We start from the raw sequence: 115,554 nt of genomic DNA, 5'->3' as shown, positions 1-115,554 counted from the left end.
AAGTATAGGCTCCAGCACTGCCTCAAGTTGCGTTTCTTTAGTATAAGATGATAATTAAACAATTATCAAAAGAGATTCCAAATTATAGTAATATTTTATAGATTCCGAATCTTCACTATGAAATTGAAAGCTAATTAGGGGGTTATTTCTGTAGTACAAGATCCATGAGATTAGGCTATGGCAAACAACTGATCAGCATGTCCTATTATGATTTTTTGTTTTCATAATGTGAAATGTGAATTAAATATTAAAATAAATTTATGAAAATGCAGAAAGGATTAATTATATGATGTTTAATTATCTATCTCGACCATTATCTAATAAAAGAAAATTTTCACAATTTTTCATTTCTTAATTTCTGGTTGATTATAATAAATTTTGAAAAGTATTAAGATACGAAAAAACTCACAAATTGACGTGTCAATTATATATATATTTTAAATTATTTTATTCTTTTACTTTTGCATATTTAGTCCCACTTGTCATTTTCTTTTTTGGAATCCTCCAAACAAATCATCGTTCGCCAGTCGCCAATAACACAAACAATATTGCCGATTGCACAAACAACGTCATCAATGACCCTCTACCCCCATATCTCTCTCTCCCTCTCTCTCTAGTTGTTGAGAAAATGAAAGAAAATTGAAGAAAAATAATGATTTTATAATTTGTCCTCTATTTGGTTTGTTGAGAAAATGGAAGAAATTACAAAAATTAAAAATTAAAAAGGGAGCAAAAAGGGAGAAACAGTGAGGAAAAACGATGTTTACCTACCGACGAGAAACAAGAGCGTTGGTGTCGACATCAACTAGTTTCTACAAACGACATTGGTTATTTTGTTGGAGATAGGGATGCTGGTTTGCGATGAGGTAAAGGGAGGGAGGAAGAGTGAGGCGCATGGGAGGGAGACTAAAAAATAAAAATAAAAAATGAATCCGTCAACTGACATGAGAGTACCATATCAATTTGTAAAATCCCTTTTGCCTCTAATAGCACTGATAGATTTTAATGGCATGTATATTCATGACACTGACTTCCATGTATTTTTAAACAATCATGCAAGTGTTGTTCATTGATATCTCCCATGCACTTTGGCTAAGCCTATTTTTCTCATTAATAAAGTTCTTTTTTGCTTATAAATAAAAAATTATCTTAATGTATGTTGATAATGTTAGGCTATCCATCATTTAGTAAGTGTAACTTTAGATAGATGGAAAACAGGAGAAATTTCACAAAACAAAAGATAAACTAATTAAAACATTGGCAATGGTCTATGCATCTTCATATCCATTTTCGTATTTACATAATATCCCTCTAAATTAGTCTATATTAAATTATGTATCTTCAAAATTTTGAAGAAATATGAATATTATTTATTCAAATTTGAAGAACCACAATTCACTCTTCAAACACTATTTTACTATTGTTTTCTCTCCTACCTATTAAAATTAATTTTCTGAAATTTGTATTAAGATGATTTTAATATATTAAATTTATATTAAGTTGATGATATAAAGTGTTTTTTTAGTATATATTAATATTTATTGATAAAAGTGGTCATTTTGATATATAAAATTGATAATACCTAAACATATGAAATTTGTATTTTTGAGCACATTATGTTAATTGTAAAATATATAAAAATAATAATTTTAACAAAAAAATAATATTTTATTATTATTTGGTTCAAAAATTCATAATTCAATGTGAAAGTTTTTTTTTATATGTAAAATCAATCTTCAAAAATTGTGATTTTAAATATGCATATAGAGAAATCAATGCTAGTGCTCTTAGAATCGAGTCAAAATAGATCTGACGCACTCCACGCCAATAGATATACGTGGCAAAGACACAAGATGAAAGGAGCAAATCCAAAACATCAGTGGGCACAAGATAAAACAATAATAATTTTTTGCATAGAAACTTGATGGAAAAAAAAAAAAAAATGTCCACAGACAACCATTGTTCACAGACTAAAATCATGAATTAGAGGACATCTTCTTTTTTTTTTTTTTTTTGTTAAAAAAAAATATTGAGTACCATTAAAACATAGGTGAGCCTAAGCCATCATTTATTATCCATAATGATGTATGTAGAAATACAAAAGATTTGGAGATGCACATCTTGACCAAAATTTAAGCACTGTTGAGATATGACACCATAGATGAGGAATCAACTTCTCTCAACTCCCAACCGGCTCTGTCCATGTTCAGCCAACGTCCTAAAAATCTCGCCCTTTGTAAGGCATTTCCTGTGAGAGAACAGCAAGTAATTCAATTAGTAACCTAGATCGATCCTATTCCGAAAGAGAAGTGCACCAGATGTTTTGTTGTACACAACATAATCTAAACACCATCCCGAAACTAAAAAAGAAACTGAGCTGCTTCAAAATTTTAAAAACTCAGAGAGAGAATATGAATTCTTAAACCAAGACAATAAAAATTAAAAAAAATTGATATCAAAATAGCTTACAGGTTGGTAGCCTTGCATGTATAAAACTTGCCTATGGTGGCCAAGAAGCATCTGTGGCCCATACTGCAAATAGAGAGAAATAAGTAATCAATGCCAAAGTATTAACTTATACTAAGATAACACCTTTACAAGAATTCCTATGTAGCCTCCAACATAAAATGCTGAATCATGTTGCACCTGAGGGCCATTAGCAGGAAAATATGATGGTGGCGATTGCATTGGTGCAACCTGTGGGTTATACATGACAGGCTGGTGCCCATGAAATGAGTGTCCAATCTGTTACACATCAAGAAAGTTAGATACACACAATCGCGCAGAACCAAATGCAAATAACAAATGTGCCATTTTACCTGTCCTGGCATATTTTTTAAAATATGAGCTCCAATCTTATAATCAAAACAGATGAAAGCTTAGATGCTTAATGTGATCAAATATGAAAAGTTGCACACGGGCAGGGGGGAGTAATTTTGAGTTGGTATACTTACTCCAACGCCCATAGGCATGCCAGGCATATGTGGTACAGCAGACACATTTGGTGGGAAATATAATGAACCATCAGAAACAGGGGACTGAGGCCTAACAGGCATCTGAGATGGGATGAAACTCTTTGCATGAGGATTGAGTTTGAATTCCTGGTAATAAATACAAGAAGAAAGTGAGACACACACCTTGAACAAAACATTCCCATTTTTATCTAAGAACATAATCTACACACTCATGAAATGGATATGCATTACCAATAGTACAATGCCCATATTTGTCCTACTAAGTGCCCTGATGTCTACTAAGCAAGAGAAACATACAAGATCCAATCAGTCAAACCTTAGCATGGGGATTTAGGGTTGACTTTTCAGAAGATAATGAGCCCACTGACGAACTTGGTGATAAACCAAGTCCACTTATAGCTGGGGCCCCACCTACACTATCTGAACTGGACGACGTAGAAGTACCAGATTGTCCACGAGAGATTAGAGATTGTGTTTCTCCATGCACTTTTCCAGATCGCACAACCTCAGGCTGCTCACCAGGAAAATTTGTCTTTTCCTGATCATTCGCTTGAACACCAGATGATGAAGCATAAGTGACAGAACGGGATAATCCCCCTATATCAGTAACTTCTTTCTTCACATCCAGCTGTGGCTGTGAATCTGCATAAAAATAAATGTACAATAGTTTACTACTAAGTTTGAGATTGCAAAAACAACCATTATGCAGTATTCAGAAGATGATATAACTGATAGTGGAAACAACTCAGCAAGCAGAGTAGCTTATCAAGGTAAACCCCCTTCTTATAAAAGCAATGCCATAAGGTAAATCCAGACAGCAAGCGTTACTCATTTAAATAGTAGTTAATAATATGTCATGGGTCACAAACTTATCAAAAAAAAAAAAAAAAGTCATGGGTCATGAATCCATGTTAAACAATGTGCCATGGTTAACAGATTATGTTTAGTTCTGCATTAGCAATAGCATTCAGAAGATGATACAGAGGAAAGAAGTTCAATAAAAGTAAAGACTGATGTTAAAGTAAGCTCTCTTGTGAAGAAAAAAATTCAATGAAGGGAAAGGTAAATCCAAACAGCAAGTCATTCAAATCATAAACACTATATCAGAATACAAGCTTACTCCTTAAGTTATGTATCAGATTTCAGTTTCATCCATGAAGCAGTGATTATTCAATTTAGTTCTTACCCTATTCTTACCCTCGCTTACACTTTTTTCTTTGCACATCCTTCTAATACAGGTATGACACGTTAAGCTATATACAAATCTTGGAAAATAAATATAGAGAGAGGCAAGTAGTACACATGCTAGGTGTCACAAAGCTTAAATTCACGTCTCCAAATATTTAATTAGCTGAAACCAGCAAATAGACATGCCACATTTAAGAGTAATTGTTAAGAAGATAACATTTAGGTGTTTGTGAAACTGCAAGACTAAACTGAAACAATCAATAGGAATGGAGTTAAAAGCTAACACCATTCACAGACCAAAATCATATTTTAACCAAAACATCAACATCCTATGAAAATTAGTTTCATGCTTAAATGTAAGTAGCCTTTTTTGGCATACATATGGGCAAGAAGCTTCACTCACCCTCAGCTTTTGTTAATTGAGCATCCTCAGCTAGCTGCATTAGTGCAAATAAAAATGCAAAACATGTATGTTAAAAGCAACTAAGCGATCACAAGGCCTCCCCAAGTTACCATAAGGAAAATCATATTAGTTAAGGAATCTAACTCACTGTCATCTTCTCTGTCAACTCATGGGCATTATTATTGCCTCCAAGCTGTTCACCGAATGCATTTTCCTGGTTCCTACAAATTTGAAATGCTAAATTTAATAAATCAGAAAAAGGGCAAAACTTCATGTTTAAATAATTACATTAGGGAAAACCATTCTCATCAACCCATAAGCAGTTAACCTCTCAATGAAACCTGTAATTAACTATACAACATACAACTGGAAAACATCAAACAAAAACCTGTTTTCGCCATCTGAAATGGGAAAGTTCTTAAAAGGTTGCTCAGATGCAAGTTGTTTAGCATGATCATTGGAACTAGAGCGACATAAATCCAAGCCAGTACTTGATTGTGAAAACTGTGCTTGATCCTGCATGCCCAAAACACATTTTTAAAAAAGATTACGAATAGCTAAGCACTACAAATATCTTTGGTAATTCTTTATTAAACAACAAAACAGGAAAAAAAAGGAAGCAAGCTATTGTTGTATTAGATTAATATTTCAGAGCCCAAAACAAACTTCTATTGAGAAGATAGGGTAACCACAGAATACGGGATGATAGGAATAAATTTCAGGAAAAACCTTTTTTCGTAAGTTAAGTTTTTGACCGATGATCAAAAAAAGAAACAAGGTCAATCTGAAGGAAAATATTATTTCTTTGATATTCTTAAGGATGGAAATAGAAAGTAGAGGGTTTGTAGTTCAAATCTAGCCACAAAAGATGTACTGTTGATGGGTTTTAGTGGGCTGGAATATAAAGCAAAATTTCAGGATATTCCTCCCTATAATGTATATGAGGAAAATAGGTTGTTCTGGTTTTGCGGTGAAAAAGGCTAGAAAATCATGCTTGTAAATGGCTAATTATAGGATAACAAGATGGGTTCAAGATAAAAACAAAGGAAGAAATCAGATCTGGTTCAAGGCCATGATCAGTAAGAGGGGACTGTAGAAGATCTGGCTTTCTATGTTTGGAGGCTAACAAAGATGGGTTATGTTACAGTCCCTCTCCTATTAATTTTAGGTTTCTAAGGATGACAAATCAAAAGAACAAATTGTGAACAAATTTGAATTCTTAAAAAAAGAAAATAAAAAAATAAAATTTTTGCAACAAAAATAGATGGGAGAGGATTATGAACATAAGCAGAAATCTAAGACGAGATATATTAAAAAACAACACAGCAGAATATATCCAAACAAACTAGAGCAATAAGTAGCTTAAGTAAATTAAAGGGATCATAATCAGAGCCCCATTATGCAATAACCCTTGAATTAACTTTAAATATTCAGTAAACATGAAAAATTCCTGCAAAACCGAGGAAAAAACTACAAACATAATCAGAAGTCCATGGTGATAAATACAAATGCAAGTCAGCAACATAGCAAAATATAACCAAGCAATGATGAAAGGAGACTGCTTCAATAAATCGGACCTATGTTCAGCACAATGATCAAGAAAACATGGAAGGATCAGTATCCAAGTTGGAACTAATTGAAGACTAAACCACCCATAAGTAATTACTTGTTAGATAAATAAAAACTGAACTTATAAATAGATAAAAATTAAAATTTTCCCATGCTACCAATCATCCTATGGCCTCCCATATTCCCTTCCAAATTCCTTCCCAAATATATCACTATGCCACCACATTAAAGCTTCAAATTTCACGAAGCACACTTGTTCTGCTTAATGCTAACCCAGGTCTAAGATGATAATCAACTTGAACGTAGGAGCATAGCCAGTTTGAATAGAGGACTAGCGATTAGGTACAGAATTGTATTCTTTTAAAAATGAAATACTGCTCCCAAAAGTTAGATATTTTTTACTTATAAAGAAAAGAGTTAGATTCATTTTGATAAGCACTCTATCTATAATTTAATAGTCCCAGAAATGTCAATACTTCCATGACTTAGAAAATAATAGTGGCTCATGGGTTCTAGGCAACCCAAGATAATTAAGGATTCATACTTGGTCTTTAATAGATCTAACATTGGGTTTGGGAGTCAAGATTTTTTAGATATGGAGTTCAAATCATTTTACAAAATTTCTTAGTTAGGCTTGTCTAATAGAGGCTGAACGATCATGCAAATGGAATATCATAACCATCCCCAGAAAAGAAACACTGTGCTAAAGGATAAGCAGGTTAATTGAAACATCCCAATAAAATCGTCAATCTTTTTTTTTTTTTTTTTTGGCACCGGGTGTCCAAGAATAACATCTCGACTAATCCGGGGGTGCATAGGCCCTCGGTAAGGAATTTCCCGCAAGTTCACCTAGAGTAATTCAAGGAGAAAATCCCCCAGTCCAATGGCCCCTAGAGATTGTTTGCACCCAATGAGATTTGAACCTTAGACCAGGGGGGAGCATACCCCCAAGCCCAAGGCCTTCAATAAAATCACCAATCTGCTTATGGGTCCATAGATAATCATATGATCACAATATCTATCATAAATTATCACAATCTAGTCATATTACAACAGCTAATCAAGAAAGCTTCAGTTGACAGAAGATAGTAATAAGGAACTACCTTAGAGGAAGAGCTTGAAGACATCTGAGCTCCATTGCCGCTTCCCCCAATAGTCAAATCAGTGGACCCCGTAATGAAAGAATCAGAACCGCCAAATGTTTCGTTGTTATGTAAATCCAACAATGTATCCCCGTGTCCTTCATACCCACTATCATCAACCCCCTTACCCCTATAGACGGCAGAAAATCTAGCCTCTTCATCCACCTCGATATCTTCAGGAAAGCTAATGCCTCTCTCCTGTTGGGACATATCAACAAATGCAGGGAGTTTAGAGAGGCCAATTGGCAAAGAGGAAAGTTTCTTGAGGCAGTAAATGATGCTAGAATAACTAACCTCTGCTGAATGAAGATCTTGGGTATCCTCACCCTCAATTTCTCTAGCTATTCTTGAAGCTTTCTTTTCCAGCGCTTCCATCTTAGGACCTCTCTCAAGTTTTGTTGTATAAAGTTCCTCATCAAAGGTGCTTCTTACTCCAAATAATTGTTCGTTGGTTTCAAACTGGTCCCAGCCCCTAGAAAGTAAACCATAAAAAAATCATCAGTCACCACAGAATAAAACTATTAAAAAGGCCACACAAAAAATCACAGAAGAAAAAATACCACGAATACTCTAAAATTTGAATATCACGAGAAGGTTATGGAATGAGGTATTTGGCAAATTGGACTTAGTTTGGGTGATGCCGGAGACGGTGGTCGGGGTTCTGGCCAGTTGGAATAATCTGAGAGGAAATCAACAAATAAAAGCGGTGTGGAAGATGATCCCTATATGCATCATGTGGTGTTTATGGCGAGACATGGACCATAGCGGTAGATTTCAATGGTTTGGGGTTACATGAATTCCTTATATCCATTGATCAAACATAGAACTGGTCACTAAACTTTGTATCAGGCTTTTGCCTCGTTTTTGATAATATAATTACTTTACTTATCAAAAAAAAAAAATTGAATATCACTAACAAAAATATTCAAGTATTCAACACAATAACCAGTGCTCAAGTATGCCTAATTAAAAGTATCTTGGAAAGCAATGTTACTTTTCATCATTTTACTTTATGAACAAATACCTATAGTTTATCGTAACTCCGTCCTTTAAGTGCCCAAAGACAACAAATCAAACCATATCTAACAAGATCATTGCCTAGCCATTGAGTTTTGCTCTCTTATTAAACAGCGATTTTAAACAAATAAGTGCAAAAGGAGAAAGATACGTTTTTTTATTTAGTACAGGAGAAAGATGCATGAATGTATCAAGCCACATCAGAATGTACAATTACTTTTATTGTAAAGCAGATCTAATGTATAAGCTATGTTAGCTTGTGGATGTACTTTTGTGAAATCTCTTTGTGGTTGTAGCAGTTCTCTTTAACTATATGCTTGCGTGCATGTAAGTGTATTTGTGTTATTTGAACCAGTGCACTCTTTATTGATCATAAGAAAACCATCTTACTTGTAAAAAATGAAAATAGTAATAAACCAGTGCACTAAATAGAAATGAATCCCCCAAGAGGAGGATTTATGGGGTAATATCAGGTTAAACAGTTCCTAATGGCAATCTACTTGGGGTAATCATAAATGGGGAAGAACAGCGCAACAGGTTTGACGCCCACAACATAAATAAATGAGAAAAGGCTGCTAATGGGGGAAGGAACAATAACATAGCAAGTTTTTTATTTATTTTTATTGTTTTAATAAGTAATAAAATAGAGAAGTTATTAGAACTGTAGAAAAATTACCAAGATATTCGGGGAAAGAAATATTTATTATAACAACCTATTCCAAGGGCCATCAAATATATTTTCCAGTTCAGGACATTGAGGGGCATCTTCATCAGGGACCCAGGGTGCAAGTTCTCTCCCCACCTCCACATGTCGAGATTGTGATATGGAGGAATCCAGCAAAATCTCCTGCTGTTTTTCATGTTGTACTTCATGCAATGACTCATCACTTGTTACAGACACCCCCTGGAAACATCGAGATTAAAAGCAATTAGATAGAAAAATTCTAATTAGGCACTTCATCGAGCACAAGTAGTTCTCCACTATTGCAAAAATCTCGACCATCTCCTTGCTACATTTGTAACAAAATACTTAGAATTTTGACATAACAACTGCATATCAACCAGTTTTTTCAATAGCAGAAACAACATTTGAAATTGCAGAGTTTCAAATATAACCATAAAATAAATACAACAGAACCTTTGCAGAAACTTGTACAAGCTCTTTGGCAGGTATAATAAAAGTCTCCGAAGGAGCCTTGCTAACAGATTCTGTGGTTGCCTTCTGCCCTCGTAAAGAACCATCCTTTTTCATGCGTGCCATTTTCAAGATGACGCCTGAGAGTTACAAGAATGTAAATGTCAGACGAATTTGATAAATAAAATTGCATGTGCGTAAGAAAGATTCCACCTGAACTAGAGGAACTGCAGCCATATAAACAAAAAATAAAAATAAAAAATTCAACAGCATCATACCAAAATCCTTTTCAGAGTTTCTAGTGTGAAATATTCCAGTGTATATAGATCCATCTTTAACTTGTACTTCCACATGATGCCCAATAAGACATGTTGTTACATATTCCATCCGGTCATGCGAAGGACTAACATAACCGCCAAATTTACTTCCAGTCATTGTGCCTATACAATCAACTGAGTAAGGAAACTGGTATGTAACACTGAACGCAATCCAGGTCTCAGATGTTCACCTGTATTAGTGGATCGGCTGGGATTTGATTTCCCAGACTGCAACTTATTCTCCAGCCTAGTGCCTACTTCTCTATCACCTCTTCGGCGGCCAAAACCATTAGCAGATAATTTTGGTTGTACAGCTTGTTGCACATTCATCCTCAGCGACAGCCTTTCAACTATGACAAAAAAATCCAAAACAGGTTCATGTCATTCTACTGCAATAAAAGACTTGGATAAAAAGCATGTCTTTCATATATCAATTAAAAAATTCGCACAAGAAAAGAAAATAATAATGAAACATGAAGTATGCGATTGCAACGAAAAGAAAGAGGAAAACCAGACCAGACCAAATTGATTTGACTAGAATACAGGGCAACAAATGGAAGTAAATCCTCCAACTGTGGACTCCTGAATAACAATCTGAAAAAATATCTTGCTACTTGGAGAAGGAAACTGATAAGTTTTTTTTAACCAACACACACATGAGGCAAAAGAAACGTGTAAAATGATTGTAAACACATATATAATCAATGTACAGCAAAAGGAACACCATAACACAACAAATACAGCTTCCCAACTGCATGAAATAAATCATGGTTACAGTATTCTGTACATGACAATACATCTACGTACAAATGCCCCACCCCACCCCCTGCATATATACATAATTTTTTTCCAATTTTACCCTTTTCTTCCACAAACACACATATACATATATGTATATACACACATATGAGTGGGCGGCGCGCACAATATAACGTGTTATGTAAAGGGTCACATTATACACTCCTATCGGCTGAATGCACAAAATGACATCTAAAACATTAGTTAAGCAAGCGCACTATAACTGTTTCGCTTAATTGCCTTGATAAAAAAAATATATTAATATACATACATATATAAATATATATATATATATATATATATATATATATATATATATATATATCTCCAGCAATCAAACAGAGGACAATTTAAAGATTAAATAAACTAAAAATATCCAGGAATAAAATTTTAAAAAAAAAAATACTGCAGGAAATGTAATCGAGAAGTACAGACAAAAAGGTTCAAAGCACGATCGTTTCTTACCTAAAATAGCAACAAAAAACCAATCTACTATAAACTAGCTTTGATTCCGCTGCCCCGAGTTAGATGAAGCGAATTAGGGTTAGGTGCGAGGGTGGGGTTTTGGTGGGTAGGGGGTCGAAGAGGAAGAGAATTTGAGGACCAGAGCAGCTAGGTTATACGAAATTGAGTGTTGGGTAGAGACTAAAGAGGGAGAGAGCCGGTTGAGAGAGTGGGTCTTGGTCTGGGTCTCGGCGTGATCGGGAGAGAGAGAAAGAGGAGCGAGGAAGGGAAGAAGCGCCGTTAAAATTGTTGAAAGAAAGGGTAGAACTATTTGGTGCGGCCGTGTACAGGATTAATCGGGAGTTCGATTTCATTTTCTTGAAGTGATTGTATTTTATTTTCCATTTTTTAATTTTTGTTGTCTATTAAAGACTTCTATTTATCTACGTGGTATTGTCACGATTTCTACATGCACACCTATTTTAAAAACTAATGTTATTTATTATTTTAATTTTTTTCATTCTCTCGTTATTTTAAGATATAGTATTAAATTATTATAAATTATTTATTATATTTCACTTATAAATTTAATATTTAATACTACATAATAAAATGATAAGAATAAAGATAATGAATAAATTTTTTCTATTTTAAATTAGTATTTATTTGTAATTTTGTGTTACAATTTAATGCTAAAGCTATCATCCAAATCCATCACACTTCTCTCTTTTCTAACAGAATTTGATTACCTCATATGAGTCTTACCTATTAGATTCGGTAACTTAATATAATCCCTAATTAAGATCCTATCCCTCAAGATGCTTGTCACTTTTATTTTCTTTTTTTCTTTTTTATTTATTTATACAAACTCTAAATATATAAATTTTATGGACGCTATTTATTAAAATATTGATCCTATTATAAAAAATTATGAAAAAAGTACTTTTTTTTTTTTTTTTATAATGAATTCCAATTTTTTACAAAGAGTTTGCCCAAAACTTACATATTTAATAGTTGTACTGTTGAAATCATTACTTCTTTTTGTATGTACATGCATATGTATGAGCCTGAAATCCCTTAATAGAGAACCCCTATGAGTTGGCTCAAGTAATAAAGCCTTGAACTTGGGGGTCTGCTCTCCACAGGTATAAGATTCAAATATCTTTGGGTGGAGATTTTTCCTTAATTATCCGAAGTGTACTAATGAAAAACTCTTTATCGAGGATCTATGTACTCCCGAAATTAGTCAATACACTGTTCCCAAACTCCAAGTTCCAATAATAATAAAAAAAAATCCATTAATAGAGGATAAATACAATCGGACACTTTTGGAAAAATACAAATTATTCTCATAAAATAAAGAGTAATAAGATACATAACTTTGAATATTTTTCTACTCACCGTTCAAATAACTGAATACATATGACTTGAAATTATAGATGTAAGTTGATCTTCTCAGACCATTTAAAGATGTCTGAGTAAACCCGATCACCTCCCAAGTCTTCTCCGGTAGCTCCAGCTGCCACCCTCAAAACATCCTCAATTAAGGCAAAATTCCCCATTATATCAACATGGGCACCACTTTGGGTACCCCGGCCCTCTAGCAGATTGGCTGGAGGAGAATGATCGTATTCCCTAATGTAGGTTCGAATCCCTGAAGGATTAAATCTGGTTTTCCCACGCCAACCTTTGGCACACATGAAGCCTGCACTTAAAGCAGGCACGGTCTCATCACCTTCAACAGTGTAGACTCCGTCTTTCAGACAGCCCTCTTCATCTTCACTACTGTCAGCTGATGTATCGATCTGAAATGGAATGTAGCATTCTGTAGAAGAAGATAACTCATAAACATATGCTCTTTCGGTTGGGATGCCAACTCCATACATTGAAAAGATTTCCATGCCAGGAGCATTTGGTAATCTGCATAACCAAAGTGGGATTAACATTTAGATAAACTAACTTCAGTGTCAAATTGTCAATGAACATTGACCAACCCCCAGAAATCTTTTTCCTTTTGAGTAGCCACAGTAGGCTAAATTGAGCAAGCAAACACAGAGATCAGCCAGGAAGCAAAAACTGTATACTCTTGGCAAAAGAAAAAGGAATACAACGAAAATGTGAGTAGAGTGAACTACCGATAATGTTCCGCTAAGCTATCTGTCGTTAGGACTACAGTGTGCCATATTGGTTTAATGGGGTAAACAAGAGCTGTAAATCAAGACTAAAATGAAAAAGGCAAACCTTACTGAACCACTTCCTGTGCAAATCATAACAGGATATTTGTAATCAGCAACCCACAAAGATTCAATCTTGTATGGTGACCATTATAGTAATTTAGAATTATTAAATCCCACTTAAAGATTTATTTCTTTCTGAAAACAAATGCTCCCGCATCCTTGAAACAAAAAATCTATCACTAAAAAACTGATTGAAAAACAAAAAAAGATTCACAAAAAATGAACAGGTGTTGGTGAAGGATTATAATCCATTCAAGCTACTTTTTAAATTCACTAACAAAGTTTTAGTCGTTAAATAAGCATAACATGCAAAAGGGGATGCACCATATAATTGAGTATTATAACTGACAAATATATTCTGAAATTGTCCCAAGGTCCCACAAATAAGAGGTGGCATAAAAACTCAAAACAAAAGGAAACAGAGATTCTTACCTAGTCTCCAGGGGATTTGACCAGTATTTATAGTGTTTGTACTTTGGGTCGTCCAAATTGTCAGCAATTCCATGAGAGAAATGAGCACAGCCACGTGCCATCATTTTCGGTGCAACAAAATGAAGCAGATCTAAAACTGATCCGGCAGTGTAAACTTTATGTTCTGCAACAGCTCTGACACCCTCAATTCCCATGTCATGGTATTCGGTCCACACATCACGACAGGTATTATTTGCAAAATTACGACCCTTAATAGCATCCTGCACATCAACCAATAGCTAAAAAACATAAATGTAATGGTCTTGAACAAAATAATTAAAAAAGACAATTGTTTCTTGAGCAGTGAGTCAGCATTAAGCAAACCACATAGCAGAATTAATTAGTATAAACTGGGGATAATAATCCATCTAGTTTACCTTTGAGAAGAGAAAATAGCGTATAAAACATTTATGCTTATTCAGAAGGGAACCAAAGGCAAAGTACAATTTGTCCTCCTCTCTTTGGTTTGACTTTCTGTACTAGTTTTTACAAATTTCTAGGTGTAAACTTCGGTAGGCCCCAGTTAAACTTCAAAGATAATTTTTCCCTGCTTGCTATCCTTCCTCTCATCATCCCCAAATCATGTGAGAAAGGAATAGAAACCTTCCCTTCTTTTTCACATCCCTAGTAAATAATCAAACAAGCTAGAGACTTCAATATCAGGGCATGAAGATATAAGTTGTTGCTGAAGTTTGCCCTGGACTATTGTTTTCACCTATAAAAAAGATTGTAGTTGAAGTGCATTCTGCTTCCCATAATATAACTTTTAATTGGAATATTCAATACTGATGTACATGTTGACACCTGATGAAAAAATAGATGATCTTCTATCACCGTGACACAAAATGACAGACAGCTAGAGACATACTTGAAGCATCTAGAGCAATAATCTTCCTTGAAATTATATTGAATAATTGACTTTGAATGATTCACGAAATTACTGGTATATGTGGACAGAGAGCCTACACATGATTTGGATTAGAAACTCACAAACATTAAAAAAATTTCGTTTAAATTAGAATTACCAATTTATTCTTAAATTATAACGATTATAAACATAAAAGGTGTGTGTAAGTGTGTATTTGTGCTTACATATGCACATACATACAAGGACCAACTCCAAAAGACTCATGATGAGTTATTTCACTGTCTCTTTGAAACTATCTTATTCGCTATCTGTTCTTTGGACTTCTATAAACACATAAATCCATGTACATGCAACCAACGCAACCCATAAAAACAGCATACTTCTCCATCCTAATTTTATAGTAACTTTTAGCTCAAAATCTCATCCCTTATTATCAAGTTTGGGCCCCTAGCAAGATTTTCAACCTCCGAATTTCTAAATCTGAAGTATCTTTAAATCACGGAAAATGAATTTGGGAGAAATGGTTGATTCATATATAATAATATATAGCCTTACCTGAAATTCAATCCTCACAATCTCAGATGATTTTGCCTCCGCCACATCTTTACCAAATGAGATCAACCTTCCATAATAAGCACTTTTTAGTTGGGAACCCAGACTTCCAGTCTCATCTTGTCTTGCCACCTGGGTATCATTGTTTATTTGTCTTCTCTTGCTAGGAACATGGCATTCCTCTGGTGACCAGTCAAGATCACCCCATATGGTTTCCCCACCTTTTGGAATCATTGACATGGTCGAATCCCATGTGCGGGACATCTTCATCACATGTAGCAATGTTTGACGCCGGAACATATCATTATCCAAGAAACCTGGTGCTATGGCCCTGCAGTTTTTAAGCATGAAGAGAAATTTTACTTTTCTAAGAAAGACAATAAGAAAAGAAGGATAAGAAACCAAACAAATTAATATGAATTGGGAAATTAATCCAAGGAGATCTGCTGTCATTTGTATACGGCCAATGTTAGGAAATTAATCAAAAAAATTTATTTACATCAGCCATAGCAATTAAAAAAGTCACATCCAATGTACACTACAACATAGAGAAAGTAACTGATAAAAAAAAACCTGGCAGCTGCAATATCCTTGGCTTCAGCAGAGAAAAGCCCTGCTACAGCTTTTGGAACACCCAAAAATGGTCCACCGATGTTCATCACTGCCTTTATATGCTTAGAACACCAGTCTGGTCCTCCCCCTCCACCCATTGGAGCTGGTGCCTCAACCCACTTCAAAAAATGCAGAAAATACAATGCACCCATTGAATGGGGAACTATAACTGCCTTTTTCCCACCACTGGTAGCAACCATCAGCTCTATCTTACTTTTTATCTGACTTAGTGTTTGGTCCCGCACCTGATTAATTGAGTTCAACAACAATGCCAAAATCAGTGCAAGTAATAAATAGAATATTGGAGGAGTAAGGCTCCCCTTAAAGTGTCTTTTTTTGTTTGGCTAGCATCTCACGGGAAAACTCTGACTATTAAGAAGCTGAGAAGGCGCGGCCTTTACTTGACAAATTGGTATTTCATGTACAAACATGACAGTGAGTCAGGGGATCACCTACTTCTTCATTGTGAAGCAGTTAAGGCTTTATGGGATGAAATTTTCACAAGACTCGGTATGGCATGGGCAATGCCTAAAAGGGTGATAAGAGTTACTGGCATCCTGGAGAGGAATCTGGGGCAATGGGCAGATCGCGGCTATTTGGAAGATGGTGCCTCTTTCTCTGATGTGGTGCACTTGGAACGAGAGGAATAGTCGTTGTTTCAAGGACAAGGAGTGCACACCGGAAGGGTTTAGGGACTTTTTTTTATCATACCTTGCTACTTTGGGCTTCTTCTATTGTATTGAATGGAACTTCTTTTAATGATTTCTACACTGCTTTTAGCAGCCCTTAGCTTGTATTTAGGCTCTTTTGTATACTCCCTGTGTACTCAGGCCTTGCCTATTTACGTGGTTTAATTATATCTCTTCTTACTTGTCAAAATAAATAAATAGCATATTGAAATGAAAACATAGGTTCATAATCAATAAAATAACACAGTCAAACAGCAGGAACATGGTTACAATAATACCTCAGTGTTTTGAAATGAGATTCTCCAATCATATGCAGCCATATACATGTTCTTCTCCTCATAACCAATGTGAGCCAAATTAGCAATTAAAACCGCCCACACAAAATAGCCAGGAGCGAAATAATCAGCAGCCACAAGTCCAGTGACAGGCCTAACCCTTATACCAAGAGGATCCAGGCCCGTTTCATTGTCCAATGACATGTGCTCTACCCAGCATAAAGGCCTGCAATTGCAAAAGGTCCAACAGAACAGCAGGAATTATTTTCGCCAAATTTTAGAAGAACTCATAGAAGTTCAAAAGTAAACTGCACAACAAATTCTCAAGGAAGTTGGCAATGATATCCAGTGGGAACTAGAAATGGCCATACCTAGATACACCAATTTTCATTCTAAAAGAAACTAAAGCTTAAAATGTTCTAGTCCAAATCTGCGAACCCCATATAGTGCAGCCCCAATATGAACAATTTTGGCTCTAGAAGACTATTAAAACAGCTGAGATTTTTACTTATCAAAAAAAAAAAAAAAACAGCTGAGATTTTCTACCACTTTTACTTTAAGAGCTATCTTTTATGACATCATGAATTTGATTAAAATAATTCGTGTTTACATGGGAAGTGATATTAATCCTCTTGATGATTTTAGTTTTGACCATCATCTACCAAAAACATTTTAGTTTTAACCATCATCCAGTACACACATGAGGCAGTTTCTCCAATATAATTTAGAGAAACAAGTTCTCAACTAAAGTCAATGGGAAAAAATCTTCTTTTTGCCCTATTATTGTTTAATTGAATAAATTAATAACAACATAATTTACCTCTGCTGGCAAGTCTTTTAGTGTCTAATTGCATCAAATAGATGATTCACAAAGATGGATTTTTATGCATGCCAACACCATTTGAACATTTCCACCTATCCTTGTCATCAACCACCCATCTTAGACGCTATTACCAAACAAGATAGGTTGTTGTTAATCAACTACTTGTCTGGACTTAACTAATTGCCATAAAGAGGGAACAAATAGAATTGACAATCTACTATAAGAAGGAGAAATAAAAAAGAAGTGAAAAAATAAAAAACATAACCAAGGCTTACTACCACTAGCCATATCAAACCAGTTCTGCACGCACTACCCAGAAGGGAAATTTGCTTAACGTTCAACCACTTACAACAATGAGTCCCTCACTCACCACCGAAAATGGAAACCAGTCGACTCCTAACATACCAACTAAAATTGGGAAGAAAGTGTTGCTCCGGAATACTGAATAGTTTTTCACCTTCAAAATTACACCACGAAATCAAAAATCCACATTTGCATCAAGCACGACGGCAAACTTCAGAATCACAAAACCGATCAATGGAATTACCTTTTATACACTTCGCCGAAGGTACCGCCCCAGAGGCGCTTCCGGAAGAGCCCGTCGGCACAGGGGTGTCCCTCCCACAATTCGAGCCCACCAGTCACGATCCCGGGCACGAACACCACTGGGTGCTTTGCCGTCAGCCCCTCTTTCCTCAACTTCACGCCGGGCGGGTCCGGCATCGGCCCCGTGATCGCCTCCGTCACGTACTGGGGGAAAGAGGCAGGCATGGCGTTGTACAGAAACAACAAGAGCCACCAAATTGTGCAAATGCAACCGATCAACCAACAGCAGCTGTCCACGCACGACCACTTGCCCTTCTCCTTAGCCTTCTGGGCCTTCGATTTTTCATTCTTCTTAAGAAGTCTCCTCTTCTTGCCGTTCTCTTCTTCTTCTCCTTCTTCGGATTTCTCGTTCCGGTTACCGGAATCGGAACCAGAATTCTTCTCAGCTTCGGCGGGTTTTTTTCGCCGAACCAGAGACATTGCAGTGATTAACCAAAGCTTTCTTGAATCTGAACTTGAATGAAGTACTTGGTTACACGCCGTTCGTCTCACTGGGAAATCACAGATTCTCCCATAGGCGTATTACGGTGTGAAAAGAGGAAAATGCTTTTCCAGAGTTAGAAAAAAAAAATTAAAAAAAAAAAAAACAGTTTTATTGATTATTTATGTCAGAATAAACGGATCAATAGGCTATATGCAGCTGAAGAGACCAGAAGGTTTGACGCCAACTGCCAAGTGTTAAGCGTTAAGCGAGTTGTGTTGTTTTAAGGCCGAAGGAAATAAACTTTTGCTTCGATTCCGGGAAGTGATATATTTTTCAGGGAAATAAACGGCGGCCTAGGATTTGAGACCATTTGGTAGCCGTTGATTGGTGGGTGATGCAAGTGGGCTTGAGTGGGTCCGAATTTCAGATAACGCTTTTGATGGGATTGGTTCTGGATAGATCCAGTTTGGGATTGGGTGGATATATTAAAAGTAAATAAAGTAATTATAATTATATATTTTACATAATTATTTTATTAAATTTATTTAAAAACTTAAAAATCAAATATTGAAATTATAAATTTATGGATAAAATATATATATTAACATATGTTGGTTGGAAAGAGAAATAAACAAGGGTAACGATACCCTAACGTTGGTTCACTGCTCCTTTACCACTCATCCTAAGTGGACTATTTTTTATTCTAAAAACTGATGAAAAATGGTAAACTTATTTCTAATTAACAATTTGTATACATTTATGTAATAAAATAATATTATTTTAAATTTTATTTGATTTTTATTTTGATTTGATATGTTAAAATATAATAAAAGAATACTATTATATTTAAAATTATTTATAAGTTGTGATTGGATTGTCAGTTTATCACTATCTAAAACTGAATGTTTATCCATAAAATTTAATGTTCTTTTTCACTTATATTCTCTCTCTATATGTCAGAAGATGTGAAATTGATGATGTGATTTTTGCAGTCAACACAGTATAGAAAAATTTTACCTCACGCCCAAAATGAATTGCTTTGCAGCTCTGCTGCTTCGTTTCTTCTCTCATCTGCTCTCTATCTCTCTCAAACCAAATCTAAAACTTTTCGTTTCTCTTACCCCACCGTTGAACGGCGTCGACCACAACCCACTTGCCCTGCCCAACCCAGCCTAACTCATGAGTCCATACGTCAAGCCCATAAGCTCACGAGCCCAACCCTTCAGCCCAAAGAGAGTGAGCCCATCCAAGCCCAGACGTCAAGCCCACCTCTACTATGGTGAGGATATTTCTAGCAATTGTGATTTCTGTCTGTCGTGCCTCCGTGGTGCAGTTCTATGATACGAAAAAATGAGTAAATTACTTGAAAATTCTAATATGTAGTATGGAATTTATAGACACGCTCTTGCAAGCATACACATTAATTGAATTTGTATATCATGCACTTCCTGTATTTGAGCAAAGTTCTTTACTTTAATTTGGTATTATCCTTCTTATTTGTGGCAATCAAACTTATTTTCAATAATTAATTTAAATAAATTAGGCTTAATTGCTGCACGCATAGCCTATTTTAACTTTTTTAGTTGGAAAAGTAAAATTTAATATTAAAAAAAACTATACTTTACATTTGAAATAGTTTTCAAGATAAAGACAATTTTTTAACAAATAATGATTTTAAAAGTTAAACTATCTGATATTATTCAAATCTTGAGATGTTGAGTCTAATTATTAGACTAATCCTTTATCACTCTAACATTGTCATTTTAATTATGAGAATGAATTAGATTTATAACATAAGAGATGTTTTCTTTTTGACCAATAAAAAAAATGCAAATGATAAATGTATAACTAAAAATTTGTTGCTATGAGGTTCAATGGTGATATATAAAAAAAAATGCATTGGATGTCTTGATGACTATGTAGATGGAATTAAATGTTGGTGATAAGAATATTGTTGAAGAGCCAAAAGAGGGAATGTCATTTTCCTCAGTTGAATAAGTAAGGGCATACTATACGAAATATGCAAAATAAGTTGGTTTCGGAGTGACAAAGCGAAGTTCCAAAGTCGGAAATGATGGAAAAATAAGATATTTCACGATTGCTTATGACCATCAAGGCACGTCTACAAGCACATCGTCGAATATTATTAAACGAAGACCAATGGAACACAACAGATGTAAAACAAAGATCAATGCGATATTGGATTCTAAAGGTGAATTTTGCTTGACCCATGTTGTCCTCGAGCACACTCATGCCCTCAGTCCTGGAAAAGCAAGATATATTAGATGTCAAAAGAGATTGGGTGAGCTGTTGAAGAGAATATTAGAATACAATAATATGACCGGCATTCAATTGAGCAAGAATTACAATTCTTACGTCGTTGAGGCGGGAGGATATGAGAATTTGATGCTTGGAGAAAGAGATACACGTAATTACATATGTGAGGTCAGACTACTTCGACTTGGGTTAGGAGGAGTCAAAGCATTACAAAACTACTTTGCTTGTATGCAGGCACAAAATAATAGTTTCTATTATGTCATGGACTTTGATAATGAAACTAAATTGCGCAATGTATTTTAGGCGGATGCACGTAGTAGAGCTGCGTACGAGTCGTTTGGTGATGTTATAACTTTCGACACGATGTACTTGACCAATGCATACAAAATGTCATTTTCTCCTTTTGTGGGCGTTAATCATCATAGTCAATCAATTCTTTTTTGATGTGGTTTGATTTCTGGGGAGGACACAGATACGTTTGTATGGTTATTTGAGTCGTGGCTTAAGTGCATGAATGGTTGTGGTCCAAAAGCCATTATAACAGACTAAGATAAAGCTATGCAAAATGCAATTGCTAAGGTGTTCCCTAAATCTCGACACTGATTTTGCTTGTAGCATATAATGAAAAAAGTTTTCGAGAAATTTGGGTCACACAGTCAATATTGGCATCAAAAGTTAACTACACAAGTATTTGTTTTCCATGATTATTTCTTGAATGTTATGTTATCTCATTCAATTATTATAAAAAATAATATTTTTTATTTGGGTTGTTCACATAGGTGTGTTTATGACACATCGACTTGTGATGAATTTGAGTGTTATTGACTCCTTGATAGTTTTGATCTAGATGATAATCCTTGGCTTGAATGGCTATATTCTGAACGTCATCTTTGGGTGCTAGCGTATGTAAGGAATGTCAATTACTCAGCGAAGCAAGAGTATAAATGCGTTATTTGATGATTATGTAAATTCAAAGACAACACTAAAACAGTTTGTAAATCGATATGATAATGCACTTAGGCGCAAGATTGAGAATGAGCTTATAGCTGACTTCAGTTCATTCCACACACAAATTTCATGCATAACTTTTTTATGGCATTAAGCGGCAGTTGCAAGCAGCTTATACAAATGCAAAATTTAAAAAAGTTCAAGAAGAGTTAAGATGGTTGATTTATTGTTGTGCATCAAAAGTTCGAAGTGAATGAGGGATGTTTACATATCATGTGGCCGACGAGATCCAAATTATGGATGGGTTTAAGAAAAGTACAAAATATGTTGTTGAGTTTAACCAAGAAGAGTGCGAAGCGAGTTGCACATATAAGTTGTCTGCTTTTAAGGAAATATTGTGTAAATATGTCATCCGTGTGTTGACACTCCATAACAAAGAAGAGTTGCCTACAAAATACTTTCTTGACAGGTGGATGAAGGACCTGAAACGAGATTACACACTTGTCCAAAGTAACCGTGATAACCTAAGTCATAGTCCAAATGCACACCGAACTAATAAATTGAACAATACTTTTTACAAGATTTCTTCAACTGCAGGCACCTCAGATGAAGGTTATGCAAAGTCAATGACTAAGTTAAGTAAGTTGAAGTTAGAGTAGGTTGATGATGTCCAGCCAGTGTGTGATAATCGTTCAGTTGAGTCATTAAGGATGACAAAAGGGTCTGACAAATTAAAAAGTCATGTAGCTACACGTAGTAAAGGTAGGCAAGTTTCTAAGAAGAAACAGTCCACGGCTGAGAAGGCAGTGAATGGGTTGAATGCAAGGAAGACTCAACGAGCTCAGGTAAGTTAGGTAGTTTAGGTATTTTGTATTTTGAAATTTAATTTTGTAACCTATTGACATTAATTATACGTCTTAAAATTATGAGCAAAAGAATTGGCGCCTAGATAGAACAACTGTAGGAGATTTTACTCACCTAGCTTGGCGGAGCATGACTTCCCTATAGCCTCAACTCCTCAATCGACTATGGTATTGTTTGCAAGTATTGTTTATATAAGGTGATTCTTCGACGATGTTAATTGTAGATTTCTTCTCTATTCTTGGTAGGTACAACCATCTTTTCAACTTTTAGACGATGATATCTCTTGTTGTACTCCTACATATCAAGATGTAGACGTCGATATCCGTACGTATTATATTGTAATACTTATTTATGCTGAATTTAAATATTACTCAAAATAATACATTCATTGGTTTAACCATATAATTAATGCAGGTTTGGGATTGTAGATCAATTCTTAAGCTATATTGGCCAGACCTTAAAATGGTAGACTAAGTATAAGTTACAAGGTATATATATTAAGATGTTTGATAGCGTAAATTTGTTGCATTTTGTGATAGGATAGTGATGAATTGCACAGTGGCAGTTTTGTGCTTATTTGTTGAATTGTTAACTTTTTGCATAAGAAATAATGATTAATGGCTTGCTTTTAAACTTGGTAGGTACAACCAACTTTTAGACAATGATATATCTTGCTTTGCATTTTTGCTATCATGAATGGTTTTGCATTCTTTTATCGTGACTTAGAAGAATGATTGTGGTTTTGGTGATTTTTAAAAAATAGGCATCAAATTCATGAACTTTGAAAATAAAATTTGAAGAGCTCTAAAAAGCCAAGTGATTGTTTTTGACTTTTTTCTTTTTCTATTTAATGTAAGATGAGATATTGCATAATGAAAGTGTTGTAATTTTGCAATTTTGTGTATATGTTTTATGTTAGTAGTTATTGGGAGATGAAAGTAGCAAAATGAATGGAACTTTGAAGATGCAAAATTGGAGTGTTGATTTTGGGAGTCTGGGACTCCAAATTATTTTGAGCATTTGTAACAATTTGGTGAAAATTTGAGTATAACCAATCAGTTGAAAAATTAGCCATTTTGTAATCATGCTTTTAATGTTGATAATGTTATAATAACAATTGTATATTATTGCTGATGTTATCTACATATGATTCCATTGCATGATATGCAACAGTGCACGTATGCACCCAAAAGAAATTTATTATGCCGCCCATGAAATCATGAAATGATTTAGTCCAAAATCTATTGAATAGAACTTTGGTTTTGGAGAACATCTCGCTGCATGTATATTCTAAGTTCTTGAGGTTTGAACAACATGAAATATTCTGGTCGTTAGCCACCCACTATCTTGGATGGTCAATTATTGCTTTTTATTTTTTATTTTTATTTTTTTATGACAAAAGAATTCATTTCAGATCGTAGCATCATATAGCACATGTTGCCTAATTTGGTTGTGAATATTTCTCGATTCTTTACACTTCCACATTTTTCTCCTCCCCCCCTAAGGTTCTCCCTTCTCCTAAACAAAAAATAAATAAAAATAATAAAAATAAAAAATCTTGCTTCAAAACGTGGAATATTCACAATCTACATTTTATAACAACTTCCAAGCAACTGACATAAGTGAAATTAGAAAACATTGTTGTTAAAAACAAAAGAATTGGAGATGCCTAAAGGAAGATGAGGATAAAATTTTGAGGCATGTGCTTCCAAGTGAATATTGTCAAGTACTCCACCATAATTTGTCAAATACAAAGGCACATTAAGAAGTTTACTTTCCTCCATAATATTACTCAAGTTTAGAATTTACTATACATATCCACAAGTCAAACAAAAGGAATAACTTCTCCCAATCAATAAAAAATTCCACATATAAAATGGTGGTAGCCCACTGGAAGACGATAATTTTTCAATCCTCATTCTGATCTACATCGATATCGCTAACCACAACTCCGTATAGGTCCAATTGTGTCCTAGTGAAACTATTCGACTGTGTTCCATTCACCTCAACCATCTGTGCACATATATCAATATTTTAGAATAATAAAAATGATCTTAGGTTGTATTAGTTCAATCAATTTAACCATAAACAAGTTTTAACAAAAAGGATTACCATCGCATGTCAAATTGTTTGGTGCCGTTTAGTAGTCTTAAGACTAGTACAATTTCTGCTACTGTCTCCAAATCCAATATAGTTCCTTGACTTAAGCTGGAAAAATCAAGCTCCAAAACAAGTTTTTTAATTATATTGACGTACCCCAGAATGGTAGGTCCAAATGAAAACATGAACTACATATTTCTAGACTACTAGACTCATTTCTAAAACCTTAAGCAACATTTATATTTCTTTTTAATGATTGGCTAGCTCAACTCAATTTATGCATCTGAACAGACAATGCTCTACAAAATGAACTATAGATATATGGCCAAACAATGTACCAGATTACAACATAAAGACTTCATCCACAAATATATGGCCATAGAGTTTATACCATATACAATTAATAGTTTTTATGGTATCTAAAAATTAAGTCCTCAATATAAGGACTACATTCACAAAGAAAGAAAAACAAGATGGAAACAATATATATACAAGTAGCATCCACAACATATACTTTCAATGGTTTTTATCAGAAATTCACTTGGTTAAACAAATCATATTCCTCAATTGATAACCAATTTCTGTTTGTCACCTAGTGTTGGATCTAAGGTTTTAAATTTTGTGTAATTATATATCTACATATTGATTTTAATGATAACAGATGAATTCAAAAAATAAAAGAATCTCAAACTCAAGTTGTCTACACAATAGAGTCAAGTACATTAAGAAAATAAGTATGAGCAAGAAGAGAACAAATTCATATTAAAGTCATAGAGTAATGTTGTAAATCTCTTAAAAATTCGAAATTAGGATTAAGGTTCAAAATTAATATTTTTGGGCCGAAGCGGTAAGTACTGCATGTTGCCTAGTTATTTTTGGGCCGAAACAGTAAGTAATACATGTTATGTTATAAATAGAGTTATGTTAATGTCTAAATTAGATAAAATCCCCTATGAGCTTTGGAATGAGAAAAAGTCCAACATTGGTTACTTTCATGTATTTGGATGCAAATGTTTTATTTTGAATAACAAGGATAATTTAGACAAGTTTGATGCAAAATTTGATGAATGTATCTTTCTCGGGTATTCTACTAATAGTAAAACTTATAGAGTATTCAATAAAAAGATTTTGACTGTACAAGAATCTATGCATGTAGTATTTGATGAATCTAATTCTCCACTCTCCAAGAAATCTATTGATGAAGAAACATGATGTATAAATTACACAGAAAGTCTTAATCTCAACAAAGAGAACACAATAGAGGAAGTTCAACATGGAACCATCAAGAAAGATCATCAAAATATAATACAAGATGCAACCAAACAGTGAAAATTTGTAAAAGATCATCCAGTGGAACAAATTTTGGGACAACCTTCACGAGGTGTAAGTACTCGATCATCTTTTAGAAATATTTGCAATCATACTGCTTTTCTATCTCAGATTGAACCAAAAAATATTAATAATGCACTTCTTGATGAATCTTGGATTTTAGCTATGCAAGAAGAGTTGAATCAATTTGAAAGAAATGATGTTTGGACACTTGTTCCTAGACTCAAAAATCATACTATTATTGGAACAAAATGGGTTTTTAGAAATAAGAAAGATGAGTCCGGAGTCATTACTAGAAATAAGACTCGACTTGTACCCCAAGGTTTTAATCAAGAAGAATGAATCGATTATGATGAGACATATGCACCAGTCGCAAGATTAGAAGCTATTCGAATGCTACTTGCATATGCTTGTTATAAAGATTTCAAACTTTTTCAAATGGATGTTAAAAGTGTTTTCTTAAATTGTTTTATAAATGAAGAGGTATATGTTGAGCAACCTCCAGGTTTTGAAAATCATATTTCCCCAAATCATGTTTTCAAACTCACAAAAGCATTATATAGACTTAAACAAGCTCCTAGAGCTTAGTACGAAAGACTCAATAGTTTCTTGATTGAAAAATGTTTTTTAAGAGAAAAAATCGATACAATTCTTTTCATTAAATATGAAATGATGATATTTTTTTTATTCAAATTTATGTTGATGATATAATATTCGGTGCTACTAATGAAAATATGTGTCAAGTTTTTACTAAAACTATGCAGGAAGAATTTAAGATAAGTATGATGAAAGAACTTACATTCTTTCTCGGATTGCAAATTAAGCAAGTAAAAAGTGGGACATTCATCAATCAATCAAAATATATTAAGGAATTACTAAAGAAGTTTGGGATGGAAAGTGCTAAGGAAATTGGAACACCAATGAGCCCATCAACTAAACTTGATAAAGATGAATCTGGTAAGCCAGTTGACTCGAAAATATATCGAGGTATGATTGGTAACTTATTATATTTAACAACCAGTATACCAGATATTATGTTTAGTGTGTGCTTATGTGCACGCTTTCAATCATCTCCAAAAGAATCATATTTTTAATTGCAGTTAAGCGCATTATTAGATATCTTAGTGGTACAATTAACTTAGGGTTATGGTACCCTAAGCACACATCTTTCGATCTAATCAGCTACACAGATGCAGATTATGCTGGCTGTAAAATAGATCGAAAAAACACTAGTGGAGCATGCCATTTCTTAGGTCATGTACTAGTTTCTTGGTTTAGTAAAAAATAAAATTATGTTGCATTATCTACTGCTGAGGCAGAATATGTTACTGCGGGTAGTTGTTGTGCTCAAGTTCTCTACATGAAGCAACAACTCGAAAATTTTAAACTCATGTATAATCACATTCCAATCAAATGTGATAATACAAGTGTTATAAATCCTTCAAAGAACCTAATACAACATTCTAGAACTAAGCATATTGAAATAAGATATCATTTTCTTCAAGATTATGTACAGAAAGGCGATATAGTACTAGAGTTCACAAACACACACGATCAGTTAGCAGATATTTTCACAAAACCTTTACCAGAAGATAAATTATGTATGATCAGAAAAGAAATAGGTATGATGCATGCTATGAATATCTCTTAAAAGATAGACCAGAGTCAATAAAAATAGATATAGATTTTTTTAAATACTTTTAAATAAACTTGAGATTCTTAGTCTCATGTTTGAGACGCTCATTCTCTTCATATAATATCATGTCATTCTTATCTATGGGAACCGGCAAGCGGAATGAAAAATCTAATAAAGATTTCAACTGTTTATTCTTCTGTTGAATGATTCATTCCCTTGTGTGAGACTCTTGAACAATTCGTTGAAGTACAACAATTTTTTTTTTGAACTTTTCAACTTCATGATTTCTGGCTTGTAGCCGCTGGGAAAAAGCAACAATAGAGGAATAGTAGCAAGTCCCAAGACTCACCAAGTCATAAAATAGCATCAAAATCTGACTTATTAGTCATATTATTATTTTCTTACTGCAACATGGCACCAATGGCAGCTGCAGAAAGGACAGGAGGTTGAGGTGCAGAATGCCTCATGGATGGATCTAGAAAAATGTTAGAAGAATGAGCCATTGAAAATAGAATAGAAGGCTTAAAACGAGAATGTTGAAAGAATGCAGATGAGTTATAGAGATAAGAAGAAAACCTGATGCGGATTGGATGAACTTTAAGACTGATTTTATAGAGATAGCATAAAGAACCAGACGAGTTATCATCCAAGTCAAAGAGCAATGTGATTTCTTTTTTCCCGATCTGTGAAAATGACATTTTTTAGAAACTCGGAGCCTTCAATCACGTTTGTCAACAATATCAAGCGATTTTTTCAAATCTCCAGCCACACTTGTCGGGTCACGGACGGATCCAATTTTTTTTTCAACTATCTACAGTTTCTACTAACGCATCGTTTTTTTCAGTACATTTACTTGTTGCAGATCCTTTTTAATGATGCCAAAAGAAGGAGAAGTGTTAGACTAGAATATTAACATTGTTTGAACTGCTAAACTTATTATATATGTTTGGAATTATATTTATACTTTTGCTTGAAAAACTAACGTACATTCTCAGGGAGAGCTTAAGTATTAATACATGTTTCAGATTCTATCAAGTATTTATCATCATAAAAAATGGGGAGATTGTTGAACCCAAGATTTCAAGTTTTGTATAATTATATATATACTCATGGATTTTGATGATAACAAATAAATTCAAAGAATAAAGGGGTCTCAAGCTCAAGTTGTTTACACAATACAGTCAAACACATCAAGGAAACAAGTATGAGTAAGAAGGGAACAATTTCACATTAAAATGATAGAATAATGTTGTAAATATCTTAAAAATTCAAAATTAGGATTAAGGCTCAAAATTAATATTTTATCATAAAATATTAAAATACATTTTCCACATGTGCATGAATTTTTTAAAAATTAAATTTGAAAATTTTGAAAGATGATTGACTGTCATCTTTTACATGTGCATACCTTGATTAAATGGTTGAATTTTGAAAATATTAAAGATGATTGATTATCATCTTTCACATGTGCATGTTTTATTTGAATATTTTCAAAAGTGATTGATACTTTTTTTGACTTATGCAAAAGGTAGATGATTTTGTTTGAAATATTTGAAAGTAAAGTGTGCTCCTTTTATCATATGCAAAAAGTAAAAGATTAGGTTTGAATTTTTTGAACAGTAAAGTGTGCTTCTTTTATCATATGCCAAAAGTAAAAGATTAGGTTTGAAATTTTTGAAAGATAAATGATGTTGTCTTTGACAATTGAAAAAGAATGACATTTTATTTGATTTTTTTGAAAAAGTGAATGATGTTATCTTTGACATGTGAATTTTTTTTAATTTGAATATGAAGTCTCATATGCTTATAAATAGATCATTTGAGAGTTTCATATTTACAACACCAAGAGCATACAACATTCATTCAAAACTTTTATTCTCTCTTCTCTAAGCATTGAGCCTTAATTCTTGTTCATTTTTAAAGATATAGTTTGCGCTATATTGTTCTTATTTCACTCATTGAGGAGTGTTTTCTGATAACCTACCCACTATCAGCTCTTGTATCAGTAAAAGGGTGTGTATAACCCTTGTGCGTGTAGAAAGTATTCTATACAGGGAATAGTTGAATCACCACGTGTAAGGTGATTGCAAGTGTAGAGGGTGTCCTACACGGATCCTTTGTAGCGGTATTGTTCAAAGGTGTAATAGGTTTCTATCTCCACCTGAAGGAGGTTGAATAGTAAATTTTGGGTTCCTCAAGGGGTAGCTTGAGACGAGGACGTAGGCAGTAGGGCCGAACCTCGTTAACATACTGAGTTTGCTTCTCTCTTACCCTTACTCTTTATATTTATTACTGTTTCGTATTTTTTTTATATTTTATATTATATATTTGATTTATAATTGTTATTTTTTTAAAATACAACTCAATTCACTCTCCTCTTGTGTTAGTCATCTGGGCAACAAAAACCATGAAGATTAAATTTGGAATGGTGATTCAAAATTTGAGAGGGGCACAATTTATGAAAAATCACATCATTACGACGGAAGTTTCAAATTAAATGAGAGAGAAGCATTCAGTTATAATAAGCATTCAATTTATGAAAAATCACATCATTACGACGGAAGTTTCAAATTAGATCCCTCGCTGGGAGCTACTGCTCTCGGTTTTTTGTTTCTTAATAATTAAGAAAAATTTGTTTAATATTATTATGAATTTGTTTAATTTGTAAAATGTTTAAAAGTATAAAAATGATATGAACAACAAAAGAAAAAAACTTTTAAGCCTAGCGGGAGCCGCAGCGGTTGCTGTAGAATGCTCCTTATAATAAAGAAAGAAAAATGCTGGATGCAAGCGCCGGGTGTAACCGACTTGCAGGCAGCGTGCCTACATCATTTAATAAAACAGTGTGTTTTTCATCGATTTACTTTTTTGCTCTCCATTTCCTTCCATCTCTCTCTCTCTCTCTCTCTCTCTCTCTCTCTCTCTCTCTCTCTCTCTCTCTCTCTCTCTCTCTCTCTCTCTCTCTCTCTCTCTCTCTCTCTCTCTCTCTCTCTCTCTCTCTCTCTCTCTCTCTCTCTCGCTCCCCCTCCCTCCCTCCCTGTATCTCCATCTCTGTCTGACCTCTTCCTCTCCCACTCCATCTCATTTCCTCCTTCCTCTTCTTCTTCATATCGTAACCCTAAATCCATCCATTTCTTCTCTAACCCTCGCCTCAAACCCTTTCTCTTTCCCCACTCGTCAGCGTCGACAGAAATGAGGCCCAACCAAACTGTGGCGTGGATGAGCTCTTGGCTGTGTTGGGGTACCAGGTGAGGTCCTCCGACATGGCCGAGGTTGCCCAAAAGCTCGAACTGCTCGACGATTTGATGGGTAATGCTTGGGGAGATGGCCTCTCTCAACTCACATACGAGACCGTTCATTACAATCCCTCCGATCTATCAACATGGCTACAGAGCATGCTTTCCACCCGCTCCTCTCGACGATTCTCTACTTGCTCCGGCTGAATCATCCACCATCACCTCCATTGATTTTGATCAACAAAAAAATATTAATCACTCCAGAGTCTTCGAAGATTCATCTTCTTCTGCTTATGATCTTAAAGTTATTCCTGGTAAGTCCATGTATAGCCAACCCCAAAGCCATAGCCAAAGCTGGACTGCCCAGATCGAATCTCCATCTTCAAGAGACGCCAAATGGTTGAAACCCTCTTCTGCTTCAAGCTCAAACTCAGACGCTAACTGGCATTGCGTAATAGTTTTTAGAGAATTAAAAAAAAAAAAAAACACACACACACACACACACACAGAGAATCCACTACAAGCGTCAAGCTGCGACCAGGCAACTTCTTGATGCCGATAGCTTGGACCGAATGGGAAGAAGGTTGCGATGAGTTCGTTGAGACTTAGTTTTTGTTTTTTTAAACGAAATGGGAAGAAGATGGTAAATGAGAATTTTTTTTTTTTAATAGATATTGATATTAGCCAATTGCACGGTAATTATAGCCGACAATTGTACATAGCAGAATTGATAAAAGAAAATGAAAAAATGGTCCGCGTAAGAAGTGGCAAAGGAGTAGAAAATCAATCGCAGGAGTATCACAATCTAATAAGAGTTTTGCTACATACAAACACAGTTGCATATTAATCTACGTATTAATATTGATTTTTTCATACTTAAAATTTAAATTAACATTATTTTTAATAAAATTTACTTTTTAATTAATCACATTAAATTAATATATAGATTAATATATTATTATACTTACAGTTAAATTTTTCCGTCAAAAGAATCTTGTACTAGAGGTGCTTCCTGACAAAATAAAACGGAATCTCCCGTATTTAAATCACACTGATTTTGGTCATGATGTGATGGTGGAAACGGTCGTACAGGATCCAAAAGTTTAGTACGTTTCCTTAAATGCTAATGCTAAAAGCACACATGCCTTTTTCTGATTGAAAAGTCTCGATTCAGCTTCTTCTTCTTCTTGTTCTTCTATTTATTTATTTATTTATTTTTTTAGCTTAGAAATATTTTTAATAATATTATAATTTTTTTATTTTTTAAAATATTTAAAAGTATTAAGAAAATACATGAAAAAAAATAATTCTCTTGCCTCGGCCGGATTCGAGATTCCATGTGTAGTATTAGAGACACTAATGCTATTTAATATTGGTAAATTGGTAATTTAGGTTACGTATACATAGGCCTGTTCATCCGGGTTCCGACCCGGGAATCCGGGTAAACCCAAACTGGAACCCGGATTTCAAATCCGGGCCGAAACCCGGCTCGGGTTAATCCGGGTCATAAACGGGCCGGAACCCGGATGAATCCGGATTTTTCAAAACCCGGATTCCGGGTTCCGGATTAAACCCGGTTTTTTTTTTTTAACTCCATATAAAAGCCTAAATGTATCCAATATTTTCACATATAACTCAGATTTTTTTTTTATAAAAAATAAATAAATTTGATTGTGCACTTTAGAGGTTGAAAAATATCACTCCTACATAAAAATTCCACTTAATTTGCCTCCCAATAAAAATGCATGTCAAACCAAAAAAAATTTCAATATTCATCTATGCAAATATGTATGCATTACAATACAATCCACTACATATTATATTATTTGTTATTTATACAATACATTACGAAATACTAAATTACAATATATGAATTACAAAATCAGTGATTTAATTTCCACAACAAATAGCAACTTCAAAGAGATTGGCCTCAAAGTGATCCTGCAAAATATAAAATAGAATGAAAATGGTATTTTAGTCTTCCCAGTTTGTAACTACTCAAACATTCTCATCAAAACAATAAAATAGAGAGTTTCTAATAAGCAGCAGTAAATACACTTGAGCTTTTATTCAGTATCCATCTAACACTAACAATACAATCCACAAGAACCGAAAGAAAAAGCAGTACTTCAAAAAACAAGAGCCCATAAGGTGCACCTCAGTCTCTTTTGTACTCCTGCAAGTTGAGCTTGCAATACCCTTAATTGATTCCTCAATTCCTGCACATCGTATTTACCCACAATCCACTTAATCGAGTAAATAAAGAATCCAAATTATAATGTATTAAGATATTGGTGGTAAACAATCTGTACCTCGATTGTTTGAGGGCTGCAAGAAAAAAAGAAAAATAAGGGGGTGCCAAGTCAGATGGGGTCAAGAAGTTCTTGGATTAAATCATTGCAGATTTGAGGAGTAAACAGAAACAGGGCAGCTCACTCTTCATCAGTATTTCAGAAGAGTCGGGATGAACAGCCCTAATATGTTCAAATGTACACTCACCAGTAATGGAGTGGATAGTGGTCATGAGGCCCTCAACAATACCGAATCTATCGTTGATTACCTGTCAAGAGATATATTTCGGAATCAAAATATCTTCATGTTTTATTTATCTCCTTTGTCGATGGTTAAATTCCATTTCCTTTTTCATAATGGTACAGCAACAACCAAGTACAAAAACTACCTTTGCCACTGGAGCAAGACGGTGGTGCAGCTAACATTGGAGACAATGTCAAGTTCTGGCTTGTAATCCTTCTCATTGACACCCACAACGAACATGGGAGCATCCTTACTAGGGGCAGAAATGATTACCTTTGCACCACCCTAAACTAACGTAGAATTAAACGCAAGTTAGTAGACAAAACATGGGCACAATTTTGAGCAACAGATTAATGAAAGTAAAAAGTATTTATACACAAAATTGTTTAGTGCCCATTTAATTTCAATTCCAAAACAGAAATCAAGAACTGATTAGCATCCTAAGTTCCATTTTTCTTCAACACAGAGAGCCAAAACTTCATTTTCCATGACAATAAGAGAACAAGAGAGAAGAACTTCAACAAAAAAATAACGAGTAGACAATTAAACAAAAATATAACCACAGATCCAAAGAGCAGTGTATAGTTCAAAATGATGATGCGTGGACTTAAAAAACAGAATAACTGTTGTGACATGAAAACCAATCCCTCAAACATGAAACAGTTTATAGACAATTTTACACTCAAACTACCATCAAGTTGCAAAAGCACCCTCAGTTAAATCTGATCACTAGGATGATGTCCGTTAAATCCTAATGATCGATGCTATTTGACATTTGGCGGTAGTTGAAGGGTGAAATGTATTAGTTTAATCATTTAAGGAGCAAATTGTAAAACACCTGGTAGTTTAGGGTAAAAAGTGTTTTAACCCATAATTTTTATAGTCAATGATCATCATTTGAGCACTACTTAGTCACAAACCTTCAAATGAGCAGCAACCCGGTTTTTTGTGTGCTTTTTTTTAAGTAAATGGTTTTTAATTAGGCACTTCCATCCTTAGTAAAGTAAGAAGTACTCAGATTTTTCTTGAGGTATATATATATATAAAGATGTTTTTTTGCAAATTGTATCAGTATAAAACCCTAGGCATGTCTTATCGAGAATTGCCAACTTTAACTATCTCCATGAAGTGTGTTCTCTTAAATTATATATCAGTCTATACATATCATTTTTACATTTCTATGAGTGATGTTCAGACCAATTGAAGGCACCTCAACCCCACCTATTGTAATTTGAATTGTTATAATAATTTATTTTCCTATAAAAGAAGATAACTATTCATCTATATTCAGCTTACCAGTTTATCTCTAATGGAAAAAGTAAAATTGCCCTGAAAGTACAAGACTTTTGGTACTTCAAACTAGTTCTGGTTTTTTACAGGAAAATATATGCAATATGTGATTGATAAAGCTGGTGATCTATGGCCTCCTTCCTGAAGCAGCAAAGCTTAGACACCACCCCACTACTCGGGTTTGTTGTGGAGTATGCTATCTTTGAGCAGGGCAGCAAAAAGCCAAAAACGATACCCACGGCTCTAGCATTTTGCAACTAAACAGATCTAAACATCTACATAGCAACAAACCCAATCTTCTAGTGCTTAGAAAAATGTTTATTTTTCGTTTGTTCAACTAAACAGATCTAACCCATAAAAATACTCCTCAAACCTTCAAAAAATTTTCATCGAAACAAACCAAAAATCAACAAAGAGATAAGAAAGAAAACATACCCAAACCCGATAGCAGAGAGGGAGATAGAGCAGATGAGAGAGATTTCGGTAGGGGTTAGGGCATAGCAAAGCAGAGCAGAGAGAGAGAGAGAGAGCAGATGAGAGAAGGTGAATCGGGCTCCTTAGGGCATCACCGCATCGCAGAGATCGAGAGAGCAGAGAAGATAGGGCATCGCCGCGCGGCCGGGAGGGGGCCTAGGGCATCACGCGTTAAGGGTTGCTTTTATATTAAACCCGGGTACCGGTTTTAGGTTTCAAAACCGTATCCGGGCCGGATAGACCCGGATTTAAAGATGCGGATACCGGCCCAGATTTATTCCGGGCCGAAACCCGTAACCGGAATCCGGTTTTTCTGGGTTCCGGACTGGGCCGGATAAAATCCGGCCCATATGAACAGCCCTACGTATACATTTCAAATAAAATGAAATAATATATTTTATTAAAAATTAAATAAAATATTATTATAATATAATTTTTTAATATTAATATCTCATGCAATTTTGCACAAATATTTCATAGTTAATGATTAATTTTTAACGAAAAATTATTTGTATAAATTTTAAATAAACAAGTCTCATATATGTCATTGCAAAAAAAATGAATTTCACTTAAAAAAGTGTAAAAAAGCTATTATTTATTAGTGAAATATACTTTTATACAAAAAACTTGTATAAAGTTTGTCTATTTTAATCTTATACTTAGCATTACTCTTTTTATTTAGTTATTCTTTAAAACTAAAAAATAGTAGTTTAGTATGTAAAATAAAAATCTATTTACAAGTATTTCTTTCGTATTATGTTAAAAATTATTATTGTTTTGATATCTTTAAAATTATAATGAAATTAACAAAAAGTAACATATTAGTATGCTGACTTAAATTTAACAAAATCTTAAAACAAATGATATCTGTAGTCCTAGAATATGGTTAAATATGAAATTTATATTAAAAATTTATTTTTTTAATATTCGACCTAACATTTTTACAAGATAATATATGAGATTTGTACATTATAAGACTCTATTTAACGTTCCTCCATTCAAAATAAAATAAAGGGTACGGTAATGAGTAGTATGTTGAGTATGGGCCTTATGCTAAATGCCCGATCAGCTAGTAAATGTTAGGCCTAGTCTAGGCTGTTGTAACACTGGGCAGGCCCAAGAAACCACAGATCAGCTCATATATGCATGCATACCCTTTGGGTGGTGCCTCTAGGTGTTCTTCCCCGAGTTTCATGGGAATATCTAATTAAAGTGAAAATGAAGTCTTAGCTCAGAGTTTTAAACATGATGATCTCCAAATTTTGATAAATGACATTTTCATTTTTATAGTTTTTATGGTGTACAAATTTCACACATTTTATTTTTAAAAAATGGATAAATTTATGATTTATATTTTTTAAATGACAGTCTTTGTTTTATTTCAAATGAAGTGTGTGGAGTTTGCATACTCTAAAACTATATCTAACACTACTCCTCAAATCTTATAAATATATACCCTCACTTTTAATGCATTAATACATTTTACAAGTAAGAGCATTGTTTACAAAGAAATCTCAAACCAAACTCTTATAAAACCAAATTGAAAACATCCTAACTCCTAGGCATTAATATGCAAGAAAAAATCTAATCAATAAAACACAAGTGTAAAGGACAAGAGTTACCAATCATTTTAGTTTGAAAGGTTGGAAGTCCTGCACGATCTATAGGATACATATCAATTGATTATTTCGGTTTTGTTTGGAACTTAAATTCAATTGAAATTAATTCAATTTAGTTTAATTTTAAACTAAATCTAATATCTAAATACTTAACTTTCAAATTATTAAACTCATATCAACTTAAAACCTATTTACACGTGAGACTCACGACTTTTTTCAACTTAACAATTATTTATACCCAAACCTACAACTATTTTCAACTTCCCATAAATATATTTAAACTCATATTAACAACTACACACATCTAAATTTATCTTAAGTGAGTTCTATAAAACTCACTCTACCATCTCAACTCACTACTATTTATAAAAAATTCAATTTAGTTCAACATTTAAATGAGACCTTAAAGAGCCGAGATAAAGATCAATAGGTCAAATGAATGCCAAGCTATCAGCAAGTATATTTTCCTCTATATGGACGTGGATAATTATGAAGAGGAACCAACATTGAATCTGAAGAATATTGTCTCATAACTAGTACTATTTCCAGTGGAGTTGAGACATGTTAAATAATCAAATTTTTAAAAGTTTAAAATTAAATAAAAAAAAGGCAAGCTAGATTAGTCATTTAATTTGTATTCTAATATAATAATTACCACATTGATTCTTTACTGTTACCAAATCTTGTTGAACAGTATAGATACTTCTCGTTGCTTTCTTACAAGTGAGTAAAAAAAAAAAGAGAAAAATAATTCTATTTATAAGTTGATGTGGATAACACAAATGGTAAAATGTTTGCGTGACAATTTAATTTAAAAGAAAAATTTTAAAATTTAAATCTTATATATTAAATTTACTATTTAAAAATAATGTGGATTGGTTTTGCATACTTGTTAAGGGTGGTAATATGTGACACGGCCTGTTAACTCAACATGAATACAATGCCTATTCAAAAAAAGAAAAATATAAATATGACATGATAAAAGCGGATTTTAGTTTAGCCTTAACATGTTTAGGTCAAAACAGATTGATCCGTTAATACATGATTGTTTAATGGGTCACTAATGGGTTAACCTATTCATTAAGAAAGCTAAATTTACATTTTTACCCTTATACCTAAAAACTAAAAAACCCTACTCCCGCCGCACTCTAACTCAAACTCTCTCACAATCTCATATTCATCTTCAGATAGATTAAGTCATTCTCTTAGTTCAGTGAGTCAATCCTTACAAGTCACGATTGCCTTCTAAACTTCCTATGAATTGTAATTTTTGTGTTTTTAATGTTTGGATTATAAATTTAGACTTATGTAGTTAGTTTTATATTTTTGGAATATATTGTGATTTTAAATTTTATGTGAAATTATATTGATTAGGTCAAATTGATTATTTGGGTCAATTTAACTCATTTTATATAATTGGGTTGTAACGGGTTGTGCCGTGTCGATATATTTTTCATTAGTTAATAACGGGTCGTGTCGTGTCAATCAGTTATTTTAATGGGTCGTGTTAGGGTTTATAAATCTGATCTGTTAAGCTTAACGTGCCGTGTTCAAGTTGACCCGTATCGTTTAATATACATGACATAAATACCACTCATTAACACGATTTACCACTGCTAAGATTGCTTCTTGACCATGTATACAAAGGGTTTAAGCACGATTATATGGCATCATTTTTGTGTTGCCTTCAATCTCTCATTTGCAACCGAGATGTTTGATGGGATTTACAAGTCAAACTGTCAACACCAAGAAACTTCCCATTGCAAGATTCCTGAAAACTTTTGGATGTTTCCTGCTGGTGTCTGCTAAGATTAATGTACGAGAATTTGCACTATTAGAGTAGCTAGGGCTGGGCAATCGGGCTGGATTTTTTTCTGGCCCGGTCCTGAACCCGGCCCAGAAAACACACAGGCCGGTACCCGGTTTCTAAAACCCGGGTGCACCTGGGTTTTTTTAAAACCTAAATCCAGTGCCAAAACGACGCCGTTTTGGCACTGGGTTAATACCCTACAACATCCCGATTCCCCCCCAATCTCTCTCTCTCTCTCTCTCTCTCTCTCTCTCTCTCTCTCTCTCTCTCACAACGAATTTTTCCGAAACCCTAGCCTCATCCCATCGTCGCCGACTTACCATCATCCACTCATCCCGTCGTCGCCGTCATCCTGTCGTCGCTTTCATTTGGTCATCCTTAGAAACACTACAAATCAAGTTAGTTTTTGATAAAATCTTCTTTCATTTCGGTTCTTTAGTTTATTGTGTGGTTTGTTTAGTGGATGTGATTTGTTTGGTGTGGTTTCTGATTTTAGGTGTGATTTATTTTGGATTTCTGATTTGGGTGTGATTTGTTTAGGGTTTCTGATTTTGGGTGTGATTTGTACAAATTTTGCTCCTATTTTATTCATGTCTAGTGTCTACGTACTGGTTGGATGCTCTAGTATAATTTATTTTAACTGCATTTGTATTGAACTGAGGTTCTGTGGAATGTGGAATATTATATGAGGCAGAGCCTGCTACGGTAGCTTAGGTACCTGCTTTGGTCTGATATATGACGACTACTTATGTTTGTTTACTTTTATAAACATCAATTGGGTTCAAAGTCAAGTGAAAGAAAAACTCAATTTGGGGAAGCTCCTTGTTTAAGCAAACTCAAATCCAATAATACTCAATATTGTTTCATAAAACCAAAGTAAAATTCAGTTGAGCATTTCCTAAGAACTCTGAAATCCAAATATATATAGATCTTTTGGGATTTGGAGCCATGGTTAAAACAACACTCTTATAATGGTAAATGTCATGTGTGTTTCTGTCTTAAAAAAAAATAGAAATAAATTATATTTATATAAGCCACTTATCATGTGCAGATCCTAATTATTTTAATATTGTGTTGCCTTTTAGGTCTTGGAGCTGTCTGGAACACAGCAAAAGTAGAATCAGGGTCAATAGTTGCTGTTTTTGGCCTTGGGACCGTTGGCCTTACTGTAAGCTTGGTGTAGATTTTTTTGCATCATGTTCTTTAATCAATTTTAATGATTGATTGAAGAAGTAACTGACAGGTCGCAGAGGGTGCAAAGGCAACTGGTGCTTCACGAATAATTGGCATAGATATTGACAGCAAAAAGTTTGAAAGAGGTACATCTTGAGTTCTCTCTTTCTTGATTTTTTCGTATAGCATGGTATTCTGATTTGATCTATCATGAAGTTTCCTAACTTACATTTTGGAAATTAATTTCTATCCTTTGATTAAAGCACATATATCATTACTAGTTATCACTTGAATGCTGCTATTTTGTCTCTTGAACATTAGCAATGCTACTTGTCTGTTAACTCTGAGTAGTGAATGAGAAAAGAAGAACAAGTAGTCGTGTACTTGAGGGAACTCTACCCAAGAAAAAAGTGGTCGTATTCTTTGGGAAAGGAATTATGTAATGCATGATGAGCTGGTAAATCTAGAATATCTAATACTTATCAAAATAGAATTATTCTTAAGGTAGCTAGAAGATTGCTTGATTGCTTGATTTGCTTGATTGAACCATGTGGTTTTTGGCTTTCCACATGTAGATTTTTTTAATAGACTTATAATAAAATTAGCAAACGGTGGTTGGCTAATTCAATCAAAAGATTCAAACACCTACCATCGATTTCAATATTAAATGTGTTAAATTTGAAAAAAAAAATCTCTATCATTTACTTTTTTTTTTTGTTGTAACTTTAACAGATGGAAGAAAATTCTGTGAGCTGTAATGTCGGTATAACCCAAGGGGTTGGCGACTCCTCTTCTATTCTATTGGATGTAGAGGAGCTTGGGACTCTTCCAACCCCTTCTTCATCCACACATACACAATAACCTACCCGTTCCATCCCACCTTTACCCAAGAAATCTAAAAAAAAAACCTAGCAACCAATCTGTAGTATGGGAATATTATACTAGAGTGTAACCTATTGACCACGATAACCCAAAAGCCCAGTGTAATTATTGCGCTAAGCTATACAGTTGTCAATACAAAAATGACACTTCATCTATGTTACACCACCTCCAGAATGCATGTGAAACTTCCCCTCTTAGAATTAAAGGAGTTGGAAGAAGTCAATCCTCTAGTGTTAAGAGGGATGCAGAGGGAAGAGTGTGTAGTCCACAAGTCCTAGTAAAGTACGATGCAGAAAAACTTAGGGTGTCAACCGCTAAGTATTTTATTAGATGCGAATTACCTTTTAGGCTTGTGGAGCATGAAGGTTTTATTGAATATGTAACAGATTTAAAACCTCGATTTACTTTGCCATCCCGAGCCACTTAAAAAATGGATTGTATTAAACTGTATAAAGAAGAGAAGATACAGTTAAAAAAATTGTTGAATGGTCAAAGAATTTGTCTTACCACCGATACTTGGGCGTTGATGCAAAATCTGAACTACATGTGCATTACCGCACATTTTATTGGTTGCAATTCGAGATTGCACAAAAAAATACTTAAGTTTTGCCAAATTCCTGACCATAGGGGCGAAACTATTGGGAGAGTGTTAAACTCGGGATTGCATGAATGAGGTATTGATAAAATTTTAACCATCACAGTTGATAATGCATCCTCAAATGATGTTGTTGTTGATTATATGAGGAGGAGAATAAAAGACCATGATCGTACTATACTGGGTGGTGAATTTTTTCACATGCGATGAGCTGCCCATATATTGAATCTGATTGTTATGGATGGTTTGAAGGATGTAATTGATTTTGTGTCAAAGATTAGGGATGCTGTCTGGTATGTGAAATCCTCACCTTCAAGATTTGCCAAGTTCAAGGCTTGTGCGGTAAAGGAAAAAATTAGTGGGAGGATGATTTGCTTGGATGTTCCTACTAGATGGAACTCTACATATTTGATGTTGAGTACCGCTGAAAAACACAAACAAGCCTTTGAACAATATGCGTTTGTGGATGACCAATTCTTGAACCCCACTAGCAATGATTGGAAAAATGTACAGATTTTTGTAGAGTTGTTGAAAGTTTTTTATGATGTTACATTGAGCATTTCTGGTTCTTTGTATGTGACAACTAATGTTTATTTTGAGCAACTTTGCACAATTGATGATACATTAAATGATATGTGCTTGAGTGATGATATTATCACTAGTACTATGGGCATAAATATGAGAAACAAATATGAGAAGTATTGGGGTAGCACAAATAAGTTTAACTTGATGATATATGTTGCTTTTGTGCTTGATCCAAGATATAAAATGATGGCAATGAATTTCTGGTTGCAAAAATGCAGAGGGTGTGAGTTGGCGAATAAGATAGAGGACATGGTTAAACTCCTTTTAGGCCCCTTGATTGAGCAGTATAACACATTTCGTGTGGTTAGTGGGAGGAGTTCTAATGTGGCTCAAGGAAGGCCAAACAACACTGATATAAATATTGGTAATGAGCCAACATCGGTTCCTACTAAATTTAAGATCACGTTTACCAACTTTCTTAAGAAACGAAGTGTTACGGAGTTTAGATCGGGGCTAGATAGATATTTTCCTGAGACATGTATAGACGACTTGCTCGGTTTTGATATCTTAGATTGGTGGATAATTAATGCCGTTAACTATCCTGTCCTTGCTGAGGTAGCACGTGATGTGTTAGCCACCCCCATTTCCACTGTTGCCTCAAAGTCCGCATTTAGTATTGGAGGACGCATATTGGATCCTTTTAGGAGTTCCTTGTCTCCATAAACTGTTGAAGCTCTCATTTGTACCCAAACTTGGTTAAGGACCAAACCAATTAACATTCGGGATTTGGAAGAACACATACAGTCGATGGACCTAAAAGGTAAGTTTGAAACGTGAAATATTTTTTTTAATATCTATCTAATTCGGTTTATTATTTATCTAACTCAATTTTTTTAATTTTTTTAGACGATCATCTAGTTTCATCTTCAACCGAGACTGATGTGAGTCTCCATTTCCATTCATGCTGAAAAAGTTTATCCTTGGTTAATCTTCAATGGAGGTAAGAGATTTTGTACAAATTTTGCTCCTATTTTATTCGTGTCTAGTGTCTACATATTGGTTAGATGGTCCAGTATAATTTATTTTAACTGCATTTACAAACAACCAGCTACTTATAAAAACACAGTTTATAACGACTTACTGATGCTTGAAGATACTAAATCCTGTTTGGTGCATAATTTCACTAGTAGAGGTCTCATTTTGTTGCTAATATGTGTATTTGTCACATGGAGGGATCCAGTCCAAATTTTGGACTCCAAAATTATGCTTCATGGCATATAGTCGGACTCTTGTTGAGCTTTTTGTTTGTATTATTTGATCTAGTATCAAATGAGTTTTAGTTCTTTGTGTCTATTATGATTCACCATGCCTATTTTATGTGTGATTTGTGACATATAGGAAAAATGATACTTTTGATCCCTCGAGCTTTTATTCAATACCATATTAGGAAAAATGATACTTTTGATCTCTCGAGCTTTTATTCAATTTACAATATAACCTATAAACTACTGAAATTGTTATTTAACCACCTAAACGGTCCATCTTAACGTCTTTGGGAGAGGTCAAATCCTAACTTATGTTTTGAATTGATAACTTGGGTGGCTTTTAGAGATAATCATATAACAGAAGAAATGCAGTTCTCTCTTACAATATGCACATGAGATTCTGCTTCCTTTCTCTCTTACAATATGCAGTTTGTCAAATTGAAGCCTGCAAATCAGTTTCATTTGGACTGGTTGGTTATGACACATCCCTACCATTAACATCACCTCTGTTTTTTTTTTTTTTGGTGAAACACATTAACATTCTATCGTAAATCATTGTCATCTCTTTAGGTTCTTTTATTTTTTGTTTTCATATGCATCCAAGAACTTTAAACCACATGGCAATATAATTATGTGCAATATAATTATGGGCATTAACAGTCTTGTTTGTTTTTTGCATGCACAGAATATAATTATGTGTTGTTGTTTATATATTTAACCATGTATTTGCAGGTTTTTTGCTTTGTGCCTTCTCTGTGCTGTCCTTGCTGTCCTTGCATCTACTACTTGTTCTTACATGATTTGGTATGGTTGTGTCTACGGATCAAGATCTGGAAGTGGGGTTTGCATTGCTGTTTATATTTCTTTTTTAATTTTTTTTCCTTTTTTTTAATGGGGTTTTTGAGAAGTTTCAAAGATGAAGATTGGGCTGAGAATTTGAGATTGATAGAAGATTATAAAAGGGATTAAGATTAGAGTTCTTTTAGTAAAGTTTTCATTTTTTATTTTTTGAAAGTTTGATGCTGTCTGCCTGTCAACAATTCTGGAATTCAATGGTTATCAACTCCATCATGATTTCAATTCTTCTTAATTAGTAGCTCTCTGACTCTGTTTATTTCCTTGCATGGCTAGTTTTCATTTTGTTTGTAATCTGTTTTGAAAATGGATGATTTCAGAAATGTTTTAATGAGCATAATGGTAGCTCTCTGACTCTTAGTATGTATGTTTTAATTTCAGAAATGTTGCAATTTGATTTATCTTCTCATTTTCACTTTGTGTATGTTTTTGCACAGATTGGGATGAGTTTGTAATGAGGAATGTTGATCATCAGGAATTATTGATCATTAGGAATGTTGTATTAATTTGATTTATCTTCTCATTTTCACTTTGTGTATGTTTTTGCACGAATTGGGATGAGTTTGTAATGTGGAATGTTGATCATCAGGAATTTTTTTTTTTTTTTGAATTGGATCATCAGGAATTATTGATTATTTGGAATGTTGTATTAATATGTAATGAGGAATGTTTATCTGAAAAAGAAAAAGAAAAAGAAACGTTATGTGCAAGATCTGAAAAAGAAAAAGAGTGCCATAATATTTTTTTGTTGAAAAAAATTTAATAATCATGCTTTGTTTAAAAAAAAAAAAAAACCCGGGTATAGGCCAGAACCCGGATTTCCAGGTTGTAAAAACCTAGATCAATCCGGGTTCCAACTCGGGTATATCTGGGCCGGACTCCGGCCCGGATTTGGAATCCGGGTTCTGGGCTGGGTATACTCGGATACCCGGTTGCTCACCCCTAAGAGTAGCATAGTACATGCAAGAACAATATTAAAGAAGAAGCCTGACAAAAATTGTAGAAAAGAAGAAGAAAACTCACGAGAGCGTGGAATTTGCCAATTTTTGAGGTTGAATTTTGACAGCTTTGTATTTGTATAAGATAGGGGTGCTACCCGCACCGCCCCCCGCCTCCGCATGGGGCGGATGGGGAAAATCCCCCCCGTCCCCCGCCTCCGGTGTGCGGGGGCGGGGTACCCCGTCCCGCATGATAGGGTACGGGGTGGGGGGCCAGTCCGTCCAGCCCCCCGCACCCCCCTTCTGGGCCATTTTGGGCCCAGAAATCTCAGCAATGGGCCAAAATGGCCCAGAAATTGCTTCTGGGCCATTTTGGGCCCATAAATCTCAGCAATGGGCCAAAATGGCCCACAAGTCAAAAATACCTTGTAGGCCATTTTCATTTTTCAGCCCATAAAATTATAAGTAAAAAAGAAAAAAAAAATTTCGAAGTTTAAAAGAAAAAAAAAAAGTGTTATGTCTAAGAGTCTAATACGTAATAAACTAATAATAATAACTAAGCTATTACAAAATTGAAAGGCTAAACAATTACAAAATTACAAACATAAAAGTGTCCAAAGGACATTGTATCAACATTACAAATTATTGAATACAAAATTTTTACAAATCATTAAAAATTGATCATTCTAAAGAGGCTTGTCAGCTGTGGCTTGTCTTTGAGTCAAGGGGTGTGACAGTTGGGGTGGCCCGGACTTGAGCACATTTTTATGTTGCAGAGGTGCTAGACGTCTTATGTGTTACTACAAAAATTAATATTAAAATTAATAACGATGAAATGGAAATGAATATAAAAAAATTAAAATAATAAAATAAAAAATAATTACCAGGTGGTCCAAATCCAGACTGATCACCACCCTCATCGGTCTCCTTAAAATCTAAAATATCCGGAACATGAATATCCTTTCCTATCGTCCAACTCTGTGTGCATATCAATGCATCTACAGTTGTAGGAGACAATGAACTACGGAAAAGATCCAATATACGACCTCCGGTACTAAAGGCTGACTCTGAGGCAACGGTGCTAATAGGGATGGCCAAAATACAGCGGGCAATCTCAGAAATGATGGGATATTTATTTGAGGCATTCTTCCACCATCCTAATATATCGAAATGATCATCATCATCTTGGACCATATCCGCTGACAAATAGTTGTCTAACTCAGAAACAACCTCCGTAGATTGATGGACTAGTGTGGGATTCTGTGCGAGGGTCTTAGTCCACGGCATTCTGCGCTTCTTTGTAGGAGGCCCGGTCACGATGTCTGTAGAAGGAGTTGGGGTCGGTGTATGTGTTTTCGATGTAGTACCACCCTTAATTGCCATAAACTCGTCATACAATTTTTTCAGGGTATCTCGGGCCAATTCACCAATAATGTCAGTCCATACCTGATCGTGAACAAGTCCCAACCCATATAACAAGCCTGAAACTTTCAGACGGGGATCAAGAATAACAGCCACATATAAGAAAATATTCATTCTAGTCAAATCTCCCCAATACTTGTCATATTTTAGTATCATGGAACTTGCCATCCCCCTCATCCTTTCATTGGAATCCCTATGCATATCTTCTAATTCTTCTTTTACCCTACATATTTGTTGACAAAACCCATGGGATGTAGGGTACAAAGAACCAGATATATTCAACGTGACATCATAAAATAATCCAAGAAAATCAACGAAAGTAGAAACTACCACCCAATCATCATCATTAGGCTTTCGTGATCCCCCGTGCTCATCAAAGTATTTGACATATTGGATGTCTTCATCACCCAATAATTGAAAGGCTGCCTTATATTCCTGGGCCGCCTCCAACATCAAGAAGGTTGAGTTCCATCTGGTAGGAACATCAGTACAAAGACCCTTCTTCGATGTTATGCCCGCAGCCTTTGCAGCAACTTTGAATTTCTCCAATCTAGAAGGAGAAGACCTCACCCATTTCACAACCATTCTAACTCGTGCAACCGAGTCATCAACATCTTTCAACCCCTCAGTCACAATTAAATTCAAAATATGTGCAGCACATCTAACATGCAAGTATTCACCACCCAAGAATGTCTTATTTGCATCTTTAAGATAATTCTTTAGATATCCCAATGCGACATCATTAGATGACGCATTATCAACTGACACAGATAAAACCTTTTCCAACCCCCACTCCTTTATTGCGGCCTCCAATGCCTTCCCAATCGTCTCACCCTTATGATCAGCTATTTGACAAAATTTAATAATCTTTTTGTGCAGAACCCAATCAGCATCAACAAAATGCACAGTCAACGACATGTAATTCATATTTTGGATAGAAGTCCAAGTATCGGTAGTGAGGCAAACTACCAAACCCGCGAGTTGGCCCCTCAAAACATCTTTATCACGAAGGTACATCTTCTTAATATCTTTGCCACGGTGTGACGAGAAGGAAGTACAAATCTGGGTTCCAACTCTTGGACAAATTCTTGGAACCCTTTACCCTCCACAAACTGAAAAGGCAGCTCGTCCATGATAATCATACGAGCTAACTTCCTTCTACACTCATCGGGGTTATACTTCGTATACCCCTTCAATGTTGGCCCCCCGGCCCCACTACTCCCATCAGCCATTTTAAAATCTAGTCTAGATTGGCCCTTCTCTACTAAGGATTTTAAAATTGGACTCTTCTTGCATTGTTCCTTTAGATGGACCTTCAGCTGGGATGTACCATGTTTCCTATAGTGACATCCATATATTTTCCCACAGTGATTACATTTAGCTTGTGGGTTGTTGGGGTCCCCACCCTCTAGTTTGGTAAAGTGTTGCCAAACTATAGATACAGGTTTCTTGCCCTGTGTGGGCTTCGGAGCAGGGCAAAGTGTACTCGTTATAGGGGTAGGAGTAGGGTTAGTTTCTGGGGTAGGGGTGTTGGCTGGGGAAGGCGAGCTATCACTGAAATCCGAAGACATTCCTGACTTTTCAACAAAAAAAAAAAAAATTCAAAGTGCAATCCAACACAATCAGCAAAAACTACATACATAACTATTATTGATGTATTAAGTACTTTTTATATATAATGATGATAATATGAATGGCTACACTATAATAAGTTTTTACACCTCATATAAGCAATTCCAAATAATTTGATTAGGAAGAGTTGAAGAGAGATGCTTCATATTTTTAATAGGCATTATTTTAATAGGCCACTTTAATAGGCATTATTTTAATAGGCCACTTTAATAGACATTTTTTAATAGGCATTATATTCTTCTTTCTTTTCTCTTTTTGATTTTATATAATTTTCAAATTGATTTTTTTTGAATTTTAATTATCTAATAGTTATAATTATTTAAAACTTTTAAATAAAACAAAAAGTGCTTGATAATATGCTTCATAGTTTTGTTCTCTCATTTTTACTTTTCATATATTTAATTTTATAAAATTCATTTCTTAATAGTTACTGACATTAATATTAGTATATTGGTATATTTTTTAATTTTTTAAAATCTTGAAAGATGTTTAAAAAATATGAAAAATAAAAAAGATCAAAAAGTGCAAATTTGCCAAAAACTTAATTTCATACTTTCAAGAGCAAAAACCCTAGCCAAGAAAAGAAAGATGCCAAAAACCCTAATAAATCATACCGTGCGTCCATGATGATTACTATCTCAAACAAGTTTCACAACTCCATAAATTTATATATATGTATATAAGTAATTTATATATGTATATAAATATATATATGTATATGATTAACAAATATATATATATATATATATATATATATATATATATATATATATATATTAGTATAAATAATTAAGGTTTCGGATTGGGGATTGGAACCCCAATCCGAAACCCTAACCCCTAAATTGATTTAGGGGTTTCAATCATGAAACCCCTAAATCAATTTAGGGGTCCGAATCACAATGAAATTTACAAAAAAAAAAAAAAAACAATCCATTGAATCGGGAATCCAAACAATCACACAATCCGAAGAATCCACAGCACACAATCCAAACAATCCCATCCTCCATCTCCGATTTAACCCCATCCTACTTCCAATCTCCTATCAAAACTAAATAAAAAATAAAAAATAATAACCAAACGGAGAAAATCAAAAGGGGAGGAGAAATGTTACCGTGCGGCGTGCGTCCGGCCTCGTGCGTCGTGCGAGAGAGAGGGATGATGGAATACGTGCGGCGGCCGGACTGGTTGCCGGTGGGAGGAGGGAACACCGAAGGGATTAGGCCGAAGGGGGTGAAGGGACTCGGGAGGGGAGGGGAGGGGAGGGGAGGGGAGGGGAATCAGGGGATCGGGGGGGGGGGTTGGGTTATGGGTTAGGGTATTTGTTGAAACGGCGCCGTTTGTGGTGGACAAAACGACGTCGTTTCTCTTATATAACTTATATATATATATATAATATAATATAATATATTATATATTTATATTATATATATATAGGTGCGGGGCGGGGGAAACACGGACCGGGGGGGTCCGTTTCTGTCCCCCGCCTCCGCTGGGGGTTGGGATACGGGCCGGGGGCCCTCGCCCCTGCCCTAACGGTGCGGGGCGCCCCGCCCCGCCCTATGCGGGGCAGCGGGTTCCAGGGCCCCGCTGCCCACCCCTAGTATAAGATGGTGCCTTCTCTTTTGATGACTTTGCTGCTAAGGATATTGTAAATAACATTTCCTTTGCCCAAAAGTCTAAAAAGAGTGGAATTTTGACAAGTTTTATAATCTATTGATAGTCTCTATCATTAGAATTTTCATTGCACTTTCTAAATAGTGAAGCCCAATATTTCAGGGGAAATTGCAGTTTGCACTTCTGAAATGTCATCATTTTTTTTTTCAGTACACTCTAAACTACAAAAGCATGAGATTAACATCATGAATGATCAAAATCTTTCAGCAATATGTACCGTTAAGATTTGATCTTTAAAATTGAGGGTAAAAAAGATCAATTTCTCCCTTGGAATGCATCATCTTTCTCCCTTGCCACAACAGAAGGAACAATGTAGCTGCATGGGATTGCAATTTGAAGGAGCCTCTCAAAGTAAAATCGTTTTGTGACACGAGCAAGTCTTTACAAGGTTGTCAAGAAAACTTATTTTGTCAGTGGGCAAAAACATTATGTTGTGTGGTGAATACAAATTGGGTGTGTAATATGAATAGATTGTTAGACAGGCATCCTAAGTTCGTTTCGATTCATTTATTAAATGAACTTGTTTGTGAATTAGAAATTATGATTTATTATTAAATGATACAATTTTTATAAAACTCAAATTAACTCGATTAGCTCGACTTGTAATATTCATCATATAAATTGTAATGATGTGATCTCATATATTATGTGAATAGTAGTGAAAAAAATAATGTTAAAATATTGAATATTGATGAATAATCATAAAAAGTAATAAAAATAGATGAAAAGTAATGATAAAATAATAAATAGTAGTAGCACCCAAAATAGTCCTAAAAGTGATGTTTGACGAATCAATCAAATATATGTTTATTTTAAAATAAATAAAAAATTATGGCTTTACATCAAATTATTAATTAAAATTTTAATCATACACATATTGTATATTTAGTAAGGGTGTCAATATGTTACATGACTTGTTAACTCAATACAAACACGACACGATAATAACCGGTTAGAATTGAGTCTTAACAGGTTCGAGTCAAAACAGGTTGACCCGTTAAGACACGATTGCTTAACAGGCTGATAACGGGTCAACCCGTTTTGACCCGTTATGACATGTTAAGAAAATTAAAGTTACAATTATACCATTTTACCCAAAAGTAAAATTGTTAGAATTTTAATTTCAATATTTTTATTATTTAGATTGTAATTTTGGATTTGTAGTTAGTATTATAATTTTTATAAATATTGTAATTTTAATATTTATAAAAAATTATACTAAATTTAATAAGTTTAAATAGATTAATTTTAGGTCTATTCAATCTATTCAATCTATTTACATAAACAGTTTGAAATGTGTCGTATCGTGTTGTGTTAACCTATTTAATAATATTTACTAATAGGTTAAAACGGGTTGATATGACACGACATGTTATATTAATGGATCGTATTACAGTTTGAGATTTTGACATAATAAATTTAACGGGCCGGGTTATGATTGACCTATATAATATAATATACATATTTTGATAAGACACGAACACAATCCGTTAACACAATTTGATACCCCTAATATTTAGAGATAAATATCTTAAAAAACTATGTATATTATTTTTTTGAAAGAAGGTAAACAATTCAAATTGGGCTGGAGTGGCCCAAAAGCTAAATTACTTGCCGGCTGCCACAATAGTAGAGAAATTAGGGCCCAATACCTGGCCCCAAAGGTCTTGGGTATTGACGTAAATGTACGTAAAATAAAACCTGAATGGGGAAAATATTGGGAGTTCGACAACTGCTTAACTGCACGTTTACAAAACCCTCGCTCACAAACCCGTCTATTTCCCTCTCTTCCCCTCTCTCTCTATCTCTCTCTCTCTCTGCTGTTCTTTTCTATTTTACTGAAAAACCCTAACCGGTGCATCTCAACCAACGACATTGGGGTTTTGATTGCTACTGATACTTATTTATTGTACGTAAATACATATATATTTTGAATTTCGCTGTTGGGGACCTGGGACGGGGGGAGGTTTAGGGCTTTTGTCAGACAGAGTTTGAGATGGTCTCTAACGGCTCCGTAGTCGAGGGTGGTGAAACTCAGTTACTCTCTGCGCGGGTGCGCAGGACCATCCAATCCATCAAGGAAATTGTGGGTAACCACTCTGAGTTGGATATCTATGCGGCCCTGAAGGAAACTAACATGGATCCTAATGAAACGGCTCAGAAATTGCTCAACCAAGGTGGGGTTCATACTGGCTTTCGGTGTGTTGTATTGGCTTTATGCTTCTTCTTTTGCTTTGTTTTGGTTAATGGCTTCTTGTTGTTTTACTGATTTCTAGCTTGGAAGTTGGTTAAGGTTGTCGATTTCGATGTTTTGTTTGGGGGTTCAAACCTATTGTTGGCTTACGCTGGTTCTTTGTGTTCGTTTATAACTTTATGCTCTCTAATTTTATTTATTTATTTTGCGTTTTGCTTGGTTTTGGTTAATGAAATTTATTTTTTCTGTGATAACTTGAAGTTGAGTTTTAGACTGCGGATGAGCTTTTTTTTCGTTGGGATTGGGACTTATGCTTTGGTTTTGGGCTGTAATGGCTGTAACTTCAGTTCACACTTGTGTATTAAATATACAGCTTACTGCAACTCTAAGTATGTGAATAAGACTCACACATGATCACCAATAGTTATGCACTCATTTTCTACTCGGGATTTGTGCACCCTGGGATTAGTTGGACTCTGTTCCAGACACCTGTTTCCAATTATTATTATTATTATTATTATTATTTTTTAACTCGGGATTTGCCAGTATACCTTGAAAGCGAGTATTATTTCAGTAATTCAGTTTGTAACTCATTCCCTCGATGTTAGAATTGTTGCCCTTCTTGCTTAAAAATTGTAGAATAGATAGATAACACTTCTGGATAGATTGTTTTTCTACTACTTGGTACCCAAGATTAGAAACCTACCTGGACCTAGCCTTACCCATGTCATGCGATATGCCACTTACAGAGGAATGTGCAAGATAGGGGTTGGCAGCTGATTTACAGCTAATGTAAAATACTCCTGTAGAAGTTATTTTTTTTTATAAGTAACTCCTTTAGAAGTTATTTTTGTTCAAATTAAATATTAAATATTTTAGAATGAATTTTCAGGATTTCAAATACAACTATGTTGGAATGAAAATTGTAGAATGCTTCCCATTCCAACATGATGCATTAGATCATTCCTTGATTAAAATCCCTCAGGAATTTTGGCCCAGTCCCAACTGTTTGGTTTAGTTGAATATAGTTTATTGATGCAAGAAGACAATTTTTTTTTTTGGATCTGTTTGTTTCATGAATTGAGAGAATTATGCTTACATATTATCAAATGTTTTGGGTTCTCTCTTTTACAATTTTGTTGGGACTCTAATTTTTTCTGAAATACTTTGAGAAATGTTTTTAACACATAATAGATTATTTGAATGGCTATCTAGGATGCAATGTTAGTTGTTGCATGTACTTTTCATAAGGTATTATCAATGGCATATGTTGGACAAGCTGTGATGTGACTGTATATTATAGGTTATTATTGCTGATGATCTCTTTGAAGGCTGAACTTCACAACTTTGGATGGTGCTTCCTCTATCTGTTATAGAGCTGTAGTTTGATTGCTTTGTAATGTGAACTTTCTAGCTTGTTTGGACTGTATTCTTAATTATATTTCAATGCAATCATGTTTTATATTTTTTAGATCCATTCCATGAGGTCAAGAGAAGAAGAGATAAGAAGAAGGAGGTATGGGATTTTTCCAAGCTAATTTTTGCTCCTTTTCCTTAAATCACTCTTAATTTTTATGAGAATTTGAGGTTTTATTTGAATTCCACTTATTGGTGAATTTGATACACTTTCTTGGGAGTACAAATATCATGATTTTTATCCAATTTCTTGAACATTTTCCAATAGTTGAGCATATTTTGGGTACAGTATTAGGATGTTCACAAGTGATATGCCTAATGATTAATCGTTTGTATTGCATATAATGTTGTTTAATTGTTTGATTTGGACCTCTTGGACCTTCCTTTAATGGGGGGTGTATCCACCTGGTCTAATAGTTGTGGCTGGTCAAGATTGGATTATTTTCTCGTTTCTCCTTCTTGGGAGGCACATTACCTGGAGCTGTGTCAAAAGAGAATGCCTCAGGCGTGTTTGGACCATTTCCCTATTTTGCTGGACAGCGGTTGTAATGCCCCAAACCACATGGCCTATACTTCAAAAGGACTAGTCAATGATACAATTTGAGTTTCATTGGAATCTTATAAAGAGTAAGAATTTCTCATTTTCAAGTAATGTGGAATTCCATGTACCACTTATCTTTATCTTTATCATATGAGGTATCGCAATCTCCTCTCCTTAAATTCCCAATGTCCTCGTCGAGCCAATCCATCGTAGGTGACACAACCCAAGTAGCATATTTCTGGTTGGAACTTGGCTCTGATACCATTTGTAACGCCCTAATGGAAGTTCGAACCACATAGTCTTTACTGTAAAAAGACTAGTCAATGATACAATTTGAGTCTCATTGGAACCCTATAAAGAGTAAGAACTTTCCTTCCCAAGCAATGTGAGATTTCATACACCACATATTCTTATCCTTATTATATAGGGTATCACAACGGTGGCATTCATGAGGCTAAATATATTTTAAGTTTGAAAATATGTGATTAAGAGCTATGGGTGAAAACCGACGCCTTTGGTGCTGCTTTTGGGCAAAACCGACTCTGACTAATGTCTAAAAAAAAGGGAGGAGCAACTGACCGTAATTGGTTGATGGGGAGGAGGAAAACCAACCGTATTGATTTCAGCGGTTCTCAGTTCCCCTAGTGGCAAGCTTCTTCTTCTTCACATATAGAGAGAGAGAGAGAGAGAGAGAGAGAGAGAGAGAGAGAGAGAGAGAGAGAGAGAGAGAGAGAGAGAGAGAGAGAGAGAGAGAGATTTGCAGAGGAGTGAATCAGGGAAGAAGACGACCCCATCTCGAAACGATGCCGTTTTATACTTATACGTTTTGAATAAAACGCCGTTTGTATACGTTTCGTACATATTTTTTTTTTCATACGTAATACCAAACGGCGTTGTTTCCTTTATGTTTTGTATACTTATATGTGTAAAACGACACTGCTCCACTTAGTTTAAGTGGAACGGTGTCGTTTTGATTAGGGTATATTAAAAAAAATAGTATTATTTTATTGGCCGATTCAGCAGATCGATCCAGTTTCAAATTGAGACCGAACCGCTGAACGTTGTTTCCTTCAAATTTCCACCGCATCCTGGCTGGTTCGCCACCAGTTTCGGCCAGTTCTTGACGCGGCCAGTCGGTTCCCGTTGGTGGCGGCTGGTTGCGTCGGTTTCTGTTCTCCCCTATTGGGAGTTGATGGCTTTGTTGGCAAGGTTAGGAGTTGGTGGACATCTTATCAGTTCACGGGTACCCCCAGTTTTATTCCTGCTGGTAATTGAATCTTGATTTAAAGGAATGGAATGTAGAAGTTTTTGGGAATTTCAATGGTAAGGAAAATTCCCTTATGGAGGAGTTGCAGGTTTTGGAGTTTGTGAAAGAGGATGGGGCCCTTTTTGAAGAGGCTTTTTTTAGGGAAAAATCTGTGGTGGTTGATCTTGAGAGGGTGTTATTGATGGAGGAAATCTACTGGCGGCAAAAATCAAGGGCTTTTTGGTTGAAAGAGGGATACAAATGCACTAAATTTTTTAATATGATGACCAACTCGCATTGTAGGAGCAATGCTATCTAGATGCTCCACTCTGATGGTTGTGTGATCTCATCTCCTCTTGAGATTCAGGATCTTATTGTGCATTATTCTGAAGATCTTCTCTCTGAATCTGCTTCTTGGAGGCCTAGACTTGGTTTTTGACTCTCTCGATCCTCTTAGTGTGAGTCAGTTGGAGAGACCGTTTAATGAGGAAGAGGTTTTTTAGGTGGTTAGTGGGATGGTCAAAGACAAAGCTCCTAATCTGGATGGTTTTTTAATGGCCTTCTTTCAAGTTTGTTGGGAGATTGTGAAAGAAGATGTGATGCAAGTTTTTCAGGAGTTTTTCTCTTTTTAAGAAGTTTGAAAAATCTCTTAATGCCACTTTCATTGCCCTCATCCCCAAGAAACTTGGAGCTTTTGAGCTTAAGGATTTTCAACCTATTAGTCTTGTGAGTGGGGTTTACAAGATAATATCAAAGGTCTTTGCTAATCGTATGAGCAGGGTAATGGTGCAAATTATTTATAAGCCCCAAAATGCATTTGTTTAGGGTAGACAAATCTTTGATTTGGTGCTTATTGCTAATGAATACCTAGACAGTCACTTGAGGGAGGGTGCTCCCGGTGTTCTTTGTGAGCTTGATATGGAAAAAGCTTTGATCTTGTGAATTGAGACTTCCTTCTCTATATGCTTGGGAGATGCGGTTTTGGGGCAAGGTGGTGCTCATGGATTAGGCATTGTGTTTCTACTGCTCGTTTCTTGGTATTGGTTAATGGTAACCTTGCTGGCTTTTTCCATAGCTCGCGTAGTTTGATACAAGGGGATCCCTTATCCCTTTCTTTTTTGTCATTATTTTGGAGGTGTTGGGACGGATGGTGGAGGCTGCTGTTTTTTTGGGGGGGGGTTCCTTTCTGGCTTTTCGGTTGGTAATGCCATTAATGGGTCTATTACTCTTTCACATCTTCTTTTTGCAGATGATACCCTCATTTTTTGTGATGCAAATCGTGGTCATATTCAAGCCTTAAGGGATTTTTTATTATGCTTTGAAGCTGTTTTGGGCCTTAAGATGAATCTTGATAAGTCTGAGTTGGTTCCGGTTGGGGAGGTGTGTAGTATCAATGGCTTGGCAAGTTTGTTGGGCTGTAAAATTGCCTATCTTCCTACGAAATATTTGGCTCTTGTTGGGGGCGCCTTTCAAGGCCCGTGCTATTTGGGATGGGGTTGTTGAGAAAGTTGAGAGAAGGCTAGCTGGTTGGAAGTGACTATATTTATCTGAAGGGGGTTAGACTTACTCTTGTTAAGATTTCTAATCTCCCCACTTATTTTCTATTGTTGTTTCTATTGCATGTAGGGATGGCCAACCGAATTGAGAAGTTGTTTCGTGTTTTTTTATGTGGTGGTATGATTGAGGAAAGTGGAAACTAAGTTCTACCTTGTTAGTTGGAACAAAGTTTGTTCTTCTATTTCGGTTGGAGGGTTGGGAGTTCGTAATTTGAGGGTTTTTAATAAGGTGTTATTGTGAAAGTGGATATGGAGATATCAATTGAAAGGGAAGTCGCTTTGGAAGGAGGTAATTGATCAGAAGTATGGTAGTGCTTGGAGGGGCTGGTGCTCTAATGTAGTCCAGGGGGCTTATGGTGTGGGGCTTTGGAAGTTCATTAGAAAAGGCTAGGAGAGCTTTGTTAGTCATGTGAGTTATGCTGTTGGTGAGGGATCTAGGATCCGTTTCTGGTTTGACATTTGGTGTGATCATTAGGCCCTCAATAGCGTGTTTCTGGCTATTTTTTGATTGGCTTCGGATCAGTTTGCTGCTGTTTCAAATTTGATTTGTCATTCCAAGGGGGCGATTCAGTGGAATATTTGTTTAACTCGAGCTGTACAAGATTGGGAGATCGAAGAAGTTTCAACTTTCTTCAGCTTCTTATACTCCTTGAGACAGTAATGTTGTGGATAGGATGTTGTGGATGTTGAAGGGTATAAAAAATTTGCTGCTTGTTCGTACTATAAGCTATTGACTTTTCAGGATAGTCATCCTTTTCCTTGGAAGCGAATTTGGAGGTCGCATGTGCCTTCCAAAGTGGCTTTTTTCATTTGGACTTCATCCCTTGGGAAAATCTTGACACTGGATAATTTGAGGAAGCGATGTATTATAGTTATGGAGTGGTGCTTCATGTGCAAAATGAGTGGGGAAACCATGGATAATCTTCTTTTGCATTGTGAGATGGCAAGGGCTTTGTGGAATGAAATCTTTCGTAGAATTGGCTTGGCTTGGGTGATGTCGTTGAGAGTGGTTGACTTTCTCGTGTGTTGGAACGGGTTTCATGGTTGTTCTCAAGTGGGCGCGGCTTGGAAGACGATTCCTTGGTGTCTTATGTGGTGCATTTGGATGGAAAGGAATGAGTGGTGTTTTAATGACGGAGCATTCTCTTGAACATATCTGGAATTTTTTTGTACACTTGTTGCTGTTTTGGTTTTCAGCTTTAGCGAATAACGGATCTTCCGTTCATGATTTTCTGATGTCTCTTTTCATATCCTAGAATGTATTTAGGTGTTTTCTCTTGTATACTTCCTGTGTACATGGGCTTCACCTATACATTCCATCTTTAATAAAATATCTTATTACTTGTCAAAAACAAAATATTCTGAAACAAAATATTCTGTTGTTTTGACAATTGTATAATGCCATGCCCTTAATCTTTTGAAAGATGTTGATCTCTTAATTTCTAATTTCACTTACAAAAAAAAATTCACTTTTAATTTTAATGATACTATTACCAAATGTTTTGGCTGTAGAAACCCTGGAATCTTATCAAATTTTTGTTGTCAGCTTCATCTCTTTAATATTCCATGAGAATGGAGTTACAATGATGCTACCATGCTAATTAATTAAATAAATATGCATTTGATTTTTTGATCATGTAAATGTGATGACCTTTTTGAAAATAGTATCTCATTTATTTTACCCTCCTATGATCCAATCATGAATTGTTTTGACTCTCAGTTTCATTCACGATTGTTAAGTTTAGGGAAAGCAACATGAGTCTGCAATGAGACTGAGGGGATTTGTGATTTATACCATGTCTTTATACATGTTGCCATCGTATGATTAGGCATTTATCCTTGAGGCAATTTTTTGATGGTTTTGTTCATTCATCCTTTTTGGTTAAATTTATCAATAGTTTATTCGGAATCTTGGGTTGCATAACATCTTTATCAACAACTGCATGTGCATACAGAATATGGAGTACAAGGGCTCTGTGGATCCACAAAGTCATTCTGAGAATGTTGGTCAAGGGATGAAACTTCATCCATTTTCTGATCGTAATGTCCGAAGAGGAGGAGGCTATACAAGGAAAGCTTTACCTGGTAAATGGAATGTCACTACCTTCTTCTTCTTCTTCTTCTTCTTTTCCTCCGTTTCTCTTAGTACTTTTCACATGAATATTAATTTTTAGACAAGGTACTTCACTGATTTGTGGTGTTCAAATATTCTTCCTATCCCCTTCTTCTTCTTTTCTTTTTTTTTTTTTAAGAGCAATCTGGTGATAATTTGACATTAAATTATTTTAGGAGATTGGACATATTCAGTAAATCTTCTGTTTCTGATTTCTTGGTTTTGTTATTAATAAATATACTTCTATATGGATTTACTATTAGAAATTTGGATGAACTTATTCTCTATTGAAAGCAAATAGAACACCTGATTATTGCTTTATGCCATATTTATCAAGTTTGTTGCTGTATGGATGATGTACATGCTCCCGGTGCCACCATGATCGAAGTGCTAACAACCTAAGTGATGGGTATCAATTTAACGTAGGGCGGTCTTTAGTGGATTTATTTGAATAAATTTGTGTTCTTTCATCCTTTTACTAATTTTTCCTGCTGTATAATTCTGGTATTACTTGATACTCGACACTTTTATAAACATATGTCCAGTATTGTTATTAATGTCATGGTTTCTTTGCACTTCATATTTCATTGCTGTGCATGACAACGTTCACACATTCTACAGAATGTTTATGAAAATGGATTGATGTATTTGTTGCTTCTGTTTAATTTTCTATGGACTGCTTGTTTATGGATATGTACTTGCTACATGCAGGTATCAAGTTCCGTGTTGTGAGAGATAATAGAGTTAATCAAAATACAGATAAAGAAGTGAAGCCTGCTTTGCCGCAACATACAAGGTCTACCAATGAGAAAGTGATCCCAAATGTTCCTGCAAAGGGGTAAGAATCTTTACATAAAAATGATTTTTATTTATTTTTCTCTCCATATTGCCTATACATATATGGTCTTAATTGTGCATCAGTGCCTCACTTGAAAATATAATTTTATTTTGATCAAAGAATATGTTGGCCATGTCCAGATTAACTGCAACAATCAATTTCCAAAAGATATTGTTTTTGAAGATAAAGGAAGCCAGTATTCACCCACTCTTTATGTTGGATATTTAGACATGCTAAACTTGATAAAAAGCAATAGAAGCCCAAATGGAGATCATTGTCTTAGGTGTTTAGCCAAAAAATAGATGGGAGAAAAGATGAAATAACAAAGAATTTGGTAAATGCTACAATGGAGTGGAGCATACCTGAATAAGCACATACTCTGAATTGTATAATCATATCATTTATATATGGTTGTTGTATGCTCTTTAAGCAGATTTACAGAAACCTCAGGCAGTCAGAAGCCCTTTGGTGGACGAAGTTCATCTCAGACTTTGAATGGGCCGAATGAATCACACCCTAGACATCCTCGGGATGCCAGTTTGAGGAAAAATGATGGGAAAGTACCAGAGGAAAAGCGGTCTTCAGTTTCCTACACAAATTCTCGGATGCAAGCAGCAAAGTTAAACAACTCCCACCCAAGTCCTGCAAGTCTGGCATCAAGCAGTTCTGCTGTTGGGGTGTATTTCTCTTCCACAGATCCGGTTCATGTGCCATCTCCAGATTCCCGACCCTCAGGAACTGTTGGAGCTATTAAGCGTGAAGTTGGTGTCGTCGGTGTTCGTAGACAGCATTCTGACAATTCTGTCAAAACGTCTACCATGCCAAGTAATTCTTTCGCAAATTCACTTTTGGTTAAGGATGGTTCTTCAGAATCATTTCGACCCCTCAATGTGTTTTCTAGAACTGACCAGCGGAGCCAAACTACTGCAACTGATTCTGTTATTGCCAGCATGTCAGTCAGCAGATCATTCTTAAGCAACCAGAATAGTGGCAGGCCACATCAACAACCTGTTAGTCATCAGAAAGGTACTTGTCGAATTTGAGCTATGTTCTTTATAAAATGTAAATGAAGTTTTCTTCATTCACTAGATTATCATAACTAGAAATCTGATGGTGCTAATTTATAGAGTTTTTTTTTTTTGAAATTTGTGCTGGTTAAAACTCAAAATTGATAATTTGGTGCTAGGGCGGGTTAGCGTTAGTAAACGATGGAAGAGCTTAAAATTTATTCTTTCAGTAGTTGGTTTATTGGACAGCTGCAGTAGATTTTAATGAGCCCAGTTTTCATGACTTCTTTCTATCTTTTTCTATTTCGTGCTTTTATTGTATACGTTCTATTTATTTGGGCTATGTATTTTTTCTATCTTTTTCTATTTCGTGCTTCTATTGTATACGTTCTATTTATCTGGGCTATGTCTTTAGTGTTCTTCAATATATCTTCAATTACTTGTATAAATAAAGGCCAGGTTAGAACTCTTCTATTGCTTATAGAGCCAATTTAAGCAAGATAGCTCTACAATGTGAATGCAAAACTTAAGTTGCTTATTTTTTTGTTTTTGTTTGTACTTGTAATTTTTTTTGTTGGATTGGTCTGACTGGAGTAAATGCAGCTTAAGTTCTGTGTAGTAAGCCCGATTTGTTAAGCTACTTACAGCTAATTTTCTTGAATCATACACCACTGTATAAGAAGGTGCATTTTTCTAATTAATTTTTTTTTTCAATCAGTAAATACGAATTTTATTAAAAAGGCCTAATGAAAAATGTTCTTTTATGATGCATTTTTTTCCTACAAGAAATATTTTCTTTCAGGGTGTCATTACATTTTGATTAACGATGTACTTATGTGCTGCATTGCCTTGATCACTTCCATTTGGTGGTTTGTGTACTTGGAGATGTGCTTTTAACTTTGTTGACTAGTGTTTCCCATTTCAGTAGCTTGCCTTTGTTTGAGCTGTACTGGGTAGAGAAAAAAAAAGTGGGAGAAGAGGGGGCAGGGATCTATCTCCATTTTACATATGGCCGTTTATAAATTTTTGGAAGAGAATTGACCATGAGTTTTGATGCAGCTTCCCAGCATAAAATAGCGTGGAAACCTAAATCTAGCCAAAAGTCAGCTGTTAGTAGCCCTGGGGTAATTGGAACGCCTACAAAATCTATTTCGCCACCTGCTGAAAATCTAGAGGATTTGGAATCTGAAACAGACAAGTTCCAAGATAAGCTTTCAAGTGTAAACATCTATGAGAATCAAAATGTGATCATAGCACAGCATATACGAGTCCCTGAGACTGATCGCTGTCGGCTTACATTTGGCAGCATTGGGACTGAATTTGATTCTTCAAGGAATCTTGTTTCTGGACTGCAAGCTGTAGGAACTACAGAAGAATCAAATGGGGACCCTCCAGCGAGGTTGGTATCGTATTTATTCATGATAGTGAAAATCTTGGAACATCTGAAATGCAATTGATTATTTTGAAAATTCTCTTGTTTAAAATTTAGTTCATGTTTTGGAAATTCAGGGATTATCTTTTAGTTATAATGTATGATCCATTCAAGTAGTGTATAATCTAATCGAGAAGTTTTAAATGTTAATACATTATGGCAGTTTGTCGGTGTCAGCTCCAGAGTCTTCTGGCGATGATGCTTCTGGTAGCAGGCTGGCAGAATTACATGATGGTCTTGTTAGAAATTCTGGATCTGATTCTCCATCTTCTGTAGTGGCTTCTGAGCATCAACTGCCTGATAAGAAACAGTCCTCAAGCCCTCAGAATTTGGATAATTATGCAGATATTGGATTGGTTCGAGACAATAGTCCATCTTATGTCCCGTCAGAGTCGCAGCACCATCAAGATCCTCCTGAACTATCAGGATTTTCGGTGAGTTAATTTTTTAGATTTCTGATGCTAGTAAATTTTGCCTGCTAAACTTCAATTCTGACCATGTAGGGTGAAAAGTTGCTATTTTTATGACCTTTAATGTGTTGTAAACTGGTGATTTTGTTGTTAATGTTATTGATGCTATGGGGTATATGTTTTTCACTTCTCATCGTCCTCCATTGTGACTTGTATTGGTTTTCTAGCAGGCATACGATCCTCAGACCGGTTATGATATACCCTATTTTAGACCCACAGTGGATGAAACTATACGGGGCCAGGGTCTACCATCTCCTCAGGAGGTAAATCTGATTGATTTATTGTTAAATGCGCACAAAGCAGTGCTCATCACACTTGTATGAACACGGCCCTAATTGATTGTAATGTTTGTTTTGGTGTATGAGCACAAAGCAGTGCTCATCACCTTGGATTCTTTTCATTGTTTAGGGGCTTTTGGTTGTGTTTCTGTAGGTGATGTATGAAATTACATAAGAGTATTTTACAAAGCATCAATGATTGATTGCTGACTGATCCTTGTACTTATGAAAGTAATTTTATGTCAGCCAAATTTTGATTAGTAGTCAAAAGGTTTGATGTTCAATGTTATTTGGGCATGCGAGTATACATTTCATTTAATGGGCTTTTCGCTACAGCCACAACCTGCAAAGTGAAACAGAACCACTTTTAATTTAGAAAAACACTAGGGACATAGGGATCTCACAAACTGATATGGCATAGTGCTAGTGTGCCGTATCAATTAAATTTTATTTTTTATTTTTTTGCACTTCTCCCTGGTCCTCGTCCCCATCCCCCCACACCCGTTCTTCTCCTTTCACAGAGCCTAGAAAGCCAGAGAGAGTGCCGTTGAGGTGCAACGACGCGGCTTGCGGGACGAGGAAGATGGCAACGACGTCAGTGAGGGGCGAGGAAGATGTCTGGGCTGGAGAGATGGGGGGTCTCGAGAGTTTTGGGAAAGGGAGCGGGGAAGGGGGGAGGAGGGGAGGGGCGCAGGGAGGGGGGAAAATGAAAAGAAATGACTGACGTGGCACACTAGTACTGCACCACGTCAGCTTGTGGGATCCATTTGTATCTCTAGCATCTCTATTTATTTTAACTGACTTTACACACCTAGCCAACATCTTTATATTTGATGCTACCAAATAAGTGATTTTTTTTTTGTCTCTTATGAATGCAGGCTTTAAGTTCACATACAACCAACAGCATCCCTGCATCAACAATTGCCATGGTACAACAGCAGCAACCGCCTGTAGCACAGATGTACCCGCAAGTTCATGTTTCCCATTTTCCGAATCTTATGCCATACCGTCAGTTCCTTCCCCCACTTTATGTTTCACCAATGGCCATGCCTGGCTATTCCAGTAATGCAGCGTATCCTCATCCATCAAATGGTAGCAGTTACTTGCTCATGCCGGGAGGTAGTTCACATGTAAATGCAAGCAGCCTGAAGTATGGAGTTCAACAGTTTAAGCCTGTTCCTGCTGGCAGTCCCACAGGGTTTGGAAATTTTACCAACCCAACAGGGTATATTAATGCTCCTGGTGTAGTTGGTGGTGCAAATGGGCTTGAAGATTCATCTAGAATCAAATACAAAGATGGCAATATTTATGTTTCAAATCCGCAGGTGAAATACATTTCTTGTTTTTTCTTATGGAACCTACACGTATAGTTGATCTATCAAAGTGTCTCATCCAAGTAAGTTGAATGTGGGGGCCTCAGTTGTAATTTATGGATTTCTCTTTATGCCTAGGTATACCTATTTATGGCATTGTTGTCTGATAAGTTCAGACTGTTGGTTTTAAAACTTGCACTTATGACTAAGAAAAATGATGAATTTAGAATTCGAAATTTCAATTTTTGGATGTTGATGAGGCCATCAATTAGCAGCTCATATATAGATATATTAGCTACTCGTCAGAAAATAGGCCCTGACTTGTTCGATTACAAAGCAGCTCGTAATAGCTTTCAGACCTAATTTCCTCATTGCTAACATCCTGCTGTGTATATGCCCTTCTGCTATATTTCTGCTTCGTGTTACCAGATCTGCTTCCATACCAGGAGGTGCCTGCTGTATCAATTTACAATTTTTGAGCACAAAAAAAATGTATACAGGATAGGAACTTATTTATTTTAAATTTATTGCGCTGCAATTACATGCTGTTGGATTAGAGGTAAACCCATTAAGGGTGTACCCTTGCCTTTGAGTGCGCTTGGATGTCTCCTCTCTTGCCTTTTGCTATGCATTTTCAATCAATAAAATTTGGCTGGCTTACATTTGTAGTCGTTAAAACACCTTTCTTTTTATTTTTTATTTTTCAATTCCATTTTACTGGGGTCATTCCGCCCGAATTCTTATTTTCAGTATATGCCATGGCAGGCCGAGGCCTCTGAAATATGGATTCAGAACCCAAGGGAGCTTCCAGGTATGCAATCCACTCCGTACTACAACATGCCAGCGCAATCGCCTCATGGTGCCTATATGCCATCCCACACAGGTCATGCTTCCTTCAATGCAGCTGCTGCACAATCTTCACACATGCAATTTCCGGGTATGTACCATCCTTCTCCACAGCCTGCTGCAATTACCAGTCCACACCACTTAGGCCCTGCTATGGGAGGTAATGTTGGAGTTGGTGTGGCTGCAGCTGCTCCTGGGGCGCAAGTGGGTGGCTATCAGCAGCCCCAACTGGGTCATCTCAATTGGACGACAAACTTCTAAAAGAAATGTGAAGTTAAAACCCTTTGCTTTTAAGGGTTTGTAGTAGCTATAGAAAAATTTAAGTTTTTTATGAAATGAATGATTAATTTCGTTCATCTATTAAATGCGGCTGGTTGTGCTTTAGTTTTAGTTCCCGTTGTTTGCAATTGATATGGCATATGTTTCAATTCCGATGGTAGGAATTAGATCCTCCTGGGGGAGTTCCAAAGCGGATGGGTTTCAACCTTGATAATTTGAACTTGTTAATCCAATAGTTGCTGGAAATTTTCCGTGTAATGAGAGCAGGTTGTGGTTGCGAGCAGCCCCCAATACTTTGTACGGCTAGGAGTTGCTGCCTGCTGGCAAAAAATGTAGATTCTTTGTTCCCGAACCTAACTCTGTATTGAATGTTGTTATTCCAACAAGTAATGTATTTATGGGATCACAATGGAGCTTAAAATATTACTTAATGACAGATAAGGTAGAGTTCTAATCTGAAAGAAAGGAGACCAACTCCCATGTTTTGTTCTACTTACTTTCACTGTGCTGCCTTTCGTCGTTGGATTAGAAAACTTTATTGCAGACGATGTGAATTTGTTGTATTCTTGCTTTCCCCTTTCTTGCCCAGTTGTAGCTATCAGTGGGCAATGACCCCGAACCGAGGAAGCCCTTTGGTGAAGGCTTGGGTTGAAGTGTTGGCGAGACTCGAAGAGTGCTTCGTGGAGGTAGCCATCGGTTGAGTCTGACTCTAATTACGTGGGTGGAGAAAAGGACTTGATTTTTGAGTCTCACCTCTTTCTATATTGAGTTTGAATACGGTAAATTTACATTTCTTTTACAATCAGCGAGCGCCGAGTGTGGGTATCACTTCAGTCCGAGACTGGTAAATATTCAAGCTAAAATAAGCATTATAATTAGAGCTCGGAAGTGGTCGACCACACCCTCATTATCGGGTGGTGGGGATTGTATACTCGAGGTTCTGTGCACTGTTGGACAAGTCAGACAGACGGCAGTGGTTGATCTTACCCGCTTGCTTGGAACAGATGATCTTCCCTGGAGTGGAGTCCTGGGGCCCCAAGTATCATTCATTCCCCAACACAAAATGTTAGAACAATTTGCATCTGAGATTTATGTAAATGGAATTCAGGTTTATCTGTTAAAAAGAATATATATATTGAAAAATTTTATATTTCATATTACTATCTTACTTTCCTTTTATTAAGTAAGATGTGTTATATTTATCATCTTTGAATGATTATTTATTGAATATTTTCTTATTATTCAATAGTTATGTTTAATAAAGATGAAAGTAAGATGTGTTATATTTATCATCTTTGAATGATTATTTATTGAATATTTTCTTATTATTCAATAGTTATGTTTAATAAAGATGAAAGTAAGATGAGAGTGTGGTATGTGTGTATATATATTATAAAGTTCCTACGGCGGCCACGCGTTCGATGGTCAAATAAAAAATGAAAAAAGGCCGGGAGAGTCGCCTTTCTTTTAAATAATGTCAAAAGAAAGAAAGAAGGGGCCGGCGGTAAAAGGAGGCTGCTTTATTCCGTGCCCTTTGTTCTCTAGATCTGTTCAGACTTGAGAGTAGGATCAGAGGCCTTTGTTCTGTTTGTTTATGGCTTTAGTCCTGGACTCTGGAGGAGGAGGAGGAGGCTTTATGCCCTTTGGGATCACCACCAACACTACTTTTCCTTTGTTTCTTTTTGGTCACTTCACGCCCTCATGCCACACATGTACCAGACTCAAGTCTCCCCCCCAGCGACGACCGCAAGCCCCCATCCTTCCATCGTCTTCTACTGAAGCTGCATGTCATGCGTGTTAGAAAGAGAGAGACAATCTACCAACAAGTGTCGACTAAGCAATGTATGTGATAAAAAAAGATGATGAATTAAATATTTAAAAAGTTGCTGCATCATGTGTACTTACGTGCTAGCTTGATCAATAGGACTTGCCGATGTGGGCTCATGACTTTAAAGCAATTTGGTGCGTTACGTACACTGTAGCTGTGCGTCGGAAATGGAATAATACAGATCACTATTAGTCGACTAGTAGAGATTGTACTTGCCGTGGCCACTGGCGTAGGTACGTAGCTAGGTATATGCAGAATGCATGCATGGAGAACCTGTTTCCTTGATCTTATATTCCATCATGGAGAAAATCCCGGCATTAAGTTTTGATAATATCGGAAAATATCAACAAATAAAATTTGTAGATAAAAAAATATCGATCCCGACTCCCTCTTATGTTTACATGTAATGCCATATATGCACGGATCGATCCTGAAGTTTCCATATGACAATCGATCGATGATATCCTTTTCTCCCTCCTAGCTATCTGGGGCTGGCGTTCTAACCCAATCGCCCATGCATGATCTCTCGTCCGTTCTTTCTTTCTTTTTTTCTTTTTCATTTTACTCAACCACTAGCTAGTTTCTTCCCTAATTATATATCCATCATATACTTAAGTATATATAAATGTGAGAGAAAAGTTAGCCAGTGCAATTCATCATGGCCATTGATGGCGATTGAAGATTAATTACATATATAGTTATCGACTTTAATTGGTTCAATACGATCATGTATATATATATATATATATATATATATATATATATAAGGTACTGGACTCGCAACTCCTTTATGATTCTTGGCTTTATAATGACAAATTCAGATGGGCCAAAAGCAATAGTACTTAAGTTCTCAACAACTGGAGCTCCACAGTACTCGAAACGAAGGTGAGAATAATAATAATGGGAAACATGCATGGTCCTGTGCATGCCACCATCATTTCCGAGTATTCAATATATATATATATATTATATATATAGGACAAATACACTTAATGTGGTAGCAAACAAATTTATAAGTGGAAACAAATTATTCTTTCTGAAGCGACTGCTAGCTAGCAGCTGCTCATTCTGGGGAAGAATATTAGTCATTTCACTGTATCATGTTTTGATGTGTGGTTGCTCTAAATGTTGTTGGGGGTGGTGGCAGAAATCCTAGAGTCTATCCACATAGAATATTGTCTAGATTCGTTCTTAGGTGGGATGATGCATATGGTAGATAGTGGAAATATGGGGTAAACTACTTTTTATTGATTAGGGCTTGTCAATCTTAATATTTAGTTGGTTTTTGGGTCCCCAGATTGCTCATTCCATGATCTGAATGGAATCTTCCGTCTTTCGTCCTTCTCTCATTAAACCCGTGATATGAAAGGAATCTCTCTCTCTCTCTCTCTCTCTCTCTCTCAAACTTTTTCATGATATATATGCTTACTAGCTTGCTGTCTATACCATGTTGGTAGGGCACTCTACCATAAGATCGTATGATGCCCGAGAGCAACATGATCAAGAGAAGTGCATTCAAGAGTGCTCAAAACTCTAGCTTGCATGTGGGTACTCACCCTAAATTAATAAAACACAAAAATTTAAGTCCTAAGATCGGTAGAAAATTAGAAAACACGTACATGATCATGATACTGATCATGAATATATATTGACTGGAATGGAACTTTCATGTAAAATTTGAGTACAAAATTTTGTTCCACAAACATATTCCATTCTTGTTAGATTTAAGTTATTTGGAACAAGGGAGATGAGACACGTGTACAGTTTATGACTTATTATTATTATTATTGTTGTTGTCGTAGTATAGATCAGCAAATTAATGTTAGTTTGCTTAGTGCAGGTACTTGATCGGCCACACACACACACACACACACACACACACATATACATACAATAATTAAAGGATTCATGTCTTGAGTTTGAAGCTAGGGAAGGTGGATGGAAAGAGAGATGATGGAGGAGTGGTACATGCGAGGAAAAGGGAGATGCTAGCGATGATCAAGAAGAGCAATGCACACGCATGCACGAAGTTGCTTTTTAAAGCCTTTTTCCCTTAACTTATTAGATCAAACTAATCTCATCACTTTATCCCTTCCCGCAAACATTCTCTTGCATCTCCTAATCCCCTCCAACTTTATCCTAAACAAATCACTTGTGCTTTTGTTCTTAATTGTTTTAGTTTCTTAATTAATTTCTCTTTCTCTAAAAAGTTTAGGAGCCACGAGTGCAATCATTGTGCAAATAATTAAGCACCCCCTCAGACTCCTCTCTCTCTCTCTCTCTCTCTCTCTCTCTCTCTCTCTCTCACACACACACGTACACATTCAGCAGATTAATTTGCCGACTAATGGAAGTCATGAGAGGCATGAGGTTAATTTAGATTATGGTGTTTAATCATACTGTGCGCAAATCATGCTCTTGAAGGATCTCTGGTCTGGTGTTCATGTACAATATTCAAAATTAAGCACCATACCTATCATAAGATCAATTAAAGTTGAGTAGTACTCCATTATTCCTTACCCATTTTAGAACACATGCAGATCATCCTTTTCAACTATCAAGCTAACTGAGTTGAATGGTCCAAAATTAAGAGAGAAATATGCACATTATCTGGGTTCTACAAAGTTTAATGTTCTTAATTTGTAAAGAATATTTTGAGCAGTATGAACCCATATAAGTATTTAATTAATGTTGTATCTATCTCTTTATGCATTGGATGATCATCTAATTCAGTCCACAACTATTTGAGAGAATCTTAATTGCCCAAATCCATGAAATTTAATCTTGTTGATTTCCATTATATATAGATATATAATGTCATTACAAGAAATATGACTATTTATGATAGATTATATGCGATAAAAATGACTATTTATGATCAAAACATACTCATTTTGACAGAAAATAATCACTTTTAAAGGAAATAGTTGGTCACAATGTACTGAACAGTTTTCTTATAGTGTATGTATCATGTACATGCTTGGTCTGTATAAGGTATACATACCTGCATACAAGAATTACTATGTACCGCGTACATGTTGATCATAACATGCATAAATCACTTATAATGGATACATGTTTATAATGATCATAAATCAAGCCGTTAGAAAGTGATACAGTAAACTAATTATTATTGCATCCAAAGATTATGATCATGATCACTAGAGCAGCCACATAATTACCTTGTCGACAATCTCTATGCCCACAATGATAATTAATCAAGTTAATTGTTATATTACATGAACCAATATATATATATATATATATATATATATATATATATATGCATATGCTCAACATATAATCAATTAAAGGTTTACGAGGCTAACACTAATTAATTTAAAGTAGTAAATGGTATAAGTAACGTCAGACTATAAAATCTGGCCTGGGAGGGAGGAAATTAATTAATGTTTTCCAGATAATTTCGTAATTATTATATATATATATGTTCTTATATACATATATATGTTGGAAGTGGATCATGAGTACGTACTGTTTTAATACATGATCATTATATAGTAAATTATAATCAAGACTATATATGTTGGCCAAATCAACTACATCATTAATTATTATATTTTCTTATAAATTACTGCTGTTATATTTCTCTGCCCATATATATATATATATATATATATATATATTTTCCTATATTCATCTTATCATTATAACTTTTTTAAATTCTCATACAAAATATAATAAACAATTAATTTTTTTTAAATTTCAAAACAATAATAATATTAAAAACTAATATTCTAACAACTTTTTATTCAACTCTTAACTATTATCTAAAATCAGTGTATATGATAGTCGCACCTTATTAATTCCCTGGCATACGCAGTTTTTCCCTAGATATATATTATATAAATATGGCTTGATTATTGGGAATACCTTGGTTTTTATTTATTTTTTAAATAGAAAGATTTCATGAACACTGACAAAAACCTTGATGGTTGACTAGTTATAAGGGAAATCCAGTGATTCTAACATGACATGATAGGGCATGATCACTGGTGTCAGTCAACCCCCACAAAACCACAGTACGTACCAGAACAAATATATAGTTATAATTATAATTCCCCCAAATTTATAAATAAAGAGCTAGCTAGCTACCCGCATCAGTTGACAGTAGAAGAAGGCACTAATTCAATGTAATTAAACAGCTTAATAATCCCTCATAATTATATATATATATATATATATAGTACAGTTGACCTGTTCATCGACTAAAACGATATATGGAGGTGCCCTCTTTTTCTGAAAAGAAAACAAAACCCAGTTTAAAAAGAATAAAAAATCAAAATCTCTGCTTTAATAATGGTAGTAATTATAATATATAGGTTAATATTTACTACTTGGGGTCATGATCATCGCAATGATGAATCGTACGGACGGAACTTGTATTAAGAACGAAGGAAATCCCCATTTAGACTAGCTAGGATGTTGATGATCATCATCATCAACAGCTAGCTGCTATCTAGCTAGGCTATATTATTATCTTCTTATATACTTACCAACATATAATACATGTTAATGCATGCATGATCACCATACGCGCATGCCTTGTGGTAATTGTCAATTGTACGTGGAAAATGTATGAAGTTCTTTTAGGTAAGGGCAAAAATGTAAGAATTTTAAATAATAAAATGAGAGAGAGAGAGAGAGAGAGAGAGAGAGAGAGAGAGAGAGAGAGAGAGAGAGAGAGTATAATTGGTTGTGAAGTTGTAGGATCACCATCTTATTTCTCTGTATGTATATGATCCCGCACCTTAATAACTTTGCTTCCTTTTTAGTGGAAAAGCGACTAAGGATCTAATGTCACTTCATGTTGGAGGAGGCAAACCATATATATATCTATATATTTATATATATATAAGTATTTCAATTAAATAATAATGGGGAGGGAGAAAAACGAGTTCATAATTGGTACACCATGATCATCATTTGCCAACCTGGCATTATTGGTTCGAGGTTGGACTTCTATTCACGCAGTCTTTTTATTTTTTAACTTATTCCCTACAAAAAAAATTAATTTATTCAAATATTTATTATTTTCTACGTAGATTTGTAGTTAATATTAAATATTCAATATATATATATACATTTTAAAATTTAATTAATATTTTTCATTCGAAAATTTTAAATTAAAAAAAGAATTTGAGAGATGTCATAGGTGGGAAAAATTTTACTACTTAAATTATATAACCATTTGTGATGATGATTATTAGTTACATATAGTCATACAAAAAATTAAAACATCACTACGATGTTTTTAGAGTAATGATATTTATCATTATTTCATAATATGACATTGGATGATTGGAAATTATATATTATATTTTATTTGTGAATATATCATTTAATGTCATGTTATTAAATGATAAAAAGATGATAAAGAAATAATTTTTTTTCTTTTTATAAACGTGAAGTTCATTTCAATAATGTTTGGAGTGTATAAAACATCAAAGACGACGTTGCAAATAAATACATGATATCCGTCCGTCCTTATAAGAGACTGTACATAGGAACAGCTTCTAAAAGGAGCGCGCGCTCTCTCTCTCAATCATCTTCTACTCTCTCTCTCTCTCTCTCTCTCTTTCCACCAGCGTGGCTTTTGGCTTTCTTTGCTCTCTCTCTCTCTCTTCGTGGGCGATCAAGCGCGCACCCATCAATGCCCAAGTTGCTTTATCTCCGTCTTCGTTTGCTCTCTCTTGAAATTAACAAGAAACAGAACAGAACAGTACTCCTTGTGTTGCGGATCATCTTCTCTTACTTCTTTCACGTACAATCATGATTTCCTCCCCCTCTTCCTTCTCTCTCACTGAGGCAGACAATAAGAATAAATAATTGATATCGTTTAAGAACTCATTGTCTTACGATTCTTGGTTCCCTTCATTCTCTCCCTTCTAGATCTCCTTGTTGTACTTCTGTATAAAAAAGCATGGATAGGTGGGGCAAATCGCTACGAGAAGATCGCCACCGACACCGGAGAGACAACCCATCTTTCTCTTCCACTCTTCTCGACACGATTTATCGGTCCATCGACGAAGGCAACGGCAAAGAACGGGAAGAGGAAATCATTCATTACAGAGAAACCATGAGAAAGAAACAGAGCGATGGCCTAAAAGAACAAGACGAAGAAATTGCGAGCTTCCGACGACCATGGATGATCGAGAATTACTGGATGGAAAAGAAAGTGAAAGAAAAGGTATTGGGACGCCGGAACTCCACGGCGGACTTAGAAAGAAAATCGAGAGATGACCGCGGTTTTATGTTGCAGAATTCCAGCTCGAGCTCTTCGGAGTCCAGCTCCGGAGCAGGGTTCTCTTCGTCCGAGTCGGAACCCGTTCATGCGTCGAAATCAAGTGCTTCGTGCTACTCTATGCAGAGGCCGAAACCCATTCGGACCGGTTTTTCCCAGAAGCCTCAATCGGAGAAGTTTGGTACTGGTGGCTATGGTGAACGAAGCAATTATATTTCTTCTTCAACGCAAAAGCCAAAGCACGAGAACGGTTTCGTGAAGACCAAATCCAAGGCCCTGAAAATCTACGGAGATTTGAAGAAGGTGAAGCAGCCGATATCTCCCGGTGGACGCCTCGCGAGCTTTCTCAACTCACTTTTCACTGCAGGAAACGCAAAGAAGGAAAAGATGTCGTCGTCGTCATCAGTCGTTGGAGGGTATGATTCAACCAGTTCGGAGAGAAAATCCAAGTCCACAACTACAACGTCCACATGTTCTTCCGCTTCTTCGTTTTCGCGGTCTTGTCTAATCACGACACCGCCTCCGAGAAGCAAATTCAGCAATAGCACCAGCGGCGCGAAAAGGTCGGTGAGGTTTTGCCCTCATGTTAGTGTGATTGTAGACGAGGATTGCAGGCCATGTGGGCATAAAAGTCCATCTGATCAGGACAAACCGGGGATAATGGCTGTTTCTACCATAGGAACAGAGGGGGACGAGGAGATAAAATGTTATGTCATGGGTGGCAGTTATCGGGTTGAGGAAGTTGCCAAAGATGATCTGTTGAAGAATTATCATAAAGAAAAGCATGACATGGATATGATGAGAGATCATGTGGTTCCTCAAAATCACGACAATGGAGATTCTTCTGAGGGAGAAGAAGAAGAAGATGATGATGATGCAGACAGTTGTTCAAGCTCTGATCTGTTCGAATTGGATAATCTTTCAGCTATTGGGATCGAGAGGTACCGCGAAGAATTGCCCGTTTATGAAACAACGCATATCGATACCAATCGAGCCATTGCCAATGGCTTAATTATGTAACTTCCATAGAACTTGGAAATTTTCCTTTTCTTTTTTAGCCTTTGGAGTTAATGGTTTGGGGGTTTACTTTGAGACAATAATATTTATCTTATTGTAAGTATTGTAAGTACCAGCAGTTTCTCTTTTACCATGCACCCTTTACTTAATTCTCTTTTTAATTTTTCCCTTCGCTTTTGTTTTATTATATATAGGTTAATGTATGGAGAATTGCTTATATATTTTATCCTCTTCAATCATATTTATTGATATGACATATTTTCAAGTGACTATCCAAGTAATGAAAAATATCAAAAACTCTATATGTAATTATTTTTACATATTTCTTTATGTATTTACTAATGTGATTGGTTGCATTATTATTTTTAAATATAAAATAACTGTTTTGGTCAATCTCATTAAAAAAGTGCACAAGAAGAACTCAAAAATAATTACTATATGAAGCAAAACTCTTAATATTATAATATTGGTGTAACCTTTCGAAAAAGAAAGATGAGAAGACATGTATAGGAATTAAGTAAAGAAAAAGAAGTTAATTAAAGATTAGTAGATAATTATTGTAATCACGAGCAAAAATGGAAAAAGGTAAAGAGGGTAGTAATGAAGGAGAAGATGGACGAGGTTAAAAGCAAAGGCAGATTTTCTACTCTTCCAACCATGCATGTAAGAAAGAGAGTGTGAGAGTGGGACCTCCCTTTGCTTGAAGATGACACTATCTCTATAAATTACATCATCATGTATTATATATATATATATATATATATATATATATATATATATATATATATATGTATGAGAGATATTAATTTATAGTGATTAAAAAAAAAAAAACTGAAAACGTGGCTCATGAGTAGTACTTAATCCGGAAAGATCATAGCTAATTTTATTAATTTCTTTTATGTAAAACAATCTTTTATTAAATTAGATTTTGATTTAAAGTTAATGGCGGGATCGGAGGGTGATCACAAAAACCATTAATCTCCGGCTGTGAGATCAGTAGTGTTTTACATGCAGAAAGTAATAAAAAGAAAGTGATTTTGATGAGTTTATGTAAAGAAATTAGGAGGTCATGAGGGGTAGATGAAATATGCGTAAGCTTGGATATATATATATATATATTTATATTTTTCATGTTTGAATTAGCAAGGGTCAAGCTGGCTAGCTTGAAATGGTTTGAAATGTTTCTTGAATTTGCTAAAAGACATTATAAATGAGCCCCATGATAAACTTTTTTTTTTTTTTTTTTTGTTTAATCCGACAGGAAATCATCAAGTCTTGGAACTCTTTTACATTATATATATATATATATATATATATATATATATATATATATATATATATATAAATTAGGACATAATTAATCTTTGGAAATTAAATTTTTTTTCTCCAGATATGGGATTGAAGCAATAAAATAACTAAAATTATATTCATGATATCCTTAAAATTAATATTCAAGCCAACTCTCGTGCGCGAAGCTGGGAGTACTTTTCTCACAAAGAGGAATGGGTTTGATCGGCGAGTTTGGATCTTAAATTTATCTTAATTTATCTTATTTAATCATTACAATGTTTTTAAATTTCAATACAAATATAATAAACAATTTAACCTTTTTAAATATTAAAATAATAATAATATTAAAAAATAATATTCTAACAATATTTTATTCAACTTTTATCTCAACTCAACTTAACTCAATTCAACATTCAAACGGAGCCTTAAGATTAGTGGTGGAGGTCATGGACCTTGACGTTTTCATGTCAAGGACTCAAAAGGGCCGGTAATGCAAGATTACCTCTCTTGGGGTGGGAGGCTACCACGCGCGATGCATGGAGAGACCGGATCAATATCCTCCCTACTCCTCTTCGTATTTCTTTCTTTGTTATCAAAATAATTATTGATGTACAAATTTTCATTTTTTTGTGTGAATAATTAATAAGCAGCCTAATTTTTCCAATGAAAAAATATTACTTTAGCTATAAAGGAATTACATAAAACTAAGCTCACACACAGAGTTTGTGACATGAGCTTGATGTAGTATTTGATTATTAGATTGTAAAGTAAATCTAACGGATTATATTAAACTACATCAATTTGAAAATTTACCTTTGTGTAATCTCTTTATAACTGTATATATAACACTTGTCAAATAATAATTATCTTTGTCATTTAGGCCGGCGTGAACAATCATTCTTAAAAAATGAAGAAGTACCCATGCAGCTAGCTAGCATGCAGGAAGAGTAATAAGGTGGCCAAATGATTGGCATAATAGCTATTAATCCACCATTCTGGCTAGGAAGCTTATAATTACAGTACTAATTAGGCCTAAATTAATCAAAGAACTACCGAAGGCATAAGCAAAACTTGTTCTAATCATTTGCTCCACAAGAAACTAGTACTACTTTTAATTTATTTGCAAAAGGGTTTTGTGTATAATTAATTATATATATATATTATCACTTGGTTTATAATTAACAGGTCCTCGATCGATCTGATCGATGAATGGATCCCATGAATTAACCGATCTCATAATTGTTAACTAAGGACAAGACGTTGCCTTATTATCTCTCATCTCCTTTCTCACAAAAAGTGTTTTTAATTTCATGAAGTAGTAGTACTTAATTAATTATATATGATCATGATGCTAAGATCATCAATGGGCCGGAATAATTAGGACCACTGAATCGTAACAGTACTACTTTGATCATCATATTCTATTAATTTAATTAATTAGTTATAATCATGGCATTCTTAACTAACATATATATATATATATATTTGTTAAGGCAAAGCGATATATATATATATATATATATATATTGGAGTTAGGTTGAACTGTTTGAAAAAGAAAAGGCTAATGATCTACAGTCAAAAGTCATGTTATAGGCTCGAAATGGCTATCTATATATATATAGCATGTATTGATTAGAAAAAAATGGTACTATATATATAGTGGGAGTTGGGGACCGGTTAGATATATGATATATATATACCTTAACGAAAAATATTATAAATCATGAATAATTAGTTAATGTAATTTAATTGGCATGCAAACATGGAAATTGTTTGTCTAGGTACATTAATTAATGGAAAAATCTATGTATTTATTATTCATTTTATCATTATCCTTTCAAAATTTATTGACGTGTCATTAAATGATAGGTTAATAAATAAATTAAACATAATAAATTATAGTTTTTAATTATTTAATATTATATCATAAAATGATAAATATATATATATAATGGTCAAATAGACGATGAGTAGCATTAATACTTTTAATTAATATATACAAGGCTTTCTTATAAAGGCAATATTCTATACGCACGATCTGAAACATATTATAATCAAAGTTAATTTAAAGCTAACAGTACTATAGATTAGTATTTGTGAAACAAAGATGGGGTTATAATTGTGCATGCATGATAGATAGTGATGACGTCCCTACATCTCTCTCTCTCTCTCTCTCTGAATTTTTAATTTTTAATCATATGTTGTGGCGGCCAGTGTGTAACATGACATGACTGGCCAGTGTCATGTGTAAAGCATGCACTATTATTTATTGTAGAGTCGTTCTAATTATAAAAAAGATTAAATACACAAATATTTTTATGTTAATTAATTGATCATGTTAGAGTTGTGTGTCGCACACCTTTGGTCAGATTTCAGCAATTCGAGTTTTCATTATTTAGCCCACGAACATAAAGAAAACACTGCTGTCGTGGTGGTCGGATAGTCTCCGATATCAAAATCAGTATTATCTTAAAGTTTTATGCGAGTGAATATAAAATTCAAAGAGAATTTTTCGTACTTGAGGATTGTCTTATACTTGGTTTCTGGGGGTCAATTGCTAGCCCATACCCTATGTCAGGGGGTACATTTCACGTTAGCTGTCCCCTTAGTCAAGTCCCATAAATGCGGTTTGGCCTCTTGAGGTGGTGTAATAAATGCGGTGTGGCTTATTGTCCCATCCGTTAGTTTCCTCCATACTTATTATTAGAAGATCAAGGGTTCTTTGTATTTACCGCTTGCCTGCACAGGCTCTCTGATGCTAGGCTTCGTAGGGAAAGGTCGGGATGATGTGTCTTTTGCTTTTCCTTATTTTAGGGACTTTCAACATGATTGTGGCCAGGGGCACTTAATGGGCCGATGGGTTGTTTGACCGGCTTGGACTCCCCGTATTTGAGCTCCCTGTATTTGAGCTTACACTTTGGGCTTAGGCTCGCGGAAAAATCCCCTTACAGATTATATCATGTTAAGACTTCCAAATCAGTGATATGTTTGGTGTATATATATTAACTACCAGAGTTAGCCGGCAAGGGTATAACCATGCAGTTCTAGTGTGGCTAATTCAAAAGTGGTTCGTCCAACAACCGGAAGTACAATTCTTACGATAATATTTATGAAAAATATGGTGGCATAAAGTTTTTTATGATGTATCTTTTTGTGCCAAAAACATTTTTGTAATAGATTTCGTGGTGCCAATTATAACACAAAATGAATTATAGTTGTCAAACTTCATCTTTTCCCACCATCTTGTATGATTGCTAATGTTCATTTTTTACGAAAGTTTACAGTTTGGTGGCAAATACGTATTAGCTAGCTACCAAACATATAGTGGTAAAAAGCATATGCCACGAGTTACATTCATGGCAAATGCTAAGATATTTTAGAAAAAAAATACACAAAAAAAAAAAGAGAGAGAAGAAGAAAAAAAAGAGATTTATCCAAAAATAATCATAATAAATAGTCTAATATAGGCTTAAATAAATATATTTCAACATTAGATATCAAAATTGACACGTATAATAATTTAAAAAGAAAATATTATAAAAATTTACATTTATTTTTACAAACTTCTCCATTCCCAATACATTCAAGTTTTAGAAACCAATACCAAATCATGTCATACAAACTCAAAACTGCTCCATCACTTAATCCCAACACTTCAAAATATCTTAGCATTATCCAACTCCATTCCATGCTCAAATATCAACACAAATGAAGCCAAATTACCTATAAAATAATGGGTGTCTAATCAGCTTGACCTACAAATAACTAAAGTTCAGTATTTATCAATAAAAAAGAAATAAGAAAAAAAGAAGGGGAAAACGAATGCATAGAGAAAACAAATGCTACTTCTTCAAAGTTAAACTTAGTTATAAACAGACGTTCATGCACAGATGTTCAATATACTTGGAGGAAAAAGAAATTTCAGAGTGAAATAATTCTGGAAGAAAATGGAAGAATAGGAAAATATCATTATTCTTAAATAATCTGAACTCTTGGAAATGTGTTCATTACATACAACATAAAGACATTGGTAGTAAAACTGTAATGGCTTAGAACATAGCAAATTACTTCAGAGAGCTCACTGTAGGTAGATTTCCATGCATATTATGCCGCAGTCATCAGTTCATCTTCAATTATGTTCATACTACAAGAAATAGGAAAATTTCAAAACAAAGGAAAGGCAAAATCTATAAAAATATTTTAAAGAAAGAGGTTGACTACAGCTCATAATTTAAGAACAAACCTATTCAATGAAATATACAAGCAACTCCTCTGAAAGTTCACGGTCACCAGACTGTGAACATGTTTCCATGGCATCCTTATAAAGATTATCTTTCTTTGACAATGCAATGGACTGCTTCCATCTTCCTGCTTTCTTATAATCTATAACTAGAATAGAACCCAAATTGCCTAAACCAAAACAGAGCAGAATTTTATTCTACCTTATCAAGCAGTAGGTTGAACTAATTTCTCTTGTTTATAATAAAAGTAAAACAAGCTTTTCAAAATTACAAACAATAAATAAAAACAGAAAAACGGTGACTTATGATGAGCTTCTATATCTGTAATTTAATTTGACAAATGGATTGAGAATAAGCAATAATACAAAAAGATACTGAAGTGAGCATTTAAAAAAAAACTTCCAATGGACAACCCTGAATCAAGAGCTACTTTGGCAGAAACATCAATGCCTAGCTATTCAATATCAACTTCTAACTTATATCCTACTCTGGTACATGAATATTGGAACTTCTAAATTAATATAACATGCTCAACTAAGCTACTGCATCAATGATATTTTCTAAGGGTGCATGATAAGTTGCTTCAGGAGAGTAAATAAATAGGATTGATATTTCTTTATAAAAATCACCAAGCTAGTCATCATTGATCCCATAAACATAAGTACTACAATAAGATGCTAACCTTGAGATGCCCTCTTTCATGGGAAACCCATTTGCTAAGTTCAGTAAAAAAAACTACTCATACTCTTATCTGTTACAACTATAGCTACATCATTAATATGAAAATTAATGTTAATAAAGTCACTGAAATCAAGAAAACTGACATTGCATTTTCTAATAGTAGAAGAAAATTGATAATAACCACATACTTTGTTGATTAAGGCTAATAATATTAAAGATGCTTTGATTAAGGCTAATAATATTAAAGAGGCATGAGCCTGAACGTGGGATCCACTTTTAGTCACAAGACATGCTCCAATAACTGTGTGCACTATCGGCAACAATATGGCCTAGGCAAGTTATCACATCCATGGTAACACCAATTTCGAAGTGTCCATGAACCTGCAATTTTCAAGACAAATTATACTGCTAAATAAAAAAGTTGCCAGTATTCTTTAAAAAAAAAAAAAAAACTAAGTTGCCAGCCTAGTACCAACATGACAGTTAGAACCTTCTAGTTTGAACAAAATCATTGGTTGCTTATTTAGACTATTAATCTTGAAGAAAAGTGTTAAAAAAATAAATTCTCGTATCCACTAGTTTAACACATAGTCATAAAGGTTAAACATAATCAAAACATGATTCAAACTCAATATTAAAAACATAAGATCTTCTCAATATTAAAAAGAGTAGAAATAAGTATAAATATTCAAGGAGCCTACATTTGTATCAAATACATATACAAAGTCTGAAATTAATTGAGATAAACTACTCAATGTGAAATCTAAAGCACACATAATTGTTTTCAGCCTTGCATATGGAAAGCAAAGCTTGTAGGACTCAAATAATATATCAATCATAATAAATCACTTGAGAAAAGAAAAATATTAAATCTTTTTTGGGAAGGGACATTAAAACAAGATTACGAGCTTCCACAACACTTGAAAGAAAGTTGTAATACCTGCAGATGACTTTTCACATGAAAAATGGTTATTCCATCTAAGCCCATCAGATTCAGTATTGCCTTTGGGGTTGCCCCTATTGTCAATCATTAAAGAAATCATTAGAATAATGTAATTTTTTTCCTTATTTTAATGATGCTTTTCCCTTAGTGTACTGGGCTACAGAGTGGACAATGAAGCATGCATACATTAAAGTGGACAATGAAGCATGCATACATTTGGCCTACTTTGAATTATTTTGTCTGTTGCAGTTCTTGGCAAGCAAAGACATTAAAATTATAAACAATCAAACATCAATTATATAACAATGGAACTTTAAGGCGCAAAAGTTACATAAATATTTGGCTTTGCAATGGATTTGATAAAAAGAACTTACCTCTCCAAACCTACAGTGCCCTTCTTGCATAGGAGCAATATGGCATACAAATAAGTAATCTGGGTGTATCCCTAAAATGTTAGCCTAACACACACACATAGCTCACCTAACAGTTTTTTGCCATTAGACATCCAAACCACATCCAATAAAGTTAAGATATTAGCTTTAGAATTCGAAATCCTTAAACCTTGTTGAAGCACCAAAAAAAAAAAAAATATCCATCATTTTTGTGACATTTCAATGCAACAGACTACAAAAATAAGTAACAAGTATTTATACCTTCATGCTGGTCACACGAAACAATAGAAAGAAGATATAGAGTCAAACACCCAATCATGACCAATCGGAAAAATTGAAATCCCTATAAGCTTCATTACTCTGTAAATGCAAAACTCGTGGACCTTGATTCTCGTCGTGTTCATTTCAACAACCAAAATTGCAATAATAACACGAAAATTAGAAACAAAATAAATGTTCTTCGAAGAGCAAGAAACCAAAGTCCTTAATAATAGGCATTTGGGAAATATGTAAAGAAGCAATAGAGATTAGGGTTTCTTCCCCGAGTACCCATTTCTGCATCTTGGAGCTTCCCTGCAGCTGAGCTGTGTCTTTTGCAATGAAACCCTAGAAAAATGATTGCAGGGAGAAGGAAAAAAGAAATGCGCGAGGGTGAGGTGGCGCTGAAGGAGATAAGTGAAATGCGTTTTGTTTTAGGGCTTGGGTATGTGGGTTGCAACATCGTCGTGGAGAAGTAGAGAGAGAACTTGGCTGGTCTCGAGGAAGAGGAGATTAGGGAGAGAGAGGCTTTGTGGGAGGCTGGGCTGAGGAGATGGTGGCGTGAGGCTGCAATGATGGCAGCGGCTGGGCTGTGGCCTGAGGAGAAGAGAGGGAACACGGGAGAGAAGTATCGAGAGAAGTCTGATTTCGAATTGGGAAAAAAGTAGTGCACTTGCACTCAAATGGCGTAGCTTTGGGTGATGTTAATTTATTTAAAAATATGGAGAGCTTTTTTACGGCGAGTAATATTCGTGGGAATTACGTATTTAATAGTGGATAAAAGTAGATAAGCCATGCAGATGAGGGTACAAATTAAATAATTTTTTGTGACGAATTTATTCTGCAGTAAAAGGACAATTGAAGTCGTCACAATAACTATTTTTCCACTAAAAGTCTATATGCTGTCCATGTTTATTATCCAGGAAACAAATTGGTCACAAAAAATACAAATGTGTTAGGAAAAAATTTTTTGCCATCAAACATTATCAACGACGACAATCTCATGGGAAAATGCCTATATTTATTCTCTCTAATAATTTTGGTAGCAAAAGGTTACTTTTTCTCATGACAGTAAATTACGGAAAAAAAAGTCATGGCAAAAGCTAGTATTTGTTGTAGTGAGTTATATTACTTAATTAATATCAGGCTCGATATTCGAATTCCATATGTAAGACCATAAATTAATTACTTGATCATCAGTGACTTGGCCTCTCTCCATGCAGATCGAAGGCCGCTGCATGCATGGTGTACTGCATCCTGGCTGGGTCACGTATATATGCACTGAGATCATATATGCATGGTCGTATATATATATATATATATAGTTATAATAGATTCATAACTACTGTACGAATGAACTCGTGATTGTCTATTATAAACAAGTGATTAATTTCTTAGAAAAGCGAACCTCCAATAATTTTAAATTCTTTATATATATATATATGGATTAATATAGAATGGTACTATTGACGTCGTACCTCTCTGTCTCGTTTCATGATAAATACCTAGCCTGACCTGACCGAGGGCCACGATATAGAATATCAAATTAAATTAGCTAGCTCTGTTTATAACTTGATACGTTAATATTTATTATTCTTTGTAGCTTAATTCATTACTTGGATATATCACCATTCATATGCACGATGGGAATCAAAAAAAGAAAAAAAGTAAACGGATATTATCTTTGAACAAGAGTGAAGATGCTAAATATATATATGGTATTGCCAGGGACATACAATTTTTGTGCAAGTCTTTCGTAAAAAAAATGTATCGCATCAAGAAAAAATGAATTTTTTTTTACATTTTTTCATGGTTTGTTCTATTTTTTTTTTTTTTAATAAAAGGGTTGTGCTAGATTTGTATATTTGAGACTTATATATATCATTATTCATACAGAAATGATTTTTGCAGTCGGGAAATGCAGTCGGCGTATAGTCGCTTTAAAAAAAGTGAATTAATATGAGACCTACATGAAAAAAAAAATTATTTTTATAACTTTTTTTTATTCATTCCGTATAACCATGAAAAAAAAATTATTTTTATAATTTTTATTTATTTATTCCGTACAGCCGTTTGCATCCCGACTGCATTTACCGACTGCATCTAGCAAAACCCTTATTCATATATATATATATTAGTTTTAATTACATCAGTTAATATAATACATTTAAAGTGATTTTATAAGTCAGCTATTTAATTGAAAAGGTACTTAAAATGTAACACATTTAAGTGAAGAAAAAATTTATTTGCAACCTTATAAACTTGTGATTAAGTCGGCATATAAAGAGCACATGATTATATATATAGTAGAATTTGTAAATATATCATTAATGTATTAAGTTCCTGTAAATAGAATTTTTTCAATAATATTTCTCTGTTAGATATACCTGCATGACGAAGATGAAGTAGGGGGGCGTACGTTGCATATGAAGAGGATGATGGACCAGCATGCGCCATGCCAGTAGCACCACCCCAAGCGTGCCGCAGAAAACTGACACATGACAAGTTAGATTTGGAAGCCAGCCCACACTACCCAGACATTTTTTTTGGTCAACCGCACGTGAAGGTCTGGACCAGCATGTCGCAGGTCCTGTCGCGCATGCACACGTGTGATACTCACACAGATGGTAAGATCCGGTGTCAAAACTTGGCGAGGGACCAGGATCACCACCTATTTTATTTAACTTTGCCTCCTTACTGCCTAGCAAAGAATTCACCACCGCTCATGCTCCGACACCTGTACTATCAGGCCACGTGTGCATGGTCAAGCTTCTTGCTCCCACATTACCGTGATGTCCATGCATGTTTGATCGGGGGTGGAGATGTTGATCTCTTGTGGGGATGGGTAATGTCGAGAAAAGCGAAAATGGGGAGAAGAGAAAGAGGGGGGAGACAGAAGCAGCTTTAGTAAAGGAAAAGAATTATGGTTATGTGTGTGGACTGTGGAGGCCGAGTAATAAAAAGAGAAAGTGAGGAGAATTTTTGGTGATCCCAAGAAGATCGCTTGTAGTGAACTGCTTACAGTGACAGCAGCTCTTCTTTTCTCTTAGGAAAGAAATGAATAAAGATGCATAAACTGTGACATTTGATCCTCCTCCATTTTCCAGTGTGCATGTCAGGTCAGATCATCAGAAAAAAAAAAGTATGTTTTCAAATTAGGGTTTCGATCACTTGATTGATTAATTAACAGATCTAACGAGACATTACCGATACAACATTTTATTGATTGTTTCTCCTCGTACCCAAAAACACTAAGCTTGACAAAGAATATCGGACAACATGCATTCTTAAAATGGGGTTTTTTTTAAGGCCGTCAGTTAAAATTAATTGAAGAAATTAAGGACGTACGGCATGCATATTGGACAGCTAGCCTTAATTTGCGACAAAAGCCCTTTCTCCATTTTTGTAATGATCTTGTTCTTCGCTTCTTATATTGATCATGCATGTGGACTTTAGCAGATCGACTTTAGTCATGTGGACATGGAAACTAGCTTGCTTGCTCGCTAGCTTTAAATTAAAGGACCCAGCTTGCAGCCTCTTTGTGCAGTCTAGACACGTACGTACAACTTAGCATGAAATTTGAATATGGCTGATTCTGGAAGCTTTATTGATTGCAGCTGCCAGAAGCAAGATTTTCTTGAGCTTGATCCACCTTTTTTTTTTTTTTTTTTTTTTTTTTTTCTCTTTAAAATGAAATAAACTACGGCTATGCACCATTTCGCTTTATTTCCTAGATCCCATTAGTGAATCATTTTTTTATATTAATTAATTTTTTCTTGGATATTTTATACCTAGGAATGACCGACCGATCGACGTCCATGCATCCAGGATTAGGAATAATGACTTCGCAGATTAATCATGTAAAGAAACTCTAAGCATGCATGCCTTTGGACTAGATTCGGGATAAAATGACATCTCACTCTCATACTTAAAATTTTAGAATTCATGCATGTCATCAACATATATATTTAGCTTTCAAGTTCTTACACTACACCTGTCACTTAAAAAAACAATTTATATATATATATATAGAGAGAGAGAGAGAGAGAGAGAGAGAGAGAGAGAGAGAGAGAGAGAGAGAGAGAGAGAGAGAGAGAGAGAGTTTATGGCCAGATAAAATATGTAAACGTTTGATCACATGGCATGAGTAGCACTAGCTAGCGATCTAGCCTGCCGAAAAGAAAGAAGTACTAGTAGTCTAGTAGTGGCCATGATCAATCAAAATAAGATACATCATGGACGGGCCGTCCTGGCGGGAAAAGCAAGGCTAGCTAGCTTGCACTTCCATGAAAATGAAAAATCATTGTCTTCATCAGCTTGGTCAAAATCTTTAGGAAAAATATCCCTTTCTTTCGTTTAAAGCTTCTAAACGATCCTTTAAACGTACATTGTGCTGGGTCATGCATGCATGCATGAAGCTGCTAGCTAGGCTCCTTTCAAATAAATTCAATCAATCAAACACTGCTGCTTTCATGGGTGTGTTAGTTGTAACCTTTGAGCACCATAATTATAGAATTAGAAAGCGATGGCGAAAGACTTGTTACCTAGCTTTCAGTGAAGGAAGGCTAGCTAGCATATATGCATGCAAGGTAGAAATCTTAAGTTGTGGCTCCATTAATAATTAAGCAGATCATGCAGTGATAATGACTGGTTCTCGATCGCCAGTTAGATGCTTAGAAAAAGCCACCAACGGCTCCCCCAAGGATGACCACTTCGTCTGTAGCTCGATCGATCGCCTACCACCACACATATCATATCATGTCTCTACCTGCTTCAAAGAATCTCTTTCTAAATCCCTAGTGGGAAAGGTATATTGCTCTCCAACGAGAAAAGCTGCATGCATGGTTTGAAATTAACTATGGCAGCGCCCCACTACGCATGCATGTTGGCCTAGCTAGCTTCAGACGCCTTGTGCCTAACGTACAAAAATTGATATCTTTTCAGACTAGCACCATCACTAAGTAGGCCTAGCTTGCTAGCTTGAAAAATAGTACAACTGTCTACAGCGCATTTAATATTTAGCACTGAACTGAACCTTCGATCATCTACCACCTACTTATAATGGTTCAGTACTTCTAACGTGATCATGTACCATTTGATCTTGTAGCTGTGTACTATTACTGCATGAATTCGCACCAATATTATGCAATACTACAACCCAGATCCGTATATGCATGTCAAGAAATGGCAGTAGTACTACTGCTGTAATCCGATCGAGATGAGCGAGTAAAAAAGACAGATCTACGGCTAAAAGCGGAAGATATGACTGGCACGCACGTACAAATTTGTTGCTGAGAATTAATGCATGATAGATTACAATATTCTTTCAAAATGAAAGAAACTGATTGATTTGTCTTCATGCATGATAGATAATCATGACTGATTGAATGAATTAATTAGATTTCTGCTACACCCGAGTTGATCTCAGGCGCGCCAATGATATCATGCAAAATGTGCATATTGCAGCAATGGGAGAAGGCTTCATTTTTAACGTCCTAGCTACCAAAACCTAGGTCCCACAAAAAAGGGAAATTTTTTTGTTTGCGGCCATAATTAATGCATGCATGCACTCACTATAATGCATGGTCCTGTAACAAGCATTAAATGGCCAGTTGCAATATATTCTATATGATGCAAAGGATATTCTGTCTCATTATAAATCACATGATATTTATATATGTCTTAATTAATTGGCTTATTTGAAGGCTATAGATTATAGACTAGTGGTCGGAATTGGCTGGCCACGTACCCCATATGGGAAATTCCAAATTGTTAGAACGTACAAGAATCTTCGCCTAAATTATTCTGATGAGGTGCATTAATTATAAATTGATTCGCTGCATCCACAACGAGAGGAGATCTAGAAATTAATCAGCTTGAGCTTTCATGTGGATGCATGCGTGAATATATATATATATATATATATGCAGAAAAAGTCTTATGCGCGCATGTTGTTAATGTGCTGAAAATATATATTAATATTGGTTGGTCCACATCAGATCAACTTCAGTGCAATATTGCCGAAGAAGTCGTGCATGATTCAGCCTTTCGATCAGTACCTTGAGATGAACAGCTCACCTTCCAAAAGAAAGGGAACGGGCTGCGGACAGGGACACTGCTTGAACAGTGTTTAATGTTCATCCCCATTTTTTCTCTTTAATTCCCTTGAACTCATACATGTACCCAGCAAGCATTGTTGGAGGGGAAAACATATATATAGGCCAATAATTAGGCGATCCAGAGGCTAAATATTTCGTTAATTCTAATGAAACCTCAATCGTTTAAAAAGAAAAATCGGATGTAATTAAGCAAATGACATCCGAAAAAGGTACCCGTTTTCATATGCAATAATAAGTGATCAGGACTCGAGCCCGATAGAGCTGTTCGTTTAACCAGGTCTGGGCCAGCTCAGACTAGAATACAAACTAGCTGTGCTTGGATACGTTGGGCTATATTCGAATGTTGTTCTATGCTATGGAGTTAGCCCAACCCAATGTTTTGTTTTTGTTTTTCTTTTATAGGGACATCCTAACGATGACCTTCTTTTATCCTAGTACTGCTTAGATCGTGTCCTATTACGTTTACATGGACACCCAAAGCGCAAACATTTATGTTTCTAACGTGTCTTGAAGCATGCCATGTTTTCATTGAAGCTTACCTCTGTCACAAGTAAAGTTCTTAAAAAATCAGTTTAGTTGTACGAACGATTCAGACTGATATGAAAAATTGGAGATGCAGAAGTTCATCTCTTATTGATACAGAAGTTTTTTTTCTTACGTGTATTTGTTCCAAGACACGCAATTCTGCCTTCAGCTCCGATCATCCTCTCTCTTTTGTTTGTAGGATTTCAAGGTGACAAGGCAGGCAGATACATTCTCTTTCTTTTTCTTCTCCCATCTCTTACACCTATCAAAAAGTAGGTCATCTCCTCCATAAGCTAAGTATCAAATCAACAAAGCCACTTGAATGACAGCGTCTCCATAGCTCTTTAATTAGCCTTACTCGATGCCTACAATTAATCATCCATACAAAGCATCACCAAAAGAAATACCGAGGAACCAGCTCTCTAGAATGCTTACAGATAAGTATCTTTATTTTCTGGAATTATTTACAACGTTACAAGAAGCCAGATTTTGTTTCATGCATGTTTCTACTACCCACAGAGGGTTTGCTTGAGCTAAGATTTGGAGGCACCTGTGCGTTCATCTCAGCAAGCTCTCTCACTCGTACCAAAATTGGCTCCGGGATGGGCATTGAAGTAGGCTTCCGGGAGTTCATCTATCATTGACCATAAAAAATACGTCAGCTGAACTAGCCACAGAAAGCAAAAATAATAGTTGCAATAATCAAGAACTTCAACCGAGACAGCCTGATTACACGTTGAAACAATTGTGAAATCAAAATTTCCCTTGATGAGGTAATTTAATGTTGGTAATTGCAGTTCAATGCATGATACTTAAGCGCATTCTATCAATCAGAACGGAACGGGTAAACTGATATGTGGTGATTGTAAGAGGTAGCTAAAAATAAATAAGAAAACAAACAAAAATGAAAGAAAACATAAAAAAAACTGGAATAATTAAAGAGGACAAAGAGACATCTTGTTATCCACAGCACTCAGAATTCCATGCATGAGAAGAGGACACAAGGTTAACGCCCACCCACCACCATATGCCACTAAAATGAAAATTGAATGCTTACCCCATCATCTGGAGGTGCCTGTGCGAAGCTAGCTTTAAGCAGGTTCCTCCACTTGTCCTACATGTTCCAATCTGGGTCAGCCTAATAATATTCGTAAAGGCTAAATCATTTAAACCTGCCTCTCATATTTTTTACGTATATATATGTAAAATATAAACATGCCTCGATATAACAATGTTTAGAGCATTTTAACTGGGCAGAACAAAATTAAATGTCAATTTGTACCTTAAGATCAACAGACGTGCGGTATGAATAAGATGCAAAAGCAAGTCGTTTGATCTCAGACCACCTCCCAGCTCCACACTTAGATACACCCTCAACCAATTTCATAACCTCAACAAGAGTCCAAGCTCGATGATGTTTCCTTCTCATTCCACCTTTGGCAGTGGGAACAGTTACTACATTATCATCCGAATTATCCCCAGAAGAATCTTCCTGTGACCTCCCCAAATTCTCTCCCCGTTCAATTCTGCCCATTACTGAATTCTGCCTCTCTTTCTCTAGTTCAGCAAAGAACTACGTAGGAAAAAGAATTTACTGCTAACTATACAATTAAAATGCAATTATGTTATAAGAACAAGAGATAAAATATCACTCAATTGCTCAAAAGAAATAGCACACCAGGAGATCATAGCAATCTTAAACAATTCACTGAACTTACTAGATATAGTTAGACCATCTTTTTTCATCTCACCACTATCAAATACTTGGGAAAAATTATAAGATATATCACCCTTAATGCAGTAATAGTTGGAGAAAGTTTAACGAACCATATCAGCTGCTTTATCTCATGATCCACAGAGACTACCGTCACTATAGAATATTTTAACTTGCCAGGAAACATGCTTCATAGAATAGGTGAGTAACACCAAGTGAATCACAGCAACAGGAACATGTGTACTGTACTTCTACCTCAATGTCAGTGTTCAGAAGAGTCAAAGACCACAGACTAAAAAGTGTAGAATTTTTTTCTCAGACAAAGATGACAATAACCGTTAATAAAATAACCAACATGAGAATTTCTTCCAGATACAAATTCCTATAACTCCATTTTCATGTAATTTTTATCTAATCAATTGATAATAAAAATGAAAACATTATTACGTGATAAACTCAAATTTGATCTTACCGGCTGCTGAATCTGATCTGCATATCTCCTTTTCAAAACCTTACTCCCAATATCGTCATCTGTTTGAGAACTACGAACACCAAGGGCCTTCTTTACTAGTTGAGCTGCCATGCCCATGTCACTTGGATTGAATTTCTAACAATTAAAATTTAAACCACATCACTTCTGTAGTAAGAATATTTTTTTTATAGGTATTTCTGTAGTAAGAATATTATCAGTGATAAAAAGACAAACAAACCGGATTAAACATAGACTAATGCTATTAGTTTTCCATTCAACTTTAGCCAGATCTAACCCATGTCTCATTTTAGTATCAGAACTCTACATAATTAAATTTCCTAATGCATGTAGGCGTTCAATTCTGCACTAGGAGTCCACTAGATTACCTGATACATGATTCTAATAGGTGCGGTTGTATATTCAGGGTTTACTCCCTTGGGGTTTATTTGAAAGATCCTGTGCCTTGGTGAGGTTTCATGTTAAAAAAAAAAAACCTAGTGAGTAACAACCACTAGACACCACAAAAGTTTGCGCAATTCCAACCACAGGCTGCTTCAAAGAGAAGAAGCTATAGTTGACATTCTCTGTTTGTATACTTCCTATGTGCTTGGGCTATCCCTATTTACTTGATTCGATAAAAGTTTATTTTACTTATAGAAAAAAAAAAGTTGACAAAGGGAAGGGTCAGAATGGAACTCACAATCAGTAGCCTACTTCACAGAGAGAATCAATTCCCGATTCATTTGATGTCTAGTGCAAAGGAGGGCTATGAAAGGACTATAGTATATGCTTAAGAATAAAAACACAGACCAAAAAATCCAGATGAACCAAGTCACAATCGTTTAGGTCAGTTATATAAGGTGTCGCATACCATAAGAGCCATGACATTTTTCCTTGGACGGCTTCTTCGGACCCGAGAAACATATGGAACCTGAACACCAGATCCCCCAAGAGAGTCCAACCTGGTGACAACTGTTCTCCCATCTGAAGGCACATTTTTAACAGGCCTGAGACAAGATCTGGGAGATATCTGTCCAAGTCCAACACTCTTGGGTGAACTGATTAACTTTTGGCTATAATCTCTGGATTCAACTTCAGATAGTTCTTCAATATATCGCTTGGTGGGCTTCCGAATTCTTTTGGCTGCTCTCTGCTCTGTATTAAGATGCTCACTTCCACTATCAATTTCCAAGCTATTATTTCTTGATTTCTTACCAGACCCACTTTGATGGTCTTCCGATTGGCTACCATGGCTAGTTGGTGAACCTTTGCAATTAACATCAGCTGCTCCAACTTCTGGATCCTGGGTGAATGAATCATCCACATCCTTATTGCATTCTTCTTCATCTTTCTTCACCCATTTGTTATCTTTAATTGTGAAAGTTGTGGTTGATATGTTACAAGAATTAGTCAATCCCATGGAAATCCTCCTCTTGAGCCACAGCTTGTCTTTGACAGTAGTTTCCCGCCCAAATGTTGCCTTAAACACTTCATGAAGTTCTCTAATTGATAGTTTGTCTAAGCAAAGTTCTCCATTTAACTTGGAAAAATCAGGTTTCAAACCAGTGCCGGCAGCAGAAGCTGATGATCCACTTTCCATCATTCCATCTGGAGGATTTGGGCACTCTCCAGTGCCCCCAGATTGATCGATATGGTTATCATTCAAGCTTGATGAAGGGACAGTTTCCTGTAAAGAAATTCAACATTCAAGTTTTTCATCAATACGAAGCAATTTAACATTAATCAGAACATTGGCTATTCAAAATTCCAGACACGTATGTATGTATGTACATATGTATGGACGGATGGATGCGTGGATACATATGTATAGCGTCAAACAGGTAACAAAACAGTCCACTTGGGGTACGAATAATTATGTGATTGTACAAATCACAACAAAAAAGAAAGCAACTTATGATCCAGACTCCAGAGTTATCTTATTCCCCTTATTTTGGTGCTAAAAGCATGCAAAAAATGCACATTGTCACTAATTCATGCATATCCCTCTACTACACTCCAGATTGTTATGTATTTGCCAATGCTTTCACTATAACATTATTTTTCGTCCTATCCAAACCTATTGACAACACTCATATATGCTAAATCTTGTTGTAGTATTCTTTAGACACGTGACACACTTAGAAATTACAGATGAATCACTAATTGATTACAGAGCAACCATTTAAATTTGAATCATCATTTTTGTTAAAAAATAAGACTTGGATCTGACTCATCTGAGTCGCGTGAATACATAAAAAAATTCATATCTCTATTAGTGCAGCATTTATACTAAATCAAAATATATCCACATACAAGTAGATTTTTTTTTTTTTTAACTAATGTCATCAACTTTCATTACACTTTTAAGTTATAGGTTAATGCAAGTAAACAAGATAACATTCCCTAAAAACTGAAACCAAATGTGCTATATGAACAAAATGCGAGACAACATAACTTGCAAATTTCCACATCAACTCGAGGAACAGAACTTTGATCTTTTACATGTTAGGCAAGAGCAATGATATGGAATGATATGATATGAAATAGCAATATCAATGCATTAATATTCAACAAGTGGTTATGGAAACAATCTTATAAGATAGCTAATTGATAATCCATTCAATCCTGAAACAGAGCAGGAACCAATATCGCCCCCTCCCTTAAAAAAAGGGCAACAAATACCTCAAGCTGCGCATTTTGTTTACCAGCATCTACTTCTGAGGTCTTGGTCTTCAATAAACCTGGCATATATTGTGTTATTCAACTATGGAAATTAATATGTAACCAGAAACAGAATATTTAAAGTATGTGTCCAATAAAGTGAACCACGTTGCTAATGAGGCAATATCTGTTCAGCACTGAACATAAGTGAGTTGCAAAATCCATCAGTAGCGATATTCATTCAGACAACATTAAAAAATAGTCAAACAAGTAGTGCATTATATGTGGTAGTATAATACTCTGCCAAATCTTAAATTCAAAAGAAAACAAAACTAGAGATCCCTACAGGTATAACAATGAATCCTAACCCAAAGAGAAGCAAACATTAGAATAAGGTTTCTCATTATCAAATACCCCCCCCCCCCCCAGCGGGGGGAACAGCAGCAAAAGAAGAAAAGACAAATTCAATCTCAGAAAATAAAACCAAAAAACTTCATTGCAGAAAAATTTAAACCCAGAACATTCCAGTACCAAGATACAAAACTCCTTGATCCAATAGTAATGTAAAGTAAACAGTTCATATCTATCTGTGTTGCCATCACAATTTCTGCATATTGATAAAATCTAAAGAGGAAGGATTAGTAGAAATGGTAACAAAAGCAGACCTTCTGGGTTTTCTAACGGTATCTTCTCAGAAGATGACCCTTCATTGCCTATACTCCCCATAGTCTGCTCAGTGTTGGCAACATCATGCATTTCACTCTTTTCATCTTCAAGAAAATCCTCAACCTCCATTACATCATCATCTGTTGCAGGCACTAATCTCCCATCTCCTTCAACCTATATATCAATTAAGACATCATATCACATTAAGATGAAGAGAATCATTCTTGGTAAGTATGATGAGTTTTATTAAATGTTCAAATAAAAAGAGAGGCATAATCAAACTTTTATGAAATATCAAAAGTTTCACTTCTGTTGAACCTTTAGCAGCACAAAATGAAACCAACAGAAAAATTGCACTTGTGAAAGGTAAAAATTTCATTTAGACAACTGTGGTCTTTTGTTCTACACTAGTCGAGATACTTACTGGGTGATGCCAGGTATGGTGCCTGAAATGATGTCTTGCAGGAGGGGCATGTACCGAAGAGGGAGGAGAGGGCAAGGTTTGTGTCTAGTTCAGGAACTGGACCCAAGCCAAGTTCAGAGGGAGAACCCCACCAGCTTGAAAAGCAAAGCTGATTAACATTGTGCTCAAGGGGGTAAGGGAATCAGTAGGCAAGATTAACAACAATGGTTTCTGAGAATGTCCTTACTTGGGTGTCTATCTCCTTTCCACTGATCTATCTTGCTTGGACTTTTCTTATTCTTCTTCATACCAATAACATACAAGCTGCCTATCAACTCCCAGGCATTTTCCCTAACAACTTGCTTCTAGTTGCATTTGGCACAATTACAAGCCTTTGGTATTCAACAAAATTTCCACATACAAATCAAGCAAGGGGCAAAGTGTGTTTTCTTTTGCATTTACATCTTGACCAAACCTCAATTCAACATTTTTCCACATATTTACATATAGACTACAAGGGAAAAAAAAATACCCGGACAAGCTTGTAGACAACCGGATCAGCAATCTGCTTTGGTGAAGACAGAGCCGAGCTACTTTTATCAAACCCAGTCTCTTCAATCTTCCCTTCATCATTCCACTCAACTCCAACCACTGTTTCCATGGAAAATCCACCACATGCAACTCAAATACACAAACTGAACATCCAAAACAAATAAACAGAAAAAATAAATAGATAATTCAATGTGAACTTTTTTTTCTTTTCTTTTCAAAATTACAACTTTATCCATCACATGCGAATCAAACATACAAGCAAGAATACATAACAATAATAATTTAAAAAACAAGCACAACAATACTATTAACTTAAATTTCCTATATCCACACAGATAAACTTATACACCATGATTCTGAAAACTAAAATTAACAACTAAAACCAATCGTATATAATCTAGATACGATAATATCGGTGCATAAGTACCAAAAAAATAATTGGAAGTATAAAATTTGAAGTTTTCTAATTTGCAAACACAAAAACTCATATCCACATTGCAAAAACGGAAATTTTATAAAATTAAAGACTGAAACGAGACCAAATATGCTCCTAAGAACACAAAATTGATAGAAATGGAAAAAAGCTAGGAATTAGTCGAAGATGTTGCATTTCGAAGCTTAATCGACTTGAAAAAGAAACTTGGTGGTCGGCGGCTCACCATAGGACTGGGTGACCGAGTTGATTCAGTCGCTGCAACTAAAAGCCCCGCTGAAAAGGACCGATTCCGACCGAGTAGTAAAAAGCGTCTGAGACTGTGTAGAGGAAAGGAGTTGTCGAAGAGAGAGAGAGAGACTAGACTGACTTCGGGGGAGAGAAACCAATTCGATGGTAAATTGTGGGAATTTAATTCGATGATAATTTCAGGGATTTTCCTTTCTTTTTTTTTCTTTTGAGAGAGAGAGAGAGGAGAGAGTGAGAGAGAGAGAGAGAGAGAGTCTTTGGACTCGCTTTTCCAATACGCTGTGTTTTTACTGTGTGTCACGCAGGTTCGGAATCGAGTAATATTCTGAACTGAATTTGAGGAGGGTTTGGAGTCCGTCCGGTTGCCAATGCGAGTAGAGTGCCACGTCCTCATATTTTTAACTTGTTACACAAGTTGAGTTTATTTACAATGAAAATAGTAAATACAAAAGGACGATGCTTCTCGACCGATGTCTCAACCGATAGTTGAATTGATAAAGTGTAATTTCAGATTTTCTTTAAAAATATTTTTAAATATTTTTTTTATAAAAAATACATAAATTTAATAATATTCACTTTCTTAATATTAAAAAATTAAAATAAAATATTGATCAAAACCCGCGATCTTTCATAAAGTTCAACAAACATTAAAATGAGTTAAAAAGAATTGCGGGAACAAATGAGAAAAATAATATTCTTTTCAATTGCTATGTCGTCGTTTTCTTCTTCACCCTCAATCATATATATATATATATATATATAAACTTTTTTTTATCATACTCTTTTAATTAGAAGATAATTTGTAAAATTAAATTATAAGAATATCATTATTTTAAATTGTAAGAAAATGGTAAAAAATTGTATCTTTTATCATTTCTCTCCTCCATTTCAGCGTGCAAATAAAAAGTTTCGAAAAATAAATAATAATAACCTTACTACTCTACTATTATTCTTTTTAATTTTCACTTAATAATCAAAAAAATAATTATTAGTAAAGTTATATATATTTTTAAAATTTTTTTAATGATTAAAAATATTTTAAAAAATATTTAAAAGAAAATGATAAAAAAATAAAAATTTTAAGGAAAATGCTCCCATGTTGCAGTGGTACCAACCAAGTGTACCGTTTAGGTAATTTTTTTTTTACTTAATAATTATGAAAATGATTTTAAATATATTGATATATATATTTTTTTAACTTTATGATTAAGAAAATGATAAAAAACATGTAAAAAAAATTGAAAAAAAAAAAACCAACTGCACAATACACCAAGCGGTATGATGGAGGCGGCATAATAGCCGCTCCCAAATTTTAAATATACTAAAAAGTAGTAAGAGGATGGTAAGAGAATAATAAAACTATCACTATCTATTAAAAAATATTACATATCTTTGTGGTACCATTTGTACAAAATAAACAGTAATTAATAAGGATTTGAATAGTGAGTTGAAATACGATGAAATAAAAATTAAAAGTTAAATAAAATATTTTTATTTTTATTTTAAATCAGATAAAATAAAATTTGAATAAAATATTTTTTTAATATTATTACTTTAAAATTTTAAAAAATTAAATTATTTATTTAAATATTAAATAAAATAAATTGAGATTAACTCATTATCAAAATAAGTAAGTGTACCACTTTCGAAAGCAAAGCAAAAGTCTAGAAAATGGACAATTTCGCAGCAAGCATCTCTCTCGATGCTACAGAGTAAAATTTTAGCAAAAGAATAAAAAGAAACAAAACAAAAGGAAAAAGAGATCTGGGGGTTGTGTGATTTAAGTCCCGTTTGGAGAGTCCACATCATCTTATTATTATAATTTTATTAAATTTTCATATAAAATATAATAAATAATTCAAAAATTTTCAATTCTCAAAATAATAATAATATTAAAAATTAATATTCTAATAATATTTTATTCAATTTTCATCTCATTTCAATTCACTATCTAAACTATACTTAAGCTGTTGCAACCTCTATATTAGTTGCTGCCAGTGAGGGCCTGATGGTGTAGTCCTCCTCCTCCTCCGGTAAGGGTGTAGTGGGGCCCACCTTGCCCTTTGGATCCCAATCAAGCATTCTCTTCACCTTGATGCCGAGTACAACATGCAACGATTTACAAATACATCGTTCAAAAAATTACTTCCAAAACTAAGCACATTCTTGGGATGCAAATTGCATAACTAAGCTTGACCTGCCTCAGAAGCACATGCCTCACAGCAGAGTCAATATACTCATTGACAGGCTGACCAGAGGATATCATGTATCCAACCTTGAACTTCATAGATTTGGTATGTTGGGCCCTGAGCTTAACACTAACTATAACCTGTATGTAGAGACAAGATAGAAGCTGTTATTATAAAGAAAACAGAACAACAATGTCGATTCACCAACTTAGCTGATATTATAAAGCAATCAGGGCAATGTTGCAGTTTAAGAACTTGTTTTTCTCTTAGCATTAGTCATGTCTACAAAGAAGTAACCCCTTAGCTGATAGTCTTGTTTCTCTTCCTCTATTCAATTACCTAAGCATATGGTTGGCCTTTTTGATGTGGATCATGCGGCCTAGTTTCGGCATAAATTCTGCACTTCTTTCTTTTACTATGCTTTTTTCTAGGTATTATCTTGATAATAATGACTATATATAGTTTTTCTTAGGAGCTTGGTTCTCAGATTTCCGGTTGTAGCCCCCAAGCTCTTCATTGTATAAGGTATTCCTTTGCCATAAGTGAAAGTTTATAAATAAAATTGGGTCTCATCCTCTTCCTTAAAACAAATGTTGATTCACCACGGATAGTTCAGGTCAAGGGCAAAAAACCACTTCCTTGGCCTACCTCACATCCTTTTGCTCCACTCTCCATGACAAAGCTAAGAACACCATAGCAAGCCCTGAAAACAAGAAGGTGAAAGGCAATTCAGCACAAGTACAAGATCCATGAGTAGAAATAAAAAAACTACAGCATGATCTACAAGAAGACACATTATTCAAAATATCATATACATATATATATGGTCCCAAAGACCTCTCCAAGAAAAACCACTGTAGGAAAATGACAAAAAGAAAGCAAAAATAAGAAATTGGCACAGCAATAACAGATATAAATGTGTGTGCGTGCACGATAGGTCAATAATATCTCCCGATGTCCGTGTTTCACCAAGCAATACACAATACTAAATGAAAAAAAGAAACATCATAACCAGATAATGTTTCACCGATCCCAACTTGGCACATATATGACCATGTGCCGAGGGAGAGGGAGAGGGAAGAGGCAGATTGGATCTAGCCGATTCATGAGGCAATAGATATCTAGGATTTCAGAAATATTTTTTTATGACTGGAAACTCACAAAGATGCCCTTTGGATTAACCCCTAGGGAGTAAACCCCAAATATATGACCCCCAACCACCAAAACCATATATTGGATACTCTGGAGTAACTCTTAGTGCAGAATCAAAATCAAGATGCATGAGTTTACGGCTCATCCATGTTCTAGTGCAGACCATGAATTTTGTTTTGGTAAATGCAGACCATGAAATTTAGGAGTTCCCAAACTCCAAGAACTAAAACAGTTTAAGAGACTAACAAACTCCAAAAATTGAATGTAAGTTGAGGGTATCAAGCTAAGTAACTCTTCTGGTAATTTTCACAAACAAGTGAAGGACACTCTGGACAATACCAAAGTAACGTAATGGCTAAAAGGTCCCTCTCCTTACTTGTACATCATCATCACAGAGCCTTCTAGAATACAACAGCAGAGAAATTGTTAACCACTCTCTCTCAAGTTACTTTGTAACAATTCTTCATCAGTCATTTTCGTGTATAAATAGCACTCAACATAAATCAAATAAATGCAGGAAAGTTTTTGTCATATTCTCTTTTTCAATTCTGTTAGCATGGTATCACGAGCCGTGTAAGGACTCACGTCCAAACTTTATCCATGGCTTCCCCTGCACCTTCCTCTTCCTCACCCCCTTCCTCTTCCTCACCCACCCTTTCCTCATTTTCCCACATCGTAACCACCAAATTAAACAATGACAATTTCCTTCTTTGGAAAGTGCAAATTTCAGCCTATCTCCGTAGTCAAGGTCTCTTTGGACATGTTGATGGTTCCCTCCTCTCCCTCCATTCGTTTTCTCATTGACTCTTCAACCTCTTAACCAAAAACTAACCCTGACTTTCTCACCTGGCAGCGCACCGATCAACTTGTTCTTAGCCTATTATTTTTGTCTGTCTTAGATTCTATTCTTGGTCATGTGCTTTCTTCGACTACTGCATATTCTCTTTGGGCATCACTTTCCTCTATGTTTGATTCTCAATCTCATGCTAAAGAGTTCCAAATCCGCTTTCAACTCACAAATCTTTCGAAAGGTGATCAAACAATTTTAGACTATTTTGGGAAGGTATGTTCCCTTGTTGATTCACTGGTCTCGACTGGTAATACCCTTCCTGATAAGGAAATTGTCACTTACCTTTTAAATGGGTTAGGACCCACCTATGAGACTTTTATCACTTCTGTCACTGCACAGAATGTTCCTCTTTCCTCCCATGAATTAGTTCAACTTCTACTCATTCATGAAAGTAGAAATTCTCACCACAATATGAGTACTATCTCCTCTGAGCATTCTGTCAACTTCAGTGTTTCGGCACAACAAGATAATCGTAGCTGTGGTCGTGGCCGTCAAGGCAGAGGACGTGGTCGTACTTGGCATAATTTTCGTGGTGGCCGTTCTAATCCTTCCCAATCCAGCTACAACAACCAGCGGCCCACTTGTCAAGTTTGCAACAAAACTGGTCATATTGCTCTCCAATGCAGATATCGCTTTGATCATGCATGCCAGTATGAGGCCCCTTCATCTTTCTCGGCACATTACACTGTTCCAAGCTCCACCTTTGACGCTTCTTGGTACCCAGACTCTGGAGCTACACATCATCTTACAAATGAACTGAGTAATCTGAACATCTCTTCAGCACCCTATACTGGTAGTGACTCAATACACGTGGGTGATGGAACTGGTATCCCGATTCAAAATTTTGGTGACTCCTATCTCTCAACTCATAATTCTTCTTTTCATCTTAAAAATCTCTTACACGTTCCTGCCATTACCAAGAATCTTGTGTCAGTTCTTCAGTTTTGTATCGATAATTGCTGTTATTTTGAATTTCATTCCACTCACTTTTCTGTGAAGGACAAACAGACGGGGAATGTGCTCCTCATCGGGCCCACGCATAATGGACTCTACATTTTTCCTTCCATCTCTCGACCTGCTCCCATTCCATCCAGTCATCTTGGTGAAAGAACCACTTCGGGCCAATGGCATAAGAGACTTGGCCATCCTTCCTTGCAACTTGTTTCTCGTATCTTACAACAATATTGCCTACCTACTTTATCTAATGATTCTGCTTCTTTTGTAATGAATGTCCATTAGCAAAAGCTCACCAATTACCCTTTGGTGCTTCACAGACAATTTATACCAAGCCCCTTCAACTGTTATGTGCTGATGTTTGGAGCCCTGCACCTCATCCATCTAGACTTGGTTTCAAATATTACCTTTCATTTGTTGAACAACTTACCAGATATACATGGATATTCCCTATCAAATTAAAATCTGATGTTGCTCAAATTTTCACTACTTTTCTACCTTATCTGGAATGATTGTTTAATACTAAACTTTTAACTCTTCAAACTGATGGAGGTGGGGAATTCAAACCCCTCACTCAAATCTGTAAAAAGTTTGGTATTACACATCGTCTCTCTTGCCCTCATACATATCAACAAAATGGAATTATTGAACGTAAACATCGTCACATAGTTGAGACCGGGCTAGCTCTTCTAGCTCATTCCTCACTTCCTTTCTCTTTTCGGGCTAACGCTTTTGAGACTGCAGTTTATTTAATTAATCTTCTTCCCTCTCCAGTTACAAAAAATAAATCACCTTATTCTCTTGTTCACCAGAAAGAACCTGACTATAATTTTCTCAAAATTTTTGGGTGCGAATGCTGGCCCAATCTTCGGCCTTACCTTTCAAATAAATTAAATTTTCGATCAATCTCTTGCTTATTTTTAGGTTATGGTTCATCTCACAAGGGTTACAAATGTCTCGACCTCACCAAAAATCGCCTCTATATTTCACGTGATGTTATTTTTAATGAGGCATCTTTTCCATACAATAAATCTCGGCCCATTTCCAATTCATCCCCCCCTTCTGTCGCCGTCCCTTTACCAATTCTATAGCCTTCTCTCCTCGGGCTTGGCCCAAGCCCAATCACTTCTTCTAACCCCTCATCGTCTTCATCCTCTCGCACTCCTTCTCTAACAAATACTTCTTCTCCCAATTCCTCAACTCCCTCAGCTCTTCCTCTCGACTCCTTAGCATCCCCACCTCCCTCTTCTTTAATTTCTCCACCAAATCCCACCATTCAAAATCCTCCTCGCTCACCCATAATTACACGAGCTCACACCAACTCATCACGTCCTCGTGTGTTCACCGACGGAATAGTTCCTTATCCTTCTCGGTCTTGTTTCACTACTACTATATTTGTGCCTAATGAGCCGTCCAGTTTTTCTGCAGCTTCAAAATTTCCTGAATGGTGGTCTGCTATGCGACAGGAGTTCACTGCACTCCAACAGAACCAGACATGGAGCCTTATTCCTCCACCTCCCTCAGCCAACATACTTGGCTGTCGATGGGTGTTTCGCACCAAAACCAAAGCCGATGGCTCGTTTGAAAGGAGGAAGGCTCGCCTAGTAGCTAAGGGGTACCATCAACTTCACAGTTTAGACTACACGGAGACCTTCAATCCCGTAGTCAAACCTTCCACAATCCAATTGATTCTCTCCATTGCAGTAACCTGTGCCTGGCCCCTTCGACAACTCAATATCCAAAATGCTTTCTTGCATGGGTCGTTAACCGAAGATGTCTTTATGCAGCAACCTCAAGGCTTCATAGATCCAGCCCATCTTGATTACATCTGCAAGCTTCACAAAGCGATCTACGGCCTTAAACAAGCCCCTCGGGCATGGTTTGCTCAATTAAGCACCTGGCTTCTTGATTTCAGGTTTACAGCATCCAAAGCAGATCCTTCTCTGTTCACTTTAATACATGGCACGGTACAAATGTATTTTCTCGTGTATGTAGATGACATTGTCATCACAGCTTCACACTCCTCTGCCATTGATGATTTAATCTCAGCCATGAGCCGTAGCTTTCCAGTGAAGGACCTTGGTCGTCTCTCTTTTTTTCTGGGCATTGAAGTTGACTACACGGCAACTAGTTTGATGCTTTCCCAGCGCAAGTATATCAAACAATTACTCACCAGAAGCAAGATGCTATTTGCTAAACCCATCACCTCACCCATGGCTGCAAATCTGAAACTCTCCAAATTTGATTCTCCTGATTTTGAAGATCCCACGCTTTATCGAAGCATAGTCGGGGGACTGTAATATCTATCACTCACAAGACCCGATCTCTCCTTCGCAGTTAATAAAGTGTGCCAATTTATGCACACTCCAAAAACTGCTCACTGGACTACTGTAAAACGCATCCTCAAGTATCTAAAAGAAACAATTAATCCTGGTCTCATCTTTAAGCCTCAGAAAACATTCACTCTTCAAGCATATTCGGACGCCGACTGGGGGGGTTGTCCCGATGATCGTCGTTCAACAGCCGGCTTCTGTGTATACCTGGGTCAACATCTAATTTCATGGAGCTCGAAGAAACAGAGCATGGTGGCTCGATCCTCCACAAAAGCGGAGTATAAGTCCCTTGCATCAGCAGCTGCAGAAGTCATCTGGTTACAAACTGTCCTTCGTGAATTGGGTGTCTTTCTTCCCACAGCTCCAACACTATGGTGTGATAACATAGGGACGACATACCTCTCTGTGAATCATGTGTACCACTCCAAAACCAAACACATGGATATAGATTTCCACTTTGTGAGAGATCGAGTTGCAACCCGGACCTTGCAAGTAAAATTCTGCAGTTCTCAAGATCAACTAGCTGATCTTCTTACAAAACCAATTGTTGCAGATCGTTTTCTTCATTTTTGAACGAGTTTAAACGTGGTAGAAACCCTGTTCAACTCGAGGGGGCGTATCAAGCTAAGTGACTCTTCTTGTAATTTTCACAAACAAGTGAAGGACACTCTGGACAATACCAAAGTAACATAATGGCTAAAAGGTCCCTCTCCTCACTTGTACATCATCATCACAAAGCCTTCTAAAATACAACAGCAGAGAAATTGTTAACCACTTTCTCTCAAGTTACTTTGTAACAATTCTTCATCAGTCATTTTCGTGTATAAATAGCACTCAACATAAATCAAATAAATGCAGGAAAGTTTTTGTCATATTCTCTTTTTCAATTCTGTTAGCAGAGGGTCCTCTTGACCCATTATTTTTGAGGAAAGGAAGAAGTGTAGTCAATCCTAACCAAATATACAAAATCGTGATTTTTCTTTCACAAAGATTCCATAATATCTTTAACCAACATTAAAGCAACATGGCAACTTGATGAGCATGCTAAATCACTAATTGTTTAAAAGCCTAAATAATTCTCAACTGCTTAAACATTTTAGACTACTTGGTTTACAAGTTTCACACATAAATCATAAAAAAAATGGTTTTGCACATGAATCTTGCAAGTATGTAGGTGTACATGTGCGTGATCATATGTGAGACATTATGCAAAATATTTCATCAATTACAGAAAGAAAATAAGAACATTGCCCTGGTTCCAGCAATAAAGCTGGGATAAACTACAAATCACACAAACAACCGTATCATGCCGTTCAAGAGAATATAAATACAAAATCTCTGTGCTCAAATTACGACTTAGGAGTTTATCCATGTTTCAGCTGCACTACAAAAAATGAAGACAGCAGCAAGCTTAAAATAAACCTTCGGACAGCAAGCCCTCCAAGAAGCTTGTAGTGCAGAGACTCAGCCTGAGCAATGGCACAAACTAAAAAGCCCTCTGTTGTTCACTTTCTCAGCATAAAGCTCAACGCTGTTCTCGGGAAACTTAAAACGGTTTTGAACAATAGATGTGAGTTCCCGAATTCTTCGTCCCTTCTCACCTAAACCCATCAAAGAATTTCTAGATCAAAATTAATGCAATGTAACAAGCCACAACAAGTACAATCTTTCTTCCAATTTCTGTGGCAACCACAAGAAGCTCATGAACAAAAAGATTGTTGCAATTCTTGCAAACATGGAATACAACTCAAAGAGCAATATATTCCTACTTCACTGAATTGAGTAAAGCGTATCAGTTTATCACCATATACGAATCTTTGGTCCATCACGCAAACTGTCGATTACTTAGACAAACAGCGAGACATGCATACTGTGTCTCCATTATTCTTGCATTTATAAATTTCAAACTCACCCAACGAAGCCATTCGGAGTCATATCTTATGAAGTAAACCACATTTGGAAGAACTACGGAAAAAAATTGCCCTAAAAAATATCAAGCTCAATGAATCACACTCATCTGCATTCTCAAAGTCTTTAACAATACAAAAATAAAGTTATAGCTTTTAATTTCATATCGTGAGAATCTAGCAAACAGGGTTAAAATAATCTAGCAGTACGTTCTCATATAATTACATTTATTTTCCGGCACCTTCTCGGAAACCAAACGGAAACAATGACAAAGTTTGTATTACCGAGAACGTTTTGAGTCCAAGTGGCCCTAATGATAATCTCGGTTCGCATCGGCGTAACTCTTAACTTCGACGCCAGAGTACCCGTCCTCGGCGAGCTCTCTCGTCAACACTTCATTCAACTCCGTGTCGAAGACTCCGTCAGCCACAAACTATGGAAAACAAAAAATTCAACTAATAACAACAAAGTGTTTGGATGCCAAGGTAACGCGGGGAAAGGAAAGGAAAGGAAAGAGGAGTGACCTTTCGTTTTTTGCTTATTTGAGCTGCCATTTTTGTTTTCGAGCGAACAGGATCGATGAAATCGCTCGACTGCAGCGCCTTTTCTCTTCTTTGTGGTTTTCTTCGATCTGAAAACCTTAGGATAAGAACAGAGAGAGAGCAGGAGGTATTAGTAGTTACTAGTTGCACACAAGGAGACTCCATGATCTGACGGTCAGTGTTAGTTCAATGGTTGTGATTAGAAATACCAAAAGCCTGATCTTTTTTTTTGGCAATGGCGATATGCGAAAATATTGTATCTTATAAGTGGCAAAAATGGAATTTAATTTTGGAAGTCAACATTGCAGTTTTCGTGTTTTTAAAGCGGGAAGGAGACTGTTGGGCGAGAGAGAGCAAACGGAAGGCTCTGTCAATGGCGGGTGGTCCTCCGTTGTTGACGGAGATGATCGATCAGGTAGTTCATACAAAGTTATAGTCCAAGGATGTTTTTCTCTGCATTGCTGTTAAGATTTGGAAGTATTCTTAATTATCCCATTTGAAAGACAGAAGAAGTAGAAGTTAGAGCTGCAGTTTTTGAAACCCATGGCTATGGAGATTGATTGATTGTGAGATAGACCAGGTGTTTGCTGCCTTTGAACCCAACTTCTTCATTTTCCTGGGTACCTTGATTATCAAATGTTCTCTGCTTAAGAATATCACTAACGGTGATATAGTTATTTTTGCTAACGGTGGAAAAAACTTGATTAAGAATATCACTAAGATTCTTAAGGTTTATGGAGAATGGTCGGGTCAAGAGGTAAATAAAAGCAAATCTTCGATCCTTTTTTCAAAACAAATGTCTTTATCTCGGCGTAGAATGATTTTGAGAATTACCGGATTTACTGAAGGAGGATTTCCGTTTAATTATTTGGGTGTTCCCATTGTTTCGGAAAGACTTTTGATGGCACACTTTGAAGGCTTGATTAAAAAAGTAAGAGATCGCATAGAGGGTTGGAAGGCCCAATTACTTTCAAATGGCTCTCGGCTATTGCTTTTAAAGCATGTTTTGCAAAGCATTCCTATCCATAGTCTTTCTATTTTACATACTCCGAAAGTAGTATTGGATAAATTGAAGAGACTAATGTGTACTTTCTTTTGGGGTGTTAGAGATGGCAAGCCTAAGAAAAAATGGAGGGCTTGGGATGAGCTGTGTAAACCAGTTTCAGAGGGGGGTATTGGGCTCAGAAATTTGCTTGAGGTGCAGAGATCACTTCATATGAAATTAGTTTGGAATTTGCTTCAAGGAAAATCGGTTTGGTCGAAATTTTTGGTTGCTAAATATGTCGGTAATAATCATATCTCCTGTGTGGATTCATCTAAAGGATCGAAATTATGGAAGATGCTTTTGGATAACATGGCTGCTGTAAAAAAATTTTCCAAATGGAGGGTGAAAGAAGGTAACATTTCCTTTTGGCATGACAAATGGTTAGCTGATGGTCCTCTTAGTGAACAACATGAAGTTCGGGAATTTCCGAATCTTTCTATTGCAGAGTGTAAACTTGGAAATGGATGGAATGTGGAACTGTTTGACTGATTAGTTGGCATGGAAAAGTCGGAACAAATCTTAGAAGAATTGGGTAGAGTGAAGCAGGGGAAGGACACTCTTATTTGGTTACCGAATGCCCATGGGAATTTTTCCACTCATTCTGCATGAGAATGTATTAGGTCTAGAGGCCCAAAAGTGCCTTGGCATAAATGGTTGTGGCATCCTGTAATTCCAAAAAAAATGTCTCTAATAATGTGGAAGGCACATAATAATTATTTGCCGGTGGATGATCGGGTTCGTAGAGCAGGGGTTCCGTTGGTTTCTAAATGTGATTGCTGTGACAATGGGGGATATGAGGATCAGAGTCATGTACTAGCACTTGGGACTTTTGCCGAGCGGGTATGGAGCAAATGTTGCTTTACTCTTGCTATACCTCAGTTGGATGGCCAGAACTGGAAAGACAAAGTAGAAATATGGTTTAGACGTGCTAAATTTTCAACTCAACCAGGTCAATTAATTGGTCTTCTTCCTAGCATAATCACATGGAAGCTATGGACTCGACGGTGCTTGGCTAGAATGGAAGGAAAACATGAGTCCTTAATTTCGGTGTGGAATTCGATTAAATATTGGCTGGGTTTGTTTGGGGAAAATCTGAAGGCTTCTTCCAGCTTATCTAAGTGAGATGAGGAGATATTGTTTATGTTTAATATACCTGTTAAGCAAAAACATAGATCTTATTTGCCTTTGAAATGGGTGAAACCGAAGGAAGGTTGGCACAAGCTAAACGTGAATGGCTGTTCGTTGGGGAACCCAGGTTCATCGGGTGCAGGAGGTGCTATTAGAGATTGTAAAGGGAAGTTAATTTCAGGTTTTGCAATAGCTACTGGAAATAAATCAAATAATGTTGCTGAATTTTTGAGCTTGGTTCAGGGCATGAGGATTGTGAGATTTTTGGGCATTCAAAATATAGACATTGAGATGGACTCTAAGATTGTGATTGAGTGGATGAAGAAAAAAAGATGTGGGCTTTGGTATTTAGAAGATTATTAGGAAGAGTTGATGCAGCTATGTGAAGGCTTGAATTACAGAGTCGGGCATGTCTGTAGGCAGTGTAACTCGTTGGCTGATGGTTTTGCAAGGTTGGGAGCTTCTGGAATGAATCAGACTTGGAATGAAAGCTCTGCCTTACCTGCAGGAATTAGAGGAATTCTTCGCTTAGATAATAGTGGCTTGCCGAGTTTGCGCAAAATGGCTTGCGTTATGAGTAGCTTCAAGAGGATTTAATTCTTCTCATGGAAGCTTGGTGACGGAACTTTTCGTATAGATGGGATGGTGGTTTTTTTTTGTCTTTTAGTATTTAATTTATTGCTTGGGTCTGGTTATTCTTTGTACTGATCTTGGGGTTGAAGTGGTGTTTTATTTCTTGGACGCTTGGGCTTTAGTTGTCTTCTCTTCATTTATTTGTAAGTCCTAAGTGTCAGGTTGTAGTTTCGGTTTTTCCTCTATTATAAGTGAGGTTTTTTTTAAAATAAATTTGGGAAAGAGTCACTCTTGAACATGTGACTCTGACTCTTACTTAAAAAAAAAAAAAAAAAAAAAAAAAAAAAAAAATTTCTCTGCTTTGTGTGGTCATAGGTGATCAATGGTGGAGGGACGTATGGGCCCCGTCCATCTTGATTAAGGTCCAAAATTCAGATGTTACATTCTTTTCAAAAAAAAAAAAAAATACAGATGTTACAAGCCCACCAACTGGTAAGGAAGCCAAGGGTCCGGACTAACGTAGGGGAAGGAGACAATGTTCATACGGGCATGCTGACCAGATAGCTCGCAGGAGCCGCACCGTATTAAATGTCTTAATATGGGCCATTGACAAGAGATCTCGTCAGGAGATCTTATCCTTGACAGAAGTTGTTGCATTAAATACAAGGACATACCGCTCAAAGCATGGAGTAAACACTCCAAGCATAAAGTAAACAATGACCCTACCGGAAAAGGGGTGTAAAAGCTTTGATATAGGTACAATTCAGACTCATGTTTTTATCACAAACACTCTCTCTCTTAAGGCAAAACTAACTTAGACATTAGATATGTTTTTTAATACTCCAGGCCACCAAAGTCCCTTGATAAAGATCAGACGCAGAGGCCAACTGGGTGCAAAACAAGTCCTTAACAAATAGAGTCGTAGATGTTTTGCATTGGCTTAGGTTAGATTGACGGAGAAAACATATCAGCATGTTGATACTTAGGATTACGGATACAACTAAACTAGTATTCAATAGTCTTAAAGCTTTTAAATAGATTGTTAGGCCTATGACTAGCTCAACTCATAGAGAGGATAATTTATAAGTTGTATTAAATTGTTTAGAATGTTATATATGGTATGCAAGTTTCGTATAGATAAACGAGCAGAGTTCAGCGTGTAAAAAGTGGCATTTCATATGAATTTCAAGTGTATCTACTTTTTTTCAAATATATATATATATATATATATATGAGAGACATGAATACTCTAAAATTATGCAATTCATATTCCAAAAACGAACTGAGCCGCAAACAGAGAAAGGGCTTCAATAATAACTCCCAAACCACGCATACTGACATGCCAGTCGTTTATTTTGACTTCTTGGTAACGTTCTCATGAAATTGCCCAAAAAAGGTTGTTCAGGTCAGTTTTGTACACATTTTTTTTTTAACATGAAACTCCATACCCATTGACCATTCATGAGGAATAAGAACACAAATTTGATTTTGTCCGGTTCCATCACTTCATGCGGAGAGCATCCCTAGGTTTAAGTTATCATTTGAAACATCTTCTTTCTTGTCCTCATCAGTCAGCGTTGAGTTCCCCATATTCATGTCACTTTGTCTTATTATTTCCAAAAATAAAAACGTCTTTCTTGCTTATCTCGCCGCATGTTTTATAAACAAACCAATTGAAAGCGACTGTGATGCTATTGCTATGCTATCCATTTGTCGATACAGCGAAGTGGCAAATTAAAAGGCATTATCTCCCTTCACAGTATCTGGCCCTCCAAGCTCCCTCTGCTTCAGTGATTACATTAATTATTTAAGCCAATGAACCATTAAATCTGGTTTTGTTAATTTGACACTGTGGTATCGAACTGCATTTCAATGTTTCTGATCTGAATTACGGTGGACAAGCATTCCATTTTGCTTTGTTCTGTTGGTCAGAAGGATCATCATCTAAAGCCAATGGCACGAGCAGAACACTAGAAGTAGATAAAATACAAATCCGATGTTCATCTGTAGAGGAAGTTTCACGGGAATTTCTGCCTTTTTTTTTTTTTTTTTTTTTTTAAAACTCGGATCAAGTGGAGTAACGTAAATCTATCAACATGAAACTTGGTTAGATTTAAGCACAATGCATGTAAAACTACCTTTCTGCGTTTCATCTGCATGAATACTCATTCCACTTCAGCTGTGCTTGAGTGGAATGCAATCATTCGCGTGGGTCTTCTAACCATGCCAGAAAGCTCATAAATTTTCCAAAAAATTGGAGAACTGATTTGTGTTTGTGGAGATAAGCGTGGTGGCGGGGGGTGTAAGAGTAATGCAATGTCAACACTCAAAAGGCATTTTTTCAACATTAAAAACTTCGGAAAATATAAATTCAATCCGTATGAAGCAAAGACTCTCGATTAAGTACAAGCAGGTGCTACCAATTCCATCACTTCAGCAATCATTGGGCACTTGTTCTGCTGTTTGATCATGTTTTTGTCCCTTCAAGCAGTGGTGCTTTCTTTTAAACTCAGCTAAACATTTACCTTCGTATAATTTCAGTTAATCATCCTTTTTCACACTAAGAATATCCAAGAGAATGCCATTAATTACCACTACCTGATATTCCAAACTGGTGGTGTTTGGAATCATCCAAGATTCCTTCTTTAATTGTCTCTTCAACCCAGAAGTCTAGTAACTCTTACCGTCATTGCAAAATATTGCATGTTCTTGGTTCCTTGTAGTGACATTATAGGAGGTTCTGAACATAGAGATCTTGCCATCTTTTGGGGGTAAAAGAATTAGTACATACCAACACTCAAGAACAATACTTTAACCAATGTGAGGACGGTACAAGGAATTCCTTTTGCCAAACATATGCCACAAAATCAAATTACCGACATTTTCGCAATCTCACAAGGTTCACTGACCGAGGCAATAATTGAGATTTAAAACAGTACAGACAAATTCGCCTAACAATTAAATTAAAAATCAAGAAAAGGAAGACATAAAGATCAAAGCTATCTCCAGAGTACCCAAAGTAATCAGTATCTGTCTCAAACTTGAAGATTTAAAAACAGAAGCATGGTTGAATCCAATGAGTTAAGAAGATTACACTGACTTTAGTTCATATTTTGCACGTTCCTTACTGAAGTAAATCCTCCTAAAACTACAGAAAAAAAAAATGTTATTCCAATGAAAATGGTAAAAATTAAACTGAAGCATAAAGCCTACAACACGTTTTGACTAATATAGAAGAGTAAGAGAATTTTCTTCGTATCCTTTCCTTCATGTACTGAAATACTCATTCTTATCCCACAATGAAAGCGTGCAGAATCGATGCAGAAGCTTGGTTAAATAAATTACCCAATTTACCCGGACCTAATTCTCTTCTGACTGGCTTTTCCATTGGATTTCAAAGTCCCACCTGAATCTCCTTCCGATGAAGCCTCCACTGACTTGGTAAAAGAGCTCGAGAGATCAGCATAGAGATCCACCACCCTTCTGATATTGTTATTAAGCTCCCTAATCAAGCTCACATTTCGGCTCAAGTCATCAGGGATCTTTGACTCATGGTTTTGGTTGATCTCATTGATTAGCAACCTGTTCTGGTCCAAAATGTCCTGGACTTGCACAAAATTCTTCTGAAATGCCTGCAAAACTTTGCTATCTACTTGAGTTCCATTTCCTATGCCTGAAAATATATCACCTTCCATTTCAGTGACGCTTTAATTCAATCAAAACCAGCCCCAGGCCTGCATCAGAAACACCAAGAATGATGAAAACGGAGACAGAATAAAGCAAGAGATAAGCTCATGTGATTTTGAAATTTAATAGATTACCATAATTTATTTGATTTCTGCACAATTTGAAGGGGGCTAAAAGAAGTAAGATTGAAAGCATGAGAGACTGTTGAATTCTAACCTCTCATTGGTTGGCTAAAAAGAAACAAAATCAAGAACCCAGTTGTGCCTAGGAAATTTCCTCCGTTTTCTCCGCAAGCAAACAGTAGGTTTGAAAAGTGGAGCATAAGAGAGAGTGTAGAAAGGAGAAAAATCAGACATGGGCATTAGTTTGCGACGTAAAAGCAGGCCCCTTTTTCCACAAAAAGGAAGCTTTTCTTTTTGTTTTTGTACAAAAAAACAATTTCCGTGTCTGATTTTGAGTGGAAAAGAATCTGGGTGACCCCAAATACCAGTACCAGTTAATGCCCCAAAAGGTAGAAGAAAACTACTCTCAAATAGAACAACGTTTAGTAAAAAGATTAAATTGTGTCAAAACTATGCCCAAAAAATGTCGTATAAAATTTTCTTTTTGCTGCAGAAAACACAGCAAAACAAGCAATCGTTTCGTTTATTCAGAGAGACTAGAGAGATCTGCGTTTGTGTCAAAAGTAGAGGACTAAAGCAAGTGTTTTGGGAATTTTGAGAAAGATATTACAAGTACAAATTGTGATAACACAACAACCCAAGAGCATTGGAACTCACAGAACAAAGAGGGAAGTTTTACTTAGCCCAGACAAAGAAAACTACAGGCATAAACCCACACTTAAGAAGAAGAAAATGAAATACAGACGTTGAAAAAGAAATGAGAACAACGGAATATACGGAACTCTTTCTCTTAGAAAAATCTATTTGTCATCCTCACGCTTCACATACCACACTTATTTTAATTTTTTTTTATTTTTTTATAATAAATATATAGTGTGTGGATGATAAATAAAATAATTTAATTAATTTAATAAGAATAAAATAAAATAAAAAATAAAAAAAAATAAAAAATAATATTTTAATATATAAAACATATGATATAAAATGATACGTAGCATTTCTCCTTTCTCTTACCTTGAAAACATGTAACAATTTCGGTAGGGAGACACAAATACCTTCTCGAGAAAAGCATAAAGGGTAGAAGGATGAAATCTCGGACAGAGCAGCTGGAAGAAGGCCCTGAAATCATAAAAAAAGACGTACAAAGAGACTCTGTACCGAGATTTGATTGACAGTCCTCAAGCCGAGTGATGGGTCTTTGGAGAAAATTCTGTCCTTTCGGACCGATTTGCGTACCGTATAATAAGCACTCGATCTGGGGTTGGTAGTAGAGTTAACAATAAATACTTAAAAATAGAAAAATTCAACGCTACATATTTTTATTTAATTAATATGTAATTTATTGTTTTTATTATTTTATTAAATTACATAGTAATTAAATGAAAATATATAATATAAGATTTTCTTATAATTTTATTTTAAAATATGTTTATATTTTGAGCTATTCTATCGCGTGAGTAGCACCGCTCATTTATACAGCTAGTCATTTTTTTTATTATTTATTTACATTTTTTTAATATATTTAAATATTTTTAAAAAATACACTAATATACTTAAAATTACTTCTTTAATCATTAAATAATAATAAAAAATTTATCCAACAATATACTGTAGCGGTCAACTGTGGGCAGCATACAAGCTTTAATTCTCTTATATTTTTTATAAAATAATATGATATAGGATTTTAAAAATGAACAAGCAAGGGAGATTATAGGATAGATGCAGGACTTTCTCATTAAAGGGATATATATTTTTTTTTTAAACCATGCATGTTGAATTCGGCTCAATCCCTTTTCTCTTCTAATTCATGTTGAAGGAGAGAGATCCTCCTCAACTTAGGTTGCAACCGGAATTGAGAAAGAGGAGGATTGAGTAAGAGGTTTTGATTCATACAAGATAGAACAGGATAATTTATTTGAAGGAATATTAGAGGTGGTTTTCATATAAATTTTTTTTTTTAAGGTTATAAATTTATCTAATTTTTTAAAGTAAGTACGTACATTTATCACCTTAATTCAATTAAGATTAAGAGAAGAAAATTATATGGTTCCAATTTCTGACGTGTACGGTTCAGATTCAACTTTCCCAGCCCCTCCCAACCTTCTGGGCCTTTTTTCTGCTCCTTCATTGTTCAACCTCTCTCCCTTTATATAATTTTTTTTTTTTTAAAAAAAAAGGGGAATACCCTTATGCCATTTTATTATAATAGTGAATAAATCTAAGGGGAGAATCCTCAATGGTTACAATGAGTTTAGAAAATGGTCAAAGCATTTTTTGCAAGTAAACAATTTTGTTATCATTTCTTCTAACATGAGAAACATCCAACTAAACAAAATGTTTAAGACAAGATCTAGTTTCGGACATGATCATACTAGAGCAGCTCGAGGCTTCCTTCTCTTCTTGTAAGGTCTTGGTCACTTGCAATGAGTCCCCCTCGAATATAATATTTTGTAGTCCCAGGTTTCTCTTTATGTACTTGGAAGCCCGTGAAGTTGAGCCATTTCATTATGTACATTTGCAGTAAGTTGATTTTTTTTTTTTTTTCACCTCAGAGCATTTGAAATGAGATGATTCCAGATCATATGCAGGATAATTTCCATAGTTAAATGAAGGAAATCTATCAATTTTTTTTAATTTTTAATTTAATTTAATTTAATTTTTTATCGTATGTTTTAATAACATCTTGTTTGTCCAGTTTTCGGAGTCAAATAGATGCACTTTTGATTCTAATCAATGTTATAAACATACTAGATGGTTACGGATGTATTAGAATATTTGTATGCATTCACAACCATTGTTTTGCTGGGTTCTGTATGTATGTTTTACATTTAAATTTTTATGCATGATTACGACATGCACACCATCTTTTCAAACTTACAGGTTCAAAGCTCACCCAGAAAATTATCACTGATACTTTTGAATCGAATTGAATAGGGAGTTGAGTTGAAATAAAAATTTATAATATTATTTTTTAATATTATTATTATTTTAAAATTTAAAAAAATTGAATTAAGATTTATAAAAATTAAATTATTTATTATATTTTATATTGAAAATTAAAAAAATTATAAAGATTAATTAAGTAGAATTGTGCTAAATTTGATAACAAAAGCTGCCTAAGTTATCTGAAATGACTCAGAATGGACAGCCAGCTATCATGCAGTGTGCTTTATCACAGCAACAGTGGTTGAAGCAAATTCCACCAATCTCTG

At 35.4% G+C, this 115,554-nt stretch overlaps 6 protein-coding genes, 1 long non-coding RNA gene and 1 pseudogene across 21 annotated transcripts; 2 read left to right on the top strand and 6 right to left on the bottom strand.

The window, feature by feature from the left end:
- Positions 1-2,020: 2,020 nt before the first annotated feature.
- LOC122300923 (polyadenylate-binding protein-interacting protein 3-like) lies at positions 2,021-11,348 on the bottom strand. 2 transcript variants are annotated; one of them, XM_043111913.1, is made up of 16 exons: positions 11,010-11,348; positions 9,938-10,096; positions 9,708-9,869; positions 9,433-9,569; positions 9,008-9,198; positions 7,572-7,749; positions 7,239-7,475; positions 4,955-5,082; positions 4,715-4,787; positions 4,567-4,600; positions 3,292-3,617; positions 2,955-3,101; positions 2,820-2,855; positions 2,647-2,745; positions 2,470-2,532; positions 2,021-2,248 (listed from the first exon to the last, which is right to left on the bottom strand). In XM_043111913.1, exons 2-16 carry the CDS (start codon positions 10,074-10,076, stop codon positions 2,219-2,221), a joined length of 1,980 nt encoding a protein of 659 aa, XP_042967847.1. In that variant the 5' UTR covers positions 10,077-10,096; positions 11,010-11,348; the 3' UTR covers positions 2,021-2,218. The 2 variants fall into 2 exon arrangements, with proteins under 2 accessions (XP_042967847.1, XP_042967848.1); XM_043111914.1 differs by lacking the exon at positions 2,820-2,855 and having other exon boundaries at positions 11,010-11,347.
- Positions 11,349-12,230: 882 nt separating this feature from the next.
- On the bottom strand, positions 12,231-18,857 carry LOC122300922 (phospholipid:diacylglycerol acyltransferase 1-like). 2 transcript variants are annotated; one of them, XM_043111911.1, is made up of 6 exons: positions 18,063-18,857; positions 16,696-16,918; positions 15,690-15,973; positions 15,120-15,447; positions 13,658-13,935; positions 12,231-12,908 (listed from the first exon to the last, which is right to left on the bottom strand). In XM_043111911.1, the coding sequence occupies exons 1-6, from the start codon at positions 18,539-18,541 to the stop codon at positions 12,422-12,424; spliced, it is 2,079 nt and encodes a 692-aa protein (XP_042967845.1). In that variant the 5' UTR covers positions 18,542-18,857; the 3' UTR covers positions 12,231-12,421. The 2 variants fall into 2 exon arrangements, with proteins under 2 accessions (XP_042967845.1, XP_042967846.1); XM_043111912.1 differs by having other exon boundaries at positions 13,658-13,917; positions 18,063-18,855.
- A 13,925-nt stretch (positions 18,858-32,782) lies between these two features.
- On the bottom strand, positions 32,783-33,330 carry LOC122300898. Its single transcript, XR_006240090.1, has 3 exons — positions 33,248-33,330; positions 33,093-33,154; positions 32,783-32,876 (listed from the first exon to the last, which is right to left on the bottom strand). It is a non-coding gene; the product is annotated as an uncharacterized LOC122300898 (long non-coding RNA).
- Positions 33,331-51,360: 18,030 nt separating this feature from the next.
- Positions 51,361-66,308, top strand: LOC122300921 (GBF-interacting protein 1-like). Of its 7 annotated transcripts, none has more exons than XM_043111909.1 (11): positions 51,361-51,801; positions 53,291-53,334; positions 58,533-58,662; positions 59,402-59,528; positions 59,962-60,554; positions 61,595-61,934; positions 62,131-62,401; positions 62,605-62,700; positions 63,594-64,040; positions 64,779-64,965; positions 65,743-66,308. In XM_043111909.1, the coding sequence occupies exons 1-11, from the start codon at positions 51,621-51,623 to the stop codon at positions 65,763-65,765; spliced, it is 2,439 nt and encodes an 812-aa protein (XP_042967843.1). In that variant the 5' UTR covers positions 51,361-51,620; the 3' UTR covers positions 65,766-66,308. The 7 variants fall into 7 exon arrangements, with proteins under 7 accessions (XP_042967843.1, XP_042967842.1, XP_042967838.1 ...); XM_043111908.1 differs by lacking the exon at positions 65,743-66,308 and adding an exon at positions 65,062-65,562; XM_043111904.1 differs by lacking the exon at positions 65,743-66,308 and having other exon boundaries at positions 64,779-65,562.
- A 6,181-nt stretch (positions 66,309-72,489) lies between these two features.
- Positions 72,490-74,390, top strand: LOC122300920 (protein BIG GRAIN 1-like A). The gene has a single exon (XM_043111903.1). The coding sequence runs from the start codon at positions 72,923-72,925 to the stop codon at positions 74,261-74,263; it is 1,341 nt and encodes a 446-aa protein (XP_042967837.1). The 5' UTR covers positions 72,490-72,922; the 3' UTR covers positions 74,264-74,390.
- Positions 74,391-88,687: 14,297 nt separating this feature from the next.
- Positions 88,688-96,115, bottom strand: LOC122300919. Of its 5 annotated transcripts, XM_043111899.1 has the most exons (10): positions 95,837-96,115; positions 95,158-95,320; positions 94,222-94,396; positions 93,578-93,636; positions 91,767-92,582; positions 90,896-91,030; positions 89,992-90,282; positions 89,767-89,823; positions 89,260-89,343; positions 88,688-89,074 (listed from the first exon to the last, which is right to left on the bottom strand). In XM_043111899.1, the coding sequence occupies exons 2-10, from the start codon at positions 95,284-95,286 to the stop codon at positions 89,054-89,056; spliced, it is 1,767 nt and encodes a 588-aa protein (XP_042967833.1). In that variant the 5' UTR covers positions 95,287-95,320; positions 95,837-96,115; the 3' UTR covers positions 88,688-89,053. The 5 variants fall into 5 exon arrangements, with proteins under 5 accessions (XP_042967833.1, XP_042967832.1, XP_042967835.1 ...); XM_043111898.1 differs by lacking the exon at positions 88,688-89,074 and having other exon boundaries at positions 89,114-89,343; XM_043111901.1 differs by lacking the exons at positions 88,688-89,074; positions 95,158-95,320; positions 95,837-96,115 and adding exons at positions 94,647-94,794; positions 94,873-95,131 and having other exon boundaries at positions 89,114-89,343.
- A 1,615-nt stretch (positions 96,116-97,730) lies between these two features.
- LOC122300918 lies at positions 97,731-106,420 on the bottom strand (annotated as a pseudogene).
- Positions 106,421-111,520: 5,100 nt separating this feature from the next.
- Positions 111,521-113,584, bottom strand: LOC122300917 (protein ELF4-LIKE 4-like). Of its 3 annotated transcripts, none has more exons than XM_043111896.1 (2): positions 113,357-113,584; positions 111,521-112,267 (listed from the first exon to the last, which is right to left on the bottom strand). In XM_043111896.1, the coding sequence occupies exon 2, from the start codon at positions 112,226-112,228 to the stop codon at positions 111,884-111,886; it is 345 nt and encodes a 114-aa protein (XP_042967830.1). In that variant the 5' UTR covers positions 112,229-112,267; positions 113,357-113,584; the 3' UTR covers positions 111,521-111,883. The 3 variants fall into 3 exon arrangements, with proteins under 3 accessions (XP_042967830.1, XP_042967831.1, XP_042967829.1); XM_043111897.1 differs by lacking the exon at positions 113,357-113,584 and adding an exon at positions 112,355-113,120; XM_043111895.1 differs by lacking the exon at positions 113,357-113,584 and adding an exon at positions 112,437-113,118.
- Positions 113,585-115,554: the final 1,970 nt, after the last annotated feature.

The sequence above is a fragment of the Carya illinoinensis genome, chromosome 2 (assembly GCF_018687715.1).
Source record: "Carya illinoinensis cultivar Pawnee chromosome 2, C.illinoinensisPawnee_v1, whole genome shotgun sequence".
In the NCBI taxonomy this organism is placed as follows: domain Eukaryota; kingdom Viridiplantae; phylum Streptophyta; class Magnoliopsida; order Fagales; family Juglandaceae; genus Carya; species Carya illinoinensis.
This window is presented reverse-complemented; position numbering and strand designations above follow the sequence as displayed.

Bases quoted from the DNA above. Each gene is read 5' to 3' on its own strand.
- LOC122300917 (XM_043111896.1), bottom strand. From the start codon at position 112,228: ATGGAAGGTGATATATTTTCAGGCATAGGAAATGGAACTCAAGTAGAT.
- LOC122300923 (XM_043111913.1), bottom strand. From the start codon at position 10,076: ATGAATGTGCAACAAGCTGTACAACCAAAATTATCTGCTAATGGTTTT. The intron at 3,102-3,291 runs GTTTGACTGATT...ATTTATTACCAG, and splicing joins CCCTAAATCCCCATGCTAAG to GAATTCAAACTCAATCCTCA. The intron at 2,249-2,469 runs GTAAGCTATTTT...GTTCTCTCACAG, and splicing joins ACATGCAAGGCTACCAACCT to GAAATGCCTTACAAAGGGCG.
- LOC122300920 (XM_043111903.1), top strand. From the start codon at position 72,923: ATGGATAGGTGGGGCAAATCGCTACGAGAAGATCGCCACCGACACCGG.
- LOC122300921 (XM_043111904.1), top strand. From the start codon at position 51,621: ATGGTCTCTAACGGCTCCGTAGTCGAGGGTGGTGAAACTCAGTTACTC. The intron at 62,701-63,593 runs GTAAATCTGATT...TTATGAATGCAG, and splicing joins GTCTACCATCTCCTCAGGAG to GCTTTAAGTTCACATACAAC. The intron at 64,041-64,778 runs GTGAAATACATT...TCTTATTTTCAG, and splicing joins TTTATGTTTCAAATCCGCAG to TATATGCCATGGCAGGCCGA.
- LOC122300922 (XM_043111911.1), bottom strand. From the start codon at position 18,541: ATGTCTCTGGTTCGGCGAAAAAAACCCGCCGAAGCTGAGAAGAATTCT. The intron at 15,448-15,689 runs GTTTTTTTTTAT...TAAAAACTGCAG, and splicing joins AAGGATATTGCAGCTGCCAG to GGCCATAGCACCAGGTTTCT. The intron at 13,936-15,119 runs GTAAGGCTATAT...TATGTTTTTTAG, and splicing joins TTGTGAGGATTGAATTTCAG to CTATTGGTTGATGTGCAGGA.
- LOC122300919 (XM_043111898.1), bottom strand. From the start codon at position 95,286: ATGGAAACAGTGGTTGGAGTTGAGTGGAATGATGAAGGGAAGATTGAA. The intron at 94,397-95,157 runs GTATTTTTTTTT...ATTGATATATAG, and splicing joins TTGTCTACAAGCTTGTCCGG to GTTGAAGGAGATGGGAGATT. The intron at 93,637-94,221 runs GTCTGCTTTTGT...AATATATGCCAG, and splicing joins ACCGTTAGAAAACCCAGAAG to GTTTATTGAAGACCAAGACC.